General features: G+C 38.4%; 16 protein-coding genes and 2 long non-coding RNA genes across 32 annotated transcripts in view; 12 read left to right on the forward strand and 6 right to left on the reverse strand.

Annotated features, from left to right (window-relative positions):
* The first annotated feature begins 487 nt into the window (after positions 1-487).
* On the forward strand, positions 488-4,568 carry LOC105276715. The gene is made up of 6 exons (XM_026970504.1): positions 488-700; positions 1,826-2,062; positions 3,220-3,306; positions 3,952-4,083; positions 4,166-4,317; positions 4,442-4,568. Exons 1-6 carry the CDS (start codon positions 488-490, stop codon positions 4,566-4,568), a joined length of 948 nt encoding a protein of 315 aa, XP_026826305.1.
* Positions 4,569-6,987: 2,419 nt separating this feature from the next.
* Positions 6,988-9,476, forward strand: LOC113562146. Its single transcript, XM_026970503.1, has 4 exons — positions 6,988-7,442; positions 7,804-7,916; positions 8,000-8,084; positions 8,925-9,476. The coding sequence occupies exons 2-4, from the start codon at positions 7,804-7,806 to the stop codon at positions 9,108-9,110; spliced, it is 384 nt and encodes a 127-aa protein (XP_026826304.1). The 5' UTR covers positions 6,988-7,442; the 3' UTR covers positions 9,111-9,476.
* A 238-nt stretch (positions 9,477-9,714) lies between these two features.
* LOC105276721 (nucleolar and coiled-body phosphoprotein 1) lies at positions 9,715-31,995 on the reverse strand. 6 transcript variants are annotated; one of them, XM_026970718.1, is made up of 11 exons: positions 31,864-31,995; positions 31,423-31,483; positions 30,325-30,882; positions 23,268-23,383; positions 22,793-22,973; positions 20,095-20,422; positions 19,327-19,630; positions 18,345-18,635; positions 16,770-18,010; positions 15,715-16,383; positions 9,716-15,606 (listed from the first exon to the last, which is right to left on the reverse strand). In XM_026970718.1, the coding sequence occupies exons 4-11, from the start codon at positions 23,355-23,357 to the stop codon at positions 15,447-15,449; spliced, it is 3,264 nt and encodes a 1,087-aa protein (XP_026826519.1). In that variant the 5' UTR covers positions 23,358-23,383; positions 30,325-30,882; positions 31,423-31,483; positions 31,864-31,995; the 3' UTR covers positions 9,716-15,446. The 6 variants fall into 6 exon arrangements, with proteins under 6 accessions (XP_026826520.1, XP_026826518.1, XP_026826521.1 ...); XM_026970719.1 differs by lacking the exons at positions 30,325-30,882; positions 31,423-31,483; positions 31,864-31,995 and adding an exon at positions 29,822-30,131 and having other exon boundaries at positions 9,715-15,606; positions 19,369-19,630; XM_026970717.1 differs by lacking the exons at positions 30,325-30,882; positions 31,423-31,483; positions 31,864-31,995 and adding an exon at positions 29,822-30,131 and having other exon boundaries at positions 9,715-15,606.
* Positions 31,996-32,240: 245 nt separating this feature from the next.
* On the forward strand, positions 32,241-35,754 carry LOC105276726 (cleft lip and palate transmembrane protein 1-like protein). The gene is made up of 8 exons (XM_011334588.3): positions 32,241-32,538; positions 32,765-32,879; positions 32,972-33,195; positions 33,272-33,557; positions 33,634-33,822; positions 34,270-34,478; positions 34,570-34,821; positions 35,509-35,754. The coding sequence occupies exons 1-8, from the start codon at positions 32,279-32,281 to the stop codon at positions 35,597-35,599; spliced, it is 1,626 nt and encodes a 541-aa protein (XP_011332890.1). The 5' UTR covers positions 32,241-32,278; the 3' UTR covers positions 35,600-35,754.
* A 600-nt stretch (positions 35,755-36,354) lies between these two features.
* Positions 36,355-42,761, forward strand: LOC105276734 (putative phosphoenolpyruvate synthase). The gene is made up of 19 exons (XM_011334601.3): positions 36,355-36,504; positions 36,769-36,926; positions 37,107-37,245; positions 37,352-37,532; positions 37,608-37,718; positions 37,806-38,030; positions 38,306-38,430; positions 38,517-38,645; positions 38,805-39,019; positions 39,092-39,237; positions 39,313-39,579; positions 39,681-39,831; positions 39,966-40,505; positions 40,575-40,877; positions 41,087-41,476; positions 41,560-41,885; positions 41,966-42,050; positions 42,116-42,416; positions 42,535-42,761. Exons 1-19 carry the CDS (start codon positions 36,390-36,392, stop codon positions 42,591-42,593), a joined length of 3,966 nt encoding a protein of 1,321 aa, XP_011332903.1. The 5' UTR covers positions 36,355-36,389; the 3' UTR covers positions 42,594-42,761.
* Positions 42,762-42,805: 44 nt separating this feature from the next.
* On the reverse strand, positions 42,806-47,924 carry LOC105276739 (exocyst complex component 2). Its single transcript, XM_011334615.3, has 11 exons — positions 47,156-47,924; positions 46,201-46,501; positions 45,924-46,119; positions 45,324-45,825; positions 44,765-45,063; positions 44,470-44,654; positions 44,282-44,396; positions 43,918-44,196; positions 43,493-43,819; positions 43,236-43,420; positions 42,806-43,137 (listed from the first exon to the last, which is right to left on the reverse strand). The coding sequence occupies exons 1-11, from the start codon at positions 47,262-47,264 to the stop codon at positions 42,951-42,953; spliced, it is 2,685 nt and encodes an 894-aa protein (XP_011332917.1). The 5' UTR covers positions 47,265-47,924; the 3' UTR covers positions 42,806-42,950.
* A 640-nt stretch (positions 47,925-48,564) lies between these two features.
* LOC105276746 (tectonin beta-propeller repeat-containing protein) lies at positions 48,565-57,531 on the forward strand. The gene is made up of 25 exons (XM_011334624.2): positions 48,565-49,788; positions 49,910-50,164; positions 50,438-50,620; positions 51,194-51,346; positions 51,430-51,522; positions 51,614-51,794; positions 51,906-52,129; positions 52,222-52,425; positions 52,553-52,731; positions 52,843-52,975; positions 53,077-53,303; positions 53,412-53,546; positions 53,621-53,777; positions 53,869-54,031; positions 54,100-54,203; positions 54,294-54,436; positions 54,560-54,908; positions 54,998-55,148; positions 55,301-55,500; positions 55,672-55,881; positions 55,955-56,056; positions 56,244-56,379; positions 56,504-56,695; positions 56,771-56,928; positions 57,259-57,531. Exons 2-25 carry the CDS (start codon positions 49,940-49,942, stop codon positions 57,307-57,309), a joined length of 4,053 nt encoding a protein of 1,350 aa, XP_011332926.1. The 5' UTR covers positions 48,565-49,788; positions 49,910-49,939; the 3' UTR covers positions 57,310-57,531.
* A 700-nt stretch (positions 57,532-58,231) lies between these two features.
* Positions 58,232-68,598, reverse strand: LOC105276760 (cationic amino acid transporter 3). Of its 2 annotated transcripts, XM_011334644.3 has the most exons (11): positions 68,096-68,598; positions 64,780-65,033; positions 62,444-62,572; positions 62,105-62,365; positions 61,590-61,873; positions 61,238-61,475; positions 61,029-61,131; positions 59,486-59,649; positions 59,238-59,404; positions 59,020-59,128; positions 58,232-58,894 (listed from the first exon to the last, which is right to left on the reverse strand). In XM_011334644.3, exons 2-11 carry the CDS (start codon positions 65,009-65,011, stop codon positions 58,773-58,775), a joined length of 1,809 nt encoding a protein of 602 aa, XP_011332946.1. In that variant the 5' UTR covers positions 65,012-65,033; positions 68,096-68,598; the 3' UTR covers positions 58,232-58,772. The 2 variants fall into 2 exon arrangements, with proteins under 2 accessions (XP_011332946.1, XP_011332955.1); XM_011334653.3 differs by lacking the exons at positions 64,780-65,033; positions 68,096-68,598 and adding an exon at positions 63,606-63,627.
* A 105-nt stretch (positions 68,599-68,703) lies between these two features.
* LOC105276825 (general transcription factor IIH subunit 2) lies at positions 68,704-71,330 on the reverse strand. Of its 2 annotated transcripts, XM_011334757.3 has the most exons (8): positions 71,197-71,330; positions 71,006-71,073; positions 70,673-70,874; positions 70,459-70,587; positions 70,216-70,389; positions 69,881-70,137; positions 69,540-69,789; positions 68,887-69,024 (listed from the first exon to the last, which is right to left on the reverse strand). In XM_011334757.3, exons 2-8 carry the CDS (start codon positions 71,065-71,067, stop codon positions 68,893-68,895), a joined length of 1,206 nt encoding a protein of 401 aa, XP_011333059.1. In that variant the 5' UTR covers positions 71,068-71,073; positions 71,197-71,330; the 3' UTR covers positions 68,887-68,892. The 2 variants fall into 2 exon arrangements, with proteins under 2 accessions (XP_026826619.1, XP_011333059.1); XM_026970818.1 differs by lacking the exon at positions 71,197-71,330 and having other exon boundaries at positions 68,704-69,024; positions 71,006-71,067.
* Positions 71,331-71,641: 311 nt separating this feature from the next.
* LOC105276819 lies at positions 71,642-72,090 on the forward strand. The gene is made up of 2 exons (XR_893464.2): positions 71,642-71,733; positions 71,933-72,090. It is a non-coding gene; the product is annotated as an uncharacterized LOC105276819 (long non-coding RNA).
* A 548-nt stretch (positions 72,091-72,638) lies between these two features.
* On the forward strand, positions 72,639-79,210 carry LOC105276812 (platelet binding protein GspB). 2 transcript variants are annotated; one of them, XM_011334739.3, is made up of 10 exons: positions 72,639-72,766; positions 73,635-73,719; positions 73,936-74,078; positions 74,180-74,414; positions 74,493-74,665; positions 74,754-74,893; positions 74,972-75,184; positions 75,274-75,356; positions 75,448-77,817; positions 77,931-79,210. In XM_011334739.3, exons 2-10 carry the CDS (start codon positions 73,665-73,667, stop codon positions 78,026-78,028), a joined length of 3,510 nt encoding a protein of 1,169 aa, XP_011333041.2. In that variant the 5' UTR covers positions 72,639-72,766; positions 73,635-73,664; the 3' UTR covers positions 78,029-79,210. The 2 variants fall into 2 exon arrangements, with proteins under 2 accessions (XP_011333041.2, XP_019886143.1); XM_020030584.2 differs by lacking the exon at positions 72,639-72,766 and adding an exon at positions 72,787-73,154 and having other exon boundaries at positions 77,931-78,062.
* A 139-nt stretch (positions 79,211-79,349) lies between these two features.
* Positions 79,350-82,519, forward strand: LOC105276798. 4 transcript variants are annotated; one of them, XM_020030607.2, is made up of 7 exons: positions 79,350-80,276; positions 80,339-80,600; positions 80,743-80,846; positions 80,926-81,120; positions 81,214-81,339; positions 81,405-81,494; positions 82,053-82,173. In XM_020030607.2, the coding sequence occupies exons 2-6, from the start codon at positions 80,423-80,425 to the stop codon at positions 81,489-81,491; spliced, it is 690 nt and encodes a 229-aa protein (XP_019886166.1). In that variant the 5' UTR covers positions 79,350-80,276; positions 80,339-80,422; the 3' UTR covers positions 81,492-81,494; positions 82,053-82,173. The 4 variants fall into 4 exon arrangements, with proteins under 4 accessions (XP_019886166.1, XP_019886168.1, XP_011333026.1 ...); XM_020030609.2 differs by lacking the exon at positions 81,405-81,494 and having other exon boundaries at positions 82,053-82,519; XM_011334724.3 differs by lacking the exon at positions 82,053-82,173 and having other exon boundaries at positions 81,405-81,510.
* On the reverse strand, positions 81,564-85,502 carry LOC105276789 (putative methyltransferase NSUN6). The gene is made up of 8 exons (XM_011334698.2): positions 85,377-85,502; positions 83,784-83,913; positions 83,584-83,706; positions 83,182-83,377; positions 82,951-83,113; positions 82,540-82,750; positions 82,091-82,378; positions 81,564-81,970 (listed from the first exon to the last, which is right to left on the reverse strand). Exons 2-8 carry the CDS (start codon positions 83,895-83,897, stop codon positions 81,698-81,700), a joined length of 1,368 nt encoding a protein of 455 aa, XP_011333000.1. The 5' UTR covers positions 83,898-83,913; positions 85,377-85,502; the 3' UTR covers positions 81,564-81,697.
* On the forward strand, positions 83,934-86,054 carry LOC105276771 (rac GTPase-activating protein 1). Of its 2 annotated transcripts, none has more exons than XM_011334668.3 (7): positions 83,934-84,247; positions 84,335-84,467; positions 84,697-84,872; positions 84,952-85,106; positions 85,174-85,569; positions 85,660-85,780; positions 85,853-86,054. In XM_011334668.3, the coding sequence occupies exons 2-7, from the start codon at positions 84,428-84,430 to the stop codon at positions 85,892-85,894; spliced, it is 930 nt and encodes a 309-aa protein (XP_011332970.1). In that variant the 5' UTR covers positions 83,934-84,247; positions 84,335-84,427; the 3' UTR covers positions 85,895-86,054. The 2 variants fall into 2 exon arrangements, with proteins under 2 accessions (XP_011332970.1, XP_011332977.1); XM_011334675.3 differs by having other exon boundaries at positions 83,934-84,218.
* Positions 86,055-86,909: 855 nt separating this feature from the next.
* On the forward strand, positions 86,910-90,628 carry LOC105276833 (ADP-ribosylation factor 1). 3 transcript variants are annotated; one of them, XM_011334776.3, is made up of 5 exons: positions 86,910-87,028; positions 88,235-88,408; positions 88,633-88,742; positions 88,956-89,081; positions 89,176-90,628. In XM_011334776.3, the coding sequence occupies exons 2-5, from the start codon at positions 88,261-88,263 to the stop codon at positions 89,338-89,340; spliced, it is 549 nt and encodes a 182-aa protein (XP_011333078.1). In that variant the 5' UTR covers positions 86,910-87,028; positions 88,235-88,260; the 3' UTR covers positions 89,341-90,628. The 3 variants fall into 3 exon arrangements, with proteins under 3 accessions (XP_011333078.1, XP_011333070.1, XP_019886175.1); XM_011334768.3 differs by having other exon boundaries at positions 86,968-87,311; XM_020030616.2 differs by having other exon boundaries at positions 86,968-87,156.
* Positions 90,629-103,759: 13,131 nt separating this feature from the next.
* On the forward strand, positions 103,760-136,536 carry LOC105276865 (dorsal-ventral patterning protein Sog). Its single transcript, XM_011334835.3, has 8 exons — positions 103,760-104,990; positions 119,265-119,368; positions 122,004-122,133; positions 127,924-127,989; positions 129,384-131,171; positions 131,366-131,514; positions 131,722-132,054; positions 133,429-136,536. Exons 1-8 carry the CDS (start codon positions 104,861-104,863, stop codon positions 133,624-133,626), a joined length of 2,898 nt encoding a protein of 965 aa, XP_011333137.1. The 5' UTR covers positions 103,760-104,860; the 3' UTR covers positions 133,627-136,536.
* On the reverse strand, positions 108,891-110,213 carry LOC105276879. The gene is made up of 2 exons (XR_003406724.1): positions 110,160-110,213; positions 108,891-109,707 (listed from the first exon to the last, which is right to left on the reverse strand). It is a non-coding gene; the product is annotated as an uncharacterized LOC105276879 (long non-coding RNA).
* A 1,869-nt stretch (positions 136,537-138,405) lies between the features above and the next one.
* LOC105277106 (poly(A) RNA polymerase, mitochondrial) overlaps positions 138,406-140,591 on the forward strand; it is an 8,009-nt gene continuing 5,823 nt past the window's right edge. The window contains exon 1 of the mRNA XM_026970767.1: positions 138,406-138,488. The gene's annotated coding sequence lies outside the window, so the exon portion shown is untranslated. The remainder of the gene's footprint in view (positions 138,489-140,591) is intronic.

Raw genomic sequence — 140,591 nt, forward strand, 5'->3', positions numbered from 1 at the left:
TTTATTATAACGAAATTTTACTATTAAAAATATTTTACGTATAGGTATATAGATAAATCTTTTTCAATAAAGTTTTACGATAAAGCTTGACATAGAAAAAGTATACTAGAATCGATCGAAGTATTCATCGTTGATTTAACTTTATTAGAATCCTCGTCGTTTCGTGTCAGTTACCACGGCATACTTTCGTTTCTGAATCACCGTGACTGCATACCACATAATTTGTGGTATATATCACCATTGCTCCATATTCAACCAATTCACAAGTTAAATAATCATACAATCAAGATTTCATATTTTATACATATGTATATATATTTCATATTATATATTAATATAAATAAATAAATAAATAATATATAAATAATACCATGCTGAACAGTAAACAGTTTTTATTAAAATCAATCACTCTAAATACACACATTTTTGCAAATTTTATATATATGCTAAATTACAACTAACATTTCTTTTCATCGATCTTTGCAGAATGCAGTACAACCAATGTGCGTCGTTATGCTTGGTCGCACTTGTCTTGGCACAAGCTGCGGCCTTACCACAGCATCCTCAGTATACACAGCAATATCCACAGCAATACCAACAACAGCAGGTCAGAGAAGAAAGAAAATTTGCAGAGAAGCCGAACGCGATGAAGAAGGTAGCGATCGATGATCTCGAGGACATCAGTACTAATCAGATTCAGGTAATAAATGAAACAAAATTCGATAATAAATAAAGTCTTACTCTTTTCCTGGAATTTCTTGCGCCGATGAAATTAATAAAGCAATATCAATGAGATAACGTTTATGTACAAAGCAACTAAGGAATATTAATCTTTCTATTAAGAGGCTCTTTTACTCTAAGCATTTTAGATATTTTATTTCCTTTATAAATCTTGCAGTTATATGAGCACTTACAAAATAAATCTGTATAATACAGGGTGTCCCGGGTTTTAACCGACAAACTGCGGGAGCATATTCTACCAGTGGAAATAAGAAAAAATTCTTATATCGAGTTTGCTTAGAAATGCTTTATTACAAAGTTATAAACCAATATTGAAAAGAAATATGAGATAAGTAACAACGGAACATAGTGTAGAATTTGGAAGGTCGAAGATGTTTATGTTATGTGTATTCACATGTATTCATGTTCACTATGTTGAAACGATTCAGTATGATTGTTACTTTCACAAGAGTAGCTGTTAGATTTCAATCGTCGTGTCAACTAGCAATTACTATCAGAATGCCAAAAGTGTTTTCAAATGAGGAATACACTGATATTCATTTCGTGTACGGATTCTGTGACGGAAATGCACGAGCTACCGTACGAGAGTATCAACGTAGATTTCCTAACAGGAGAGTACCAGATAGATTTAAAGCAACGAATTACTAATTCAGTTACTGAGATGCAACAAAATTTTCAGGAATGTCGTACCGTAACAAATTCTGTACTACGTCGACGTCTAGCTTGTATCGATGTGCAAGGACAACATTTTGAAATGCGTCACTAAATCATTGCGTAGATAATTTATATTTTTGTGAAAAAATCCGTTGTTACTTATCTGATATTTCTTTTCAATATTGGTTTATAACTTTGTAATAAAGCATTTCTAAGCAAACTCGATATAAGAATTTTTTCTTATTTCCACTGGTAGAATATGCTCCCGCAGTTTGTCGGTTAAAACCCGGGACACCCTGTATATATCTGAATTTTTCTATATAACAATTGTATTATAAATATAATTATGATCGTAATTATAATGATCGATCGCGGAGAGAAATTAATATTATTATATTAGATATACTTAAAATAAACTTATGGCGAACAGGAGGGTGGCAGCGGTTTCTCGTGGTCAAACATGTTGGGGATGCTGATGCAAATGCTGTTAGGTCAAACCGGCGGTGCGACTGGACCGAGTAAGAACGAGATAGACGATGGCACAACGGCGAGTCCATGGACCAACCTGCTTTCCGTGGGTCTTCGAGTACTCACGGCGCTGTTGGGTGGACCCCAGCAACCTGTGGATGGCATCGATAAAGTGGACAATCAAAGCAGTCCCATGCAGGTAGGTGAAAATAATCGTGTAGCTATCGGAACATCGTTTGTTCTTAAATGTCCAAGATTCAGTAACGCAGATCAGCTTGTATCAGAAATGAAAACATTCGATTGCATCATTGTCATGCCTTGATTGAACGCTGTACATTGAATCAGCTGCTGTACATTGAATCTCTACTTGCATCCACATTAGATAGATTGTAATTTACTGCTATTAGCACATAGCACGTAGCCGAAACAGTATCTGCCAGTCCGTGAGAGAGATAGTTACGTTACCGTACGAGAGTGCCGTTTGAATTGAGTGCTTTTGTCGCGTAACTTTCTTTTTCTTTGTCGTAATGCGAGAATATTAATTTGAAAAGTTAAATTCATATGTAAATGTGAACAAAACAAAGCAAAGGATTAGGTAACAGACAAAACTATTATATACAATTATTATATATTCTCATATTAAAATAATTTCTCTGATAATGCTCTTATATTTATTTTACAATTAGATTAACACGTTCGTGAAATTTATGTTTTTCATAAATGCCTTATTTTTTAATTGCTTGATTTAATATTGTCGGGAAGAAGAACATTTCGTTCGTGTTATAATCTAGAATCGGATCACTTTTAAATCTGGTGACGGTTAAAGAAATACGCACGGTTGCTTACGGTCACGAACTGCTTTGTACAATAACTAGAAGAGGATGCGTCAAATAATTGTCGTCACAGGCTATTATCTTCACGCATTTGCCTTGCACAATCTTTACGTTTTCTACACAATTTAATTCGTCTCATGACCGGAAATTCGACAGCGTTTCACATCGTTTTGATTTCTACTCTTGATAATTATTTGCCGAAGATAAAGTGAGATTAGTAGCTGAAAAATAACGCGCACAGATGAAAATGCTGCTCCTTGAAAAATATTTATATTAAATTTACATTTAAACTTATATCCAATATACGTTATATTTTCCCAGCTTCTTTTCGTCTATTTTTGTCTTTCTCTTTGCTTATACGATTCGCTTTTACTATCTTAGTCGATGTTATAAAGGTAATAATGATCCGAATGCATATAATATTTTCTACCAAAAGAAAAACGGCACTCGCTCTCTCACTTTTCTTGTAAATAATTGTTAAACTTCGAACTTAGCGCACATATGGCTGGTGTCGGTTGTTTAGGAAATTTTGACTGCGGTGCTGGGCGCATTTCTAGGACAGGGCAGAGATCCTGGACAGATTGCTGTAATGGCGAAAAATGCTTCCGAGGTTAGTACGAGCCAACGAACAGTCTCGGCAAAAACAAGTCGAAACATCATGCTTCGGTGAAGTTCACAATTACGTGCTTTCTTTGTACGCTTGCTCGAATACATTAGAATTGAGACTGATAATGAATTAGTTTCACTAACTGTGTTCAACATTGTTAGGATATACCTACTAATCAACTTTCTTGTATTCTTCGTCTGTCCGTGGACTTCTTAAAGTTGTCTGTACATTAGTTTATTACAGCCAACTCAATTATAAATATAATTTTAATTTAAAGGATTCTGTAAAAAAACAACTGTAAAGATTGTAGATAAATATTAACAAGATATTATATTAGATACGTCTAGAATAAGTTTCAACAGTAACTTTGCATGAAAAGTAATTTTGATTTTTAATCGATTAACAAGTTACATTTAATTGTAGCAAGTTTTAATTATGGCTATTAAAAATTATTCGTGTTCCGAAGAAAGTTTATAGCATATTTGTAGTCTATAATTTAGATAAATTTTTGATAAATTAATCTCTCGCATGTAGTTATATCATGCTTTCGAACTTTGAACAAACTTTTCAATTTTATTTGATACACTGTTTTGCCATTTTTTCACGAATACACTCGCTTATATTGTTTTTATCCATGTTATTAAGCAGTTTATCAGCATAGTCATCAACCTGCTGGATGCCCTGAAAACGTCGTTTTCTCATCGTTCTTTGACAGCCCGCTCGCTCGGTAGGCGTGACACTGTATCCGAAGCCGCAATAGCGTCGATCTCGATGCTGAAGGTAAATTGTAAATCAAGCAATAAATTAAAAAACATTTGCCACTAAATATCATATCATTGTAATTTCAAACTCGGTTCGCTAGGGCTACATGAGGTCTGTCAAGTCCTTCAGCTACGTAGGTCGTGCCGAAGAGGAGGGTCAGCGCGGCTGCGCCGAAAGGGCTCTTTGCGAGGCCAGTGCAGAGTGTATCGCTGATACGCAAGGTCCGTCGTCGATCTTCTGTCAGCTTGGATCGTGAGTATCAAGTTTATATCTTTATCTTCTTCTAAACCTCGAATAAATTAAAACATATAACGATTAGTAACTTGTGCGTCAGGTTTTAATCTGTGGAGCTGAGCTCATTTTTAATCACTTCAAGGTACGCAACGAGTTATCTCCTGCAAAGGCAGAGCGGCGTCGGCTTCGAAGCACTGTACGAGGCAGGACGACGCGGTCGCACGGGCGAAGACTGCAGAACTCTCTTCTTGGATTGCAATGCTGTATGAGCGCGTTCACCCTCGCGATGTACCGTCGAGCGTGGCTTAGGTTTTGTAGGATTTAAGAAGATGTTAACTTTGACAATTTAATTGCATCCGAGACGCTTGATCCGATTGGCAGTGAGACAAATTGTAGCTCCCAAATATTTGTTTAACAAATGTTTGAAACATCGTTATGATGTATCCTTTAGAGTTTTGGCATTTGGACGTTTAAATGCCGTTTATTTCTAAGCTAGGATGTTATTGAGACACGATTTAATGTCGCTTTCAGTGTCTCAAGATCTGGGCCACGTTACAACGGAAGTATAGATCGAATTGACGTAATTGCAGGCGTTCAAAAGCATGCCGAGTCGAGATTCGCATCGAATCTTGCTGTCTGCTCGGTAACTTCACGACTGATCCTTTTTTCATGGTAAATTCGGCGCACGCGTGTACGCGTTGAACAATAACAGATTCATATAATTTCGACGAGTTCGCATTCCAACGATGCAAATATATAATATAAACAAATTATTCGCGATAGTCCAATTTCATAAAAATGTGTCTTGAAAAAATGAAGTTAAAGTTTTAATCAACTTTTTGCAATTTTTCATATATGTGCATGACTTTTCGTTTTATAAAATTTCGCTCGTTACAAAATCTCTTGATCATCCTTATGTCGAGAGTTATGAGTCCATTTTTGTATCGATCGCCGAGTTTTGCCACGCTGATTGCATAATTATATATTTATTTCTATTTATTGTGCGTATTATGTATATATATATTTATATACATATATAAACACATATAAACATATATGTGTATAAATATAGTTCTGGTCTGTATATCTATGATCCAATTTCGATCCAAATTCCGATATATTTGAGTAATTTGATGATAATAACTACAATATATTTAACAATGCAATTGTTGATATTTTTTTATATTCAGAAAACAATTTCTAGAGGAAAATGCTTTTACGTGAGAAACGTAATACATTTCCAGGAGATGTAATTATTGAATGCTTAGCACGCGTGGTTAGCAGAAAATTATTATTATTTCTTGAATAGTTATATAAGACCAGAATTATTTTCTCGTACTTAATCAAAGGAAGTTAAAATTTTTATAATTTTAGTGAATCCAATTTTCAATGTTAAGCAGGCAACAAAACATTTTTTGCCAAATGTTACTTTCTTTATGGTGTCTCTATAGTTTTGAAAACTGAATCCATAAAGATTATATTGGTTACAAATTCTGTATTTAATAAATAAGTTATTTATATATATATATATATATATATATATGCACCGCGCATTAACGTTAAAAATACAGGATATGTATTCAGTGCGTTGTACTGTAAGATTTCTTTTAGGGAGGAAGACGCGCTTAGAACTGTTGGAAAAAAAAGGATCGGTATATATTTGATGTTTGATGAGCTTCGTTCAAATATCGTTATCATCTTTTTTTTCCCCTCTCCCAAAGAAAAAGAAAATATGAAAATATTTGACATTGTTTTTAAAATAACTTTAAATATTACCTTACCTTTTTTTAATTTATTGAAACATAAAATAATGTACTTTCTGGATATCGCTTTTGTTGGATTTTGTAAAAGAAAATACCAATTTTATTCAAATTCATCTCATATTAAAATAAAAAGATTTTGAATGTAAACAATAGAAAATTATTATTACAGGAATTACTGATATATACATACATACACACACGCATTAACTCTTCTTAAATAAATATATAGCTAATGTGATTTTCGAGATGTACGTTAGCACATCTTAAACAAATTCAATATTGAAAATTTAATATTTTATAACAATCATGATTGAACGAATCTCGTTACTGAGTGACCTTCCCTATTTAATGTACGTGTTAATATCTCAGGATATTTTCATTCTTTTAGCACCCGCCTTAAATCCATTAGTTGCTGTATATAGGTATTATACATACATATATGTACACGCGGGTGGAGAATTAACTTTTCTTGTTATATTTTTATAATATCCACATTTTACACGTAGATCACATGACAAATGTAAGTTGTATGTATGTTAATGTAGTATGTTTATTATATTTTAATAAACACAGAAATAAACGGATTTATTTATAAATATACAAATAACCAGACGTTTATCTAGATTTGTTCATGAAAGCGAATGAGAGCGACTGAAAATTACTTGACTTACCTTCAGAATTCCAGGCAAAATAAGCTGTTCTCAAGCGTGGCTCAATAATACGATTATCAAAGACACAAAGGCGTCGTGACACATCCCGAAAAACAAATACGAACAAATATATTAGAAATATATTAGTGAAAACATTTGGTACATATGAGACATTAAAGATTTTTTATACTCTGTGAAAATTTTATTTACTTTTCATTTTTTAACTTTTAAACTTCTTTTGAAATTAGCAGCATTAAATATTTTTTTTATTTTTTTTTAGTTTTAAATATTTTTAATTATCGCAAAAGTTTGATATTATCTTTATTATAGATTGTAATGATCCGCATCGGGTATATTTGGTATCATTTTTTTATAAGTTATTTTTTTTAAGTTATCATTCATATTATTATTCATATTCATCGTATAATATGTATTAAATAATGATAGCATGTAAACATGCTTGTTATCATTTGTATGTATATTAAACAACTTTTGTATCATTTTCAGAGTGCGATGTCCGAAAAGACAAAGTTCCGGGTTATCGCCAACAAGCGTGAAGGCTTCAAGAACCGTGACTGTACCTTTATGTCTGGTGACGAGGAAGTTCTTCTTGTAACAAAACAGTTTTGTCCCGAATCTCGTCACGGGAGGAGAGTCTTGAATTGATACTGTTGTGCAACTTGGTGATTTTCTTCATTTCTGTGTAACTGTATCAAATATCAAAAGCGAAGTAAGTCCAACACGTTTTTTAACATTAATCAATATCTAAGATATTGATTTGCTGAGCAACATAAAGTTGTGTTTATATTAGGTGTACAAATTAATTCGGTGTTAAAACAGTTTAATTTCTTTAAAAAAGCTGAATTAATTTGTACCTAATAACACAGTTTATGCAAGTTCTAATGCGACTAATTTTATGAAAAATTCTTGCATTAATTCTTAATACAAAGTTGTGTGTTTGAAGTTTACTAAAAAAATCGGCATGGACTTTTTGGTCAATCCAATATTTTATTATATATTTTACGTTTAATTATATCTTGATATAATTTTTTATTAATGTGTAAAATGTATTATTTCCGATTATTACACAGATGACATTTAAGTCTCTAATGAATTTTGGAAATTTGGGAAAAGCTCCTTGGGATACACCTATTGAACGTTATCATAATGATGGAGGTGGTCATCATTATCATGGACATCGCGGGTATAAAATATTGCATTTCTAAGAAATAACAATTAATATTTTGCGAAAAATACTTTTTAATAAATTGTTTTATAAAATTTCAGAAACTCCAAAGGAAAAGGAGGAAGTGGCGCAGCATTGAGTGCATTGACCTTACTTGCCTTCCTGTTTCTGTTAAACGTTATGCAAGTAATTATACACACATAATGTAATCCATACAATATCATATATTTCTAAAGCTTTCCTTAAAAACAGTGTGTAATCCAACTTTTCTTGTTTGTGATTATTTGTAATTACAAGTGTAACTGATTAAGTTGTAAATTACCTAAAATATTAACCGAATGAAAATCGATATCCGAAAAAATACCAATCCAAGAAAAAATTTACTAAAATTTGTTATTATTATATTGTCTATTAAAATTCTTAATTTATTTTAAAAAATTCATTTTTTAATGTCAATATATAATACTTAAAAAATTAATTTAAAGTATTACAATCTTTAATCATATATAATAATTTTAATAAATTTGCTATTATACTCAGAATCTGACAATAGAAGACACTAATCCTCATCTGTCGAATGATTTTTTCTATTTTACAACGTTTTGCTAGAATCACATCATAGTTCAAAATTGGAAAGATTTATTATCGATCACTTTCTGTTACTAGAATATTTCCCAAATCTTATAAGTAATTATCTGCGTAGTCTGGCGTAGTTTTGCCAACAAGACTTTTGTTATATATTTGTAAAATGTTATGTTGATTAATTGTTTTTTCTTGAAAATTCTTATTGGGTTGACCGGAAAGTCTGTGCCATTTTTTTTAGCAAAATTTAAATGCACTTTAAAACTTTATATATTAATTTTTAATATAAAATTTTCTGTTACCAGAATTATTGTGCGGATTTTTTTTAGCAAAATACAAACACAAAACTTTGCATTAATTTTGTGCAAAAAGGTTGGCATAGATCTTCCAGCCAACCCAATTTTATTACGTCCAGTAATTATTCACGCTTTTTTCTTCTTTCAGCAATCCTTACAGGATAATAATTCAACAAGCGTTCCATCGACCACTGCAGTACTGTTGCGAGATACTGAGTTGCCAATAGTTTTGGATAATGGAGAAGAAAAAAACGTTAAAATGAAAGATGATTTCGTGCAAATTGAAAATATGCATAATTCGAGAACAAAGGGTTACATCCAACGCGAGGTTTAACAGCCCTTTAATAGGCTTGTATTTTCTGAAATCTTTTCATTTAAATATAGCATTTTCTAGCTGAAAATATTTATTTCTTGTATTTTATTTCATTAATAATAATTTTCCAACCTTATTAATATTAAATCAATATTTTTTTCGTAAATAATATTAAATGTGTACATTAAATCGGTGTTTTTTCCCACAAAATTCGACCTTATATTTTTTCTTACAAAATTCGAACTTTTATTTATGCGTAAATTAATATAATGTTAATTGTCAAAATAATCTCTATTACAATCTATAACTTTCGTTCACTTTTTTTTGGACAACTGGATTCCATCTTGTAAAATAATTCATATTAATCCATATTGTAAAATAAATCCTTGAAAATATAATAGATAATTCACAATAAATATCAGTATTTATAAAATTAATAATTAATAAATAAATATCAATATTTACAAAAAATAAAAATCAATAAAATGAGTTCGCGCAAGAATGATTATTAAATATTCAGCAATTAACACACACATACACACAAACATATTTAATATTATTAATAAATAATGAAGACAAAAATAAGGTTAGCAAATTAATATAATTTAAAATAATTCAACTATTCGTGAGAATACATAGATTTTACTTTATTTCTTCTCTTCTTTTTGTCTGAACATGAGATCGTCGATCGTATCATTATCGTTACTGTTATCGTCGTCGTCGTTGTCGTCATTGTCATTCAATCATATTTATTCATCAGCATTCAGAAATGCATTCTCTTTTCTTATATTTTATATAATCTTATTCATACATAACATTAGAAACATTTAAATATTTATTTTTATTCCATTTTTCTCATAGTCTTACATTGCATGAAAAATAATGACGAACGATCATGTATTGCTAGGGAAATGGGCGTTCTTTCTCACTTGCCGGTCCGAGTAACTTCTCGGATTTTCATGTCGAACGACCAGAATAATCGACCTTTTCGAGTATTTAGCTGACAGTTTAGACAAAATTTATGTCTTGAAATAACAACGAGCAACCTGCAGTCTGCACAAAATTCTTCCTTTAGGCTCATTTCGTTTTAATGTATTCTATAATTTTTCAATTATTTGTGAAGTACAAAATGAGAACAAACTAATATCTGTGAGTCCGTTTCATATTTTCTACAAAGGACATATTTCAGTCATCAATGTTTCGGTTTTGTTATTCACATTCTTGCGCGTTTAATGTAGTTGCAAAAGTTGGAGATGCAAAGAAACGAGAAAGCAGGTTACCTGTCATTGTTCCAGTCTCTTGTTTTAAATGTTCGCCTAGAAAAGATTAAAAAAGATATCACGTATCTAAAAACTTCGTCATAAATGTCGGAGAATGGCCATGTGATTCTCCTCCTCGATTAATTTCAACGCAAACCAAGAAGGAAATTGACGGCGATATCCGAAATGCACTATCCTTGTGAAGACGAAGTGAATTGGATATATGAAATCTGTTTTTTCTTAAATTCTATTTTCTTTTCTTTTTCAATAGATCGTCGATAAGATTGCGCTTCGACAGAAATCTTGCGGACAACTGTAAGTTTGAGACTTATTTTCTAGGCGAAAAAGGGCACAGTTTCGTTCAAACCGAAAGTGATTCGCGCTTCTAAAAGTCGGGCGGAGTTTTACGTGTGCTAATAAATCGACATAACAAATGTTTTTGGTTTAAAAATAAAAAAAAAAACTAACAAGAGAACATAAGGAAATATTTACTGAATATGTAATAGTTAAAATCAAGGAATAATTTTGGAATTTTTATAATCAATTTGTTTATAATATCTCAGCATTCAATTAGCTTTCCCATTTTTGGTCATTGAAGCGTGATACAACACGTCTTTTGCTTAATCTCTTATAGTGTATGAACGAAACTTACAAATTTAACAATATATAATTGCTGATTGATGTGACATGATATTATAAATGATACAGAGAATTATAAAAAAATTGTACAATTGATGGTTCGCCAGCGCAAAAATACATCGACCTTTCACGGAACGCGATTCGCCTTCGATCGCGAATTTATTATATTCGTTTCGTCATACGTAAATCGCAGTCGATCGACTACTGCGCAGGACGCCTTTTTCTGCAAAGATCGAAACCAATATAATTTCGATAAAGTTCAAATTCATCATTAAAATATGAAAATGATCTCTAGCCCATTATTTACCAAATGAAAACGTTCGTATGGACAATTGGTACAAGGTAATATTAATCGAGGTAATTGTGAATAAATGAGACATTGAAGAGTGTTTATGAAAGATAAAATCGGTGATCGCAACATTTCAATGTCTTTACGACAATAATTGAATGAATTGTTCTGTTGCTCAACTTTCAACTTTATGATTACCATCGCCTTTAGTCGCTGGAAAAATGTTTCAGTCACTGACACCAGTAATTTATTAATTCTAGGTGTCACAAATGGATATCACAATCGCCCCGATTAATTTCCGATTTCACTTTCCCGTGTTTACAACGTTGAGAATTGAACTTATGAAAATTACGCGAATTCCGATCCCTGCTTTATTTATATATATATGTAGATATATATGTGTATATATATATTTATATATTCATATATAATATACTCTGAAAATTCGTTTAGCTAAACACACATCAAAATCTAAAAGAAAGGAAATTATCTTGCATGAAACGTTTAGCTACAGGCAAATTGCGTTGATGTTTCCGCGAAATCGCTACTACGTGAGTTGCCCGTCCCGTCTTTCTTCCATCGAAAGAAGAAGAACAAGAAGAAAAAGGAACGAGACGGACAAGCCCGATTGATCCGCGGAGGGTAGTTAATCGCTTACAGGTCTATTAATTAGTTCATTAATTTCTCAGCTTAGCTACTTCATGTCCTGGTGGGAATTGGAAAGAGTGTGGATCGGAGGGGGATAACGATGGAAGCAGAATCTGTGATACAAAACGGCGGCTCGACTCAATTCCAGTATGCAATCCAGTATAATGTAATGAGGGAGTTTCTCTGCTATGTCAAGCGAATAATTTCATCCAGATAACAACATAGGAACAAAGTATCAGTTAATAAATTCATATCTGATTTTTTTTATCTCTTGAAGTAGAAGAATATGAGATCTTCTTGAAAATTTAGTAAAGAGAGTAAATCATGTTACTCCAACCCAGCAAACACAGTTACGCAAGTATTATATTGTCGCAATAAATTGGAATGTAACAGGTAATATAATAAGAATATTACAAGTCATCTATATTATAATAGTTCTAAAACATAATTATTGTAATCAAATGTAACCAAAATATGTAATCACGATATAAATATCGAATAACATTCGTTACATTACGTGTTACTTTCATATTATGTAATTGATATAAACTGTTCGGTGGAAAGAGAAGATAAATTTCTGTTATATATTCCAGTTAACGATTCATTATAGTTATTTTGTGCAAGATACAATTTTTGATAATTTTCTTCCAAATCGCTCGGCATGACAGATGCACAGATGGAAAAACATTTCAGTTGCAAGAAAATATTCTACTTTGAACGCACAACTTTTTTCATATCGCATAAGAAGTATAGCTGGAGAAAACTGACATCGCGAGAGAACGTAATCATTGAGCAAAACCGATGTCCGTTAAATATCCAAGTAATTGATGATATTGCTATGAGCGTGAGATGTACAAGGAATGAGAAAAGGAAAACAATTCAATTGCGCGGACCAAATTGTGATTTTGCTCGTAAACGCGAAACGTAGATATAGGTTTGACCCCTTTTAAGTTTGCTCTTGCTGCATGTGCTAAATGTATTAGACGTGATGAGACTTCCGGCACCGAATAAAATTTAGTTACCGTTCCTTCGTTGATGATCAATTAGCCACGTTAATATGAGTCGCAAACGGTTTCTATCGATAAAGTCAATTAATCGGTCTTTAATTAATCTGATTTGGACAGTTTCAGTCGTCGGGTCATCGGGTCATCAAGTCGCACGTGTCTGATTCCAGGTAAAGAAAATAAATAATTTTTATCTTAAATAATTTAAATGTTTGTATTTATAAAAAATCTAGAAATTTTTCTACGAATTTGAGAAAATTAATTCCTACGAAAGAATAAATTAAATTATTATAGAAAATTAAATTATTATAATTAAAATTAGGAATATTAGGATGAAGAACAAGGAAATTATGAAGAAATCTCAAAATAACATATATTCCTCATCACACTATAATTTTGATATAACAGTGAGTATTGGAGAACAGTTATTTAATATTTTTAGTTTTTTACTTAATAATGTAATTTAGTAACGATATAAAATCGTTAATCATCATTTCTCGGTAATTTTTCACGTAACATTCATTAAAAAGTTACTTCCGATGTATGTTGTGTCGCATGGATTCACAATAGAATTTTTTATTTAAATCACTTAATTGTTTAATGTTTCTACTTCCAAGAAAAATATTATATAATGAAATATTTCGTAATACTATTAATTAATATATAATTATCATGTATATAGTGCATTTATCATGCATTAGTGAATTATGCCATAATTCACCAATTCTTCAGCGTAAATAAAGTCACGTAAAATAAATGCAGTATGGAACACGTTAATTACTTTACGATAAAAATTTATAATTAGGAAATAATATATTAGGTTTACCCGAGCATTACAATTACCCCGATCGATTCTATATGTTAAAATGCTTCACACTACATACGCTATTTCCGTTTTACCTTTTTCGGAACAATTGGACTTGTCGCGAGGAAAGAGGTCAAACCCTTGTCGCGTTATCTGAGCGCGGATGAAGCGAATCCCTCCACAGACACTCGATTATCTTTGGTACATTTCAGGAGGTAGATAATATAGAATTCTCTCTCTATCTCTCGTACTGCGGCCTCGGCCTGCAGAACACGCGCGAAAGCGCATACCGTCTCGGCTCCCTGGCGATTCCTGGTGATGGATGAACGACAAAGAATCGCTGCCTTTGAGATTAGCGCGAATGATGGCTCGCCAAGCCAGCTCTGAAAGTGAAGAAGATGATGAGAAAGCGAGAATGGCGAGTAGAGAAGTCGTCGTATATTAGGAGCGTTCTATACGTGCGATTGTCGGGGATCTAAATACATGTGTCGCTTACGTGCGCGACAATAACGTCAGATCGATTCGATCGAGAACGCGATTCGATTTAACATCCCGACAAGGTATCTAAATGATTACGCGACGCCGTAATGCGTTTGCATTCTGGTCCAAGGAATAGTCTCGGCGGGACCGTTCGCGCGGATCCTGCATTACTTTACGATCATTGTACAATCGTTTATGTAAATACTATCGTACAAGTTTGAAAAACAATCGATCAATAAATGATCGTACTGGGTGTAAGCCCAGCTCAACATTGAATAAACTTCTTAACTTCAGTACGAGATCAACGTGACCACGGGAATATACATATCTATAAATCTACACTTATCTACATGATATGAAGCTTCGAAAGTTCATTTGAACGTTTGAACGTCGCAAGATCTTGCCTTCTTGTTGGTATACACGACAGTTGAAAATATGTTCATTATAGTTTTGCGTTTGCTTTTTGTTCAGAGAAGAAGGCGAGATCCGAGTAACGTTCGAACGTGTCGCCGGCATCCCGGTGGCGCGTTTCTTTCTCGGCGAAGAGAACTGGCACCATTTCGTAACTGCAACTGGTAAAAACGTTTTAGCGAGCCACCATCCGGGTCTCCCTCGGTCGTAAGGAAGCGTCAACATGTGCACGCGTGATAAATTGATGACGAAGATATTCGTACTTCTCAAATCGCGAATTATTTTTTCCAAACACTTTTAAATCCATATTTGAAAAATGTTGTGTAACAGGAATCTTCATTTTTATCGGAAATATGGATTTAAGACAGTTTGGAGGTACAAATATGGATAATGACAAATGAAAAGAGAATACGATGAAATGTATATAACGATGTCGTAACAAAAATATGAAATTCAAAAGCACGATGCGGTGCAATGCGATGTGAGAATGGTCCGATCAGTGCGTTTCGCGTAAGTGAATAATCGCTAACATTGCAGTCACTGACGCAGAAATACCCCGAAATTTGATTTCGCAGTGATCTCGAAGGCGAGAACAAGTGCGCCTTCGACGATTCCGATTTCGGTAATGTTATCAACATGTGCAGTCAACGCACTCTACGACTTATTCAAATTGTTCGTCCTTTTGGAATCGAATCGCCCCTCGATTCATGCCAGAGGGAGATAAAGAATCCAAGTATCTTCCGTCGCAGGAAAAAAAAAGAAAAAAGAATTTCGAAGTTTCTAAGGCGTGGGTGCACTATGCAAATATTATTATTATTATTATTATTGGTGCTGATTCTCGTCGTTCTCCTCCTGCGATATGATACTTGATCTGTTGGAATGCACGTCGAGATCCATAGCGAAAGGTTTCGTCGAGTTGCCGAGGAGTGCCTGTGTGCTTTGTCCGTCGTCGATGCTCAGCGAGCACTCGAGCGAGCTGTCACTGAAAGTATAGAAACAGATTTCTACTCGTCACTAGCGCCTTCGAGGATCGCCCCGGCCGGGACACTGGTTGGTTTGCTCTTGCGATCGGCAACCCGGCCTGGTTTACCTGACGATGCTGGCACGGTCGACAGAACTGCCGCCGGTGGTCGGCACCGTGCAATTTTCGCCGTTGCACGGTCGCTCACCGTTGCTGCTGCACGAAGAAGTCCTGGTGCTAGCGCTAGTGGTAGCGACAGCGGTGGTAGCAACAGTTGCGGTTGCAGCAGTTGCTGCTTCCCGCATGGACGCCCGTCTCGACTCCTCGTGACACTCGCACTTACACTCCTCTGGTTGCACATAGCTGTAACTGGTTATCGCCTTCGCGATCTCGTCCTCCGGTCGCGGTATCGTCTGTATCCGCTTCGGTGCTTTCCGCTTCTCTGGTATCTCCTCGAAGTTGATCCAATTACTCGGCCGCGTCGCTGCTGCTGTTGCTGCTGCTGCCGCTACTGCTGGTGCTCTAGGTGGCAGTGGAGGTGGACTGGGGGACTTCCCTTGACCGGTAGCGCCCTTACGGCCGCCGTCTGGTGGCACCTTGCCCGCAAATTCCGTGAACGTGTTCGCCATTCCGGCGTATTGCCGACGTGGACTCTTTACCTTGAAGCTGTCCTCTCGCGGCAGAGATATCTTCATTCGTTCTACGCGGCGCTCGTCTAACGACGTCTGCATCACGAATTCGTCCAGCAAAGTCGGATTTATCGGTGTCGTCGAGCGTGGTCTCTCAATCGGAATTGTTCTAGTGAAAGAAATTTAATTAATTAATTAAAAACGATTAATAACTCTACTTTTACAAAAAGAATTTTGAGAAAATTAATTAAGATTTTACATTCTGAATAATATTAATTTATGTTTTACACTAATTTTTGTACATAAACATAGCGCACTTGGATCACTGAAACTAACAAGAGAAATAAATGGGATTTTTTGTTTGAACAGCAGTCGCTCTTAATGAGCAAACGCTCTATGCTCGATTTTAATTCTAGTCATTTGAGCTCAATATCTTTCTTACTTGATTTTTAAATCTATGTTCAATGATACTATAACAGTGAATTAATTCATTAATATGCAGCAGTATTTCTATTAAATTATCTAGTTCATATTTATATTTTTGTCTAGAATTACCTTACTTCCTGAAGTCGTTGTTTAACAGGTAGGATAGGTACAGCGACGCTCTTCTCTAACGGTAGAGTCGTCGGTACATACGGAAGATCCTCCTCAAAACTCTCCTCATAAAAGAGACCCTTCCGTTCATCCGGTAACTCCTCAGCCAGCTTCTCGACCTTATTGCGGACAAATTCAATCTCCGAATCCCTCTCGGATTCCGAACTGTTGTGATCCAGATCGGATATCACACTGGGTGTTTTCACCAGGCCTTCCTGTTGCGACTTGCCCATCTTCTCGTCGAGGAGATCGGGTTTCTTTGCTTCGTGCGCGACTCGCGGAGATTCTCTCGAGCTTACTTTTTTCTGCTGCGCCGCTGTACCATCATCTATCTTCTCCAATGATTCGGATTGACTTTCTTTGCCTTTCCTTTTCGGTTTCGGTATATCCGGCCTTTTGCCAACGGACTCCTTTGGCGACGCACGCAGACCGGTCGATTTAATGTCCGATTTAACTTCTGTTTTAAGCGGTGTCGATGACCTTGTCGGTAACGTTTCGATCATTTTATTAGCTTGCGCACTGATCTTCGAGTCTCTTGATGAACTCTTCGAAATTTGCGAATCCTTAGATGTACTCTGTGGGAGCTGACTGTCTCTAGACGAGCTTCTGGACGATGTCGTTGTTAACTCAACCTGCGCCTCGGTTCTGATCTTGGCAGCCGACAACGGTGCTGGATGATGTTCGATCGATACCTCCGTGATTATGCTACTCGCGCACGGCCCCTCAGATTCGTATTCATCCAACAACTTAGTCGGCGTTTCCAATGGTATTGAGACGCTCTCCGATGGCAAAGCCTCCTCGTAGTTCCTGTTGTCAGCGTGCAGGCTGATGAAAATAGAATCATCCTGACGACTCCTTTCTTTTTCCGTGTTGAATGTAAATTCCACGTGACCGATGCTTTCCAGAGACGGATGGTCTCCTCCCTTGCCGGGCGCATCGAGATCGCACGAAGCCGCAATCGCCTCATCGTAACTCTTTTTCCTTTCGCGTTTCTTGAAGAGGCTCAGCGTAGACGAGAACACACCTTTGTTCTTGGAATCCTTCTTCAAACTCGAGTCCTTATCAGCGGAAGCTCTCTCACGCGACTTCGAACGACTTCTCAGACTCTCCGTAGTGTCTCTCAGCTTGGACGTCAGGCTCCGTCGTGGCTTCGTACTGGGCGACGGCGATTCTGGACTCAATACGCTACCGTCGGTCCTAGCCTATTTAATCACAAATAGAATAATCAGTGAAGTATGACATACATATACATCTTGCAGTCCGGGAAAATCAAGGATTAAATTAATGTGAAAGATTTGCCATTTCTCTATCATATATGTTTTACTTTAAGTTCAGTAAGTTTAAGTTTAAAAGATGTTGACACTTAAAGAGAAATAAATATTTAGATAAAAAATATATCAAAGTAAATGGTGGATTTATGGTTAAGAAGAATTTCTTCAAAATTATATGTATTTTGTATCTTGTTTGCAAAACTTTACTCGACTACAGCGAGTTTTTGCTTCGCATTAAATTAATAAAATTAGTAAAATATGTTACCTTGAATAATGAAGCGAAACTGCTTTTTCTAGAAACGGACGATGGACTAGGCGTCCGCGAGCCTTCAAGATCACGTACTTTCTGATGCCTTGGTAATTTGGGACTTCCGGTCAGGTTATTTGTGTTCACAGTAGACGCCGTCTGTACAATTTCCTTGAAGTTCTGTGTTTTCTTCCTTTTATCATTGAAATCAAGCGTTGCTGGTTTTTGAACTTCTTGGATCTGAATCTTTGCCTGATGCTGTTGCTGCGACGTCGATCCATGTTCACTTGATTTTCTGATCATCGGTACCTGTAAAAAAAAGCGTACATACATAGTAGACCAAAAGTTCAGATACATCTTGATGATTTCTAAACGGATAGAGATAGAAGGATGAAATTTTGTGGGACTTTTATTTATGAGATTATAAAAGCTATCTTTTGACTAGACTCCACCTTGCATCCACATGGGGCAAAACCTGGATAGCTTACAAATCTTAAATAGCATAAAGGATCGAGAAGAGGCTCATTTGAAAGTGCTTTTAAAGACGAGAATAATATATATCTTTTCAAAAATACCTTTTCAATCCTCTATTTCTATCCGTTCAAAAGTTATCAGGGCCAGATTTTTAGCTCTGTAAAATATTTACTCATTAATCACGTTATGTACAAATATTAGTTTAATTTAAAAAAGGGTTATTTTAATGATGTTTAAGTCTTTTTCCGATTAGAATAAAAGAAATTTAAATGATTTAGGGAAAAATGCTGTTTTTTATACTTTACCGATTATAAGTTTATATTTAATCCTCATTAAATATTATATTGTATATAATATTGATACAATTTTAATAAACTCATGTCTAAAATCTAAACCTTAGAATTCCAAAAAATAACGTTTAATGATATTCTAATATCTAACTTGCAAATTGACTTGATAGTTCTCGATAGAATATTGGGCGATTCAGAAAGCAGAAGATAAGAATTTGACGGGCAGCCAGACCAACCCGTATGTTGGCTTTCTCCAGGAATCGTTTGGTGATCTCTACTTCTCGTTTAAAAATCTCCATGCGCTCCTCGCGGCCACGTCTTCTAGGCTTGTCCAGCGGATCCGGCTTCAAGTTACCGCCCACCATTGGCACCTTGATGCTCTCGGGTATCAGCGCCTTGGTAGTATCAGCCTCCCGTTTCAGAAGTATTTTCTCGAGATCGTCGGTTTCCGGTTTTGACGGTTCTATTAGATTGTCAACTAACGTTGGTTTGCTTCCGCAAAATGACGTCTCCAGCAAACACTTGTGCGGACTCGGTGATCTAAAAGAACGCATAGATCAAACATGAAGACATGATTTTCGTCATTGCTAAAGTTGTGCCATCTAAAGCTATCTTGCAGAACTTAAATTATGTAAACCATATGTACAAGCAATGGGAGGGCCCTTCATTCTCAAATAGCACGCCGTAAGACTTTTATTTAGCGAAGACCATCTTTATTAATATGAGAATTCGAAGAGTACATGATCGGGGAATGAGACTCCAACAGAGTAACAACTTGATAAGCAACAACTTTATTTCCCAATTAATCTATAACGCACTTGATCGGTGTAATAAAAGACATTCAATTCAAATGCAAAGCCACAGACAGAAAGATGATGGATCTTAGAGCGAGCAGCAGTCTTAGCTTGGACTTTCAGCGACTCGGTGACACGATTCGGACTCTTTATGGCGGAAAGCGAAATCTTGCTAGACAACACTCTGTTCTAACGTTCCACATTCCTCACCTGGAGGAAGTTGCCGATACAACCGAGAGTTTCCCGGAGACGCCGGAACCTTGACTACCAACTGATGACAATCTGGACGTCCTGCCGCTGATGTTGAGCAGGCATATTTCCGAGCAGTTGCTGTCTTTACGCTCGCGATCCAGTTGTCTGGCACTGTACTCCGATTGAGATCCATCCGCATCCTTCCGTTTCCGTCTCTTTGACTCTCGTCTGAGATCCTGTTCATGGACGGGATCCTGCAGGTCCAGTTCCTCCGTGGAAGACCTGAGATCTTGAGCGTCCTCCTTGTAACCCAAGGTCAGCTTACAACCGGCCGGAGGATCCGTACCTATAAATCCATAGAACTCCCGTCTTTAGATTCTTTCACTCTTTTCGCTTTACAGTGATATATCTTCTAAATCTTCCTTAAATCCTACGTGAGCTAAACCGAACGCAGAAAATTCCTTTTCTTGTCGCGCACTTCCGGCTTTTCTATATTTCTATATATGTATAAAACGGTCCTACCATCAAAACAAATCTGTCACGTTCTGACGTGTTCTGCACGAGCGTAATGTGCCGCTAAACTACTGAAACAGATCTTCGATATGTGCGATGCTTCAGTTATATTGGCACTCGATGCTATGGCATGGATGGTATGGATCTCCAGGGACAATTAAAGACTATCTCGACTAACCATCTAAAGCTAACTGCTACATTGCACGATATGCTATCTATAGGCACAAGTTACTCCTACTAAATGCACATTCTAACAGGTAATACTTAATAATATTCCAGTAGAAAGAAATCTATTTCACGCAAGACTCGATTTTATCATTCTCTTATGAATTCAATTTTATCAATTTGTTAGGAATAAATTAGTTTTTTACAAAGATATTAAATCATTGATGACTTTAATTACAAATGGTAGCATAAATAAAAGTGCTCACCTTTTATTATTAATTATCAATATTTATCTATTTAAATTTAATCATAACAGTAAGAACGATAAAATAAATAAGAAAATCGTATTGTATAAGGGTAACATAATAAAATGAAAGATTTTATAGAATTCTGGGTTTTAACGGGTTAATTTACGTAGCGTGTGTCGTGCAAGGGAACATTGAATAATCGAGGTGGGCGATCAGCACGGGTACCATTTAGACCTGTCTAGGTGAATCGATCAGAACCTTGACCTGAGAAATACTTTTCCAGAAGCTATTCGAAATATGCACAGTTGACTTGCACGCAAATCTCTCTTCTTACATTGGTAGGCTATTCCCAACTTATTTGTACAGGTGTGATCACAGATTTGATCATTCTATATTATTTCGTATTGTACCAACAAACATTACAATTGAGATCGGTAGAACTAAAACATTAAGCTAGAGCAAAGATAATATTAATACAACTCAGCTCGTTTAGTGTATTTTTAATTTTACTAATTAGCTAATTGTGTGTTTCATTAATTATGTGTCACTATTTATTCATCAAAATGCAATTATGTATTAAACTTTTATATAAAAGTGTTTCTTTCGTATTCAAATTGATAATTGTAATTGTCGATATGTGTGACACATAAAAATAATATTTATTAAAACAATAAAGTATAAAGTTGTGAAAGCTACTCCTAGATACTTAACAATTTCGTAACTCGATTACCTGTAAAAAATGTTCAGCCCACATATTTTATAACACAGTCCTGAAATAACTTGGCCTGGTTATGTATACAGGATGTCCAGTAAAATTCTAGTCAACGTTTGTATGGAGGCAGAGTGGGTTGAACTTTTCATAATAATTAATGAATTATTAACCCTTAAAGCCCGAAATGTTTACTCTGTTATCAGTAATTATCCGCAAAAGTCAGTAACTAAATTATGCGTTATACGTAATTGATTAAGCAAATTAAAGCGCATCTCGCGCGCCGAAGCAATAGCGGAGTGCTTTAGAGCAAGTACTCGTATCTCGTAGCAACGCGGGTAAACGCGCAAGAAGGATATCGGTATCTTTCTCTAATATTTTCTAATATATTGCGCGTTGTTACGAGACATGGCTGCTGCCGTGCCTAGAACACTCTCAATTAATAACTTTTATTATTGCAAAGATCGAAAAACGGACTTTTTGATTCAACCCACGCTACTTCCGTACGAGCGTTGGCTAGAACTTTACCGGATATTCTATGTTATTATATTAACTCATGTTGTTTTATTATCTACCTTATACATCTGTGCGTCAACTAGTTAATTATTTATTCCACACCTCGGAATTAATCCCAGATTACCCTATTTTTCGGATATTTTCTATTCAAAGCATTTACTCAGTTGTAGCTTCTTTAATCCTATTAACTTTAATTTCGTATCCATTCTCCCACGCCGTTTAAATTTTCTGCGCTGCTAATTATTATCATATAACATTATACGTCGTCACATACTGCTTAGGTATTACAGTAATGCAAAACATATTTAAAAGATATTAAAATTAGAATACCAAAGGTAGAAATAAATGAAACGAAGCATATTTTTTGAACGTTTTCGCAATACCATAATTCTTGATACTTGATCTAATCGCATCAAGAATTAAAAAACCCTCGATGCCAAATTTATTTATTAATTTTTTAAATTTATTAAATTTTTCACTTGGATTACGTAAACATTTCGAAAGCCTAATGCACAGTCGAGGCATGAGAAGGACGATCGCGCGGTAATCTGTAAAAACTGATCACCTGCGAGGAGCTCCCGATCGGGTGACGAGTCTCTGGAATTACTGTCCTCATGATGCGAGGAGCTGCTCGCTCTGCTGATGTCAATTCGCGGCGTGCTGGGCGTCTTGAGCGAACTGCCAGGCGTTGCCGGTGTAGTGACCTCGACGATGCCCGGCATTCGCCCCGCCGCCGCCGATTCCCCCTGCATTCAAATTCGTATCCTGGTTTGTCGCGGGTCGTAGCACAGTCACACGGGGTTGGTTGGTTGTTTGGCGGACTCAGGTCACGGGCCGGCTTCTCGCGATGACTCACGGGGACTCACGGGGCGATCGAGAAGGTCTCGATATCGTACATGTACATCGAGATCCAAATCGGACGGATCTCAGAGTGAGAGAGTAAGAGAGAAAGATAGTGAGAAAGTTAAGAGAAAGAGAAAAAGTGAAAATGAGCCAGTTGCGGGAAGGACGATTCAGAGGAGACTCAGGGTGGGACTCACGTTTTCCACTTCGTCGGACAGGTCTTCGAAGGATGCTATCGGCGCTGGTCCAAGCTTCCTGTGATGGGCGCTCGGCAATCCTGACGCCATCTTCAAGTGCTCAGACCACGATGATGCTAGAAAAATGTGAAAAATCGAAATCGAACATTTTCTTCCGAGTTTTGCTGTGACGTCTCTTTTCGTGGCTTTCGTGTGGAACTTTTAATAAAACCTTCAACGCAAGCACAATTCCGCTGCACGAGAGCACGTGGAAAAAAGCACGTGACGTGATATCAGCGGGTCGATTGTTATACTTGTTCTTGGTGTTGTTACATGGCGGTTCTCGAGTATTATATAATAACGCCACAGGTGTATTGCTGCCTTGTGCCGCGATTTCTCGCTTGATAAAGCTCGGGAAATTGCTTGTAACGGTGCTTATAGTAAACAATAAAGTCATTTGTATGCTGTATTATTTTCAGCTGCGAATTGAAATTTTCGATATTGCATTGTGTGCGAGTGTACATTTATGTTCCTTTATATTCTCATCCTAAAAAATAAACATTTATTGTTTTACATATTTTTTATTTATTATTTGCTATTAAAAATTATTTACATTAAAAACGCGATAAGATATTATTCCCTTATTCTAGATTGAGAAATTAAAAGGGAGAATTTATCTTTATGAAATCTGAGAATCGTGTTGATTGTACATTAACAAAAACAAAACTGCATCAAGACAAAAATAATAAAAATCGTGATGTTATCTGTTCAAAAAACTATCTAAGTGCGTGTTGCAAATTCGTTTTTGCAAGTATTAATCGCAATTATATAATGCTAAAACATTTAAAAGGGTGAAAGATTTTATCATATGATATATACAGGGTGAGGCACCTAAAACAGGCCACCTGAATATCTCGGCTGTTATTGGTGATAGAAAGAAATGTGTCAGACCAAACTTGCATGATTTCGAGGGACACATAATTTGTTCTAAATAATTTTTTATTAGGTGGACGCGTAGAGGTCATATGAAGGTCAACTTCGTTTTTTTAAATGGTATATGTTTTTTTACGTACCATCTAGTAGAGCGTTTGAAGATGCGCACATTGATCTACGGGTCAAAATCATTCAAGGTCACTGAAGGCTAAAATTTCTAACGGCTAGAACTTTTTCATTTCTGAATTTACGGTATTTTCAATAGCAGAGAACTCTAGGCAATATAAAAAATAATGATATCATCAACTCAGAACTCCTCTGAGAAGAAAAAATTTCTAAGGGCTAGAACTTTTTAATTTCTGAGTTTACAGCATTTTTAATAGCAGAGAACTCTAGGCAATATAAAGTAAATTATTTTCCCTTGCAGTTGGCCTTCAGTGACCTTGAATGATTTTGACCCGTAGGTCGATGTGCGCATCTTCAAACGCTCTACTAGATAGTACGTAAAAAAACATATCATACCATTTAAAAAAACGAAGTTGACCTTCATATGACCTCTACGCGTCCACCTAATAAAAAACTATTTAGAACAAATTATGTGTCCCTCGAAACCATGCCAGTTTGGTCTGACACATTTTTTTCTATCACCAATAACAGCCGAGATATTCAGGTGGCCTGTTTTAGGTGCCTCACCCTGTATATGATTGAACGAAAAATTTGTTCCGTTTTTAACAACAGACAGCTCTGGGTAGAAATAGATGTGTCTATATAACTTTACTCAAATGGCTTCCAGCGGATAGAATTTGACAGATCTTATGCTTTTTTACTTAAAAAAAGGCAAGAAATGTAATTCAAATTCAAAAAAAGATTTGTAAAAGAAACGCGGTAAACGAATGAACGTGTCTTTGACGACCTAGTAAAGATTTATGCAGTTTGGGTTGTCTTACTGCAGTCACTATGTTCCCCTTTCCTTCAGATTATCATTTATTCCGATCTCTTTAAAATTCTCTCAATGGAAAAAACTTCGATTCCTCGGAAATCTGTAAAAACTATCTCAAGCAGTTTGTCGCTCAGAAGATTGGCAACTTCTATATAAATGGAATCGTGGAACTACCTCAAAGATGGCAAAAGGTTATCGATAAATACAGTGCATACATTGATGAATAAAGTTGTGTCTGAATATAAAAAAAGTTATCTTTCAATTTTGCCTTAAAAACGAAACAAACTTTCCGTTCACTATATGTATTCATTGTGCCTTGCAATCGTTTTGAAACTCTATTCACAACTTACTCTGCGAAATTGTGCAAAAGGCAGAACATAAAGTAGGTAGCGAAAAGTCTAGAATGAGATTATAAATAAGTCAGAAATTTAAGCTGCAAACGATCTTTCTCACAAGGGAGGAAAAACGCAAGAAGAAAAGACTGCGTTTCTCAGTCAGGAATGCAATTATTCCCATCATCTTCTTGGCACGTGCATAAGCACCAGATGAGATAGCGTCAACAAGGAGATTAAATTGTAAACTAGCGATACAAGACTTACGTCGTAATAATAACTTTTTCCACATCGAGATCATCCGCCATGGAAGCTCAATACGATCACGTTAATTGTTGTAATAATATCTTCTTGCTCGTTTTGTCAATACTTACGAAAATCACATCGCGGATGCGCGAAAATGGAATTATTCGTGTAATACGCTTCATGTTATTGTGTATTCGAGATATTTCAAAGATGCTATCACCAAAAGAATAATAAGAATGCTTTGATCACACGGGCTGTGCCATTATCAAACACACTTCTTTTTGCCAATGACGCTCGAATCTGAGATTTAAACGAGAAAGAACTTTTTAAATCCCAATAGCGATTTATCTATCTCAAAGTTTACGCATTTTAACTGAAAAGGGCAGACTAGGATATCCAGGAATCTGAAACAAATTCTGCAGTTTTCCTTCGATCTTCCGCGCCGCTTACGAGACATCTTACTTTATAATTTACGATAGTCAGTTGAAAATATCTGTCCGCCAAACAAAAAGTATCAAATAGTCTCACGTGCAATAACGATAAATGTATGTAGTATAAAGTTTGATGGTTGTTACGTCCCGACGAGTCTCCTTTTTCTTCCGGATTCCTTTTTTTCATTTAACCGTCATATGCCGATGTCACTGCCTTCAGACAAACTTTCTCTTTTATGATCCATCCCAAAATTCCTTTCCTAACAACCTCTCAAAGGACCAAGGTTGCACGCTTAGTCATCTTCCCCGACATAGCGCCTAACTTACACTTACTTAGACTTACACACGAGATATATTTTTATAGCATTTTAATTACAAGTAAATATTAAGCAGGTCGCGCGTCCTGGAGGCGAAGCGTGACCATGTCTCTTGAATTGTTTTCTCATATATCGATATAGTCACTCTCCAAGGCTCGGTTTAAAACGATATGTCTATTGCATAATGTTAACGCACAGATTAATGATACCAATATTTGTATTCCCGTTGTTTAAAAACAAGATAAAATCATATATAAAATACCATAAGTATATATACGTATAAGAATAGTTAGAACTTTCGCGAAGATTCTGTAGGCCAAGAGCGGGGATTTGCGCGGGATCCCCCCTCTCTGTCTATGCCTGTTGCAGCCGTTTTCGAGATCTCCCATTGGCTAAAGGAAAATTCTGTTGCTCACGATTTTGGTATAAAAGGAACCAACCAAGGTTCCTGGCTCTCTTTTCTTCTCTTCTCTTCCTGGTTCTCCACCGGCTCTCTTCACTCATATCGCGGTTAGAAAGAAGTACAGCAACGAGATCTCCAAAACGGCGTCAACGCGATCACAACTCGAGGTTCATATTTACTTCTCCCTCGCTCTAAATTCATTCAACATTGTCGATTAATCAACTCGAATAAATCCAATATCTTAGTAATTAACTATCCAATTAGTAATTGAATCTCCGACTCTCACATTCCTTTTCCGACCACTTAAATTATCCTTAAATCGCAAAACGCGCACGACTTGAGTCCCTGGGGTAAATTGCTTAAATGCATTGACTCCAAAAACTAAAATATTAACGTTACATCCCGTAACATGGTGAAGAAGAATCACATAAACCAACTAGAAACAAAATGTAGAATCGAATCGACACATTTTATATAACATATTCATTAATCGAAATCGCACAATAATTTTGACCTACGTGTTCAGGCTACTTTCACGATCGGCGAAATTTCATCAGCGAAAAACTGTAATTTGGCGAACAGACTCTGCACACTATAAGATAATCCCTTTGAATCGATAATAGCCAATCAGTCGACCGAAGAACTCGATAAACACGGTCTACCGTTGAAGAGATCGATCACGGCGAATCTCCTCCCGGATCCTCGTCAATGTTTGCATGTGCACGTCGCAAGCTAGCTGTCCCCAAACCAAACCGAGCACGAAAATCTACTCGACTAGGTGGACGACGCGATCCGCACTACCGTATTAATATGCGTAAGTGGCAGCAATTATCACTGCCTGGTCCTTCGTTCGACCGAACTAGTCTGGACGCCTTCATGATTCAGGTAGAACGCGCTAATATAACGTCCATTAAATCAGAATTAGATATACAAAGGAAATCGCGTTAAACATTAACGTCAAGGCTGAAGAAATATAACTTTATCAAGAAACGTACGACGTTTATTATTATTTAATTTTTCCAACTGGCCCTACAATGCCTTCGCAGTTCCGAGATTGGAGAGAAAAAAATACGATAGAAAAAAACGTGGTATAAAAATAGGATATTTCGCGATAAAAAACACGATAGACCCGCGCATCAGTAGTCATTAGGATTAAATCACTCCACGAATATGCAACACACATTCTTTTTCAATGAATATTTTCACTTCTTTTTCTCCTCCCACAGTTCTTTTTACAAAAGTAATTAGAAATATATTTATTATCTAGTTTGATAAAGCTGACTTGGAAAATAATTCTCTTCACTGTGTATAACGACAAAGCTTCTGTGTTAATAGAATTGCGAACAAAACTGATCAAATTGTAATCCTGCGGGGGATTGTGGCATCAGATTTGTCGAGTTGAAACTGGCTTTAAATTTATCGCAGAATCCGTGATATTTGTATCCAGCGGATCCGGAACATCATGTATGTATGCATGTATTCGCGGATTGAATAGTGCTGACAACACGACCAACGTGTAGCTGTTGTTACCTGATGCATCTGGTAACGGTTGCACGTTGTGCAGCCGCTAACAAGGCTCGTCTATTTATAGTGTATCGCCTTCGAAGCGCGAATGTGAGTTTACGCATCGAGATTTTCCTGGAAACTCTTACGAGAAAGACCCATTTGATGCATCTTCGCATCAAACGTATCAGGAAGTTGCGGAGCACACATCTTTCAGTGTTAAAAAATCATTTTCGGATATGCGGGACATTATAAAAGCATACATGAAGCGTTTTATCGAGTTTACAATCCTTATTTTACAAAAACAAGTAAAACATCGATGAAATTTATTAAAAGTGCTAAAAATAATCATTCTGACCGGTCACAAAGCGTTTTGCTGCCTGATTGATTATTTATAATTAACTCTGTGTTATTTGGATGAATAAAATTTGCCCATCGCGTGTAACGTCAATAAAATAAAAATATCACGAAAATATAACGAGATCGACTTATCGCTCGACGAATTTGGCACGCGGAATCGTTCAATGATAAAAGCATCGTATCTGATTTCAGCGAATTCATTTTCCAATTTTATAAGCAAGTTAAGATGATTGAATAAACTGCAATCATTACAAAACTCGTTTCTTTATACGAAAAATGAAACAGAACACGATTATACTAACTCCAATGTAAGAAAGACAAAATATCCTCCATTTATGTTCGTTATATGTACACGTGTACACACATACAATTACTTGTATCATAATGATGACTGATTATACGAGGCGATTCGACATTTCACAGGGTTTATCGATGTTTTCGTTAATGGAGGAAAATAAATATATAACGCTATAACAAATCGTTCTGCGATCTTGCGTAGGAATCGCTTTTTCTAGTAATGTAGTCTGTACACGCGTAAAATATTAACGCATTAAAGAATTCTATTTTCTGTGCTTTTATAGCGTACACGTGTGTGTGACTTTTGTTTAAACATCTTCATTGAACTCTTTAGAAGCGAAATAACATACTTTCTTGTTACTATTTCGGCGTGTCGTCGCATAAAAAGTTAAAACGAACTAAAGAAGAATCATTGCAGCACTGAATCGAGCGTGCATTAGTCTCGTGGGATTCATTTTCGCTTTACGTCTGCCTGCATGAATAATTCCGTCATGTGAATAATTTGAAAGCTCCCATTCGTAAGGCTCGACCAAGAACTCGGCTGTCGAAGATGGTGAGCCTTCCGTATCGAAACGGCATTTCAAAATTGACCCGATTATCAGGGATATCGAAGGGGGTTTCGATATGCCCTAAACACGCGCAATCATTCTCATGTGATCGTTTACAGTAAATAGAGCGAAAGAATGGCAAGGAGAGAGACGCGGCGAGTCGCTTCTCCGAATAATGGCAATTCGAAAAAGCGGCTCGTTTCGGATTCACGACGGGCATCTCTCGCGCGAATCGCAGATCGTTCGTTCGTTCGTTATCACTCACTCGAGATCCATCCCCCGTCCCTCGAGGAAGCTCATCGAGGTACGGACAGGTGCCGAGATCTCGACGCCACTACTGTTAACCACCACGTTAACCACCACGTTAACTACCACCAGCACCAGCACTTCCCACTCTCCCCGTTCTCGCACTTCCTTTGTCGACGACCCCTCGCTGCACTCATCGACGTGCACCACGCGCCGTCGAGGTCGAGGCATCGACATCGCCACCGCCGCGTTCTCTCTCCTCACCCTCGCGACGCTCCTCCGAAGGCACGAGCCTTCCTCGTTCTCCGGAGCGGCGAGCGAGGTCGAAGCGGCGCGAAAAAGCGGGACACCCCCCACCGCTCGCGTCAACCACCCACCCACCCCCGCGACTTGCCGCTGCTCGCGCGCGCGGCAGCCACCCCCGACGCCCTACTTTCTCTCCCTGCGAGCGACAGCGCGCTCGTGCGTCTTTTCGCGCGACGTAACGCACCCCGACTCGACCGGAAACGACACGGTACTTACCCCAGTCTCATGTCCTCCATTGCCGCAGCTATCGGACAGCCGATCGATCCCCTTTTCCGACTACTCCATTTCTGCATGCTCCCCTTCGTGCGTGAGGCCCGCTTCTCTTTGTTCTCTCTCTCTCTTTTGCACCCTCTTACGTTTTCGCACACACACGCACACACTCACTCTCTCCCTCTCTCTCTCTCCCTCTCGGGGCCTGAGCCTGACAGTTCTTCTCTAGCGTGGCATTCTGCGCGGCGCCTTGACGGCTTACATCTTGACCTCGCGGTCCGCACCAGCTGTGGTCCGCAGGAGGCACGCTCTCGCCCCTCTGCATCGGCTGATGCGGCACACACCAACGACGACCACGTTCTACTCATGCTCGCGTGACACGTCGCGCACGCTCGTCGCGCGGTTGTCTCAGGGGTGTGCTTAGCGTTTATTTTTTAACGACTTGTTCCTCGATTGATTCAGCACCGATTCTTTATTTAGCAATGTCCAAGATATCCACGGTATGATCTATATAGGGTTTTGTGTTCTTGAAGTCTCTTAATCTTTCCATACAGTCCGATAAATCTGGAAGAATTGGACTGCATGTAGGTATTATTAGCGTTCAAGAATAGAGAAGAGAGAGCGTTTAATGTCAACTAACGACAATCGGATACGTAATTCGGGAAACTGCGCGGTTCACGCCAAACGATTTTTTATTAACTTTCTTACGTCCGTCGACCTAATTTGCTGCATAAATTTGAGAAAGTAAAAAATAAAATAGGTATACAAAGTTTATTATTTACTTTTCAATAACAGATTCCTTGTGTAATTCCTATAATTCGACAAATGTTTTAGTACAAATGTCAATGAATTTTATGATTTATTTATTTACCTAAAGTTTTAATATTTGATATCTTTATATGACTAAACTTAAATTAAAACAATTTTATTATAATAAAATTCTATTAAAATAAAATGTTTTATAAATTCATTATTTCTTTTAATAATGCATAGAAAATAAATCTTTATTGCCTACAAATTATAAATTTTTTATTGAAATATTGTTAAAAATACTTTGTTAAAATAATAAAATGAAGAAAGACGCAGCCCTACCAATCAACCTACCTTGCATGATGACGATTCTTACTATAGAATCACTAATCTATGATGCTAACGACATCTATTTCTGAAATTCATAGAATTTTTTAGAAATGTATTTAACAGTTGGTAAAATCATTTTATTTTATTAGGCGTGCAAATTAATTAGGTACTATTATAATCTGTTATCTGCCTAGAAGATTTGTATCTACATAATTTCATATTTCATGGACGTAAGAGATTTTGAAATTAGATTGCATCAATCACACCAATGTTCATCATCAGGCTTTCCTCTGATTAGGATTATTATTTACAAGAGAGATACCAAACGATATTCATAAATTGTAAAATTATTAATGTATTGCATACCATACATAAATGTTTAGATAAATTAATTGATAAAAAAAATGGTTGATAATGTCGACTTTCAAGTGTTACTTCCCAGACTACTCGTGAAATTTCACTCACTTTTTATAAAAAGTTTATCTACATTGCTCGTCTTCAATCCCCTTGGAGGTTAACTTTTTTTTGTTACTGCTTATCGATTGGCCGAAAGTGTATCAATGGCCGTATAACCCGCATGCACGCGGTATACGTAAACGACAGTCAGACTGAACCTGTCCGATCAAGCCAATTAACTATCAGTGATTGCGCGCCAAATCGTGTTCGTGTAACCTACACCAATCGTGTGGGAAACACGGTCGATCGCATGTAGATGTTCGTTGCGTGTCACTTCGCTGCGCTCGGTCGCTCGCCGCTGGACGTGGGTAATCGGCGACAACCCGCGTTAGCCACGTAGCCCGTAGCACGAGAATCACGAAACTGCGATAATGTACGTGTATCCGTTGTGATACGGGCGGTTTTCCCTCGACAAACATTTTCGATGAAGATGCAGTGGCCCTCGCTGAGCGTTATCCTCTCCAAGGTGTTCCTGGTGTACATCGTGTATTCGATATACACGTTGTCACAGTTGTTCGTGTCACCGGTCTGCGAGGATGGCAAACCGTGTCTCAGGTCGTATCTGAGCGAGCGGCCGCGACTGGACTTGTACATTTACAGCTCCGTCAGGAGAAATCCCGCCAGCAGAGATGTCGATCTCGTATACTCGGCCCAGAACTTTGATTACAGCCGACCGCAACCCATGTGAGCATCGTGCACGTCACGAGTAGATAACTAGTTTCTCGTTTGTGGAGTAATCTCGTGAATATCGTCTGATTTTTATCGAAGATCGATTGATTTCTTTCGCTTTTTTTTATCAGGATGAATTTCAGGAAACGAATTTGAATAATTATGAATAAAGTTGATATTATTTATAATGTGGTCCGAAAAGTTTTATTCTTATGAGGTTTAATGTTTTGTCTCTTTGCAGTCCGACAATGTTAAATATTCCACGCAGGACTCAACAGAATGGGACACTGTTTTTACATGTACTGATAACTCCCATGTCCACGAAGCAAGACAAGTCATTCGTCGGCTTGCTGAATGTAATATACAATATAGAATATTACAAAATATTTCTGATTATTTCCAGAATTTTGTAATTTTCTTGTCTGCTTTGGATTTAATGTGGTTGCAGGACATGTTCACTTCATATGCTACTATTAAAATGTCACAATACATAGTACCTGAAGCGGAGACATTTAAGTTATTGGGCGAAAAAGATTTCACTGTGAAGAAGCCCAAGGAGAACGTTGTACATCCAGTGTCGCACATTAAAAGTCGTGTGACTTTTACAATAATGACAGATAATGTTATGCTTCCTGCATACAGCATGCCTGCCGAACTCATGGATCACATAAAGTATACAAAAATCTTCGTAAAACCGTACAATATAAGTATCGTTGCAGATATATTCTATTTATGGTTCTATTTACAGAATAATCGGCAAGCAAACATTCCTACCAATCGTTGCCTGTGATTTTTTGCAAACCCGGCATCGGGATCTCCAACGGATCACCATGCAGAATAATACAATGAATGTCACGGTGGAATACTCGCCCGTGACTTTAGGGAAACTACGACTGGTACTGCACGTACAAGCAGCCATGGAGAATCTGAAGAATCTTGGTTTCTCCGATAAGGATATCGATGAGGTAAAAGGCATCTTTGCAGACACCAATATCTATTTATTGGGCGGTACGTTCTTCATCGCTGCAATACACGTGAGTGAATAATAATAAACGTTATTTACATTGTGTCGAATTTTAAGAAATACAACATTGATTTTCCACTCCGCAGTTGTTGTTCGATTTTCTTGCTATTAAAAACGACGTCAGCTTCTGGCGAAAAAAGAGCAATCTCATAGGCCTTAGCAAGTGGACGGTGATGTGGCGTGCGTTCAGTCAGACTGTGATCTTTCTTTATCTCTGTGACGAAGGCTCTTCTTTACTTGTTCTTATTCCGACCGGTGTTAGCACCGTTATTGAGGTATGTGTACATTCATATCAATATCGATCCTTGAGATCTCATGATCATCAATTATGCATGATTGAATTTTCCATGATTGATTTATTCAGTTTTAAATTTCTCCAAAACTCCTTTAATTCCAACCGTTAATTCCTAAACTAAATTTAGTTAAAATGTACTTATTATCGGTAATTGCATATGATACAACACAATAGTAATATAGCACAGTAACATAAAAAAAAGAGAAAAAAGTAATAGGAGTATAAATTGTTAAATTATTATGATAAAATAGTGTCAAATCTTCGATGCTAAAGGCATGCTAAATATTAAAAAAAGGACGTATATGTTTGTGTGTCATGTTTCTTATTTTGGTCTACATAACATATTTTAAGCTCATCAGAGGGAGACCATGGGCTTCCTAGTTAGTTGTGTACGTAATGTTCTAAATATGTTTGCTCTTTTCGACAGTTGTGGAAACTGAAGAAGATATCTAGAATCGAGCTGACTAATGTCAACGGCTTCTTACCAAGAATACGGTTTAAGACTGATAATATCAATGCGGCGGAAATAAAAACTAGAGAATTCGATGCCGAGAGCATGCGTTATCTGAGTTACCTATTGTATCCGCTGGTAATCGCTGGGGCGATCTATTCACTTCTTTATCAGCCACATAAGAGGTAAATGACCGAAGGCTTCCGAAATGACATTCTGAAATATGTATAACGTTAGATAAACATGCAAGACATTACGAGTCGTTTTGAATTGCAGTTGGTACTCTTGGAGCATAAATTCCTTGGTGAACGGTGTTTATGCATTCGGATTTCTCTTTATGCTGCCACAGCTGTTCGTCAATTATAAACTGAAGTCTGTAGCGCACATGCCGTGGCGAGCATTTATGTACAAAGCTTTCAACACGTTCATCGACGATGTGTTCGCTTTCATTATAACGATGCCGACGGCTCATAGAATAGCGTGTTTTAGGGATGACGCTGTCTTTCTTATTTATTTGTATCAAAGATGGTAAGTCGTGTGTTATTAACTTTATATGTATTTAATATAAACATTATATATATGTATAGTTGTGTTGAACATATGTACATTATACAATTGTACATTATGTATTAAAATTGGGAATATATCAATGTAAATTAAAAAATTAGACACATAATGTATACATATGTATATATAAAGTCTGTATGAGGATCGTAATGAACGCTTTTGATATCAACAGGTATACGTGTTATTACTGTACATGTTTTTCAACTGAAATTCAGTTTTTTAATTTATTTTGAGAATGGTTGATCCAATATTTTAAGAATTCACGTTTGATTGTTCAAACGTCTCTGTTTAATTTTGATATCAATTTATTATTATGTTTACATCAAAAACTAAATATTATATATTTAGTTTTCTCTACAATGTATCTTTTGACCGAGTTAAATCGGACAAAACTTAGATACCGTTCGAGGTTTTCTCCTTTGTTGACCTGACCATTGAAATTCTTGGAAGGATCTAAACCATTCCTTAGTCGGAAGCGCTATACAATGCTGTACCTGCACTTGTACGTTTAGTAACGTTTAGAACGCCAAATGGTACAGAACGATCCTCATTCGGTCTTTATATCTTTACAGCAGTAGTAGCTAATGTTTTTGGTCTATATAGAACACAATATAAAACACAAAAAACATTTCAATAATTCTCGCACAGGTTGTACCCAGTGGATAAATCGCGCACGGATACGGATACGATTACCGAAGAGGCTGTCGGCCTTGGCAGCGCTAGCAAGAAGGCAAATTAACAATTCTCATTCTACATTCTATATTTGTCTTTCGTCATGGCCTAAGACTTCCATCGTCACGTTGATGCGCGTTATGTGTTGACAGATTGTATTTATATCATTAAGATTAGAGTGGAAGATATTTAATACTAATATAAAATTGTTATAAAAACACACACACATATATATTTTATAGCTTTCCTTATCAATACCCGGAAATATTAGTTTCTCAGTTTTCTTACAATCGGTCAGATCGTGTAGGCGGCTCATAATCGGATAAGTCAAAATCACTGTGTTATCTTGTACTTGACTATGACACGTTCAACAACGAACATAACAAAGGATCTGTAGAAGGAAATTATATAACAGGTAATATCAGACGCGGTAGGAAAAATCGTGTCAGATAACGGTACGGTTGTTCGGGCAGTCATTTAGTAATCGTTCTATACGAAATTATATTTGGTATGTGGAGAATGGAAAGAAATCTGTAGTAAAACATTCCAGAAATCGTTGAGTATTGCCACATAGCTGACAAGCTTGTTGAAAAATTTTGATTACGTTCGAACCCGCGATGTCCGATAAGACACGCCTTGGATCTTTTAAATCGAACGCACGATAACGTCGCTGTTTTCAGTTAGTCATTCACTGATGTAATAACAGTGGGAGACAGTCCAAATTAGTTTGTCCTCGCATAGTGACATTCGTGTGTGTGTATATATATTTCTAAGAGAATCTGCAGGTTCTAGCATTTCCTAAGTGGATCTTGTATTACACAGTACGGTAGCCGTGTAACGACGTTTCAAAATAAACGATGGAATATGTTGTGTGCGCCACCCAGATCGCGATTTCGATCATCCTTCCTATCTGGATCATTTGCTTGTTCAACAAGTACATAAGAGATCAGCTGTCGTATTATTTGGGTTTAGGTAAAGTATTTCCAGCTTTAGACAAACGCATCAACATATTTATCATAATTAATATATTTTTCATGCATTAGTATTATATTAGGTAAAGTATTTTCATTTTTACACGAACGCATTAACATATTTATCATAATTAATATATTTCTTATGCATTAGTATGATAACAAAATGGCTTATCTTGTTAATCTCTTTCGAAATATTGTAGTTATAATTGATTTAACAAAGGAAGCATTTGTATTTAATAAATAAATCGATATATTTCCTTAGATATACAGTTCATTTTAAAACGACGATGGGCTCTTTGGTGCATCTCCAAGGAAAAGAAAACGAACAAAGTTAAAGACAGGAACGATGAAATAATATCCAAAATAAAGACTATTCTGAAACCATGCGCGGATAATCCGAAAATTATTATTGATGAGAATGTAAGTAAGCGCGTCATGCATATGTTAAATTCATTACGAATACATGAATAATATAATGAATAATATTAAATATTAATAATACTACTAACAATTAATGAATCTTATAATTAATAATAAATAATGAATAATATTAAACCATGTGTAAAACGAATTTCTAAGCTCACTTGTATGATATATTAGAGTTGCGATAGCGTATTTTTCTATGGTGCTGATCAAAAAGGCAATTCATTACTCGTTAAGATGAATCACCGGGGATACCATATGGCAGAATTAGAATTGCAACTGACGTTATCGAACGGTCGAATCTACGTGTTACCTGGTGAGTTTTATTTAACTATCATTACCATTACGTAATGCATAACAATTATTGTACAGTGCCTGATAAAGGAAGAGAGCTATGACTGCTTATTTTGAATTATGTGCAGACTATCCTAATACGATTACAATAGAGACTACGGGACAGAAATGGTCAGCATCGGGTTTGAAAATTGAGGTGTTAGAACCGCGACAGCGTTGGAGAATCGTTTACAATGGTCTCCTCCGGAATCAGTGTCGAGGAGACGTATCCAACGATGACAATGTGGAACATATCCGTTTAAATTTCATGTGAGTAGATATAAGGATGTGAAAGTTATGTCAAAAACGTGCGACTAATCAAATGATTTATCTTGCCCTTTTCAGTTTTATGGGAAATTCGCGAACATTAGAGTGGCCAAGCGACTGGAGTCCTCATTTGCACGCGGACGCTTTGGCACATGAACCATGGAGGAATCCAGATTGGATGCACAAAATGTAAAATATTGCTTACGTGACGTTACCTTAACATGGACTAGCATTCTGATCTTCGGTGATGCGAGTCTTTCTTTGTTTATATTGCAGCAAATTGATCAATTACAATGGATTTGATCAATGGGGATCTATCATGGGGCAGATCACGTTCAAAGATTCAAATTCGAATGCACTTTATTTACGCGGACTGTGTCAACGACGTTGGGGTAAACACGAATTCTCTCAATTCCATCGCACTGTTAGCTTCCTTGGGGTGACTACTTACGGAGCAATGTATTATATTGGTGTGAGCAAGACAAAAAATAGTTTTTCATAGTAAGTTGATAAATATGTACACTCTAACAATATGATAAAATATCGTCGTTGTTCTTTTGTAAAATTCTCCAGATGAACAAAGATTTTGATAGAAAATGCTACTATTTCATTTTTTATATCGTAATTTTGTTAACGTATTTTACCTCTTTGAAGAAAAATCATAATTACATAGGGAAGCGTATATGATATATTGATGAAACAATAATGGATATTTTTTGAGAAAAATAATGTAATTCAGAAAACAAATTATTAGTATTGAACGAAATTCGTTGCAGCATGCAATATGGTCATATTAAGGACAACAGAGGGAAAGTATCTACAATTGATTGGACCGATCTAAAACTGAACGATTTTGAAGAAGGAGATACTGTTCTCATGAATTACAAAATTGCATTTAAAGGTTTTTAACTTGTAATATTGTATGGTTGCGACATAAGTATTACATATTCTACTTGTACCTTATAATCTAATTTATTATTATTTTAGCGGCTGGAAAGCAGTATAACGCTCTTATCAACTATACAGTGGGCGACGCAACGGTTTGCTACAATGGCCAGCCGTGGTGTTGGACGAATACAACTCGCAATTTGCGTGTGGAATTAAACGACAGTAGGGGTACGTCGGTGATTTTAATCTCACAATAAGTAAAAGAAGACTTATATCAAACAATTTTCTAATTTTCAAACTTACTATCTCAGTTATTTATATTTGATTACACTTCTCATTATCTGTAATATCCAAATTTATATAAAAGTTATCTATGGAAATCTGTAGGTGTTGGGCTGATGATTATGTGTTGTCCGTACACTTGGTCGAAGCAGGCCAAGTTTCCGGTCCCGAGAATTCAGTATTTGACGCGACCTGATACATTCGCGCAAAAAGATAAGTACACCCTGCTCTTCGATGATAAACAGTGTCAAAATGAAAGCGTCGTTGGAGGAAAAGGATATTCCCTTGCGGTTTTGACATCCGTCGCTGATGATGATGATGTACGTATTTATGATATACCGTTACTTAAAATTCAGGAAGTTATCATGACATTAATTTTACATTTGTTGTAGTTTATAGTACCTCAGGGCTTCTGTGTGACACGTCTCGCTTTAGAGCGACAGTTGCGGCATTACAAACAATTAGAAGAATTAATCGCCGACATAGTAGATATTAGCTGCTGCAAAAAGAAGGAAGATCTTAAAACTTATTGTCAAAAGTACGTCTAATTCTTGAAAGTGCACCTGGAAGTGCACTGCAGGTGAAAATGAGTCAATTTCTGTTTCTTTTTTAGGGCGGTAGATATTATTCAGGAGACACCTGTCGAGGGAGAGATTAGAAAAGCGATACTAGAGGATCTGGACAAATTGGAATCCATAAATAAAAATAGTATACGCGTACTATATGCCGTAAGGTCTAGCGCTGTTGGAGAAGATAGTGAAGACACTTCGGCCGCCGGTCAAAACTCGACGTTCCTGGGCGTGAGCGACGCAGATGACGTTATCAAGAGTGTTGCTAAATGCTGGGCAAGCCTATTCTCATATCAAAGTGTTCAATATAGGTAATTTACTCTTCCCTATTTTCTGTGCTTGCCTCGATTAACGTATTTGCTAATAACATTATATTTAGTACAACGAATTTTATCTGACGATAATTATGTAGACGACAAAATGGATTACCCATAAAAGCGTCTATGGGCGTGTGCATTCAGCGAATGGTCGATGCGGATGCAGCCGGAGTCATGTTTACCAGACACCCCATGACTGGAGATCCATCCAGCATTCTTATCACATCAAATTACGGTTTGGGAGAGGTACGGCCAATAGATATGGGAAATGTCGTTGCAGTATAATTCTTCATTACGTGTATCTCAGATCTTCAATTATGATTTATATAATGCTATAAATCAATGATATGAATTATTTTGTGTATTATTTCTTTTTATAGACGGTTGTATCAGGGACGGTCGAGCCTGATACTTTGACAGTTCACAGAAAGTGGGACAACACTCTGACCATGGGCACTTCAGTGCTGGGAAATAAAGGACAGAAAGTATCGATGAGCGGCGATGGTGTGGTTACCAGCAATACAAGTGAACAAGAAACCAGCAGAATTTCGATATCTGACGAGACTGCACTGCGACTAGCTAAAATAGGATTGTGCCTGGAATCGATTTTCGGATCTGCTCGGGATGTTGAATGGGCGGTGGTCGGTGACGCGATCTTCCTGCTGCAAGCCCGGCCCATTACAACTATAAATGCGTGGACAGATTTTGAGCTGATGCACGAGTTAGATAGCGGTGTGCCATGCGACGTTGATCTCATGAGCTTTGCCAACGTCGAGGAAGTTCTCCCTCAGCCTGTTACGCCTTTGACCATCTCTACTATCATAAACATACTGAATTTGTCGATGGGTTCGAAATTCGACGTGCACGATAACCATTATCTCGTCACGGTCGGCATGAGATGCGCGATAAACTACTCTGACGTAAGTACTCAGATTTGCATTCATTGTTGCACCTATAAGGATGGATAAGTGAATCGGTAAATATTTCAGTCAACTTTGCGAGATGCCGATACTGAAGTCACGATGGCGAATAGAATGATAGATATAGCTATTTGCGGGCGTGTAGTAACGACGCCCGAGGTACACGAAATGGCGATAAAAAAATTCGGTACCGTAAGCAAGTGGCGGAGGGTATACCTGTTATTCGATACTCTTAGAACGGCGTGGAAGAATGACATGGTGATAAAAGCAGTGACCGATTTATTTAAAGAGTACACTCTGAACGCTGATGAATTTGATACACCTCGTAATTTATATAATGCTATAAATCAAAAATATAAAGAAATTTTCCAAGTAAGTCAGAACAAGTTTCCTTATATCTTCAAATTAAAATGACCATCTTTTTATTATAAATTTAGTTCTTTGAACTATGGAATGAATGATACAACTATGCCAGTGTTAAAATGCTAAAGATATCAAAAAATTAAAATTAAATGGTAAAATAACAAAAATTAAATAATAAAGATATTAAAAAAATTAAAAACGGAATTTACATATTTCAGATAGGAAGGTATCATAACTTGACATCTCTCGTAAGCGTCACTTATCAAATGACAGCAATGTCACTTTTAACGAAGGGAAGCGATGAATTTACATCCGATCATCACGCGGACATCGCTGTTCTATTGAGCTCCTGCACCAATGTTATTAGCACTGAAGTACCAATAGCTCTCGGCAAAATAGCAGCGTGCATCAGGAAGAGCGGCAAGGCAGAAGAATTTAGCAAAGTCAAACCCGCGGAAGCAGCGGATTGGTTAAAATTGAACTGTCCTGCTGCTGCGGAAAAATTGCAGACCTTCTTCGAAGTGCATGGTCACAGATGCATTCAAGAACTTGATTTTTATGCGGAACCTTGGGGATTGAAACCCGATAGTATCATTAGTACAATTCAAGTATGAGCTACTCAAAATATGTATAAAACAACGTAGAGAACGTAAGAAATATTTTAATAATTTGCATATTGTATTATTTTCAGGCACTAGCGGTATCCCTCCAGGAGACTTATGTAAGCAAACCGCTTAACGTAGAGACAACCATAGCGTCCCTGAGGACGCCTATATCACCGTCGACCAAGTGGCTTTTACGAAAATTGATACCTCGTTGTCGAAAAGCCGTCACGTATAGAGAAAAGACAAAAAGTATTATAACTCATACGATACACATATTAAGACTAGCTTACAAACGGCTTGGATCATTAATGGTTGCGGACGGTTACATACCCGATGAAAATCTCATATTCTTCTTGACGCATTATGAGATCGGGCAAATCTTGAACAATCACAATCCGTTGCTCATACGAAAGTGAGTCTGAAAAGTACTTCTTCGTTATGTTTATTGTAATACGTATTTAAAATCTCGTTTACATTTTTTAAATCTCACAGAGCGTTACGTAGAAAGAAGATCCATCAGCAAGTAGCGACACACGAGTACGCGGAATTCAATATGGGCATGCCTGTACCAATACAGGTTTGTTACTGCAATATTTTTTTATCATATTCTTCAATTTACGACGTGTACTTTTTATTTTATAGAAGACATTGGACGTTCAAGCCAACGAAGGATCCACCAAGGTCGAAGGTACTTCGGTTTGCGGAGGTTCTGTGCTGGGTAGAGCGTGCGTAATAACGAATTTAGCCGATGCAAACTGCATACAGCACGGTGACATTCTAATCACGCATTGCACCGATATCGGTTGGAGCCCATACTTTCCCTTATTGGGAGGAATCGTGACTGAATTGGGCGGTATTATAAGCCACGGCGCCGTTGTTGCAAGGGAATACGGCCTGCCTTGTATCGTCAATGCTAAAGCCGCGACACAAGCTTTTCAAACGGGTAATTCGAACCATACTTCTAGCATCTCGCACTGTATAAGATAAGCTGTATGATTTGTAATCTCTTTTTATTCTCATCAATTTCAATTTGCGATAATGCGATGTCTTTTCTGTTTTAGGGGACACTGTGTTGTTAGCTGCAGACGTCGGTGTATTGCAGTTGATTGAGAAAGCCTAATCGATCAACGATGTAAAACAAATCATGGTTATTGCATCCCGGTTGCATCAAGTATACCTCAGCAATAGTACAAAGCTCTTTGATTTTACTTATCCCAAAGAGAGAAGTATCATCTTGAGAATTATTTCTATAATTCATACAAATATCCATAAAAAATAAAGTACAAATTAGAAAACTTATCTTACAACAGACATCGACCCAAGTCCCAAATCTATTATTACAGATTTATTTTATTTTCATCGAGTCCCAAATCTATTTTGCGTAAGTCTATTGTATGATGAACATTGTGTGTATGTGTGTGAATAATAGTTACAGCATATCTGTGTTATTTTGTTACGATACTTTGGTCATTATATATTATACAGTGGTAACACGCTCGGGGTCCGCCGTCAGATAACGAATATTTCCCGTGCTGTCACTGGCCAGACACGACAATTGCAGTCGCATGCATGTCGTGACTTTCGACAGAAGAGCGTCTATCCGTGAGCGATCTTCCTTGTTCACAGGCTGAGGTATCGCGTCTAGGGCCTCTTCGAAGAAACTCCTATTTGCGAGATCGGCATTTATACTTTGATTAGATTCAATCTCCAGGTTTTTGTCAAATAAAATATTTCTCATTCTTGATATAGAATTTATTTTTACCTGGCTCTACTCGTGCTATAGGCCTGTAGGGCGTTTCTCAAGAGTATTATGTCCGTTCGGGCTTGAATAATCCCAGCCGGACGAAACTGCGTTACGCATGACATCAGTCGTGCGAGTTCCTCCGCTATAGTCTCTATTATGTGCGACAGAATCCGCTGTAATAACGCTGGCGCGACTCGACGCACCTAGAGAGAAAAATATATTGTAAGTGCACGAGTTACATCCTGAATCTCTTTACTTGACGATGACTTTGTTACCTCTGCGTGCACCGCGATCAGATTCGCTAATATCTCTTGGGCATACGGCTTCAGGTGAGTTGGCTCAGAATCAAAGTCCCACTCCAAACCGCCCAGATACATGCTGGGCTCGATCGTGCCAACTAGCGGGTCGCAACGGCGTTCCAGATACGCGTCCAGGACCGCACTATCCAACGTCTCCAATTGCGTCCAATCGGAGTTCCATCCGACTGCGCTGGACAGCTCCGGATAGCCTTGAGCTTTCAGAATGTCTCCGATTCTTGGTAAAACGATATTTAGCGTGTATCGTATATTACTTAACGAGATTAAGAGACATTGCTCCCACGTCTGGTAAGAAATTTACAGATGTTTTATAGTACATGAAAAAATAGATATCCACATTTTTGTAAATGCATGTATCGTAGTACGTCGAGTCCGCTACTTACCGGTCCTTGATGCTTAACCGTTTGACTCTTATAGCCAGCGGGCGAACCGACCAATTGTGAGACCGATGTCTCGTCATTGTCCATGGCTTCTTCGCAACCACTAAATGCCAATTGTTGTAGACATCGCGTGAATGATGTGAATAATGTCTTGATGGTACTATGATAGAGATTATGATGCGTTGGATCATTGAATAAGGGTCCTTCTCTTGGACCGCAAGCAACTACCGTTTCGCGTGCGTGCTTCGATATTTCCAAGACTATTTCCTCAAAGAGATATGGCTGTTTGGCACAAAAGGATTATATATATCTTACAATGTAATAAATTTGCAATGATGAATTTACTGAAATTTCAAGTTTTATGTACCAGTTTGGTCACACCACCATTCTCGTTTAAGTACTCTATCTGCCATGTCTCCTTTCGGCTCAGAGCTGCTATATCGTCCGCTCCTTGTTTGAAGAGAGCAACCAAACACTGTATCCTATATTACACAAAGTCTTAAGGTATGCGTAACGAAGAATCTAGTCTCAATACTTTGAATTATAACTCCATACCTTAACTCCAATATAAACGATCCGAAAATATCGAGAGCTTCGCTAGGTAAATCCAGATGTATCAGAGATGCGTACATTTGTCTAACGCAACGTAAGATATGTAAGAGCCAAGTTGCTTCTACATCATGACTGCATGTGTTTTTCATGGCCTCCATAGCGTGTTGCATGCTCGACAAAACTAAGCTCTACAATGAACAATAACATATCTCAAAACAGAAATATTAAATTGGAATCAAGTAATATAATTTCCTTTTATACCATTATAAGTAACAGATTTAGATATTAATATACATACTTTAAAGTGACTTTGCTTTTCCGTATCTACTGCCACGTGTAACTGTCCTGTAAAATAACTCTGTCCTAATCTCCACAAATCTGGCAATTGTTCGACCACGATATCACAAATTGCTTCAACGCACGAGATTTGCGACGGTATATTATTTCCATCGTTCTTCTGCGAGCGTAAATACTTCATATTTATCGATGTATTCTTGGCATAAATTTTATTGGCATCCTCACAATTAACTTTACTTATATCCAAATGTTCACGTACAGCATTGAAAACACTTTTTTCTAAATAATTGGCGTGTGAAACTGAAATAAACAGCTTTATGTTATTTTTTGTTCTAAAGAATGATAAATAAATATTATGTAATTTATGCGTAAGCGTAATCACACGTAGAATATAATAATAACAATATTAATATTTTAAGACTTTACCAACCGCTCGAATTAGATCTAAGTGCTAGGTATCATACATTTTTTGCGAGTCGTACTCAATAAAATGTTTCGGATTGTTTAGCAAAATTCAAACGGATTTTCCAATCAACCTAATATATCTACTCTGAATATACCTATTGCATCCCATGCTGGATCACCTTCGGCATCGAGATTGACAAGATTTCTGATGATCTTTTTACGCTCCTCCAAGCTAAACGGCATCTCCTCTAATTTTTTCTGTAACAGTACTTTAAAATGTGCAATTCTGTTTTCGATTTCCTCCAGCACTTTCCTAAAAACTTCCACTTCTGTATTCTTGAACAAATTTTTGACTCTGGCATAATCGTTAATCACGAGATCATAATTGCCGCGCTTTATGTTTTTCTCGATATTTATCGGCATACAAAAGAGAAATTTGTAACGTTGCATAACAGCTAGCGCGTTACGAGTGGCATCAGCTCTGTCTCTTCTTGCTAGTACATCGTCGAATAACTTATTAGCTTCCGACATAGACTGCTTAATAGCTCCCTCCAATTTTTCCGTAGGATCGTTTCCATAACTTTTCATGTCTGCTTCGAACTGATCTTTCAACGACATTATTGTATCAAGTTGCTCCATTACTGCTCCCACATTAGCCTATTTCATGTTCAATCTTGATTATATAAATTGCAACATACAACAAAATTCCCAAAAACATTTATTGACATGAATATTTAATATTTATTTTTACTCGCCTTTAGAAATGATAGCTGTCCTTCCTTTTGCGAATTGACTTTCCTTCTCAGATAAGCCAAACCGGCTTTCAAGTCTTCTAAAGTTGTGGCATGATGGTGTTGCAATAAAAACCATCCTGGATGAAACTTCTCGCTTGTGAGATCGCCGCTCCCATCTCCGAAAAGGTCGATCAACTCATCCTCGGGAAATTTTTTACTTTCAGATGAAAACATGAGTTCGATTATTGTGAAATATGGTTGCTGAAGCTTATTAGCAGGTTACAACTTGAATATTTACTCGTTCCCTTCTACGCTAAGCCCCAAAGGATCTTCCTGTTGATAGTTTGTAGGTGACAGAGCTCTTCTACCCCAACCCAAACTCTCCATAGGAGCTTCCTCTACCCATACCGCCGACTCCTTCATGGGGCCTATGGTCTCGTGATAACCACGAAACTGTACTGTCGAGGTTCCTTGTCCTCCACTCCGTGTCGTCACTATTATGTCGCCACGACCCTTGCAAGGTCCCGATCTTGCTATTATTTTGTTCGACGATTTCCATTCGGCCGAAAGTAGACAATCGCACCCACATATTGTCAATCCTGCAAAATAGTTATGTAATAAATATTATATTAAATATATATTATATTATATTATATTACAAGTTATATCGTATATGTATTGGATTGACTAGAAAATCCATGCAGATTTTTTAAACAAAATTTATTAATTCTTAATATGAAGTTTTACCTTTTGCGTTTTTTGCGTTTGAATTTTGCTAAAAAAATCTACATGGACTTTCTGGTCAGCTCATAAATCTTAAATTAATATTAATTTCTTACTGCCATGTTATTAAATTTTTGAAATATTAATAGTAAAACATATATTTATATATATATATATATATTTATAAATGCTTTTTGTAATTAATAATAGAATAAAAAGATCAATAACAGTTTAGATCATAGATAATCGTGATAAATTATAAATCTATCGCACAAAACATTCTTTTTCAACTCTTTGTAACTCTTGTAGCTTGTAGCTTTAAAGTCAATAACTGCAGGCAGGAAAATATCTCTCAAAAAAATGTAGAAAAAAATTTATTTCAATTTACGCAAGTTGGCAAGACACCAGATTACATAAATAAATTTTTTGAATAACACAGTTGATCGTTCTATCGTTAATTCAAATTCTGGAGATCTTTGTGATAATGCATTGTATTTTTCATAGAAGTTAGCTTGACAAGTGGTACTAACCTATGAGATCTTGAGCTTTGACTCCTAAAAATTCACCCCGCACTATCACCCGAGTGCCCGGTGGGCCTTCCTTGGGTGATATCCCGGTAACTACGGGTGGAGGACCCATTTTACGTGTTCTAAATTATAAAAGCATTTATCGACGTCGTCGATCTTAAACCGCACTGACACGAGGATTATCATGAATTATCGGACAGGTTAGTATTTCAAATACCCGCACACTTGACACTTGGAAACTTTGACTACATACCTATGGACTGCTAACGTTGCCACTTAGGTAATGTAAAAGACGCGATCCAAGATCTCAGCGCACCCACGTCCCAACGGCCAAGCCAAGAACTAATAGTCGTACATATACCTTTGACCGAAGCATTTGTTCTGTGGTTTCATGACGCACGTGAGGTGTTATAAGTGACAAATTCTAAGGGAAAACAAAATGGTTCGTTATTGTTGTATCAAATCATGTACAATCACACGATACAAAGCCAAAACAGGAATACAAAAATCGTCTCGAAATAAAGAATTCACACTTGGTTCCTTAAATTCTCTGCGATTATCGGTCCGCAATTCCGATGGTTGATGATGCACGGATCCTTGAATCTGGAAGGTTTCTCCTTACTTACTTACGAACGGACGTCGATTAATCATTGAGGTCATACCTCATACAATAACGAGCACTACAGAAAAAATATTTAATATTTATAGAATAGAAAATAAAACACGCATTTCAAAGAATGACTTTGCACGTAATAAGAAATATAAATGTCCAAAATCTTTTTACCAATTTTGACGCGCACGTATTAGATAATGATTTATTAGAAAATCACAAACATAAAATGATAAAAACAATAATAGAGTTTTATTTAAAAATAAAGTTATATTGGTTTGGCAAAGAATTGACACGTAACTTACATGTAAAATATGTCCGTAAAGATTTTACAAAACTAATTTTGTTCAAAGGGCAGTAAGTGTAATCTATATATATATAAGCCAACTACCACTCACTGACTCATCAACGTGCAGCCCGAACCACTGCATCTATCGACTTGAAATTTTAAGGGTATATTCCTACTAGTACGTAGGTGCTCACTAAGGGTGGGTTTTCCGAAATTCCACCCCTAACGGGTGAGAAGGGGTAAAATGTGTTTTTATTTAATTCTACACATAATATCGCGAGCGAAGCCCGCGCGACGGGGGATGCTAGTGTATAATAAAACTGATTTCTAGTCTCTTAAGATTACGTTTTTATTTTCTTAATTTTTTTTTTTCAAGTATACTTTATTGTACCACATTCTCATGTACCTAATACTTTATTGTAAGTAAGAAAAGAATTTGAAGTTATTTTGCAATTTAACATGAAAAGTGTAACAATTTTACTGTTCAAAAAGCATTTAAAAATTCATATTAATACAATGACCATGAATATTTTGTTTTATATTGTAGTATAAGAGAATGTGAATATTATATTCTTAAAACAATGTTCACGAAATATATGATTATTAGTTCTTGGTTTGGCCGTTGGTACCTGGTGGCGCTGAGATCTTGGATCGCACAATGGCTGCCCATTAGCAGTCCATAGGTATATAGTCAAAGCTTGGAAATAAACCACGATAGCCGTGCAGTATACACGTAATACATGAATGTAAGCAAACAGAAGCATCATTTACGATTTGTCACATTTTGAGATAGAGAAAGAAAGAAATGGAGAAAGGGAGAGAGGGAAAGAGACAGAAAAGAAGTCAAACTCCGGTCTTGATACGTCCAACATCGACGAGATACTTTTAAAGACTGATTGTGAAACTGTCAGCTATATGGGATCTGGTGAAGGCCAGAAATAAGCGAAGAACTTGGCATTATCGATCGATACTGCATTTGGTTGTACTGAAGCTGACTGTAGATTTGACCGAATTGCAAGACTTTTAAGTAGGGTGCTAGATTTCAAAATTATTATGTCTACATGAATTGTTTGCGTATTGTTCATATAATTACACGGACTCTTTTCATGTAAACTATGTAAACTGTGTAACCTATTGGGCTGACCGAAAATTCGTGCGGATTTCTTTTTTGGCAAAATTTAAACTTTGTATTAATTCTTGATACAAAGTTTTGCGTTTGAATTTTTATTAAATTTAGCGTGTTCTCTAGCTGGAAAACGCCCACTAGAATACCATCCTAAACTTCCGTTTGTTTACGCATAAAGTGCGATGGCGTTACTATCGCAGCTGTCGCGTGTCATCTTTGCCCGAGAGTTTCTTTTCTTTTGCTCTCGCGTAGTCCAGTCTTCTTTTGACATTTACCAGATGCTGGCTGTCAATTCGAGTAGTCTATTTCTGACATGTCTAGTGCTGATCTACATATGTATTTATTGTAGATCTTTTAGATAATAATATTTCGCTATTTCCAATTATATAGAATTTATTAATACAGCAAAAAAAATTGGAGTGTATATGTATAATATACAAATTCAACGAGAAAATACTGCTAGGAAGAGATAATCGAGGTTTCGTGGAGTGATTAATGTCTTATTAAATGTCAATATACACACACATGATAAAGCTGCACCTTTATCCAATGTAAAGATTGATAAAACGTTTTAAAGTAATAGTTAAGTAATAGTCAAGCAGAGAAGATTGGTATGTATCTCTTATGAGATGAAATCTGCATGCAACATTATTGGGCGTATCGATAAAAACTATTTTATTGTATAGATTGTAGCTTAAGGAAGCATGTACCTGACAGAATTGTTGTTTACAGATTCATTTATGAAGCTATATTGAATTTAATATGCCAAGTTCGCATCTATACGCCATAAACAATGAGGGGCGCGTATTTGGATTGTCGACATCTGGGAATATGTGGCGTGAGTTTATGTACCTGGGACTTGAATTTAAACAGCTGTCGGCAGTGCCACACTTTATGTGGGCTATTGGTGGTGACAGACAAGTTTATGTTCACGTTCACGGCTTAGACATACCAATTAGAATCAAGGAAGAGACTTACGAAAATGAGGTATGTGTCTAAGATGCATTATTTGACATTAGATGAGGACAATTACATGTACTCTAAATATGTTATATAAAGGAAATTGCAATAAATAAGGAAGTCTATTTGAAGAACAAAACAATTCAAACTATAATCTCTCAGTCGTAATTTTGGCATTGTAATACTATAACATGTACTAAATGATTTTAGCATAGTTTTATACACAAAGAACTCATATCAGCGTTTTATAATTAATAAATATTTGTTGATTATAAAGCTCAAATTATTAATTAATTTTAGCGATGGCTGCCTTTAGAAGGATTTTCTGGAAGATTGCTCCCGACTGACAGATACAATTTTTCAAATCAAGATGGTACAGTTGATCGAAGCAGAGACAAAGTAAAATTGCCATCGATGGCATGGCAATGGGAAGGTGATTGGCAAATAGAAACAACGCTAGATGGTCAACCATTAGATCACGATGTAAATATATATTTTTTAATATCATTTGTTTGTACATTGTACAAATTATGCTTTTTACCTTGTTTTTACTCTACTATTTTATGTGCTTAATCTGCATTATAAACAAATAAATGTGCTACTATCAAGTTTTATTTTCGAAATGGTAGAATACAATTTTAGCTGCTTTAATGTAATAAAATTTAATGCAATTTCAAGATCGTAACATTATTTCATGTGTAACAAAATCTAATATTATTTTTTGTACAAAAATGCTTTATTTTACTCTATTATATCTGTGAAGAAATATTTAAATTAAAAACATATTATTTCTTTCTTTACGGTTATGCATCATATCGTTCAACTATAAATAGAATAACATTTAATATACAACGTGTACATATAACAATGCATGAATCTCATATATTTTATGATATAACTATTATAATATTTATGATTACTATATTTTCACGCTTTTTATGAGTATTATGTTCTTCACAACATTTCATTTATGTATAGATTTGTTATCAGTTGCCCATCTGTTGCCAGTTGACCAAAGAAAATCTTATGATCACAGAGAATCTGATGTTTTGATAGGGCTGGACATACGCAATTGATTTCCCAGCTACATATACTACAAAAAAGCAATGGAAATCCTGCGTAAGAAGGCGCAAATGGGTCCGTTATCGAAGATACAGCGCTATGAATTCGTGGTGTGCTATCGCACCTCTTCATAAGGATCCAACTAAGGTGATGGGAAACGCTATGATGTCGTACGTGACTTCCACGTTCCTTTTTACGTGATTTAACTAAATAATGTATCACGCTTTTAGGAACCTTTTATCGATGTAGCTGTGGGTGGAAATCAAATGCCTGGAGATAGCTCCGGAAGTTTAATAGTTTGGGCGGTGACCGCTCACGGAAGGGTATAACTTTTAATTTTGGAGGATTTTCTACACTAATATTTTTCTTAATTGTATTATTTTGGACAGCAAATTATTGTGCATTATTATTTAGGTGATGTTTCGCGTTGGGACGAGCACAACTTGCCCCGAAGGACAGAGATGGAGCTCTATTAAGTTGACAAACGGTTACGAAGTTTGTCAGATCAGTGTTGGAGTAACTGGTCTTGTTTGGGCAGTGCTTATGACAGGCAAAGCGCTCGTCCGTACTGGTGTAACGAGGGACAATCCAATGGGTACGTAAGCACATGCAAATATAAGATGTCATAACAACATTAAAAATATATATTTATTTATCAGTGTAACGGTAAATAACGGTAATATTAATTATCATATACATGTTAAAGGCGAGGATTGGTCAGAAGTGGAACCGCCGCAAAAGGATTTAAGATTGGTGCAAGTTAGCGTAGGTACTGACGCTGTATGGGCCGTTACGCACGACGGTGGAGTGTGGTTTCGGAAGGGTGTCCAGGGCGAGATAAGCGGTGTTTGTGAGCAATTGGCTACTGGTACCGGTTGGGTCGAAATGCTAAGCAAAATGACATTGGTGTCGGTTGCTCCAAATGATCAAGTAATTTAATATTAATTAATTCTTATTTTACGTAGCAAAGAAAATTTTGTTGTATACTTATCATATATTTTTCGTCGTCATGTTTGATAAAGGTTTGGGCTATTGGCTACGACGATCGCTGTTTATATTATCGTACTGGTATCACACGCTCCGAGTTAACGGGGAAAAGATGGAAATTAATAAACGCGCCGCTCCAACTGAGTCGAGCGAGTAGCAATGCCAGTTTGTCATCCAGCAACAGGCACAGCGTCTGCGGCACGCCGCAACAACCACGTCATCAGAGCTGGAGTTCCTTGGTAAAGGCATAATCTTTTATATTATTTATCACGTAGGATAATAAAATTTGACAATGCATTTAATTAAATCTGAACATTTTTATTGTATCTTTGTAGAGTAATACATATATCTGGCATATCTTTATAGAATCGTCCTCATAGCACGAGCGAAGGTACAACATTAATCAGAGAATGGGAGGAACAATCGCGTTCAGCGCCAACGCCTACATCTTTAAAATTGTGGCAACGTACCGGTGATGGCATACCCGTCAAAAATAATCAACAAACATCGTTCCAAGATATATATCTAAATGAAGAGAGAAAGAGGTAAAAGCGATCATCTTCAATGACTTGTGCTTAGGGGGGAACCTGATTCTAAATAGTTATGATAGAGAGTTTCTCAAATAAAAAAAGAAATCTAATTTTTCTGTACTATAGATCTGCAAGTTCCGTAGACACGGGTGATCTGAACGAAGCTAGTGTTGCTAATATAACTATATCTAATGAATCTTTAGCAAAAAGCGGAGAATCCATAGTTGTCTCGGGAAAAGGAATGGGCAGTACCGTTAAGGTTAAAATGACTTCAAAATTAATTAAAGTGCTGATTAACGTATTACTACATACAATATAAAAAATATATAAACAATGATAATGAACGATACATTGTGATAGATTAATCCTGCCGCTTGGAGCCCTGTCCACTCTGTTGGTTCGATGGTGGGCGTTGAAGCACATCCGGAAACGGACGGTAGTATATTTGATCCAGATTTAACTGGAGATTCCGGGGTGTACGGTGAAGATGACAGCGCAGGGATAATATATTGGGCGGAGTGCGACGTGTCATGGTACAAAGTCGAAGCTGGGGCGTGCTTCGTTGATCCAACGAATCCACCAAAGTGGTAAGATCAATGATTCTATTCCTAGAGATCTTACAAATACAAATACGTTTAATAATTTAGGAGTTGATGATAAACCTTATAAATCCTTAATTACTGTTAATCGAATAGGATTGCAGATGGCAATGGTACGACACAAGGGGAAATTGGAGAGTCATGGAGGATATATATTTTAGAGGAACTAAGAGCGAGATTAAAGAAAATGCCATTCGATTCTTCAATAGAATACGAAAAAGCTGTCGAAAAGTAAGGAGAAGATAACTACGATTACATACGCATGATAAGAAATATTGCTTTCTATTTAACAAACTGTATTATAGATCATCTTGGGTAAAGACTGGCGATGCTAAATGTAAAATAAAAAATGGCAACATGTATGAAGATTGCAAGATTGAACTGGAATGGATAAGCAGTGATACTGGTTCATTGGATTCTGGCACCTTAATCATTTTGAATGCAGACGGTGTAACAAGCATAGTACGTTGAAGCGAAATTTCCAAATTTATTCTACACGTAATTCTAAATGTTTGTACATTACGACATAATGTTTATTTAAATAATATTGCAGATACAGTTTCCAGTTTCGGAAATCACATGCGTCGTATGCTGTAGCGAGCCCGGTAACCCAAGAATAGCGATTTATACACCTAAATTAAATCGTTCGAAGGTACTTAGATTACAGTTTGCGAGCGATACGGAAATGGAAGACTGGTTGGCGCATTTAACTTCAGGTAAGGATCGTGCTCGATAACGCGAGACAATAGGGAGCTATATACGAAGAAGATATGTTTCCTTTTAGTATCTTGCCAGATGTATAACGTGTATGGTAAGCCTGGTCCAAATTCCATTTGGACCACAACTGCACTAGGTGATATTTACGTATTCGATCCAGCAATCGCAGAGGTAAAGCAGAGAAATATTTGTGCTATATAATAAAAAAAAAATAAAAGTGTCAATCAAGAAAGAGCATCATTTGTTATTTATTATACATAGGAATGTCAATTATCCGAAGACGGATATGTACAAGAAATGGACGTTGCTGGCAAAGAGCTACCATTCGAGAGCATATTACAAAATGGCTTTGCATGTGGTAGCACGCTAAAAATTACCGTATGCGTTCATGATGACGCTGACAGGTAAACTTGGACAGACAAACTTATTAATAGTGTTAAAGATTTATGTTAGCTTTTTTAGATGAAGATTAATCTGTGAGATAGTTTCATGCACACTGTTTGTTGCACACTTGGAACTTTTTTCAGGTTGTTTTTTAATCTTGTCTGTTATACTACAACGTTTGTGAAGCAAAAGACTGTAACAGACAGTCATGACATAGCTTTGCATTTCAATCCAAGATTCAAAGAAAACATCATTGTGCGAAACACATATCAGAATGGTCAGTGGGGAGACGAGGAGAGAAGCGGACGTAGTCCATTAAAGGCAGGCTGTGACTTCACGCTCTATATCGTCTGCGAAGAGCATGGTTATAGAATTTTTATAAACGGTAGCGAGTATACTTTTTATAGCCACCGAATACCCTCACAAAGTATCACTCACTTACGTATAAAGGGATTGCTGACTTTAAGCAGTATCACTTATAAATCTACATCCGTAAGTAAAATATTTTATTTCGACAACGCCTTATTACTTGCTCACTAACGTCATATTTAATGGAGATTTCATTCTTCTCTCGCGCGCAGGTAATTATCGAGCCCAGCACCATGTTTTGGCGACAAATTGGCGGACATTTAAAAAAAGTTGAGACATCTTCTGTGGGCGTTACCTGGGGCATTGGCTACGATTACACTGCATGGGTCTATACGAGTGGTTGGGGAGGTGCTTTTCTCAAAGGTATATTTTTTCCGAATTTTATAACAAAGACACAACCGCAATGAATATTTCAACCTCGATCTCTTGATAATATTTTAATAATATAATTAATAATTTGATCGAATAATCTGACTGAATGAATTAAACGTTAATGAGAAAAATGATTACGTTAGGCCTGGGAACTAGCAATACTGGAATAAATACAATGGTGGATACTCACAATTATTACGTGTACGAGAATCAACGTTGGAATCCAGTAACTGGTTATACCGCGCATGGTCTTCCAACTGATCGTTACATGTGGAGCGATGCAACTGGGCGACACAAATGTACGCGAGAGCATACGAAGTTGTTGTCAATGCACTGGCATTGGGTGAGTGTAAAAGAAGCTCGTACATTTAAAAAAATGGGAAAACTGACCATTCTGCTCTCTATACGACTCACTAAGTTCTTGTTCGCTAGAAAGAGATGATTCGAAGAGATAAAAACAATTTGTTATTTTCTTCCTGATGTTTGAGCTCGACTAAAATACTTGTATCTGAAGGTATCGGACTGGATCGTCGACTTTCATACACCCGGTGGTGTTGACAGAGACGGTTGGCAATATGCTACCGATTTCCCGTCACAATATCACGGTAAAAAACAATTTACCGACTATGTTCGAAGAAGACGATGGTTCAGAAGATGCCAATTGACGACCAGCGGCCCCTGGCAAGAATTGGGAAATACCAAACTTGTCGATGTTTCTTTATATGTATGTCTATCATTACTTCATCTTCAAAGCTTTCGGAAAAAAGACGTTTCAAATATTTTTAATTCTTAATTAGGCGACTGGAAAGCCTGGCACAGATGCTCCTATTTATGTCTGGGCAATTGCTGCAAACGGTGAGGCTCTATTCAGACGTGGAGTTTCGGAATCTTGCCCAATGGTACGATTATTTAAATATTCTTGTACTTATGTGATAAAATATTATAATATTAGATTTTTACTTATCTAATATCAGATGTTAACTTTAAAATAAATTTTTAATCATTTAATGAAAATCGTTAAAATATAGAGTAATACTTTTCAAAGATAATATTATATAATATATTTTATATGTTATGTTTATATAGGGAGTATCATGGGAGCACATACCAAGCGATCAACCTTTAATTGGTATATCATGCGGTCCGTGTGGACAAGTTTGGGCTGTTGGGAAAAATGGTTCCTCCTGTTGGAGATTAGGTATCAGCGCCACAAAACCAACTGGTATGAAATTTTTATTAAATGTTTTTGCAAAATCGTGTGTATATAACAGCTAATTTTAATAACTTATTTCAACAATTTTATAGTAAATGGAACTCGTTAGGTATATATTCTGTCAATAATTTAGGTGTACAATGGCAGAATGTCGAACCACCTTCGGGAGCTCAGTTAAAGCAAATTTCGGTGGGGCACGATGTGGTATGGACTTTAGATACGATGGGTAGATTATCAGTGCGTCGCGAGATACAATCGAATGTTTTCCCCGAAGGAACTCACTGGCAAACGTTACCTACTATGCCAAACGATCCTATTCATATAGGTATTATACTTTTTTATATCATGAATTAATTATGTCATCATTTTTTTAAATTAAATCAAATGTCGATGTTTCCAGACATGTCAGTAATAAATGCTAAACAAGGATTTCGACATGTGTCCGTTTCGCGAGAACAAGGCCAAGTCTGGGCCATTTCGGGAGCTGGCATCATTTGCCGAAGAATTGGTATTACTCGCGAAAATCCAGCTGGAACCGGATGGGTAACCGGTATAGGAGTAAGTAAAGCAAAAGTTGAAGACTCATTTTCAGACATAAAGAATAGATTCATTGCAATATAACGAAATTGAATGATATAAAACACTATATCATTTAATAAGTAGTAACTACAAATATATAATTAAATATTTTTCCCGATTGCAATTAATATCGAAAAGAGAATAATATTGTTTATCTTATTTAAAATATGCACGATTATATAATTTTTTGAGAGAACATTACATATTCAATTGTTTAGAGATTACCAGAAATGTGAAACGATAATTACCTCTGATATTCAGAAACTACATATAATATGAAGAAGTAAAATTTTGATTTATTTTTAACAGGCAAACTGGCAAAATATAAGTCTTGGAGGACTTGTAAATAAAACCAAATAATCCATACTGCGAGAATTGGTTATATTAACGTAAATTTTGTGATTACTTTGTAAGATATAATATAACAGACGCATTTATGCGATCTATACCAATAAAATTGCCAATCTTTAGCCATATATTATATTATATAAGCTGAATTGATTAACATTATATTGAAAACTTTTTTTCCATAAAAATGTAATCAAAGAAATCGAAATGCTTGCTTATTGCTTGCTTAAGAAATTGAAAAATAACTTGCTTAATATATACAATTATGAGCACATGCACATAATGTCATTTAAAATATTATTTCTTTAATTATTTATTTGCATCGAAAGTATTTAATAATAAAATAATAATTACTGTATTAACATTCTATTATTTTTTTTATATTATATATTCCTAAAACATGAAAAAAGTGATTAAATACATATAAATGCATATAAAATAGCATAACGTAAAATGCTGATATAAAAGTATAATAAAAGTAACTATTTTGTGTTACTAGATAAAGGCTCTGTAATTTTTAGATGATACAAATGATACAAATAAGCTAAATAAGAGTTTAAAACGCATGTCTCTCAAGAGTCTTAACTTCTTATTTGCCTTATTTGTCTTACTATTTTGTGATATAGACATTCCGCTGATTATGACAAATCTGAATAGTATTAAACTGTTTTTACTAATTCTTTTAATCTAAAAAGAATTTTATATATATTTTTAATATATTCAATGCTTGGCAATAATTTTTTATACAACAGATCATCAATTTTATTTCTATTATGTACAAATAATATTTATTATGTTATAAAGTAAGTATTAGATAATAACACGATTATTACAAAATGAGAATAATTGTATAATTCTCTATGAAAATTATTATCTAATTATGTATATTGTTAATGTACTGGACATAATATTGTATATTTGAATAAACTTATCATTTCTTATTTGGTCGATGTAAAAAGCACAAATTATTATTTCTATCTTATCAACAAACATCACAATAAAATATGCTTTTATTATATATAGCATTGCTATTATTATTATTATTATGCTTGCTGTATTATTGTCATCGTTATTAATATACATATGTACAAGTATATCAAATATAAATATATAACAGATAAAATATAAATATAAAACAGATTGTGGAAGAAGAACTATGATGCTTACAATTATTTTTGCTAAAATAAGAAATTAAGATAACTTTACAAAAGAATGAAAAAAATTTATAACTTTAGATTCTTTTTACATTAATGTGACAATGATGGTTTCTGTATATGGATATTGCATTATTATGAAATTTATAATCAAGAAATGCTTTTCAATACTAACTTTACATGATAATTTCGTTTTGTGTCAATCAAATAAAGTTATACAAAATCATTCTTACTCATATCACTCTCGAATGGCTGGAACAAGATGTTATGAAATGATCTTCCATATTGTTTCCTTTTTTCAAATAAAAGAAGGAATTTTTATTAAAATGATGTCACTGTCCTAAACTTCTCCACGTACTTTTGTTGTAATTTTTCGCTTTCTATCTTATCTTTTTTTCCTTGCTTGCTGTGAGTAACCCCATAGAAACCGTAAATGCCGAAACCTGTATATAAGAAATAAAATTAATCTTAAATTAATTATAAAATTAATCTTTGGAAATATAAATCTTGCGTTTTCTTATTTAGTTTCGTTCTACATCTTATGTTACGTTTTATGTGTACTGCTTACCGATCAGCAACCAAGTGCCGAATCTAATCCAGGTAAAGACGTCTAGTTGGAACATTAAATATATGTTTATAAAAATACTGAAGCACGGGATGAGCGGGACAAGCGGGACCTATACATTATTGAAATACATTAAATTGATATCGACACTTCGCGAAATCAATGGACGAATCGTTACATTGTTACAATAAGATAATTGTACTCTCAGTGCGTGTATCTACCTTGAAAGACAATTCAGTCTTTTGTACTGGTTGCCTACCAATCGCTGCTACATTCAGAAAAAGGACAATTACTAGTACACCTAATATCACAGATACTACTACGTTTCCTGCAAGCAGCTGCGCGCCCATGTTACTAATCAGAAATGTAATAATGCATATAACAATACCTAAAACAGTTAAATTTTAAATCACCGATAATTCCCGCAACCTGCGTGATAGTATTCTTACATTGATTCGCATGAACTTACAGAATACGGCGATACCGATATTTGCGATTCTGCTAGAGAGCTCGGTCGGTTCCTTTTGATTGTGCAAATTAAATGACTCTTTAAATGCACTTATAGGCGTAAACTGATAATGACTAATCGACGACACAGCAGTAGCAATACCGCAGTGCTCTTCCTTTTGGTACCTGTAATAAATATCTATGCGTATATCCAATTACTATTATCAGTCTCAAGTAAATTTTTACGAGCGATTGGATATATTGGGTCGTCCGGAAAGTTCGTGCCGATTTTTAATAGATAGCGTTGGAACATGTCTGAATATATCAATGTTATTGAAAACATACGATTTATAATACACATGCTTAAAGGTGACATTTCAACGCATCTTTAGGAAAAAAGTTGTTTGAGATAAATTGATTCGTGTCAGTTTTGTACTCTTTTGAAGATGGAAGAAAACAAAGAACATTTTAGACACTTGATGCTTTTCTATTACCGGAAAGGCAAAAATGCCTCACAAGCAACAAATTCGATATGTTCTGTTTACGGAGAAGGCGCTTTAGCCGAAAGAACCGTACGTAAGTGGTTCGCTAAGTTTAGAGCTGGTGATTTTAATCTTAAAGACCAAGAACGCTCGGGCAGACCCTCTACTACTGATGATGACCAAATCAAGACACTGATCGAGAATAACCCGCGCTACACGACACGTGAATTAGCAGAGATACTGAAAATATCGAAAACCACTGTCCACGATCATGTAGTGAAGCTTGGTTACGTAAGTCGCTATGATGTATGGGTTCCGCATAATTTGGCCGAAAAAATTTAATGGATCGCATTTCCATATGCGACTCGCTGTACAAGCGCAACGAAAACGTACCATTTTTGAAGCAATTAGTGATGGGTGACGAAAAATGGATCATTTACAACAATGTAGAACGAAAAAGATCCTGGGGTAAGCGAAATGAACCAGCATTAACCACTCCGAAAGCCGGCCTTCATCCAAAAAAGTCATGCTCTGTGTCTGGTGGGATTGGAAAGGAATCCTATATTATGAGCTCCTACCACACAACCAAACGATAAATGCAGATAAGTACTGCTCGCAACTGGACGAATTAAAGACAGCGATTCAGGAAAAACGTCCAGAATTAGCTAATAGGAAGGGCGTCGTGTTCCCATCGTGTTTCCATCAGGACAATGCCAGACCTCATGTTTCTTTGACCACCCGACAAAAATTGTTGGAGTTTGGCTGGGATGTGCTACCTCACCCACCGTATTCACCAGACATTGCACCTTCAGACTTTCACTTATTTAGGTCTGTGCAAAATTCTCTTAGCGGCAAGAACTTCAACTCTTTGATCGACATAAAAAACCACCTTGAGGAGTTTTTCGCCGAGAAACCTAAGAAGTTCTGGAAGAATGGAATCTTCCAGTTGCGTGAAAGATGGACAAAAGTTGTGAAACAAAACGGTGCATACATAAGTCAATAAATATTTATCGACATAAAAAAATGTTGCCTTTGAATTTTCCTTCAAAATCGGCACGAACTTTCCGGACGACCCAATATTACCTCAATATTAACACACATATCGCTACTATCGTGTATGCGAGTAGCGTGCCGATAGACATCATATCGATCAGCTGCTGCAAATTGAAGATGAGCGTCATAAGACCTAAAACAGAGAGCAGTTTCTGTCAAAATTATTCAGCGACCGTGTCTCTCCTCAAGGATGTCCTCGTCCATGTCTTGCTACGCACTTTAATCGGACTTTTACCAACCGATAAGTAGGCCAGAGAGCACCGTGCCGTATATTGGCGTCATAGTTTTAGGATGCACCTTGGAGAGAATCTCGAATATTACACCGTCGCTGGCCATGGCATACAGTACGCGCGGCAGCGGAAACATGGCGCCCAAGAGACTGGTACACAGCGCGAACACCGCACCTACGTTGACGATCCATTTGATGACGGGCCATCCGATCTCCTCGAACGCATGCGGAAACGGAGCGTCCGCATCCTAAACATATATAAATAAATAAATAAATAAACGACCGTATCTGGTTCATTAATTGTGTGTCTCATGAGTTTCTAATCAATTCCGTATTAGTATGCAGAGAGAAAATCGCGATACCTGAGCGTAATAAGGCAACATCATTGTCAGAACCGTGGAGATGCTGAAGTACGCTACGAATATAATGATCAGAGACAGTACGATCGCTAGAGGAATATGACGTTGCGGATTCTTCGCCTCTTCGCCGGTGGTAGCGACGGTGTCGAATCCCACGAATCCGTAGAAACACTTCGCCGCTCCGACCATCACTCCGCTCATGCCGAACGGCATGAACCCGCCGGTCCCGGCATTTTTCACAGAGCTCGGAATATCCGCCGGCGCGATCGACCAATTCGATGGATTTGCTGCAAGAATATTTACTGATGCGCAATCTAGCAATCTACATTTTCCTTCCAGAACAGGTCTGCGGCAAGAAAGACCGAAGGAAAAAAAATAAAGTTCTAAATTCTAAAGAAAGATTTTACAGCACTTTCATACAGCCTGAACTCCGATCACGCTCTCTCTCTGCTCTGCGCAAAAGATACGTCGAGTGTTTAGGTGAATCTAATCATCATAATTATAACTTACCGGCTTACCTTTTATTGATCCTGAGACGACGACGATCGCGATCGTGATTAGGTTTATAATGGTAAATATGTTATTCAAGATCGTTGATTCCCTCACCCCTATGGACAACAGCACCACCAGTAGCATAACCATCGCGAAAGCGAAAAAATCAGGATACTCCGACAGGAAAGAGATGTCTATAGGCATGAGAGAACGCAGCGCGTTACCCATGGCATTTCCTATCAATGCGTCAATATAATTGCTAAGACCTCGAGCGACGCTAGCTGTACCTGTAAACAATTATGCCGTCGCGTACTGCATAGAGATAGTTCGCCTTCGGTTTTCCTCATCGTTACTCGCACGCTCACCGATCACATACTCCAAAATTAAATTCCATCCTATGACGAACGCAATAAATTCGCCCACTGTTACGTAACTGTAAACATACGCCGAACCAGCCTTTGGTACTCTCGATGCGAATTCCGCGTAGCACATACCTGCCATACAACAATATAAATATACAGGGTAGCCCATTTTAATTTATACAGTCGATTTTTTAAAAAACTAAAAGAGATACGAAAAAATGTTTCAGACAGACATGTCACGATTTCGAGGGGGACATAAGATGATACCATTGGTTTGACCTTGAATAGTCGTTTGAAGGTCACGCGAAGATCACCTTCAATTTCTTAAATTGAAACCCCAACTTTTTATTGCAGATTCTTATTCTCCATCGAAAAGTAAGTAACTTTTGTCTGAAACATTTTTCCGAAAAATGTCATCTTATGTCCTTAAAATGATCTTCAAGATGAGTTTTGAGGACATTTTAAGGACATAAGATGACATTTTTCGGAAAAATGTTTCAGACAAAAGTTACTTACTTTTCGATGGAGAATAAGAATCTGCAATAAAAAGTTGGGGTTTCAATTTAAGAAATTGAAGGTGATCTTCGCGTGACCTTCAAACGACTATTCAAGGTCAAACCAATGGTATCATCTTATGTCCCCCTTGAAATCGTGACATGTCTGTCTGAAACATTTTTTCGTATCTCTTTTAGTTTTTTAAAAAATCGACTGTATAAATTAAAATGGGCCACCCTGTATTTAAAAAATCGATACTTCTCGTTACGCTATAATTTGTCAGTTTTTATGCGTTTAACGTTATTTTATCATCGTTATCAAATGTAATGGGTAGCATAGAATGTTAGGATAAAGTTCCGAAAAGCACTCACCCCCGATTTTTTCGAAACTTACTATTCCTACGTATTTCGACGCGTTAATTACGAATATCATAGTGAAAATTGGCGACTATTTGATTTTCATGGTGAAAACCATGAAAAACCCATAAGAATTATAGTTTTTTATGCTTATTTCAGTAAATACGGAAAATCATAATAAATGGTTTAGACAAAAGTTTTAGATCTCACACAGATAAACATTTTAGGTTCTATGCAGTTTCAACGTACGAATAATAGTTTTCGAGGAAATCGAGTATAAAGAGAATAATACTGCAGGAAAGTCTCTTCCTCACTGTTTTTCTTGAAACTTCACAGAATAGTGTATTGTGGCCCGTAAAACACAAACCGGGGTGCTTTTTTACCGTGAGTCCCCTCGCCTCTAACTTCTAACCTAACCTAACCTAACCTAACAATATGACTCCGCAAAAATGAAAAGTGGCCGTGTATATTAAACAAAATAATATATTAACGCACAAATGTATATAACTTCTAACCTAACCTAACCAAACAATATGGCTCCGCAAAAATGAAAAGTGACCGTGTACATTAATTAAAATAATATATTAACGCACAAATGTATATAACTTCTAACCTAACCTAACCTAACCTAACCTAAACCAAAACCTACACCTAATATTGTAAAATTTCAGCAAAATCGTAAAGGAGGACGTTCTCCTTCAGTTTTATCGTCTCTCACAACTTTTCCATTTATAACCTTCTAATAAACAATAAGAACTGAGTAAAACCTTTCGGAAGTTACTCAGCACGATGTCCTTAATAACATCCGAAACAATGATCGCAGCTAGCTTTCTTATACGAAATAACTACCGTTTTCTTTTGTTGATTATTATTATTCTCAGGTATATTATTTCTTATATCTTTGAAACTATTCAAAAGCCGAAGATAGCGTTCGATCATTGACCTTAACATGACCTCTCGAGGCTACCTACAAAAGTATATCAATCGGAGCGTTGTCCCTTTCCGAAGAACAGCCTTATTTTTTTAGTGTAACGCTTACTGTCTTTATCCTCGATTTCCCCGAAAACTACTATTCGTACAATGAAAATGTATAGGACCTAAAATGTTTATCTCTGTGAGGTCTAAAACTTTTGTCTAAAACAGTTATCATGATTTTCCGTATTTACTGAGATAAGCATAAAAAACTATAAGTTTTATGGGTTTTTCATGGTTTTCACCATGAAAATCAAATAGCCGCCCATTTTCACTATGATATTCGTAATTAGCGCGTCAAAATACATAGGAATACTGAGTTTCGAAAAAATCGGGGGTGAGTGCTTTTCGGAACTACACCCGAATGTTATACAATAAATTTATTGTAACTCAAAACTATCGGCATTCTTGGTATCTAATCAAGAGGCTCATTTCGCTGACAGTTTCGAAATAGCAGCAGTTGCAAAAGCTACTTTGTATAAAAGATCAATATTAATGATAATTGCATAATTTTACCCGCAAAGGCGGACGCAACGGCTGCTATGAGGAAAGAGATACAGACGGCAGGTCCAGCCGTATCCTTCGCCACGCTTCCAGCAAGGACGTAAACGCCTAAACCAAGAGTCGCACCAACGCCGAGTGCAGTCAAGTCGAATAAACCAAGGACACGTGCTAGTTGTTCATCTTTTACCTCTTCGTTCTCCTCGACGCGTCTTCGCGACAACGCTTTCCATAATCGGCTTGTCATATCGATCTCTGCTTTCTCACACCTATACGTAAATCATTTCGCATATTCGTTAAATATTTCTTGTCTTAATTATTATATTTGCAGAGTAAAAATGCCTCGCGCACCGCGTACAATGAGCAGATTAATCCGTTAAAGAAAAATAATCTATAAGTCTATATATTCTTTATTTTTGTAAAATGTATCAATTAGTTATAATCATAAAATTCAAGGGAGACATTTATATAGATAAATTGGAAAATAAAATTAAGAATTACTAGCTTTCATGTATCCAAGTGCGAATCTTAGACAAAATCGCATATATTCGCATATGCGATTAAATGTTACTGCCATTAACATTCGACCTTGGTGGCACTTTCTCTCCGTTCACTTATTCCTCGTACATTCGTTTCGTTCCATTTGTGCTTGAAACTTTACGTACATTAGAGTAAGTTTGATATTGTTCAGATACATTCACGGCAAAACTTATGTATGCCAGACTAATGACAACCACGCTACTAAAGTTATTAATAATAACAAAAACATAGAACGCAGACGGATCAGGAATCTAGCTTAAGAAAGTAATCTAGCTTAACAGAAAGTTTATCTTGAATAATCATGCGTGTCATCAATAATTTATCACGTGCTTTCAACAGAGGTACGAAATCTTTTTACAGTCATAAGTGCTATAAAATGTAGCCTTAGTCATGACATGACTTAGTCATTATCAGATTTCATACTTAGATAGTCTGATTATAAACATACTATCACGAGCAAGCGTTCAAAGCGCATGTTACAAAACACACCTATCAACAGTTATTAACAGAACAATAATAACGTCCAAACATGCGTGTTGATTCTATCTCCATAACAATTATAAACTTTAAATAACTGGAATTAAATAGGTGTCTGTGATATTGACTTTTTTTTATTTTACAAATTCCAAGTTACAGTTGATTTTTTCACAAGAGTTAAACCTGTAAATTTATGTGTATAGATTCAAACTGATTGTAAGACGTAGTTTGTAGAGCTGAGGCAGAAACGTTAAATTACGTTTTGAAAAAGTTTCTATTAGCAAACGAATTGTTCGATGGTAGTTTAAAAAATTTTATTTTGGGATAAAATTTTCAGCAATTGAGAAGTAGAAATGGGATATAAAAACTTCATTCAGTCTAAAAACGTCAAGTTTTAAAAAAATGGGATACATAATGTAACGTCGAAAGTGAATTATTATTGCTAACGATGCATATTTTGATTAAATAAAATTTCTATTTTGAGAATATAACATTTTTATTTCTAAAACCGGATGATGATATATGATATTGTACATAATCTTTAATTAAAACTTGAGCTAATAAACCATAATCGTATAATATATTTATCACACAACATACAAGGTCTTCGCTCTTACTCTTGTTGCGTTTGTAAAACGTATTTGCCTTGAATCAAATCATTAAAGTTAAGAGAGCAAATATTTACTAACTGTCTCTTGCACTTGGTTTCACATCAAAGATTATGAATTCATATTACTTTCATGCAGATTCGGATCAGATTGCACATAGAAATAAAGCTACTTTTATATCATCGAAAAGTGCAATTTACAAATTTTATGCTTTTCTTGAACAACTACCGTAGAAAAGAATTTATTTTATTAAACGGCAATTTGCTCGTCAAAATGAATATTGATTAATAAAATCTATCGCAGAACGTTATTTTTATATTGCGCGCAACTCGCATAATTTATGCTGTCTTAGACGGAAAATCCAGATCCTTAATAGAAATGATCTTTCGAAATAAACCAAGATAATCCCGCAATTGTAATTTTTCCTGTATCTAAAAACTTTGTTGTATTGTTCTTGACGTAAATGTGTAATAATTAGCATTGAAAAAAATTTAATACAAGTATAATTGATACCTGAAGAGTTTTGGTTGTACGTATCTATCCTTAAACAAAAGTAATCAACATCTTCATACCGTACGACAATCGCGTAAATAATTGGACAATTATAAAATTCGAATATATGTCCTCCGGAAGCTATTTGGCTGGGTTTTTCTAGCTCTTTGTAGTTTCTGTAACTGGCACTGAGCCTTGAGTTATTTAACGTCGCCTATACAATGACAGTAACTACCGATAGTGATCTAACGAATTTGCGTGATTTCATTTCCGATATAAAGTTACGATCCTCGTGATACGTAATCGCAAATCTTTTGAATGTTAATTATAATTAAAAAGTAAACTATAAAATTTAATTGTGCGGATATATTTGCGTACGAGATATATAGATTTTAATTATTTGCTATAGAACGGATCGAAAATCCGCAAATTATTTGCTAATACTGACGTAAATATTGAAATATTAGATTATTCGTTGATTATTAGTGTTCGTGAAGTTCTAACGTCTACGGTCTCGTAAAATACGAAAGATATGCAAAAAAGAAATGCGTAAGAACATTTATGATACATATTTGTATAAATTTGATCAAATGACAAGAAATTTTGATTAACGCACCGGCTGATGAAATAATATTAGAAAATGCGAACAGTAAGTACGCAATTGACGTAATTGTAACAATATGCACATGACAATCATTAGTAATGCTGATTTGTAACGTGTTTGTGCTGAATATAGTTACTGGAATTGCAGAAAGAATAATAATTAGGCGCAGTTTGTGCCGTAATATAATTCCTTGCAACAAGAAATAGAACATTATATTAATAAAAAATAATCTTTCGAGATATTTTCTAGGTTGAAGAAAAAAAAGAGCATTGCTAAATTTAGTTCTAGGACACAGAAGAAGTATACTTTTACAATTTACATATTTATCTCGAAAAGTAGCGGTCAACTTTTAAGAAGGCGCATTTATAGCTTCGTAACTTCCAATACACTGTTCTTTAATATAATATTAAGCTTTTTTTGTTTATGTTAACTAACAACATTCACAAGACACGTGATAATGTTTATATTCTGTTATTAATGCTTTCTTTTAGAACTATTATACAATAATATATTATCTAATACTTAGTACTTAGTAAACAACCAATGAAGCTGACATTAAGCACTGAAATTAGGATGCTTAAGTGAATACTATAAAATTAGTTAGACTTACTTAACTTCGATGTACGTAGAATGGAAATATTAAAGCAGACCGGATAGGACGTACACGACTAAATATGATGGACATAGAATGAATGCGAATCAGAACAGGTGCGTCAATTATAAACCGTACAGAGAACTGATCGCCTCGACGGACGATCGTAAATTAATCACTTACTATAATGGTATGATGCTCACTTTCCAGCTAGGCAGCAGGTAAACTCTGCGTTCCCCCACCATATTGTTGAAGTAGGACGTCTGCGTTAGGAACTGCCGCATGCTATACTTGCCGCAAAATTCAATCACGTGTCAGATATGTTTATCCAACGTGCTTAATTGGCATACATTACCTAAGAATATTCCGACGAATAAAAAGAAAAATCTTTCGTTTTATCGTACAATGTATCTCTGTATATAATAGGTAGATATAAATTACTAGTGTTTTTACAAAATTATAATCAACATATATCTCATACAAAAAATATCTTAGTTTTACTATATACTATATCATTTTTCATTCGTTACGTTTTCATGAGAATACATATTCATAAAAAATTCTTTTAAATAATAATAAACATAATATCTAAATTACAGAATGTACGTTTAATTAATACAAACTGCTATAATCCCTTCAATGATTTATTATTTCTAACAGAATGTTTTCAATTTTTCTATTTCTAATGTATGTATCATACTAGCATCCTAATATCCTAAACTAATTATCAAAATCAGTATTAAACTACTCATTACAAGGTATTATTTTGTTGCTCTTTGGCAGTATTTGTGTAAAACTTTCCACTGATTTATCAGTTAAGATTTATCTGTAGAATTTTTGTACATTTCAGAATTTGCTGCACAACCAGGGCACGTGTGCAAAATTTCGTGAATAAATATCTCGCAGTCCAAGCAAAACGTTTGATTACATTTTCCGCAAATGTATATCTGAAAATAAATTATACAACATGACATCTCTCTTATTTAAAATATTTCTAGACTAGCTACATATTAATTTTCCGCGGATATTTCGGAACTGACGTTGAAATTTTCCAATTCTAGATAATATTTAAGTAATGGGAGTAGAAATACGTGTATTATATGGACTTTACGTTATTTATCAGACAACATTTCATGATTTATATATAGAACTCATATATATACATATATTTAAATTACGTATTTATACTTTCTTTTTCAAAACTCCATTTTATAAATTATATATTTAAAGTAACATAAAAATTCTAATTTTTATATTATTTCATCCCATGCAGTGTATCTACAAAACGTATTCGTATGCATATCATTGATTAAATTTTAAAGATTGGAAACATATATTTATATCCTTAAGTATGAATTATTTATGACATACACGTTTTTAATATTCTATATTAAATAATTTGCTACGATCAAACTGCACAATTTTATTTGCAACAATATATGGAAAAAGCGACAGTCATTACCTTTTTGTCTTTCTGACTAAAAGCTTTTTGGCAACCAAAACACAAAGAATGATCACCCTCGTATGTAACCTCTTTGAAGGGTCCAACGGGAAATAAATAATGATATGATCGTGCCAAATGTGGAGCAGATACTAAAGTAAGACCGCAAGCTCGACATTCCACAGGGAGCTCGCAGTGTTTGCTGAGACACTGGGGACAAAGGTAGCCAGTGCTCATAAACTTAACTGACTCGTCAGAACTGTCTGCGTGGCTGTAAAAAATATATACGAATAAGAATAATCTTGACAGTAAAATTGTAAACTAGCAAACAATTGTTTGACATAAACAATTATGACACTTACCACATGCACACCGTCATAGATGTATCTGACGCACTAGAGTGTAGAGCGTGATGAGGAAATCCCATTTTCACAAGCGCCGCGTCTAATCGCATTGCAGCAGGCGGTGGGTCCACGTGCGCGTTTAATTGTTCCTTGTAATGTTTATCGTCGAGCGCAACACCGTGCTCACCACCAGTAGCATTTGCCATTCGTTTGCAGATATACAGTTCGGCAGCTAGCCCTATCACGCTGCACCTAATACCATCTGATTTCATGTTCTGAAAAAAAAAACAAAAAAAACATATTAAAGGTATTCTTAAAATAAATATTGTTACACATATATGTGACTGGATTACTCGTATTGTCTCGTTGATGTCTCCAGGATCGCAAGTAGTGAGAGCCCCTATGATTATCAATATTTCTTTACTGGCATGAGAGGGCAATAACTTCAATGAATTTGTCGCTAACTCTAAAGAATTTTGTAGGGATGGTTCACCAGTCAGTACAGTCTGCTGTAAGGCTTGCAATTCCTACAAATAACACATGTTCACAGTACGCAGGGTAAAATATTTACACTAAAAATATATATGTATAATTACCTTAACGTGCTTCCTTGAATTACCAGCCAAATCGCTAATTTTCTCAGCTCTTTTGTTCCTAGTCGTAATTATGCCCAATTGACTTATAGGATTTTGATAAAAAAACTCTTCGATGAAATCCTCCAGAAGCTCGAGGCAAATAGATAGATTTAACAAACTATTACACACTCGTACATTTTACATCAGCCAATGATTATGTGCATTTTTGTTATACCTTCAGGGAACATAGGAAACGGGTTGGCTTCAAATCTTGATTCGACATTGATTCAGAGGAATCCAAGATGATATAAAGATGTCTCATCATTCCTAATCTGGAGCCCTGTTTCCTTTCCAGTTGACGCTTCCTTTTGGCATTGTGAATAATGTCCGCGACAGATGCTTCTAGTAATCCATGATCATCTTCTTTGATAGCTTCCCTGAAGAACAAATGTATTGTTGCAGTCATGCTATTCGACTAATACAGAACTTACAAATTTTTTATTTAAAGGTTATTATCAACATTACTTTAATATAAACTTAATTGAGCTTACACCCATAGAAAACATACCATGTTTTCTCATAGCCGGTTTCCCAACGATATTCCTTTTCTTCGAGTTCTTCCTCAGCCATTGTTTACTGAAACAAAATATTCTGTGACAAAAATGAACTACCGAAACGAACAAAATACCATGTGATAAAATAATATTATCATAAAGATTACAAAATACAAGGCAAAAAACAAGATAACTTTGTACGTACCTTTTTATAAGTCGTTATATAATTTATCTCCAAAAATAAGTTGTCAATTGTTGTTTACGTATGGTAATTCGGAGCTTTTAAAAAACATAACCAACTTCTGGAATAAATGAAATGACATCGAGAGGTTAGGCCGGTACACGGACGCAGTTTCATGAAAATCCATCGACTTAAGAATATAATAGATGATACAATTTATCGCCAGTTGAACAAACTCTTTGTTTTCATTTTCCACTGTCGGTAATTGTTTTAGAACAATTTATACAGGACAAATCTACTGCAATGATTGATTGGTCATGATAGTAATTAGAAATAACTAAAACTATTAATATACTTATTTTTAGACTAAAAACAACGCTGATGTGGAACAACGTTATCCATACAAGGGCAAATATATACAAGTTGAACATGCAGGATGCTCGATAATATAAAACAACCAACGCTCGTGAGGAAATAGAAAAAATCGAGTAGAAAAGTTGTGCACCGTTTTACGAGTTTTGCAATAATTATCAAGATATTAATTCAAGGGAGTTCAAGAAGGTTAGTAAATAAGCGCGTATTACCTAGCAACGAACGTAAACAAGTGGCGGCAAGTGGACAGTGCTCCGATTCTTTTTGTAATATTTTCTAATAGGCTTCAATCGCGCTTACAATTAGAGCACTATTCTTATTACTTTGGCGAACGAAATGCGCTCATTTACCAATCTTCTTTAATTAACATCTCGATTATTATTTCCAGGCTATATACATATTATTTGCAGGCAAATCTTTGAGTAATAAAATATTGATATTTTCTACTTAATCTAAAAATTAAGATTTTCTGAAAGTACCTTGCTAAAATCTACAAATTGTAACAAATAACATTTACTCTATAATACAATTAGTTATTATATTGTAGATTGATTTAGTTTTCCCCTATATATCTATTTCTGTATAACAATCTTTTATTAAAATTTGTAAAACGTAGGTTTATTAATGACAGAGGTCCCAGATATTAGTGATACGGCCCTTGCTACCTAGCTTGGCAGAACAGAAAAGCGGCTGATTAAAAATTCCAAGGTTATGTCCATACTATAGTAATACCTCTCTGGTAACACGTTTACTCGAATGATCTCGAATTATCTATTAACTTATAATAATATTATATTATTATATACGTAATAATAATATAATATATATTATATCATACATATAATATAATATATTAAATATTAATATTATTATTAATATTCTCGATAATTCGAGTAACTTACTACAGAATAAGTAACGCTCGCATGAACGTAGCGTATGCCCAGATTGCCGGGCAGTGCGAAACATACGAGAGAGTGGCTTGCCGAGAACGAATGTGGAGTTGCGGGATTGGTGGGTTTCCCGCCAAAAGGTATGCTCGAGATAGGCTGGGCAGACCCGGGGCAGGATGGGCAGGCCGGGGCAGGCCGGGTAGGCCAGCGAACGGCCGCCGTGGCGCCACCATCGGCCGACGCGGTCGCTGTTTTCGTCCTGTGTTGCACGGCGATCAGCAATTTTCCAGGCTGAGGAAAATCGAGTGGTTCGCCGGCCTCGCCGTGTGCAAGTGAGCATCGCTAGTCCACCTCCGCGTAGCGCGGTTAATCGCGTTAACCGCGCGCCACCGTGTGTTCGGAAAGCATTCGCGTGAAAACAGGAAGTGGGTAACTCGTAGACGAGCATTGGCGACGAGAGCCATCTTTGACGGGCATCGGCTCGCTCGTGAGAGATAGGAGTAACAGCGAACTCGCACCGACGGCGACGACACGACGACGCAGTGACGGTTTGAGAACGGCGTCGGCGGCGGTGACGACGACGACGACGACGCCGATAGTGGTGCCGTTTTCTAATCGTCCTCGTGCCTTGGCGCTCGTGCGTCTCGCAACCCGGAGAAACAGTTCCCTCGCTCGCTTAATAGCGAGATAAGACCGCTGCGGATTTGTGGCGGGAACGAGGTGCGCGCGCTAGCGTTTTCGTTCCCCTTTCCGCGAGTCACTCTCCGCGACCGGCCGCGTTTACCATCGCTCGATGCCGGTCTCGACGGATTTCACTTAAACGTGACAACAGTAGTTGAACGGTGTAACCGGAATATCGCGCCGCAAAACGTATATCGTGCACGGACGTGCTACGTGAACGGCGTGCGCGCGCGCACGCGCGCGTGAGTGCAGAAATCGTGATGCACTGGCGCGTACACGAATCGTGCTAACGGCGCGAGTGCTTGCTCCGGAAAAAAATGCGGCTGATTCGATCGTCGCGCTTCTGAGCACCGTATGAGCTCCTCTCTCGTGTCGTAAATAGCGAAAGAGTCCGCCGGTCGTTCCACGTGCGAGAACAGATTTTTTTCTTGCTCTGTCTGGTGCACGCAAGATGTACCATGCGAGAGTTGGTGCTCCTTTGTCATCTAATTAACAATTCTGTTTGTGCTTAATTTTTAGAAGAGATCGCTGAACAGAAATATAAACAGAATGGAGGGAGACGATGGTCCCTCGGCCATCAGTAACAAACCTACCGTTATCAAAGGTAATTTTCCACATATGTATTTAAATTTGCGTGATCTCTCTGCTGAGTACAGTTACAAATTGACATACGTTTACCTTATTTAGAATATAAGGTTAATTTCGAGATAGAATCTTCTGTTTACAGAAGATATATTTTATACAATAATGGATATTTTATTTCACTGCTCTCTTCTCGCATAAACTAATCATTCTTTTGGTTTCTTTTCTGTACTACCAGCGGCACAAGAGGAAATGGGACGACTGGATGTATTAGTATGTGGACAGTGTCATTCTGTGTTTCATTTCATCGAGGAATTTCAAGAACATCGTACAAAAGAAGGAGCTTGCTCTAAAGTGTCACATTTTCGTGAAAATAACGACGTTCGTATCTATACTCATTATCTATAGCTTTTTTAATGAGATATTTGTAGTGTAATTATCTGCATAATACCAACATACATATTTGTATTTCACATTTGTAGAATGGACAGAAAGCACAAGTTTGGGCATTTCTCTTGTGGAAGGATTCACAAATTCAACAGGAGACTACCGATAAAGATGCGACTAATCCATGGAAACTGTACCAGAAATGGTGTAAGATGGATACACACGTAAGAGATTCGTGGATTGCAGCGGGAAAGACCATACAAACCTTCACAAAGATTAGTAATGCGAAGATGCAAGATACACCGATACAAATTCAATCGAACAGCGAAGGTAACATATTTTTAATAAGCGCCATTTATAAATGACTAGCGGCTAATGCGATCTGTATTTTCTCGCCGTGTTTTCCAGGTGCCAAACCAATAATAGTTCGCAAAATTATTAGAAACGGACAACCGGAAGAATCGGGCGAAGCTAAAAAGGACGCAAAGACACCAGACTCAAAAGTGCAGAAGTGCGAACCTATGGAAGTTGACACGGACAAGAAAGAAAAACCAAGATTGAAACCATCGATTAAGCCGAAGGTTTTTACTTCATTCTCCTCATGCTTGATACGCAAAAGTAATAATTTTTACGTTGTCTTATTTTTATTTCTTCGTTTCGTTTCCGTAGAGTAAATCTGGCAAGGCAGCTGCTGAAGAAGAAATGGAATCGAGCAACGAAGAGTACGTTGTCGAGAAAATTCTGGCCAAACGGTTTAATCCAAAAAAGAGGTGCTCGGAATACTTAATTAAATGGGAAGGTTATGCACAGTAAGTATCTCGCTAATTACATTTTGCTCCCCTTTCAAGAATTTTCATAAATTCCACAATGTGTAAAAAATTTTACAGCGAAAATAATACGTGGGAATCTTTGGAAGCTGTATCAACTTGCAAGAATATGTTGGAAGAATTCGAACGAAATCTCGCTAAGCAGAAGGAGCTTAAAGCGGCGCAACAGCAAGCTAATACAAAGATCGTAGGACGTGCAAGTTTACCGGCGCAGAAGCCACCGATAAAAGCTGAAGTTAATAAACCTGGACCAAGTACAGCGGTTCAAGCAGGGTAAATAGCTTTGAGCTATAGTGGAAAAATATAAAAGATTTAATGCTATCTCATTTACTTCTTTAATACTCGATTATCTTTGCCGGTAGACGACCAATGCGGTCTAGCAAGTCGAAAGCAATGGATCAAGTTAAGCAGTGGTGTGGTTCGATGAAGGATGAGGACAATGAACGTACGTATTTAGCCGTTTATAAATGTCAATTAAATAATCTTCATCAAATATGTTGCACCTTGTTTTATTAATACGTGCATGTAAAATACAGTCTTGGGTAAGAGAAGAATAGACGACTCGGATAGCGACTCGGAAGATGGTGGAAGCAGTGCCGCGAAAAGAACGAAAGCTGACACTGGTAGCGATGATGAATGGACCGGGGAGTCCGAGGACGAGAGATTGATAGGCCGCAGCGATGTGATTCAGCGTGCATTTAATCGCGCTAATGCACAGTCAAACGGATCTAATAGAGCGTCTGTTTCGACCACTGATCTAGCGACTTCTCTAGGACTGCAGTCTCCGGAAGGACCAAAATCTAGCCAGCCTCCTGTCCTGGTAGCTAATGCCAAGGGCGTTGTCAAAGTCGATCCCAAGCAGATGCCGAATTTAACTTCCGGTGTATACGTCATGTCGCGAAAGGATGGTATCATTAAATTGGATTCGTCACCTAGTGGTAAACTGGCGGTCAAAGGGTCCCCCACGACGCAAGGTGTCCTAATGGTTCAGAATCGGGACAACATGAATGTAGTCAGGAAACAAGTTATCTCGACGTCACAACCGAACTCGACCACTCCCGTGAAAGTTTTGTCGAAGATGGACGGCAGTCAAGTGGTAACGCAGATGAAGGTCGTCACCTCTAAGCCCATTACACCGAAAGCAGGAGGCGTGCAGAAGACCGAGCCTATAAAAATACAACCGAAACCAGATCCGTCGCAGTTACAACAGATACATGTTGTAACTGCGGTACCAACGCCGATAACACTCCAACCGAGGATGACTACGGGTATAAGACCCACTTCCGTCACGCCTCAGCGAGCAGTTGATGGCCGTCCCTTACTACCGAGACCAGCGTTGCGCGCAACAACGGCAACAAGTGTCCTTGGTACTATTCGCACACCTGTACGAGCACCTGCGCCAAGACAGATTCAGGCACAAGCGACGCGTCCGACATTGCAGAAGCGTACAACGACGGTCGTAAGCACGCAAGCCAGCTCGCCAAGTGCCACGGGAACGGTTACGCAGATTAGGCCGAAGTTCACGGTGCTTACTCCCACTCCCACGCAATCAAAACAAGTGATTAAAACTGGTACTAGTCCAGTGCAACAGCAACCGCAACAGGTAAAACAGTCTCCGAAAACGCCAGTGGGTAAGGCGCAGTCGTTGTTGTCTCCGCAGCAAAAATTATTAATGGCAAAGAGAAAGGCGCAGGAAGCGGCGGGAATAATTAAACCGGGTGGTCGCGGGCTTTTGGCAGGTGCTCGCACCACTGCAGGTCGAGGCAGGGCAAAAATAGGTACCGAGACCTCCCCAATTTCCCAAGCTGGAAAGGCCAAGGAGAGCAAATTAGCGGAGGGTGATGGACTGCACATGGAATTCCACGAAGTTGGTTCGGAAGACAGTAGTAGTGAGGGTGAACCGGACTTACCACCGCCTCCAGAACCCGATGCCATTACGGCTCCGGAACCCGACAGTCCACCACGTCCGTTTACACTGTGCCCTCTGACGGGACGTATAATCGGACCGGACGGCGAACCAATCGAGCAAACTACGGAGCCTGAAGCGGAATCTACAACGTCCACAGCCGCATTGTCGACTACAGTGAAGACCACGACCACAGCATCCGAGACTACGATAGAAGCAACCGCAGCTACGACCACCACCACCACCGCCGAATTAGTTTTACCCTCTCTCGACTCGCTCGCGGAGGGCGGCGGTATTATGAGAGTAGAGATGAGCCCTGGCGGTACAACCGGTACTATTGTTCAAGCAAGCGAAACCGCGCAAATCAATCTGTCGAACGTGGCGGTACCCGCGCCCGACTTGCCTTGCTTGGATGACAGCTCTACAGTCCCAGTAACGGCCGTTACGTCCACAGTAACGCCTTTAACGGAAACCACCGGCTCCGAGACGTCGATCACTACGGCATTGTCGACAGTCCCGGCAACATCGTCCACCGTTACAATGTCGGTGACGTCATCCGATGCCAAGCCTGAAGAGAAGACAACGGAAGAGAGAAAGGTCACAACGGATGATGCGTCCAATTTGGTTACTATAGCCGAGCACGGTGTGGTCTACCAAGTCGCAGGTCAGGCTGAGGATGGACAAACGCTGTTGGTGACACGCGGTGCGGATGGTGAACAGCAATGCGTATACGTGACTACCGAGCAGCAAGGTGATGACGGCTCCGTCCTGACGTTGGACCACGCGGTTGCTGAAGCTGTGGCGCAGCTGATCCCCGATCAAGTCAATCTCACACCCCAGTTTTACGTGAAGGAGGACGGAGCGGAATCGACTGAGAATTCGATGGTAATGTCTATAATGGATAACGCAAACACGACCGATGTAACAGGGACCCAAGAGGATAACGAAGGACAGGCACAAGTTGTAGCTCAAGTAGTACAAGCTGAAGAGCCCACCCCAGGTAATGCCTCTTATTAAATTACTCAATTCTTGTAGTTGATTTTTATCTCCAGTGAACATCGATAATATGAGCCTTTAATATGTTCCGATTTAATAATTCCTGATGCTTTCCAGGTGGAACTAGGAGAGTAGTACTGCTCTTACCAGATGGAAATTTCATGATGACTGAAGTGGACGAGGAGCAGTATGCTGCACTGGAGCTTGATAAGTGAAGACAGATACAACTTTGATGTAATGTTAAGGAAAGAAATACCATGCGATGCATCGAATTACAGCATATGATACGTGCAAATAGCAACATGTACGTTTAAAACGTGATCGTGAATTGTATATATGTAAGAACGTTCACTTCGTACAATTGCACGTCAATGGCAGTCTTATATGATATTTGGCGACTAGATGCGAGACGAGGAAGACCGCTGTTATACTGTAAAAACGGGAGGAAAAAAAGCTAACGGACATCAAGAAAAATCTACATTTTAGATTTAACAAGACACATTTTAAATATGTATGTCTCAGTGTAAAACAATTCACTGATATCTCCATTTTTTGTGTTTGACTTTTGTGGCATCAAGTAGCACGGACACATGAGATGCAAGAATAACAAAAAAACAGTACTTTCATTGCAGTGACATTATTATAGTACGTTCGAAGTAAGCATTGTATTTGTAGGATAGTAAAGATATAATATGGGGTTTTATATTTTCCAAACAACAATAAGCTTTGGTAAAAAAAATCTTATTCCATGCATACAAAGTCCACGGTGATGATACGGTTATCATGCCGGACGCACCTGTAAGGTATAATTAGATTATTGCATTTCATTAATAAAGTGCATTAAATATCAAACTATGATTAGATTGATCGGATTGAATAATAATCAGGAAAATTCCTTTTATTTTAAATCTTAATCTGTGCATGAGTATGATTAAAATGAGGTATTGTATGAATGATTGCAGGTGGTAGTTGTCTCGTATTCATTGTACGATCGTAATGCGTACTTTATAGAGAGTTCGATTGTGGATGATGCTCTAGCGCACGGACGCAGAAGATTAAAGTCTGTTGTGTGCTAATTTATCTAGAAGTCTAGAAACGTCTTTATTTAAATACCAGACGGAATAATGTACCCGTACGTTTTAGTAAGCAACGTAGCAAATTCTATTGAGTAATCGCCATATGCAGTGAAACTACTCGCTCAAGAATTTTTATGTTAATTGTTATTTATGCATAACAGTCTTTAATATTTAATATGGATTGTAATGTTATACAATCGAACTCGCTATTACATTACATGGACTATGTATGCTTATCTATAGAATAAATAAGTGCACTCTAATGAAACACTTATAATTTCTGAATCTATATAAAGCTTAAATACAATGTTGTTGAACGGAGTATCAGTTTGCGTTCTATTATTGAACCCGTTCCTACTTATTAAGTAGTCGCCAGTAATTTTTAAATACGCAAAATAATTATGATTACAGTTCGGAATAACAATAAAGATTTAAGCAACAAACAGTAGACCTTCGCATAACATGGATTCGTATAATGTCACGACAAAAATGTAATTGCATATTACGTTTTAGATACAGACACACACACACAAACAGAAGCTATAAATATTTCCATATACATAATATATATAACCCAAATGTGCATGCATGTGTATGCATGTGTGCACACATGCGGTTCGTATTATGCGGATTCATATAATGCGGAATGTATTCTCCCCACGTTATACGAGAGAGTTATCTATTATGTTACTAATAAGTTAGAAAGTAAAAAGTTGTATAACACATACTCATGATCATCCACGAGTTTTGACACACACATGCCCACACACACACACACACATATATATATATATATATATATATAGGCAGAAAATCTGATGTACTACATATTGACAATGAGTTGTTTTTCCTCAATTATGTTAAAATGTGCGGAAATGCACTTTTTAAATGTTTCTTATAATGTTTTATACGTATTATTATTCCATTTTATACGTAGTATTATTCCAACGGTCATTTTTAGTTTTATAATGATTAATGTAAAATCACAATTTTTGATGAATCACTTTATTTGCGAAAGTTTTCCGTGAACAATCTTATTATTAAGAACATCAATATTCGTAATTCCTCATGACAAAATATCGTCCTTATAGGTATTTGCAGTGCTTTTTATCAGCTTGGTAATTTTAGTACACACGTCATCACGCACTGTATACATTAGCATATTGTATGTGAATGCAAATATTTCTAATGAAGAATATAAGAGGCTATGATATGTTGAATGCAATAAATTTTCTTTACTTTCACTTTTAGAAAAACCGAATTAACTCCGTCATCAGTCAGCCCACGGAAAAAAATTATTCCAAAAACAGATTTACAAAAGGCGACATTAATTGCAGTGCCTAATTGTGTAGAATTTCGCAACTATGAGTTGAATAAATTATATCGGGTACGTATTGTAAAAAAATATAATCTTTAAATGCATTGAAATGGCCCCATTCTTCATTACAGAAAGTTGTAATTCTGCAAAATGTGAGTGTGTCCTTAGCCAGATTCCAGTTAGGTAGAAGACCTAGTTACTCACACTTTACTGTCATGATTGAATCTAAAGGACAAACAGGAGGCATTCCTCCGGGAATGCACGTAAAATTGATTATTTCCTTCCGTTGCGATACTTTTGACGAACCTGAAGAAATGCTCGTCATAAATGTGCAGCATGGACGATCAGTTATCATTAAATTACGTGGATATCGAGATCCACCAATATTGACAGGTAAATATATTCATAATCGCCTATTCGCGAAGCATATAAAGCAGTTGACGTACAGTATCATGTATATCAATTATGTAAATGCGAGAATTTAAGTCTTCTTTATCTCATATTCCGATATTATTTACGATTTATATTCTCGCAGTGATAAATATTCCGTACTTTCAATATCCACAAAGAAAACTGACAGTAAGAGATGTAGAGTGGATTATGGAAATCCCATTTCAGTCAATGAATTCTCTTGAGGAGGTACCATGCTTTCTATTTCTCAATGTCTCAATATTAATTACATTCTCTTTCTTTCCTTGCTGTAAATCAAAATTTACAGTTTATCGATACAAGTAGCAGTGCATCCAGCACCCCTACAGAGAGCATTCCAAAATATAAAACATTGAAGAATTTTGACTGTGGAGAGTGTTTCGTAGGTGAAGAAGTTACATTACCTCTGACGGTTAAAAATGTCGGTGGCGAAGGAAGATTCTTCATTATGAGCGAGATTGATTGGTGTTCGATGCATATCGAGGTAAAAATATTGAAATGTATAAAATTTGTTTTTTAAAAAACTTTGTTTTCAGCGTTAATATAAACATCGTACTCTGTACTAATAATTTTTCAGGATATTACTAACGACAACATGCTGGTTCTACCATGTTTTGCTATGTGGCCTGCATATTTCACACTTAAGCCGCAAGAATATATACATTTATATATTTACTTCTTTCCTGACGCTCACGGACTGCATGTAAATTATAATTGAAAAAAATCTTTTCATTTTCTTCTCTGTTAAATAACTTTCTCTAAAATTAGGTAGAAACATTGTATGTGATTTGTGATAATTGTTCCGTGATAATGATGGAGATCGTTGGAGATGGACGAGCAGCAGCAGTAGAATAAAAGGCAAAACTTTATAATTTTCAGTATGTTTTATTATATCAATAATTTATGTCAATAATTAAAACTTTTTTCTTTCTTTATCAATTATAAAAAAAACTAGTAGTTACTATTTGTAGATTAGTTAAAAATTGGCTTTGAAAATTGATTAAGTCAATTTTAAATGAAATAGCTTTCCATATGATAGAGCTTCGATGCGTTTTATTACCTCAAGAACATTTTCTTAAGCATGCAATAAAGAATCCAACAGAATCACTTTCAGGACCAAATCTACATATTTTCTTCGCGTTCTCATTTGTTAGCCCATCTATAGTATATCCTTCAGCACCATATCTGTCTGTTTTTATCCGTTCTTTAACGGATTCTAATTTCAATTCTGGAAATCGCTTTAATGCCCAAGCAAGGATGCCCTCGTTCTCTGCTACTGTGACAGTGCATGTACTGTACACTAATATTCCTTCCGGCTTTAAAAGACGAACGGCCTATATAAAATATGTATTTGTTTAAAAGTCATATACTCCGGCTTTAATGCAGTTTTATATATTGTATGTACTTTTGTTACAGGTATATATACTTTTATGGCAAGTAATTTGTCGACTTACGGCAGAAAAGAGATTTCGTTGTAAGGGAACATAAGAACGAAACTGTGCCGCTGTGATTTTATTGCATAGCTGCGGTCTTTGACCTAATGCGCTGCATGGAGTATCCAAGAGAATACGATCGAAAGAATTTTCTTGAAATGGAGGTCCATCGGTGTGAATAAAACTGTGCCCTTGTTCCATGACTGCCTTTGTAGCATCGTAACAAAATATTTTAATGTTTTCGTCTTTACATTTTTCTTTGAATCGTACCACTTTACCCGAATTTTTTTCCAAAGCTATTATTGTACCCTGGAAATTGCATCAGAATAATGTTTACACAATCAGTATATTTTTTACAGAATTTCTCACAATTATTTTTTTTTCTTCTCTCATTCTAAAGAATAAGCATATGCTTATTCCAATTCAAATATAAGGAAATATAAAGAAAAATTTCTTCCTTTCATATTTACCTGTCCCTTCATAAGAAGTGAAATGTGCGTGGTCTTGTTACCAGGTGCAGCGCACATATCAAGAATTATCTCATTTGGCTGTGGGTTTAAAACCAGACCGCATATAATGGATGGCAAATTTTGTAACAATGCATGTGGCCTCAAAGATTCATCGTTTACATTTAATTGCGGAATTCGTGAAATTACATCTGTTATAATTACTGCGATACCACTAAAAAAAATATAAATTTGCGATATTATTTTGTATTATATATTACGTATAATAAATTTCTTAAATAAAAGAATTTTCACTCAATTTTTCAGTCTTCTACTTTGAGTCGAGTACTGAGTAGAGTACATTTTCTAATTATCACGTTACAATAAAATAAGTCTATTTCTCTATTTAATTTCAATTCGCTTATTGCACCTTACCAAGGATTTTTGGCAGCTTTACCAAAAAGCTGTTTTCTGGCTTGTCGAAGAATACCATTCCCTAGATATACTTTATTGCTATCTGCATATGGTTTAATCAAACCTTTCTTACATTGACCAACAACATCTGCGAATACGCTGACTTTAGTGTTAATGGCTAAACCTGTAATTAATTTCAGATTAGCGTCAACGTTTTTTTTGGATATTTTCACAGAAAGAACTCTTTATTACCATTTGACATTCCCATAACGCCAGGAGCGTAAACATGAGATCCCCTTAATACAGCTGCACCGCATGTAGCATCAACAATGATTTCATCTGGATATCTTTCCAAGTCAAGAGGTATCAACAAGTCCCAATTGTCCACAGCAACTATTCCATTTGGAAGATCCGGTAAAAAGTGAACAGATGGATTTGGTTTATCATCCTAACGTATGGAATGTATTGCATGTATGAAGAATTCTCATGTTCTGTTCTACAACTGTCATGTAAATGTATACAAATGTTGACTTATAAGAAAGTTTAATTATTTTATAAAAGGAGTTAACCTTTATTTTGTGATTAAAAGTGCCTGAAGAAACATTAATATGGCCTAAGGCTCTCTGAAAATAGTTTTATCATTCCTCAACATACCTGTTTCAACGCATTGCACAATTTCTCCAGATCATCTGTACGACAATCTATGAAATTATTTAATCTGTAAATACTTGTTGTGGGTGTTGTGCACAACCATTTACAGAGATTATCAACCTTCTCCTACATTTTTCAGAATAAGCAAAGCTTATTTTTTTATCAAAGAAAACGGAAAAAACATGAAAATTTTATTAGAATACCTGAATTTCGGACTTTTGCAGAAACTTGCCATCAATGATCACTTTTTCCAAGTCTGCTATTAGCTCATCGCGTATTTCCAATTTATTTTTAAACGGGGTTTCTCCAAAATCCATTTTTCAATTTATTTTTCTGCGAAAACAATTTTTCTCTTCTTATGAAATTGTTTCTCAATTGCTGAACAGCTATTTATTAACCAATCAACGGTAGTTAAACAGTCTAGTGCAGAGTGGTAATAAAGACCCTATAGAGGGTCTCTACGTGGTAAGGGGAGGTGGAGCTAGCTGAAAATCGGCCGTCGCGTGCAGATCTGCAGATCTTGCCGAGCTCGAGTGTGTAATGTACTCGGATCCAATTTGAGATATATTCCAGATATATTCTACGTGTATTTATATAAAATCTTTTATATTTATCTTTCTTTTATTTTATAGAAACAGGTAATTAACTAGGAATTATTTTCTGATTGGTAAGACTGAATGATTTGAACATATTTGAAATATTATACAACAACACAAACTTCCAGAAGCAAAAACCACGTGTTCCACGCTTTCAGGTCTCCCTGTTATTCACGTGTCTATTGTCTTATATACTAAACAGTATAATTAAGGAACAAAGACCAATTGAGTTTTAATACTTATGAAACAGTATGATGTCGTGCCCAGAAAGTAACAAGGAACTGAATAAAGGTCTGAATATATAAATCACTTTTTTCTAATGCTATTGACAAACACAATCTATTAAAAATTGAGAATACTTTTATAATTGTCAAACCTAATTAGCTTTATCAACATAATAAACATTTAACATTTTATGGTTTATTTTTTTAGATTATTATTTTAGATATTTACTGATCTTTCATATCAGTGTAATAATATATTCATAATAATGTAATGATATTATTCATATATTTTACAGTTTTAATTAATACACCAGAATGTCTACCTTTGCAAGAGCATCAGCAATTTGATTCAGTTTTAAACAAAGCTCGCTTGGAAATTATAAGCCTTCATCAAAAATTGTGTCATGCCAGAAAAAACTTGGAAGATGAAAAACGTAAACGTCGATCGGTTGAGAGATACAGAAATGCATTGGTATGTTAATGTCTTTTTTATAAATACATGTTAGATAGATACAAAAAATGAATATTTTAATTAAATATTTGTTTGAAAGGAGGGTCATATTAACATGGCTATAGAGGTCTTATTCCACGACAGAAGAACAAACTTGAATGAAACAGTAAAAGAGAAACTACAGTTCCTTAACCAATACATGATTGAAATTAAATATAACAATCCATGTATCAAAAACAAGCAGAATGAGGGACAGTAAGTAGATACATCCATCAAATATATGATAACGTAATACCCAATTTACGTTGGAACTTGATTTTAGATTGGCTGCAATAACAGAAACAGATTCTACGGGCTCCATACTAAGTGATTTGAATTGTTTGTCAAAATCAGAGGATGATTTGGACACTAATGCTATTATAAAGGTTCAAAACCAGGTTGAGTACAAAGAACATAAACCGAGCGACGAATGTTCTGCGAATAAGCAGTGCAGCACATTGGACAAAGTTATAGAATTCAACTTACCAGACAGACTGGCGACTGTGGGAGTTGTGCCAAAGGGCGAAACATGCGCCACAGCTTCTGAGAATCAGGTTGCATCCAGCAAAGGAAGTGTGATCTCAATTAATCCCAAATCATTAACTCCAGAAGCACTGACACACACTTTCATGTCAAGAATAATTATCAAGCCAGAAAAGTGTATTCTTTGTGATGGAAAGTAAGTATTAGATTTTTAACATGACTATAAAAGTATGCTTAATAATATGTAAACACTACATTGGCTGTATTGTCATGCATTTAATATTAGAATCAAATTTGGAAGAAGAGTCCGGAGATGTATTGACTGTCACATTATATGTCATTCGGAATGCAAAACTAAATTTCTTCAATGTCCGGATCGCGACAGTAAATTGGCAATGTTATGCAAAGTAAGTACATAATGCAATGAAATAATATAATATTCTTTATACATATACTGACACTTTAACCACATTTTACAGGTTAGCAAACGAAATCAATGCTTAGAACTTCGTCGTTTCTGATCTAGTTAAATTAATTTTTTATATTATTTCTGTAAATATGATTATTGAGAAACTTCTGACTTGGAATATTATATTGATAGAGTATCTCTAGTTACATGACAATTGCTACAACTGCAATCTCTTATATTATTCGCATTGAATTAAAGAATAATTTATACAATGTGGAATTTTATTACTGCAACATTCGAAAATGCTAACTAGCAATGTTTACAATTCGAACACCGGTGAAGCGTTATCGGTGTCAATTCCATTTCCATTTCCCCTAGATGAGCATTCTTGGGGGAAAGATGATGCGTGTCTAAATATTCGTTATTCATGATTGTTCATGCTGCAAAAAGATGAATAACGTCATCTCGGGTCAAATGAGAGCTGATGAGAATGAAATCTAACAATCAGCGGCACACATATATAGTAAATACACGTATGTAAATACAGATAATCTCGATTTAAGCGCTGTAAGTTACGCTATCGTATATTTAGCTTTCTTCGTCTCGTCCATCTGTGTCGGAGCGGCACGCTGTTTTATAATTACGTATTACATTTCCATTTTCTTCTTAATGAGAAAATTTGCAAGAAATCTTGACGAATACGTATAAAGTTTCATCGTATCTTTCTTTCTTGTATGAATAATGGTTTGTAATATTTTTCTTCGGTTTAAGGTATTTTTATTATAATCTTATCTTTTTTTGTTGCAAATTCTATGCAATTGCATCGGCTGCACTTCCGAAGAATGTCGTTCGTTCGCCTCTCTTTTACAAACTTAATTTAGGTTACGATTATGCGGTTACGTATCGCGTCACGCACGCTCAGTCAATCGAACGGATAATGAAACTGAATATGGAAAAGATAAGATTTATTTGTCCAATTATCAAGCGCGGTATCGGCCGGCGCGTAGCAACAATTTCGAAATTTTCGTGGAACGGTCGGCGCCGCCGCCTGTCGGCGTACTCGGGCATCAATTCTAATTTCTGCCGTCACGTGACTAATCGAGCCAATCGCGGCGGCTCGGTGACCCTATACGTGGCATGAGGCATGAATCCTTTCCACGTCCGCCATTTTGACATACGGTACTTTTCGAGAGTGTTGGTTTTATGTTTTATCGTTTCTTGTGAAAATAATCTTTTTTACTGAAACGTAAGTAACGCAAGTGGCGTATATGTGCAACGTGACGTTACCAGAGAACTCGGTAATAAGAGCAGGTCTCTGGGTAATGGATCTTTGAGCGGGGAACCCTTGACGATTCGCTGGGGAGTAGGTCGAAGGTGACAGACAACCGGGTGTACGCAGTGGCTTCGCAAACCGCACAATATCCTCCGCCTCGCTCGCAGTATCACGCTCCACTGGCCTTTTAAATAGTACGATCACCCTTAAAAACTGCATAGATCGCCGGCAAAGCAGTCTATAGCGATCCCCGAGGGTATGCCAGTCCGATTATCATAGCGATGTATTAAAACGAGAATCGATAGCGGGCAGCGTGAGCATCTCGTGCGTGCCTGACCCTTTTTCCTCCTTTTCTTTTTCTTTTTTTTCTTCCTTTCGCATCTCGGCCGAGAGTGCCGAGCGCGCGGTCTCCGTTGCGCCAGAGTTGATCCGATCGTTCCGTCTCGCGGGCGCCTTTGTGCTCAGGTTAGTTTGCGAGGCTTTTGTGACGGTACGCGACGATCGTGCGCGTGTACGCGAGCGTACGCTCGGGACGTACCGCCGCGTCACCGCGTGAAACGTGCGCTACCTCGCCATGCGTGTCTGTCCACGAGACCGAATCTTCTTCATTCGCTCACGTGCGCCTCGTTCTTCGCGAAACAAAATTGCATCTTCGCCACGAAATCTTTCATCACTTCCTCGACTCCGTGCACGCTTTGACGAATGAAACAATTTTGACACGTTGCATACATATTTCGCGGATATCAAATGATATTTACGTACAGAAGCTGTACTCTCTCACGCTACTCGCATTGTTTACCGATCAAACAACAATCCACCCTCTGTACGATATTCTTGCCAACGATACACAATCTTTTGTTTCACAAGATGCTTAGTTGCATCATTCAGAAATTGCATGTACATTCTTTTGTATACTTTGTGCACAGAAATATGTTCTTTTTGTAATCCCATATATATATATATATATATATATATATATATATATTATATATTATATATTACGTGCATCATAAATTTTATAATTGTATACAAATGGAGAGAGATTTTATATCGAGATGTACAAACTAATGACAGTGTGATATTACTGTGTATGCCTTTGAAGAACAACATGATTATATAATTATATATTTAGTAACTGGTAATGTTCTTTATATCTGTATTACAATGCTACAATTTTAGATCCTGATATATAACAAGTACCAATCATGGGGAATATGTTCGCAACGTTATTCAAAGGCCTTTTTGGCAAAAAGGAAATGAGGATTTTGATGGTGGGTCTTGATGCAGCGGGTAAAACCACAATTCTGTACAAATTAAAATTAGGGGAAATTGTTACTACAATTCCCACTATAGGTAAGCATGTTTCTTTTATAATCGCGTACAGCTTAAAAATGTAATGGAATATTAAATAACGTTGCATATACTTATACAGATTATTATTATGTGGTAAAAAAAGTAACAAATAATAGAGTTTGTTTTCTTGTAAATTAGCATATTTCGTAACCGTTGTGTTTAAGAATGTCATAATCTGGATTTGTGAAAGACAAAAACATTACACGTATGAATGTATTTCTTAGGTTTCAATGTAGAAACGGTTGAGTATAAGAATATAAGTTTCACTGTATGGGATGTCGGTGGCCAAGACAAAATTAGACCTCTATGGCGGCATTATTTTCAGAATACGCAAGTACGTAATCATTTATCAATTAAATTGTTGTCAGTATTATTAATTAATATGAAAATATAGCTTGTCAGAAGGTGCAACATATGCTTAATGATACAATTAAAGAATTATATAACTTTCTTTTTTGTTTTGTTTCTTTTATTGCATAATTCATACGCATTATGAATATCGTTTGTTGTATCAATGTTATTCTATCATGTCTTTCGATGCCTGCAGGGCTTGATATTCGTCGTTGATAGTAATGATAGGGAACGTATCGGTGAGGCGCGCGAAGAGTTGATGAGAATGCTTGCGGAAGATGAGCTCAGAGATGCGGTACTTCTCATATTTGCTAACAAACAAGTAAGTAAACGTTTTTGCCGAGATTGAAATTAATAATAAATATATGTATATTGATATGGGAGGCGATATCTTATGTGACGTTTAAACATTTCAGGATCTGCCAAACGCAATGAACGCAGCGGAGATCACTGACAAGTTGGGATTGCATTCTCTACGTAATCGCAATTGGTACATCCAGGCGACGTGTGCCACAAGCGGAGATGGACTTTACGAGGGCCTTGATTGGCTTTCCAATCAGTTGAAAAATGCCAACCGCTAATCGAAAAATTATTCTGTCAACATTCAGTTGCTATATTAACATCATACAAAAAACAGCTGCACACCTGTCTCCCCCCCTAAGAACGAGTAACATTATAAGAAACAAACGATGCTACTACAAGGTCTCCAGACTGGAGGATATAGAATCATTATTAAGAGTTGTTCGTGTCAGAAAGTTTTTCGGGGGGAGGGGAGTGGGGGAGCGGCCGAAGGCACACGATCGAACGGCCACACCGGACTATTGCCTTGCGCAACTTATTATTAATTATTATTATTATATTAGCATTATAGTTACACTTTTTACACAGAGATGCCACAAGAAAACGTGGAAAACTTGGAAGTAATTATATTAAAGTACCTAACTCTGAAACGTACGCTACACATTGATTAATGAAATAATTTAAATATCTTCGAGAGAAAAAAAATTCAAGAATACAGAAACGGAAAAACAGAAAAAGAGTAAAAATACCCACACAGTGTTGTCAGTTTTGAATGCGTTGGACATACCGATTATCATAATGTAGCTGCATATTGTACATTACATTATATAAATACGATAAAATGTGATCAATAGACAAGAGAATGTTGCTCTGTCCACTACATTTACAAAACAAAAATCGCTCCGACTTCGGCTCAGTGCGGTTGACACGAAAACGCAAACGAAAGTGATTGCAACAGATGGTGCAATGACTTACTATTTCCTAGTTATGAAGGTTTTCTTTCTATTTCTTTTTCATTTTTCGGTGATAGAAGATTTTTCGAAAATGCAGAAGCTATATGGATGGTTATCTCGCTACTTGATAGCGGCTGGTGCGCATTCTCCTCACCTGACCGCCTTCAAACTTATAGTTATCCAACTATGTATATCTCATTATAAAGGAGGTATATCATTTATTTATTGCACCTCGATAAAGTAAATTAGAATATATCCTTGACATTCCGAAATTGTGCAGTGATCGTGGCAGAAAATCTAGAGACTCGAGAGAAATTTCGAAAGGAACGAGCATTCGTGTATTAGCTAGCGAAAAATGTCAGGCCTCGCAACTGTATTAAATTCGGTACTTTCGATACATCGTGACGTGGCGTGCTTTCACGCGAACGATACACCGACGTTGATTCGCGATCGCTCTTCGATGTCCTAACGTTTTTCCCGTCTTTGAGATATATTGTTTTTACGAGATACTCCTTCCTCTGATTTCATTGAATCGCCTTTTCGTCATATGCGAAAATTCATATAATTATGTATGAATGTTTAAACGATTTGTGAAATATATTGTAATTGTGCTTTATGTAGTCTACACATTATTTGTGCCATCGTTGAGTAGTTTCTTTTATCTTTTTTGTTTATTTCAACCGATTAGCCCACTTTGAAAAATGTGTTGCACACTCGTATATAACACTCGCGCGAAAGCTGATGAATTTCTTGCAACGGGCAATCTCTTTGTTCTCATTCTCATTCGTTCGTACATCTCCTAAACATACGGCACATACGGTTTCAAGACGACTTTGATGCTTGAGAGGTCGTTATATTGAGACTGGTTACAAGCGCAATCACTATTTTTAAAAACTACGTAGTCACTAGACTCATATATCGCTTACAGTTAGGTAATATAAAGATTCCGTTTCTTAACGATTACTCTGTAAAATCATGGCAAAATATCATATACTTTCAATTATGTTTATTATATTAAGTTAAGTGTGTATGTTTATACACATATACATGTACTTTTATACGCTAGGAAATTAGATTTTTTTTTAAACGACTTATTTTTCTAATATCTTGTCGAAACTGAATATCACAATAAATAACGAAAAACTTTAAATTCAGCGAAATGCAAAATCGTCATGTACTTGCTAATTTTATTATTAATTTAGGTTTATAGTTCGTTTTACTAAATTTAGGATCGAGTTAATCGAGTATATATTTAAAGTAGTGCAAAAGACTTGAAAAGTTTGAATTTTAAATTGAATTGCATCAGAAAATTACAAGTCGCAACTAATTCATGAAATAATGTAGTGTAATGAAGAAAGCGCGTGTTAAAGTCACAAATTAATTTTATGAGGGTACAAAAAAAATTGAAGAGTATTTCGCAAATCGTATGATTATATCACATGATTGAGTCTCTCTCTTTCTCTCCTTCTTTCTCTTTCCCTTTCACGCACTACAACGGTCGATGACCGTCTCTTATGCTCTGTGCACGCATACACGGCCACTGGCGAATCGCAATCCTGTTGTCCATCGGTTTTATACTCGTTACCATTCAATGCCACGTGGCCTGAACCATTTATAACTCAGTTCTGATAGCCACGATTCTGACTGGATACTGCGCAATTACTCCGAATATTTCAACTGTGTATAATTCAATTAATCCCCGACTTATTTTATATTCATCGACGGATTAAAAGAATGAATACTTAAACATGTCATATACACAAGCATTAAAGTACATAGCGCTCTCTGTCACAGTAATAAAATGCCATTAGATCCGCGAACTCTGTTTTCGAATTTTCAATTTTATCGATTATCGATTATTGTCGATTTGAAACTTGATATTATAGTTTAGAGTAGCTTAACAATTTTATTAGCGTCCTTTATTGTACGTCCGTTTGGTATCATTTTCCGCCATACACTGCTCTGCGTCGCTTCTCCTTCTAATCACTCGCCACCGAAATCAACACACAGCGCATTTCTAATTTCGCCACAGGTGCCAAAATATACTCGAATTTGAGTAGGAGATTGTTGCGTGGAATGTAATGCGTTGGCATAAATTGTAAACTGAGCGTACAGATGATGATCGTTTTGTCATTCAGTAACAGACTCTGTCATTCAGTTAAGAATATCATGTAGTATTTGATATTGTTGGCTCTTAAACAACGATTTTACATGTCGCGCGCCGCATGGGCAGATAATCTTGACTGTGGTCTTACGACAGCATCTACCATCCAACCGTAAATTTCCGACTTTATAACGTTATTACTGACATTGTTGACAATCATTGTAAAATTTCTGCACAGTGCACCGGAAATAGGCAGTCTTCTTTTTTTAGATTAATGACTCACTACGCACTCCCCGATTTCTATCTTGATTCCAATAATATCCAAGACGGTAGCTAAACAAATTCCAAGGAGTTCATCCATGTATTAAACAAATATTTTATATGCGTCATCAAATGTGAGTGCAACCGCTTTTACACGTAGATAAAACGCACAAAACTGATCTTCGCCGTTTAATTTGAAGCAGGACGGCGGAAGTGGAGAGAAGAGCAAGTAGAAATTGATCATCATCGCAAACGGAAGTAAACATATATAAAGTATTAAACCTTCTAATCTTGGATTTATATATATATATATATATCCTGCATCCTGCTTCAAATAATCTAATAATAATATGACTTCCCAAGCAAACTGCTCTTTTGCAGAGAAACATTGCCAAAACTGTATTATCGTAGATTTGCAAGGCTCGGAGGAAGGTAAACCTTCCAAGTTTACCGCGCCCGCACACACTTGTGTTTTTCCTTCGACGTAATCGTGATCATATAATTTTGATCGGACACTGGAAAAATATTATTCCAACTAGCGCGGTGGAATCGTTGCCGTCTCGGGCGCAAAATTCCACAGCGGAAGCATTAAGATGCCTTTCTATAACCCAAGTTGAATTATGTCGGCGAGCTGTTTTGACTTCAGCTCGCCGACTGCTCGCGTAAACGCATTACGCATTTCCTTGTACGTATTCGCACGTCACGGTGGAAAATATAAAATGTAGAACTGTGCCGTCGGGAAGTCCATGGATCAGGATATAAAAATCGCCGCGGCACCGAAACAATAGCGCGGACTTTTCGTGCACTCGTCGAGAGCGAAAAAGGTTGGTAACGTCCGCAGGGAATTTCTATGGTGCGGAGCGGTGTGGGCGCTGACACCTCGTTTTATCTGAGGCGAGTCGAGGCGGCGAAATGGGGAGGAAAGCAGCAAGGCGAAGGGATACTTCTCTCGCTTCTCCTTGTTACTCCAGATTGGAGGCAGCAGATCTTCACGCGAGGCGCAGCCCGCTGTGCTGCATTATCGCCCAGACCGGGGCTATGCGTGGAGAGCTATACCCAGCTCTGTGCGCGAGTCATGCGACGGCGCCAACATTCCCATCGTTTAACGACGTGCGCGCGCGCCATAAAACGTTCAGATCGGCGCGGCGCGGCGCGGCGCTTACCTTCACACGGCGTCGTGTGAGAGTGTACGTACGCGTACGTGTGCGAGTGTAGGTGGCTAAGTAACGTGAGCACGCGCGAGCTATGGTAGATGTAGAGGAAAGTCCCCGATTATGAGATACCACATCGATTTTGCCGAATCTAAGGAAATCTATAGGCGGAATTTAAAAATGTAATACGTTATCTTGAAGAGAATTTAATAAGCTTTAGGTTGGTCAAATGAAAAATCTAATTTTAATATTATTTTTTCTGAAAATTAAACAAATTTGAAAAAAGAGCTTTACGCAGGATCGAGAAGTGTGCTCCTAATATAAGATACCTCGAGAAATCGGTGTTAAAAGTGCAAAATACATTAGTATTGCAATTAAAAAACTTTATTAGATAGTTTTATAAAAATGCTGCTGCCACAGCCTTCGCCAAATCTTCGCGATTCCACTGTCGACGCTTCCTCGTTTCTCTAACCTCCATAGTCAGATTCTATAAAAATTAAATACACAAAAATTCGTAATATAAATTCGTATTAACTTTTCTTTAACCTTAAGTAGTATTTTCTTTCTTTTTATTACACTACATAATCTTCATATTCGAGCAATAATTATCTCGTATTAAGAGTACCCTGAATATCTCATTATACGAGCCACACGCCCAGCGGTTCCGCGATCATGAAATCTAACCTCTACAATTAAGCAATTCAACAAATCGCGTATTTTCCTGTTACTACGATTCTACTCTATCATTGCATACCGAATTTATTGCCAACCATTTCTTTATTATGTAATAAACAAGGTTTAAAGACTAACCTCAAGTTCCTTTGACATGTTCACAATTTCACAAACCTTTTCTTGCAAAGGCTAAACGCAATAACGAACAATGAATTTTTCACTAAATACATTTTACACCAAGAGTAATAAGTTCATGGTGGAACTAACAGATAGTGCTCACTAGTTTAGCAGAAACCCCATTGTCTCATATTAGGAGCATATCTCATAATACCCCTATTATTCTCTATATCTAACGCGACCCGAGAAGAGAAATGCTACTTATCGCTATTTAAATAAACGTATGCATATTGCAGACGCGGTTACAAATGCAGTCAGGAATGCCGCGTAATCAGTCACTAATTCATGCCGCTAATGCGAATGCGATAAGCGCGACTTCTCTATACGGGGCGGCGCCGACGGTCCGCCGAGAGAGAAAAAAAAGCGGCACCTTTCCTCGTATCTCGGCAAATACTGGGATAGATACTGTTGATATTTACATCTTATTGCATTTTCCGATTAGTTTATGATAATCATATGGTAATCGTCATACGGCGCCACAACGGTCGCAATATCCATGATATCGCGACGGCGCAACGGACACGCGAGTCCTCTCGTCGGAGCCGCTGTTTTTTTCAGAAACGTGAAGATATGTGAAATATCGTCAAGATAGAAGTAAGATTCTACATTTTACGCGGTTACGGAAAAGAGATGAAGATAAATGAATGTTTGATAAAAAGATCAGAACGTTTCTCTGCAGTGCGAACGGATTATAAATTTAATATGCGTAAAGCTCAATTAACATAACGACAATTTGTTAAATTTACATGAATATATTTTTAACGCAAAATGTTTTACGAGGATCGTTTTTAACAGAACTATACAAGATGTTTTTTGTCGTTACATTCATCCTTGCATTTACTTTGGGAAGCGATTCTTTTATATTCACGACTGCTACGTTTTCTCGTGTACAGACGCGTAATTTACGTACACGCCCAAGAAAAACACGTGCTCAACTAAACTCCGATCGGAGAACGAGAGAATTGTGGCCACAGTAACGACCGAATGTGTGGGACGAATAATACCTTCCCGGTGTGTACTTGCACGATAATCTACGCGCGACGTGCATAAATCCCTAATAAATAAGCACGTACGCGTTCGCATTCGCGACGGACGGCAACGGACGAACGAATTCCTAGTCATTTGAGTAGCAGCCTGGCAAGTGGAGGATGATACATCGTTCATGTTTCGCCAAGCGGCGGCCTGTCCAAGAATTAGCCGAGAAAGTCAGTAAAACGGAGAGAGGAACGATATTCTTTTTTTTTCCTTTTTCTTCATTTTTCGACAAGGTGCAGCGGGCGTACGAAGGGCTCGCCTCGCGAGCATTTAGCGGATAGAGAGAGGATAGAAAAAAAGATGGAAAGATGAGATCGAGCCGGTTGGTCGTTCAACCAAGCCAGTTACAACGCGCGGTGTCGCGCGACCGGTCAGTTTGGTAAGGAACACCAGCCGGAGGAGTCGGTTCGTGGGAGAAGATGGGCGCGACAAGCGAAAGAGGCCGTACAGCACGGCAAATGGCAAAAAGAACGGAACAAGAAAACCGGGGGAAGGAGAGGGACCGGGGCGAATAAGAGAGCGAGTAACGTCGAGTACATAGAACGAGTAACGCTTCCACGATGCGTGTAATGTACGCGACTGGCGGCGCCGGCGCCTGCACACGGTCTAGCTTCACTGACGTATTTATAGTAATATTATTATAGTCTGTTTACGCGGCATGACACGTATTCCTCTCACCGATGTCTATCACGAGAAATTTGTGTATACTTGTGTAACGTCTGAAGATGGAGCATCGAACCCATTCCATTTCTTCAGTACCGAAAACGAAAAATTAGGGAGGTCCGTGTTTTGCAATTGTAAAATAGAGAAAACGTGGATCAGAAAAAAACAACGAGGTTTAAGAAAGCTTTTTATTCATCTCTATTATATTTTATGATTTAGAAAATTTATACAAATTTATTCGAAATCCTTGTAAGAAAAGAAGATACTTCTACCTGACAAATCGGACATCTCCACAAGAGTTGGGCGGGTGTGTTCAAAAAGGCGCCACCTCGTCACTTTCTGAGAACATCAGCTTCAATAGAGATTTATAAACTATGCTCTCACAAACGTTAATGGAAGCATAATAAATGTTATGGGCTTCTCATCTACGTGTCTTAGCATGATCGCACCGGAAACATTCCCAGACCTGGGGTCTGTCTTGAAAAATTCCAGGAAATGTTGAAAATAAAATTGTGGAACGTGCCTTTGCACTCGATGTGGGTGTTATTCAAGAACCAAGGTGACCACAGCAAGAATGTCCGTAGCGTAATAATTTTATTCACACCTTGTTAGGGGATGTGGCAACTCCTCTTTGGTTTCACATAGATAGAAGCATTGTCTCGGAGATTGATGTTACTGGCGGCATTGGCGCCAGGGAAACATTTGTTTGTGCCCCATGTATCGTCGTTGAATTGGCTGTGTTCTCCAAGAACGGTCCCCGTCGATTGTGTCAAATAAAATGCTGATGAATACTAGCCTTTATTCTTCTGTAACTGTAAGTTGCTCTTTAATCTCACATCAGCATCAGGAGCTTGGAAAAATCTTGACTAACAGCAAGAATCTCTCAACATTTAATAAACTTTAACATTGTAACAAGTCGACGCGTAGCTTTTATAATAATCTTTTTTATTTACTTACTTCTTTATTAATTTATTTTGTTATTAATTTTTTGTATTACTTTTTGCATCGTCAGGCGCTAAAATATAGAGGAAAGTCCCCGATTATGAGATACCATATCGATTTTGCCGAATCTAAGGAAATCTATAGGCGGAATTTAAAAATGTAATACGTTATCTTGAAGAGAATTTAATAAGCTTTAGGTTGGTGAAATGAAAAATCTAATTTTAATATTATTTTTTCTGAAAATTAAACAAATTTGAAAAAAGAGCTTTACGCAGGATCGAGAAGTGTGCTCCTAATATAAGATACCTCGAGAAATCGGTGTTAAAAGTGCAAAATACATTAGTATTGCAATTAAAAAACTTTATTAGATAGTTTTATAAAAATGCTGCTGCCACAGCCTTCGCCAAATCTTCGCGATTCCACTGTCGACGCTTCCTCGTTTCTCTAACCTCCATAGTCAGATTCTATAAAAATTAAATACACAAAAATTCGTAATATAAATTCGTATTAACTTTTCTTTAACCTTAAGTAGTATTTTCTTTCTTTTTATTACACTACATAATCTTCATATTCGAGCAATAATTATCTCATATTAAGAGTACCCTGAATATCTCATTATACGAGCCACACGCCTAGCGGTTCCGCGATCATGAAATCTAACCTCTACAATTAAGCAATTCAACAAATCGCGTATTTTCCTGTTACTACGATTCTACTCTATCATTGCATACTGAATTTATTGCCAACCATTTCTTTATTATGTAATAAACAAGGTTTAAAAACTAACCTCAAGTTCCTTTGACATGTTCACAATTTCACAAACCTTTTCTTGCAAAGGCTAAACGCAATAACGAACAATGAATTTTTCACTAAATACATTTTACACCAAGAGTAATAAGTTCATGGTGGAACTAACAGATGGTGCTCACTAGTTTAGCAGAAACCCCATTGTCTCATATTAGGAGCATATCTCATAATACCCCTATTATTCTCTATATCTAACGCGACCCGAGAAGAGAAATGCTATTTATCGCTATTTAAATAAACGTATGCATATTGCAGACGCGGTTACAAATATTAGGAGCATATCTCATAATAGGGGATTCTCCTCTATATTTAAAATGTTTTACTATAAAAGCTACATAATGAATGAAAAATTGAGCACTGCGCCAGTAGGAAACAATCAATAAATTTTGCTCGGCAATCGCTGTTCGTACGGAGGAAACGAACGAGTTTTTTCTCAATCGCAAAAGGCGTTGAGATTGACATGAAAGCATCTCTCGAGGCCAGAACCTGCGTCGCATCGTTTGGTCGCGCAACGACCGACGACGTTGCTCTTCTCTCTCTTCTCTCTCTTTCTCATTTCCACTCTCGAATGTATAGAATATATGATCTCGATATATCGCTGCTGAGGTCGGGATGACCTTAGATTTAATTTAACGCGACAATACGATGCGCGATGCGCGATCGTTTGCATTCGAAAAACACACGTTTCGTAGCGCTGTATTATCTCGTCATCCGATCATTTACGACGTTTACCCCATTAATTCTCGAACGAATTAACGACCGATCGTTGTCAACATTTAAGTAAATAAAATAAACATAGCCGTAAAAGAATCGAGAGAGGCTGCACAATCGCTTTTACTCTCTCTTTTGTCATAATTAATACCACGCGCGCGATATCGGTCGTTTATTCGTCGTATTTTTCGCGCGTATTTTTCGCACTGATATAAATGTGTTTGTCCGTGGCAATTTAGATTTCGCGCGAGAGCAAACGAACCGTCGTATGCTTGGTGCGTCGTCGGCAGAGAAAATGTTTGATCGTTGACACACACGGTCGTTCCGCAAACTGTTACTTACTGATTTCGTTTCGTTTTTTATTCTTGCGCATGTAAGTACGGCCTTTGGACAATTTATGGACTTAAGAATATTTCAAATCTACAAATCGTTGTTGAAGCAAGAAAACTGCAAAGCAACGTTGCTCCGTCAACGCGTCACAGTTTACAAAATATGCAACTGGACACGTAAACGTCCGCATGAGGTTTGCGCGAATTTCCGTGCATTCCACGTGTAAAGCCAAGTTTAAAGTTAACGGCGCCAGCCGAAGCCGAGCTGGCTGTATCTGCTGGCGTGCTGGCGCGGAAATATCACCCGCGGAATTACGAAATTTTATACAGCCAGCCGACACACGGCGGCACGTGTCAGCTCAATGGACTCGATGCTGAAAGCTAAATGCGCAGTAGGCGAGCTCGATAATTCTCTCATTAGATGCGCCGGTGCCTGCCCCGACGGACGTATAAACAAGTACGAGTCGATTCTTGAAGAAGTTTGAGAAAGATGTTTGTAGTCCTTGGTTGGGTGCCTACCTTAGCGCTTACCTTAATGCGTCGGTCTAAATGCGCCAATGACGATACTAAACCTTTCCCACATTCCATTGCCGCGACACGCCGTGCAGCGTTGTGCGAGCGTCTTTGTCATAAACGAGTTTGACTTTATTTGTGCCGGATCCCTCTTTTGCGGCACCGCGGGGGAGTGAGGGGGAGGAGGGGAGGTGAAAGAGGAGAAGGAGAATATTATTGTTAAACACGATGGCGCGAAAAGGACTCGACTGTGGCCGAACTCGATGAGGCGTTACATCCGCTCCTTGTGCCTCGAATAAAACCATTCTTACTTTTTCCTTACCTCTCCCTTGCACCCTTTAGCTTCTCTCTCTCTCTACGTCTTTCTCTTTTGAGGGCTCCCCCGACTCGCGCGAGGACCGAAAATCTATTAGATTTGTCATTCTCGATTATGAATAGTGACCGTACCATCTTTTCAAGTCGATCTCTACGAGCTTTCCTTTCTCCTCTTCCGCTCCTTCTTCGCCTCCCCTCTGATTCCTCTTCTACTCGATCTTGGCGCTCGTCTCATTCACGCGTGCACGGGCGTTGCGCCTTTTTCTCGAGCGACCGTAAGCGCCATACCTGCGTTGTATAAAAACGCAAGAACTGCACCGTCAGAATTTCATCGTAAAATCCTACAATAGAGACTGATGATCCTGCGAAGGCGATCGCGATTTCTTCTTATTACCTCGCTCCGTACAAGCTTCGTACAATGACGGCTCAAATCGCCGGCGAAATTGGGAGTCGCGCCTCTCAATCGCGGCCGTGTACATTCCTCTCTTTCCCTTTTATTTATTTCGCGATCGGAGATATGCCGAATGAAGGCGGAGGGTGGAGTTTTGTACGTCAGGTGGGATAAATGGACGGCCTAACGGCGTGGGAGTGCTAACATCTCGGTCTCGTCATCAGATGCGCATCGCTGATAAAAGCGGCGCCGCGCGTCACGTCGATGGGGTGGCGGGGGTGCGCGATACCTCTCTCTCTTTCTCTCTCTCTCTCTCTCTCTCACTTGGGATCTGGCGCATTCGTAGAACTCGGATGATCTCTCCTTTTTTGTCGGAATAGTTTTGCGGGCAACGCGTTCAGCGAAATTAGTCAACGGGAATAACAATTCGGCGCAACGAATGGAAGCGCGAGGATCATTCATAAAGGAGGAGGGATCTTAAGCGCCGGGAATCCGTCGGTGATCGCTAACGAAATCGGCCGTAAAATTCGTTTTTAAGGCGGAAGATATTTTTCTTAGAAACGAATACGGCGAAATACGTCCACGACGAATGTGCATCCGGCTTAATGTCCCGCTGCAGAACGAAGAATGCCGCAGGTATCTCACGTGGAATCTGCGAAAGCGTCGTTCCTTCTCGCCCTCAAACGCGAGAACGATGGCGTTACCGCAGCCTCTCCCCGTCATTTTTCTCCTCTCGTCTTCAGCTTCCACATACGCGCACATACACAGTAAAAAATAAAATGTTAATTTTAACATTTTTTGCATGTCCCAGAAAGTCCACTCTAAATTTTAAGTTAAAGTAACTCATTCGTCATATGTTACTTCTTGACAAACTAGAAATGTTAAGTAATTAACACAATACTTTACATTTATTTTTGTTATTGTAACTTTAAGTGTGATGTAAAAATAACATACAAAGTAATTGAAAACTACATGGAAGAGAAGTTACAATAACTCATCAGAAAAGTTGATAGAACATTTTCGTTCGTACAATGTGAACATTTACTTTTTATGTTATATTAACACATGATAGTAATTATTTCAACTTAAATTATTTTTGATAGAAACATTTAATTTTAGTAAATTTGATTATTTTATGTGTCAAAGTTCATGATTATTTGAAGATTTACTTTAACTTCTTTTAGAATGTTAAACTGACTTTGTGACATGTTGATTGTTTAAAATTATTGTGTTAAAAGCATTTCAAATAATATTCCATTTCTAAGAGACATACACAAAATGTTAAGTTATGAAGTTAACATTAATGTAACATATAAAATAATAACATATCAGTTGTATGTTAATTTTACATTGAAGTAGTAATCAAAACATGGCAACACAAGAAAATTTTAATATATGGACGCACAATTTTTAACGGTGTATACATGTTCGCTTCCTCCATCGTTACATTCTCCTTTCGCGACTTATCGACATATCTTATATTAATGTTACATATATTACATACATATCTGCTTTTAAATAATTACAATTCGTAAAAGCGACTGGTATGTCGAGATTAAATTATTATTTTATATTTCTTCGTCAATCATTATGCATTTCTTACTTCAACGGGGTTTTGTCGTAATACGTTAAGCCAAGTAAACAGTGCGCACGATGATGACGATTTTATATTACGACGTTCGACTTTCGATATACAACCGCGAAGCATTAAATATGCGATTAACGTCGCGTATGCAGGTTTGCATCCGTAAGCGCACTCAAAACGTCATTTCGATACATTATGAATCAACGAATCTCGTGGAAATCGTTGCGTCTGAGGTCTGCGCATTTTCATTCACAACATTCAGACGAACGTGTCGTTACCAATAGCTGTCATTGCATTCTTTCCGTTCTGGGAAATTCCCTCTCGTATCATCTTTCGCATTTATTTGTTTATGGAATTTTTTGTAATTGTATCATCCCAACGATACGTGTCGATACATTTCAAAGTTTCATCAAAGGAAAAATTTGTTCGCATTAGCGGAAGATTAGGTACAATGTTATGATAAAGTAATCACAATTTCGCGAAATTGACGATACTTTAAAATGGATTTCCGCATCATCTTAGACTGCAATAAACGGCGAGGGTTTATCTCACACTCAACTTTGCCAGATAATTTTAAATACTTGCATTTTGCTAAACGTATTGGAATATACTTAACAAGCGATCACACAATTGATACGCGTCGTTGCACGTTTTGATATAAATGCTCTTCGTCAGGTTTTGCACGAAATCAACTAACTCGCATATCCAGAAAAAACCTGTCGTTTGTAAAGAGAGAAAAATAAACTTCCGGGTGTATTAAATAATAAATTTGAGAAAGCTTCCGGGCGATTCTAATCTCGAAAAGAGTTCTTATATCATGCCACAAATAAGTGCGCATCCAGTTTTGCAAGAGTTGGAAGTTCTTCGTAGCGTCGTCGATATCTCGGTGTCCGTCTTCACGGACAGCGATGCCGTGCCGTCGACGACACGGTGACGACTTTTGCGATAGTAGTGGTGTCCATCGCGGCTTGACTCGGTGGTGGGGGTGGCGCACCCACACGCGTGGCGTTGCCTCGCACACCTCTTGGACGCCGGACAGCGCAGCGATTCGCTACACCCGCTACACCCACTGCGCGCGGCCGAAGTAACACGCCGGACGACACGAGTTCTCCCGATTAACCCCTGCTCGCGCGGCGCGGCGCATAGTCGGGCCCGGCAGTCGCAGCAGCGTGGTCGGCTATCCCCATAAAAGCGACGAACCCGACCAGCCTACGGCCAGTTGTCATTACGGGACCTACCGGAAGCGAGTATCCTCGAGACGCGATCGACTGGCTCGGCCGAACCGAGACCCGTCATTCAGACATTATCGGATACGTCGGAGCTCGGGAAGAGATAACGGGGCTGGTTATCAGCGTGATAATCTTCTCGCCGTCTCTCTTTCGCGGCAGTACCCTCTTTTTCTTTTTTCTCCCCCGTGGAAAGATCGGTAAAAGAGCGCGGTTATAGCACGCGGGCAGTGCAGGATCAATGTAAGGGGCCGGAGTGGGCCCGGGCCCACAGGGCGGAATTCGAGGGGGCGGTAAAACTTGAGTCGAAGCCAATAGGCGATAAACGGTGTGGCGCGATAGCGAGCGAGCGTCGAGCGCGCGACGAACGAGAGGGGAGAAGGTAGAGCCGGCAACGGTCGCACGTCGGACGGCGACGGTTTAGGGGAGAGTGTCGCGAGAGCCGTATAGATCAGCGAGGAGTCTTCGATACGAGGACGGACCAGGGGAAAGAGAACTGGGCGATCACTGAGGAAGTTTCGCGAATTACTAAGGGGGTAGCACGAATTAACGAAGGGGCGGAAATAGCGTGAGGCCCGCAGCGGCGGTTTACTTTAATCCGGCCCTGCACGTGACTGAAACATAAGAGAAGAGCACGCGCGCGACGCTAGACAGAGCGACGCTTCCGTTGGCACGGACACGGGCGTTGATGTGGATCGCCCGTCCGAGTCCGGGGAGGAGGGGGAACGCACGAAAGTGCGAAAGCGTAGCGTTTTATATTAGGCGCGGCGCGCCCGCTCGCGAGCGAGCGACGCGCGCTTCGCGCCGAGCCCGGTCGCTGCGCGCGCGCGATTCCCTCGATCTCGCGATCGCGTTCGATCGCGGTTCCGAGGAGGACACGGAGCGGTCTCGCGGCCGCGCTCGCGCGGGAGGACCTCCTCCTCCTCCGTCCGTTCCTCCTTCTCCCGACGGAGTTTAGCAGACGGCTCGCGGTCAGTCAGTCAGTCAGTCGGACGTTTGCCACCCGGTACAGTTAGAGCGCGCGGACGCGACTCGCTAGCGGAATCGGTCCCGTCGCGCCGCGTCGGATACGCACCGGCGTTTTATTCCGCGAACGCGAGGAGGCGAGAGCACGAGGGGTAAAGAGAATAACAGAGACGCAGTGGCGCGGAGGAGGGCGCGAAACAAGGCGAAGGCGAGAAGAAGAGCAGAGAGAAGGAGAACGCGAAAGAGAGAAAAAGAGAGGTAGAGACAGAGAGAGAGAGAGGAGAGACGACGACGACGACGAATCCGCTCCGCTCTCCCGTGTCTCTTCGTCTCTCGGGGCACTCTCGCGCGGCGAGCGTGTGCCTACCGCCTTATAAAACGCGCGCGGTATCGCGCTCGGGTCCGGCGGCGGAGCGGAGGCGCGAGAGGAGACGGAGTCGAGAGATCGCGCGGCGCGGAATTGCGAGAGCGCGAGGCTTTCTCGCAGTTCGCCTCGCCTGGTTTCCTCGTGCGAGCGAGGTGCGCGAGCGGTAATGCGGAAAGTTCGCGAGAAGACCGTCCCGGACTTTCGCGTGCCGCCGCTGCCGCTGCTGTCGCCGCCGCTATCCCGACGCGACGCGACGCCGAGCGAGAATAGAGCCGGCGGGCCGCGCGTCCTCGAGCTGCGCGTTTGAAACGCTCCTCTACCGGTGCTGGTCTCTGTTTTCGCGCGACTCGGCGGCAGAAAAAAGGGAGAGAACAGGTCGATGGTGCGAAAGTTTCGCGCGGTGAAGTCTCGTTGACGGACCAGTGCGCCGTTCCTCGATCACGTCGACGACGGGGAAGCGGAGGGCGCGCGAGAGAGGGGCAGGAGGCGCTATACGCGTAAAGCCAACGGCGCGAGTGCCAGGACCGACCGCGGGAGAACAACCGGCTGATAAACGACGGAGAGAGAGAAAGAAAGAGAGTCGAGCGAGGGGAGGAAAGGGTGCCGCGCCACGAAGGATCAAGAATCGCTAAGATGCGTTTTCACGGTGGCCTGATGTTGCCGATCCTGTTCGTCGTCGCTTCTTGCCCTTCGACGTTACGCGCGCGAAAGGTCGCACCCTTAATAGAGGACGACTGGGCGAGGAGGCCTCACCGGCCTGCCGGTAAGTATATCCGTCTGCTGCATATCCCGTTCACCCGTACGTTTGCTCGGAGCGCCGATGTTTCTCATCGACCGGCGCGATCAAGCGAAACGCCAAATGGTAGATTTAGTCAGCGTCGAGTTGGTCCTCTCGTCTCTCTTTCTCGATCTTCCTACTTCGTACTTAGCCGAGCGACTTCGTCAGGTCGAGCGGTGGCGGTTTGCTGGCCTTTAAAGGTTGGAGGGCGTTGAACGCGGACGTCGTGCGCGTTTTGTCGAGGGAGAAAGAGGTTTGCGACTTTGCCGCCGTTCTTACATAATGGCAGACGAGCGCGCGAAAACAACGGAGCGAGAATATCGGCGAGGCGGCCGCGCGCTTACTCGCGCTCTCCTAGCGACGGTGGCCCATGGTGGCCCATGGCTCCGACGGCAGATTGCGCTTTCACCGCGTAGACCATGCAAATCTCCGTGATCCGTCGCGTATCGCTCGATACCGCGATGCCGCTAAAACGCGACGTCGACGAACTTTCCGCGTTCGCGTATCGCTTACCCCGTATTCGGTAAATTTATCGGTGAAATCGGAGTGGCGAGGCAAACGGCGAAGTTTTCCATCAACACTTTGAAACGCGCGAACTTGTTATCGCCACCGAATCTCACACCTCGCTCGCACTCGTTGCCCGAAGGTAGATCTGCTTTTTTACGAAGGCGGAACGTGCAAGAGCTCCGAGATATGCGTTCGTTTAATGTTTGTTGGATTATGTATCGCCTCAAGCTATTTGTAATTTATTTCGCGCTATAATTCGCAGATATTCCGCGAATCACCGCGCACCGAGAGAAAGGGAGAGGGAGAGACGAAAAGAAACGCGGGCAGAGAGAAAAGGATCCAAGTAGCTCGTTTCTCTTCTTTATAAGGATCTAGCAATGTCCGCTTGCTCGTGCCCTCTTTCTCCTTCCCACCAATTTCTTCAATCTTTTTCATCCGTCCCGTTTCGTATCTAATCCTAATTTTCTAATTTTCGTATCCTAATTTTTTGCGGTTTTATTGAATTATTATTCAATCCTTTATCGATCTGCTTAGATTTGTGTATTTTCGTGCACAAAGGAAATCGAAGAATATCGCAGAGTTCGATTCGAAATAACTCACGCGTACGTAATAATATTTGAGTACATTTTATCGCGATCAGTATTGTTCCATGATGTTTTGGAAACATTAACGAATATCGTGCATACAAATGTGCGTAAACTGATCGATCGATAAACATATGCGTCGCACGTGTGTTTGTCAAATAAACCGAGCGTGTGAGTTTTAATTTGATAAATGACCTAATAATTTGGAAGTATTTCGCGATGTTAATTCTTTAATAGTGACATATCATGTCAAATCGCGTGAATTTTCTGTTTTTATACTATAAAAATTGTTTTATGATATGACTGCTTATTATTTTTATATTATATTTGTTGTTACTATTATTAAAAATTTTTATTATTGCTACTATACATTAAAAAATCAATATGAATAAAAGTTATATATATTATTTAAAACTAGAAAAATCAATAGAATTGCAATCATCATCATTAGTATTATTATTAATATTCAACGAAGAAGAAAATTAATTGTCTTATGCAGGCAAAAATATAATATTGAGAATATTTCGGACTTGAACGTAAACATAAACAGACCTGGCTCGAGTGAGCCTGACTGAAAGAAATTACATGCTCGAACACAAGTAATGAGGCGGAAATGAGAGAAATGAAGGGGAAAAACAATTTAATCTTTAAATCACATTATAAAACTCAATATTCAGACGTCAAGAATTCTACTCTCATGAAAGATTTATAAAATTACATTCACACAATATTTATAACTTTTATGTTGTGCAAAACAAACGAGAGAACTGAAATTTCTTCGATGGCATCTCCGAGCATCATAGTTTTTGATGTTTATAATTAATTTCGCTAGAATCGACACTATTCGACACATTACGTTTGCGATATTAAAGCATAATTCATTTTTTCGAGAGAAATGTTTTTTATTTATCGTGCATATTCTCTGACCGAATTATTTCTGCACTACTTTGTAAATTGATTAACAGGACTCTTAGAATTTTAATTGTTCACAATGGACATTTGCCTAAATAATGGGATACTGTACGTTTCATTGTTCTCTCCGTATTTAGGTTTCTACCAAATTTCATGCGATGGTAGATTAGCTTGGAAACGTGTGTTTAAAAACGCGCTTGAAAGTTTTACGTAAATGGAGCTTATTCACGTAGTGGCGGTGCAATCGAAAGCTTTCCTCCCACCAGCTCGATCTTGCATACAAGATTCGCGACTAATTGGCTGCAGCCATGAAGACAACGCTGCCGTTGTGCATTAAAGAAGTTTAGTGAGCTAATGCGCTTTTTTTATGTTAGTAAAAAGTAGATAAAAATTGTACTTGTTGAGTCCATCGTAATCCTTGTATAACTGTCGCGCTTTATTCAACTTCCAGATACATCTAATCAATATATCTAATCAACCGACAAGGACAAAAAAAATAGATAGAAAATAAAATGGAAGTAAAAATAAAGTGAAAATTTTCTAAAGGAAAACTATTTAAAGTTCTGTCGGCTAATAACTCAAATCCTCAGCAAATCCTGCATTCAATTAAACAAACAAACGTATAATATGCAATTATATGTGCGCTCTATGCAAGATTTTTCTTTATTAAAATTAAATAAATTAGCAGCAGAGAAACTTATATGGTGATGTACGATTTTATCTCTTGGGAAGATTACTTTTTTTTTATTATTCGAGTGTTAATACGTATCGCGAAAGCTGACACGGTAAGTCAAGTTAAGGATCGCGATATCTGAAAGATGAAACTGAACGAAAGAAGAAACGATCCGGCGCGTCTTCTGGCGTCCAGGTTTGATCGATCGATCGCCCGCGGCTGGCGAATCGCGCGGTCGCGTGAATTTTCGCCCTCCCGTCGCACTCGCCACAAGGAATACACAGGGATTTCTCTAAACTCGAGACAGGGTCCCGCGTCTCCTTTGCTTCTTTGAGAAAGGCTGCATCTCCGTGCCGAGGAGAAGATCGTATATATTTAGACGAGCTGCAGACACAAAACGACTTACCACCTCCTCCGCAACGGCTCTTCGTTTCTCTTCTCTTTCGTTCTTCGTGAGCCGTCGTTCTCTCCCCGCTTCTTCTTCTTCTTCTCCCTTTGCCCCTTCTCTCTCCCTCGCAGGCGCATTTATGCAGGACTCTCGTGGTCTACGTACGCAAGATAAATGCAAGTACCTCTCGAAAATGTCAAAGACTTTTAGGGGAAATTGAATAGCGTGGTCATTGACCGAGATATCGGCTTTTATCGTCCGATCGGTATTCAATTCGTGTTGACCTAACCGGACAAGGCACGGCAGGATGCGCGAAATAGGTTGTGTATCGCCATTATCCTCGGATGACATAGGTGTGGCCCGTACTTGATACACTTCCCCGTAGCAAGCAGCCTTGCCACTGGTATAACAACCTTGTCACGATGACAATTGCATGATGAAGCAGATATATGCTCCGACGAGATTGGAGGTGCGAAAATTTATAGAACGTAGCAGCAAGTAGAGAAGCGTGTCGCACCTGCACGAGTCTGCTTGTGCACAACGCGCATGTACTTTTGCCTTTTTCTTCGCTTGAACAATTAGAAAACAGGAGCTAATCGGTCGATCGAGAATATCGAGCTCTTTAGCGACTGTAGACGTCGCGCGCTCGTGCACGGGATTTCGTACGCGCAGAATTTTAGAGCTTATGTTCACGAGGTAGGACATGGCGCTCTGGTATCATTTTTCTCTTGCATGATCGTAAAAAGAATGAAACAGGTGGAAAGGGGATGACGCGGAAAGGAGAAAACAAAAGAGAACGAAGAGATACTTCGCTTGATGAATTTGGTGACTCGAAAATTGCGAAGACGTTTATTTGTCGATTTGCTTTCTTATTATTTTCCAAGGTCAACGAAGATCCTTTGTTACATGTGTATGCAGCCGTGTGAACATGCGAGTTAAATGTCCCATAAGTACGTCTCTTGCACGCGGTGCTACTATTACGCTCGCGATCCTAATTTGAATCATCTGCCTCATCATCGCACAATCGAACACAATCGAATATCGTGCCGCACACGGCACTTTTTTTATCGAAGCGTGCCGCAGCGAAAGTTAAATATTAAATATAATCGCAACGTACGATTGGACGCGTCAACGAGATTCGTGTGCATCGGTCTTGAAAGTCGAGGAGTCTTTATTAGATTGTATTTACATTCAATGATTACATTTACATCTAAATGATTTGCTATTCAAATGTAAATAAAACCGATTATGCTAACTTAATTAATTAAATATTTCCGATCGGCACGTTATGCTAAAATACATCGTTGAAACATGCCTTGAGGGAGAGGAATGGCGCTCGGACGCTCTTCACGTATATTGTAGATACATTTTAATGAATGAATGAATGAATGACAGGTATGTCGTTGCTGCGACGTTGCGCAGGTATTATCGACTCAGCATGAGTCAAGGTTTCACTTTCTGCGTCGAGATACCTGGCTGGTTTCGGTGAATGAATGCTCTTCTCGCAAAGAGCGGTTCCTTTTTTCCCTCCTGCACGATTCCAAAAGGGCGATCGGAAATATATCTTTGTCATATTCCGATATAATTGTTTCCGCTCTTTCCGCCGACGAAGTCGCCGCGGACGTCCAATCCGTATCGCTGAAAAATTGACAACGTTATATTGCTCCCCTTTTAAAATTTCTAAATTTATTGTTCCCTGCGTGCGAAAGCTGTAACTGCTAATCGGTACCGTTGACGCTACTTACATTCCTATTTACGCCGTTACTTACTAGCCGAAGCTTCGAGAGTCGCGCCACATATATTTATGTCGCGTACATACATACATATATACATACATATATATATGCATATATGTACATGCATATAAAGAAAAGTCCCCGATTATGAGATACCATATCGATTTTGCCGAATCTAAGGAAATCTATAGGCAGAATTTAAAAACGTAATACGTTATCTTGAAGAGAATTTAATAAGCTTTAGGTTGGTCAAATGAAAAATCTAATTTTAATATTATTTTTTCCGAAAATTAAAAAAATTTGAAAAAAGAGCTTTACGCAGGATCGAGAAAGTGCGCTCCTAATATAAGATACCTCGAGAAATCGGTGTTAAAAGTGCAAAATACATCAGTATTGCAATTAAAAAACTTTATTAGATAGTTTTATAAAAATACTGCTGCCACAGCCTTCGCCAAATCTTCACGATTCCACTGTCGACGCTTCCTCGTTTCTCTAACCTCCATAGTCAGATTCTATAAAAATTAAATACACAAAAATTCGTAATATAAATTCGTATTAACTTTTCTTTAACCTTAAGTAGTATTTTCTTTCTTTTTATTACACTACATAATCTTCATATTCGAGCAATAATTATCTCATATTAAGAGTACCCTGAATATCTCATTATACGAGCCACACGCCTAGCGGTTCCGCGATCATGAAATCTAACCTCTACAATTAAGCAATTCAACAAATCGCGTATTTTCCTGTTACTACGATTCTACTCTATCATTGCATACTGAATTTATTGCCAACCATTTCCTTATTATATAATAAACAAGGTTTAAAGACTTACCTCAAGTTCCTTTGACATGTTCACAATTTCACAAACCTTTTCTTGCAAAGGCTAAACGCAATAACGAACAATGAATTTTTCACTAAATACATTTTACACCAAGAGTAATAAGTTCATGGTGGAACTAACAGATGGTGCTCACTAGTTTAGCAGAAACCCCATTATCTCATATTAGGAGCATATCCCATAATAGGGGATTCTCCTCTATACATATATAGATACATACAACAGATACAATACGTATATCGCTCGCCATGTCGTCGTATCGCGCATATCGCGCATATCGCGCATATCGCTCATATCGCATCGTATTGCCTCGTGCGTGAACCCGAGTTAGCTTTATTACGGAGATTACACACACGCACCGTTAAGCGGATTGTTCCTTTTTTCCCCGTTGACGTCTCGCGGATTCTCGTCCTGATTTTACGAGCCGTCTCGATTTATCCTTCGCCTTACGCGAAAGACGAGACGTGTGTCGCATCGTCGCGGGGCGCGCCACGTTGCTCAACGTTTTCACTGAAACGTCCGCTGAAATAATATTACACATTATGTTTCTCGCGCGGATCCGTTTAGTCTGGACGGGATTCAGGAACGTCATTCTGGCGCCACTCTATACATAGTAAACCTTGTCTGAGCTAAGCGGCTAAATCATTTCAAACGTTTTATGTCTGCGCTGCCAAATGGGGCTTTCGCTGGAAAAGCTGTAAGATTCAATATGCTTTTTATGGTTCTAAATAATGCACTTTTGTACTTTCGAGTAATTAAATTAAATTAAATGTCGAATCGAAAATCACCGTACATGGCAGAGAATTAATGAGTGATATCTCCTATCTTACATTTGATATTCTGTACTCGTGATAATCGGAAAAATTTTCTAATTTATGCCATTACTGCGCAACGTATCGTCGAAATCTGTCGGATTTGCCCCTGGAACGAACGGCAGTTTGCGATTGGTCGCTCGTTATCTATCATCTGCTGCAAAAGTGTTGGAATCATCATCGCGTAAATAGATTTCCTTGGATATTTACTCTGAGACGTGCTGAGGTTCTCGAACTTGTTAAAAGGGTTAAATAAAGGATTAGGTTCGCTGCTAGCAGGTGCATGCGTGATTAATACACACCAACATGGTGAAGGTACCATTGATTATTCGATACTCTCTTAATTAGATGCATCGAATCGAATTGTGATAAAGTTGATGATTCTTCATTAAATGTATACAATCGTGGCGACTAAAACAGATTACGGTAATTCATTTAGTCGATATTTTTGTTGAATTATTGGCATGCAGTAATTTAATTTATGTAGCTTTGAACATGAGGATTTCAATAATTTTTTTATTAACTGTGTGTATGTGTGTGTGTTACAAGCTGTAACACGCACACATTGTCTCTCTCTCTCTCTTTCCTGTTAATACACCGGAGAAAAATGATATCGATTGATATCCTTGGTTTCGAGTTGGTATCATTGGTATCGAGCGGAACCGGACCTTTTTCTTATTCTGAGTGGCAATCGATCGTCGTTCCGATAAACCAAACCAACTTCTTCGGATCGAAGCATGATGTATTATTTATCATATGTGCTTCTGGCGTGTCCATTCCCGCATTAGTGAGTCAGAAGAGGGAAAAGTAAGCACATCATCGATCAATGATCATTCCTTATTATTTCGCGATTGTGGTGACTTCATGTTCGATGCGGTATTTTCCATCATTTGTGTAGTCGCAAATTATGCCCAGAAGGAATCGATTTCCTTTAGAAATGTATTCGTGATGGTACTCGGAACATCTACTAATCATTTTTCTTCGACACTGATTTTTTCAAACGTATTTCTTGTCAATTATACGCGTGTCTTATGATCGATATGATCGATATATTGCATTTCCACGTATTACATTCTAAGCTAGTCTTTCTTGGCTTGCGAGAAAATTAACACGTACCGGCCAAGTGAACTTTTCAAGTGCCGACGTAACGATGATTTTTCAGACGATTCTGATTTGAGCCAAGTTTCTGAGTCGAGTTTCGACATAATCTCAATGAAGTTAATTGTTTTTTTTTCTCTCTCTCTCTCTTTCTTTCTCGTGAAAGAGAAGCAAAAATTTCATTTTCCCAGGAATATTAATCTAATCATGACTTATCTTGCATGTCGCAAATCTTACGTTTCGCCAAATGCCCCGCAAGCGTTCCAATTCTCATTTGGCTCGCGCATTTCACATCGCGTTCGATCAGTTTAAAGAGAAATCGCTTTTTATCGCGTCTAACAAACGAAATAACGCAACGCCCCGCGCGCGCGTTTCACCTGAGGTTTCGTAGCTGGTGTATTTACGATATCACGCGTGTACATACACACACACATGTATACATATACACTACAGGCATCGTAGATGCATCGTCGTCACCGGTGCTGCTGCCGCCGCCACCGTCGTCGCCGCCGTTGCTTATCAGCGCAGCCGTCTCGCGACCGATGGAGGGATTGGCCGAAAGCCTCGACGAACGTGAATGCATCACATTACGCGTGCACTGACTTGAGCCGCAGGCGCAAGGTCGGCATTTCTGAGCCTTGCGTGACATCACGTAGGTGTACGGACGTACACGGGAATGTATGTGTCCAATGGGAACGCATGAATATTATTGTTTTAATGCGCTTTGTACTACACGGCGCCTCGGTGCCGTAATTGTATATGCACCTTAAATGTGCATCAGGATGCATCTCCAAGAAGTAATATTGTCCAATAGAAAAAGTTGAAACATTAATGCTTAAATCATGCATTTCATTGGACTCGATAGATTTCTTTTTCTTGAAATTTCTTGGACAAATCTTTACTCTAGGTGTTGATTGCACTCCTCAAGAAAAATTATTAGTGGTGAGAATATATTAATACCGATCTCTGAATAGTCCGGGAACTAGCATAAAACTAGTGTAAGATCTGGGAAGATAGTCGAGACTGACAGGTCGTATAGAGGACCAGAATGAAAACAAGTTGATCACAACAGTAGGAGTATTGGCCGTACAGCCTAAGACCTAGGCGTGCGAACCAGGGATCCCGGAGAGTTCGAGTTGAAATCTAAGGCAGTCTCCTAGTTATTTTTCGCCTCTTACAATTCAGAAGTGGGATAAAATCCGCTACCCCTCGAAGACAGTTGAGATTCATCCGCTATCCCTCGGAGAGGAGAGAGTTGAGAAGCAGCTGGCCGGTAGTGAAGCCTGAACATGGAGGTCGGGACGGACTCAGAGGAGTGAACCAACATGGAGATTGGGAAGGACTCAGAGGAGTGAACCAACATGGAGGTTGGGAGGGACTCAGAAGAGTGAACCAAAAATGGAAGTTGAGAGGGACTCAAGTGGAGTGAACCGACGATTTGGAGACATTCGGGGACGAATGTAATGTCAGGCTGGCCGAGCTGTAAGATCTGGCAAGATAGTCGAGACTGACAGGTCGTATAGAGGATCAGAATGAAAACAAGTTGATCACAACAGTAGGAGTATTGGCCGTACAGCCTAAGACCTAGGCGTGCGAACCAGGGATCCCGGAGAGTTCGAGTTGAAATCTAAGGCAGTCTCCTAGTTATTTTTCGCCTCTTACAATTCAGAAGTGGGATAAAATCCGCTACCCCTCGAAGACAGTTGAGATTCATCCGCTATCCCTCGGAGAGGAGAGAGTTGAGAAGCAGCTGGCCGGTAGTGAATCCTGAACATGGAGGTCGGGACGGACTCAGAGGAGTGAACCAACATGGAGATTGGGAAGGACTCAGAGGAGTGAACCAACATGGAGATTGGGAAGGACTCAGAAGAGTGAACCAACATGGAGGTTGGGAGGGACTCAGAAGAGTGAACCAACATGGAGGTTGGGAGGGACTCAGAAGAGTGAACCAAAAATGGAAGTTGAGAGGGACTCAAGTGGAGTGAACCGACGATTTGGAGACATTCGGGGACGAATGTAATGTCAGGCTGGCCGAGCTGTAAGATCTGGAAAGATAGTCGAGACTGACAGGTCGTATAGAGGATCAGAATGAAAACAAGTTGATCACAACAGTAGGAGTATTGGCCGTACAGCCTAAGACCTAGGCGTGCGAACCAGGGATCCCGGAGAGTTCGAGTTGAAATCTAAGGCAGTCTCCTAGTTATTTTTCGCTTCTTACAATTCAGAAGTGGGATAAAATCCGCTACCCCTCGAAGACAGTTGAGATTCATCCGCTATCCCTCGGAGAGGAGAGAGTTGAGAAGCAGCTGGCCGGTAGTGAATCCTGAACATGGAGGTCGGGACGGACTCCGAGGAGTGAACCAACATGGAGATTGGGAAGGACTCAGAGGAGTGAACCAACATGGAGGTTGGGAGGGACTCAGAAGAGTGAACCAAAAATGGATGTTGGGAGGGACTCAGAAGAGTGAACCAAAAATGGAGGTTGAGAGGGACTCAAGTGGAGTGAACCGACGATTTGGAGACATTCGGGGACGAATGTAATGTCAGGCTGGCCGAGCTGTAAGATCTGGAAAGATAGTCGAGACTGACAGGTCGTATAGAGGACCAGAATGAAAACAAGTTGATCACAACAGTAGGAGTATTGGCCGTACAGTCTAAGACCTAGGCGTGTGAACCAGGGATCCCGGAGAGTTCGAGTTCAAATCTAAGGCAGTCTCCTAATTATTTTTCGCCTCTTACACTAGTTTGCATTAACTTACAAGAGGGCAAACTCCTTGCGCATCCTTTTAGGTTTATTTTCTTCTGATGTAACTGGTATGAAGTAATAACCGTGTGTTCCCAATGTCCTAAAACAAGCACTACACAAGAATATTATATCAATATACCATAAGAAGAAAAGTGTAAATACGTAAACCCGCGAAAAGACAGAGTGATAATATTGTTAATGAACATATTAGAAATAAAAAAATCACGTTTTAAAATCACTTTGCGACACGACGACGGAGACCAAGAAAGACCGATTCAACGGGAGACGAGAAATAGGTCGAAATGAAAAAAGAAAACGTACAAGTAAGTAACGCATCCGCATACTCACGTCACCCACGAAAAAAACCGCGCGTCGACAGGTATCAACGTGCGATCGTTTCACGCATACATAAACAATCGGATGACACCGCACATCGCCTACGTGTCTGCCCGCTTTTAGCGGGGACACTGAAACGTCTCAAGAGCCGGCGCGGCGCGGCGCGGCGCGACGAGACGGGACGAGACGAGACGGTATCGTCCGAGAAAGTGCCGTTCGCTCGAAGCTGGCGATACCTTACGAAGGTAAGGGCTTCGTCTAGACAACTCCTCACGGTCACAGGTTGTTACGTAAGGCGACATCCATGACGCGCATGATGCGCGTGACGTACGATGCGCTCGATACCTCCAAGAATCTAGCATAATTATAGAGTGCTCTAGTAGATATCGCACTCGCGTATCGCGATGCATCGTGTCTCACGATGCTTCTTGTGGACGTTCGCGTGACGACTGAATAATGAATGAATTAATTAAGATAAATTTGTCGGTTATATATCTACGGTTGGGTTGTAAAGTATATTCGTTATTAAAAGCATGGGCAAATGTATGTTACAAGCCAATATTTCACGTGTAATAAAAGTATTATTATTCTATATAATTGTATATTTTAATTTTAATTATAACAACAGGTGTGGCATTACCGCAATACACTGAGAAAAAAATGTAATTGATCCAACGAAATGTCTTGTCACGGGGTGCCAACAAAATATATACTTATTTCGACAAGTTATATATTGAAACAAATATGTAGTTCTTGTATTACACACATGAGAATTATAATCCAACAATTATATATTCGATTCAATATATAACTTGTTGAAATAAGTATATATTTTGTTGGCACCCCGTGACAAGACATTTCGTTGGATCAATTACATTTTTTTCTCAATGCACAATAGAAGATAACGACTTTTGTTTTTATCACGCTTTCTCGTTTCTCTTCTCTTCGTTACAACGCGATGGAGTAACCCTATTATGTACGCTTCTCGTCACGATGTCACGATAGTACGCGAGAGCGTGCACGATGCTAAAGGTGAGTGAAACTCGAGACTCGGGTGGATGCGGTGGGGTGCTGGGGGTAGATACCGAAAGGAGGAGCGAGAGAATCAGATGAAAGAGTGAAAAACGAGCGTATAGATCACGTTCGTAAATCTATCTAAGAAAGATGTAAAAGTAAGGACGGAAAAACGAAAGATGGCACATGTTTGCCATTCGCTTAACAGCCGCGTGGTTTACAACCCCGTGCATTCCGCTATTCTCTCTATCTCTCTCCCTCCTTTCTCCCTCTTTCTCTTTTCCACATTAACGTGCGAAGACATATTCATAGGAGGTCGCAGTAAAAGTGTCTAAACGAGAATACGCGTGTGAATATTCGATCTCTTTTGATTGGCTGTAGCATTTCAATATTTTTTTGTCTAACGCGGGCTTCATCACCACAAAAAACATTCGATTGGATATCATTGACAAAACGTAAGCATCATCGTCAGCAAATATCGGTTAAAATATTGAGCAGGTTGTCAGCTGTGATTGTGAGTAAGCGGATGCATCTCAAATTCATTGTGCACTAAATGTACATCGTCGGAATATACATTCCTTTGCCACATTGTACATCACATTTTGCCTATTCTCTGCGACTAGAATTATTAGCCAACACCGTGTTTCTTTGATACGCGCACGGACGGATGATATAATGGTGCGTGTAGGTGGGCAACGAAGAGAAATTTATTTCGTCCGTTGGCGAATGTATGCGCGAATGAGTTGCGAGTACATGGACCGGACGCGTAACATCAGCAAAATGCGGCTATTAATTATCAACCTAAAGTCTGTTACGATTCGCAATTATTCATATATCGCAATCGCGTACACGATAATAACAACGATAATAGCTTACAAAAACTCCATTTATAATATAATATAAAATATTGGATTATAATGTATATTCGTCTCGGGTTTTTTAGCTTTTTAATAATATGGATCGTAATATATAACTGTTATTAAAAACACTAAAAAAAAGGGAATATATGAACATACACAACATAGAGATGCGCGGACGCGCGTGTAAAAATGTGTGATGTCATACTTACGTATAACGTTTTACTAGAAAGTCATTAATACGGAAAGAGCTGAAAGAAAAGGTGAGCGGTTCAAACACAGAGAAAGAAGAATTCGAGTGAGCACATACGATTTACTTTACCATACCATGCCGCGTGACTCGCATACTTTCGATCCAGCAGCTTGTGTTGTGGCTCTCTTGGACTTCTAGTTACTTAGAACCGCGACTTTGCGCTAGAACGACTTAGCGCGCGCAGTGCATCGACCCCCTGCAAAACGAGCCTCTTTCCATTTCCCTTTCTCTAACTTGTGCATGACCGAGTTCTCTCTCTCTCTCTCTCTCTTTCTTTCTCTTTCTCTCTCACTCATATGCATACATACGCGCAAATGCGTGCACGTGTGTACACTTGCAAACGCTTAATTTACTCTTAATGTTTTACTTCGTGTCGCGGATCTACGAAAACACCACAAAAATCTCTGTTAAGTTGCCGCCCTTCTTCCCAACGATAAATAAATTCTAACACGTGACGACATTAAGTGTTAATTAGGTGCTAATTAAATGCTGAAGTTTTAAATTTATTGCTCAGAATGTTTGGCAGAAAATTGAGTTAAAAATAGAAGAGCCTGACTTAAAGTTAAATTGGGTTACCCCTAAAAGAGAAAATAGAGATATAAATCAGACAAATAAATATACTGGGAAATTAAATGCTAATTAATTGCTTTAAGAAACCGTAAAATCAATTTACAAACTGTCTTATCTAGTTTTGTGAAAATATTTTATGAATGATAACTATATTTATTATTATGTACACGAGCATAAAATGATAGTAGCGGTATCTATATATACTTTTAAGTACCGTCAGGATATAAAGGGTTAAATTATTGATTGCTAATCTTATAAAATTAATATCCGGCGTAGCATAGAGGTTTTTAAGATTCACATTGCGCAGTTACCATAATCAAGTTGGTATAGAATAGAGTATAATAAATAGAGTATAATGAGTTTATTTATTCTTCGGGTATGGTCTCCTCGGGAACTAGGATGATTTTACACAGGATAAATTATTTTTACATATATGTAAAAATAATATATATATATATATATATATATATATATATATATATAGAGTAAATTAGGCGAGATTCGGTGCATCACCAAGTCGAGCACTCGATGTGACTAAACATATAATATTCTGGAATAAAACGCATCTCCCCCATGGTCGATGATAGGTTTGAAGGTTTGAATGAACGTGCAACACATATTATCGATGAACGCCAATGAATATGCGAGCGATTGATGTATGTACATACCGAGGGTATTACGTTATACTCGCGTCAAATTGCGCCACATTTGTCGATGATGGCAACGGAAGTGCGTCAGCGAAGCGTGGACGAACCGCATTCGTGCTTAGAATATGTGTCGTTTCTTTTTCTGATAACGTTTTCTCAATTACGAGATATAAATCTAACACGCATTCGCATTAACGCAAGTTTAATCGATGTAACGTAAGAGCGATTCTATAACAATTTCACAAATTTCATAACTTGTAATTGTTTCTCTCTTCAATTTTTCAGAATGCATTTTCGGTAAGCAGATCCGCGAGCTAGGCTCAACATGGTTTGCAGATTTGGGACCGCCCTTTGGAGTCATGTATTGCATTAAATGCGAATGCATACCGGTACGTATCACGTAATGGGCACGTCTTATTTATATAAACAGACGTAATAGTCATTAAATGCATTAAATGCATACGCATACAAATTTGTATATTAAAACGAAGTAATATTGATATTTGTAAAAATGTGATAAGTGCACGTGCGGCATTCTTCCGAATCGTAATTTGCATCAATTACTCTCATATTAAAGCATTCAGATATTCATGTCGCACGTGTGTTATGCGCATTCGTAAAACGTCTAGTAAACAGTCAGTGTCACCGGAATTTATTATCATACATGAATAAAGATTAACATGTATGATTCTCGTATTCTCTTTCTTTTGTCTTCTAATTTATTGCCACGAGATGCTCTGTAATCGCGTTCGGGTACTTATTATGAATTTTTTTATTTCCGATGATGTTAGTTTTAATGTACTGAGCCACGTTAGTATTTGTCGACACGAGCCGTGATATATTAAACTCTATAAAAATGCAAAGGTAGGATAAAACCGGAATAAATTTCGACACCCTACTGTGTGCAAAACGGTAGAATGTCGTAACTAAGAGGCGTAGATTCTTATAATTATGGTACCTTGTTTCGTTGCCTTTAGTATATAATTTAGCATTTTGGACTAATAAATACGTTGACATAAAGATAACATTTTAAATGTCGAACGATTTGAAGCTGATTGAAACTTGAGAAAAGTTAATCGCGCGCGCAGGAATTGTGAATACTTAGTCGAATGCATAGTAAACATCATATGTATTTCACTTGTTCGTGTGATAATGACGACAAGGCAGGCGGTGCGCAATACTAAACACTTCTCTTTCCTTCCTTCTCACATTTGTACGCAGTAAATGATAACGTGATCGCGCATCCAAAGGTGTACCCGTATTTAATATTCGCGTTGTGTAGATACTTCACTGCTTGTAAATACAGGTAAACATATTTCTTTCACATGTGTGAACGTAATGCACAATCGTAAGTTTCTCCCCTCCCTCTCGCTCTTTCAACCGCATAACTGATTTTCCGATGAGTTCATCAGACAGCATTTAATTATTACGTATTTATGGCGTGATTTATCGTCGTTTAACGCGCGTATAAATTTCGGAGTCTTGTTTTATGAAAATTATATAGAAGCAAGTAAATAATAATTAAAGTAAACGCGTTATAATATTATAATATAAAATAAGATTTTGCGAGTATATATTTTTAAAGTTTGAGAGTTGTAACTTGGAAAATTGTGTATATTGAACGATAGAATCCACAAAACATAATCGGTTAACGCTAATGACGTAATGACATATTATCCGCTGAATGTGTTGAAAAAGGAAAATTATCCGTACAGTGAAGATGCGCAATCTTTACGCGCAGTGATTAAAATCGCTGCGCGATTAAATCATTAGAGTTTGCAAAGTCCACTTTTTTCTTAGTGTAATAAAAATGATAATGATAGAAACGTTGATGAAGCAGAATTAAGATGGTACTTCAGTCGGAACCACCGACTTATTATGACACAAATTAAGTAGAAAGCACCTATCAAGAAGTGTGCGGAGTCAATTTCACTTTGAGTTTGATCCCGCGGGAACAATTGTCTCGCGGAGCGATCACGTACACGCATCGCGTGTTGCACGTTACGCGTTCGCGGATTAAAATCCTTCCTGCGTAAGGACGCATTGCAATCAGCTGTGAAAAGATGGATGAAACAGGAATGAAAGAGGATAGTGAAGATAGAGACAGAGTGAGAGAGAAAGGGAGAAATCGCGACGACGCGCTGTTATGTTCGGCTCGTGGAGCGAGCGCGAGCGCAGCCTCTATTTTTAGACTTCGGAGGAATGACAGTCCCTCTTCAGTGTACATGAGGAGCTATTGATAGGTCGCGGTCTTGCTCGTGGAAGAAGCAGACGCGCCGCGTGAATCACGCACCGCTGTGAGAGAGGAGAAGCCATGTCTCTTCATCTAAAGTCGCCGGAGTAACGTCGCGCTTTGTCGGCCTCGATGACTTGGCTTATCCTCCCCAGGATTTCTGCGAGCAAGGGAACGCGAGACGACATTAGCGCAACGTTTGAGATACGATCTTGATAGTCCTGTGTTTAACGGCGCGGACACACCAGGCGGTTGAAAGTTAATAAGTCTTTATTGTCGTATCACGCTGTCTTCTCACGCGCCACGAGCGGTACCACGAAAATCTCGAGATTCCATGCAGATCTGCAGCAGTCGCTGGTGTAATTCGAACCTTAACGCTTGCGATCTCGGCATTTAGCTGCTCTGATCGTGGTTCCTTCGTCGGCATCGAGAAGCGTCTCAGGAATGCCGCGCGGCTCTATAAAACTCTGAACTTAATTCCTCGCCGTAACTGAAACCTCGCGCCGCAGTTTCAGCAAGTGCCTCGTATTAAGCGATGCTTCTTGCCTCTTTATCGTGTCCTTTCGATTGTACCGGCGAAAAAAAACCCAAACGAAATAAAAACAATAAAGAAGATAAAGTTAACTAAATGATACAACATTTGGTGAGTCTCAAGAAATTTGCGAGAATGCGAGGAATATATGCAAGGAAATTTTATTTTCGACAAGTTGCTTGAATATTACGCAACAACGTTTCATCGCAATCATAAGAATTCATTTTGTCATTGTTGCAAGCACTGGTTCTGTTTTCAGGTGCAAAAGAAACGGCGGATCATCGCGCGAGTTCAATGCCGCAACATCAAGAACGAATGTCCCAAACTCACGTGTGATGAACCAGTTTTGCTCCCGGGCCGGTGCTGCAAATCTTGTCCCGGTGACTTCAGTAAGTTACGCAACGGTCTCTGATTAGTTTTTTGTTCCTCGTTTAATTTATTACCGGCTAATCCTCTCATCTCGATCGTCGACAGGTAAGCCAGGTAAAAACACACACGTGAGCGAAACCGAGCAAGAATCTACCGCGTGATCTGTCGCAAATACATCGTTTCCTCATTTTCGCACGATATTGACGGGAAAGACGCGGGGGTTCTGAATGCATCTCGATTCTCCGTCCGCGTACTACCATAGCGGCGGCGATAGATCCGCCAAGAGAAGCAAAACGCGTGTTACAGCCGTTGGAAGAGCGTACGCTCTCAAAGAATTTGGCCCGTGCCGCTGATGCAGTGAAAGTATTGGGTTGGCCAAAAAGTAATTGCGTTTTTTTCCAATAAATGGACATGCATGTCTTGAAATGTAACTAACTTCATTCTAAACCGCAAATTCATTATGTAGGTTAACAACTCACAGTTCAAGCTTGTTTTACAAAAAGAAAGTACACGATTTCGTTAACAATTGTTTCTTTGCCGTCGATTTCAAAATGGAAAATCAAAAAGAACATTTTCCTCATATTTTCTTTTATTACTTCCGAAAAGGGAAAAACGCTGTGCAAGCTCATAAAAAGTTATCTGATGTATATGGCGAAGATGCTTTAAAACTGCGGCAGTGTCAAAATTCGTTTACTAAATTTCGATCTGCAGATTTTAATGTGAAAGATGCACCACGCTCAGGAAGGCCAATCGAAATTGATGATGACAAAATAAAGGCACTGATCGATTCGAATCGGCGTTTAACGACCCGAGAGATTGCTGAGGATCTTAACATATCGAAATCGAGTGTTGAGAACCATTTAAAACGACTTGGATACATTAGTAAGCTCGATATTTCGGTACCACATGAGCTGAAAGAAATTCATCTCACTAAGCGTATTGACATCTGCGATTCTCTTTTGAAACGTGAGGAAGATGATCGATTTTTGAAACGTATGATAACAGGCGACGAAAAATGGATCGTCTACAACAACGTCAAACGAAAAAGATCGTGATGAACCTGCTGAAAGCACTTGAAAAGCAGATATTCACCAAAGAAAGATTATGCTGTCAGTCTGGTGGGACTTTAAAGGTATTGTGTATTTTGAGCTGCTTGCAAGGAATCAAACCATTAATTCAGACGTGTACTGTCGTCAACTGGATAAATTAAATGATGCCATCAAACAGAAACGTCGAGAATTGGTGAATCGCAAAGGTGTTGCGTTTCACCATGATAACGCTAGACCACGTACAAGTTTGGTCACTCGTGAAAAATTGTTGCAGCTTGGATGGGATGTGTTACCATGATGTTACCACATCCACCATATTCGCCAGACCTGGCACCATCAGATTACCATTCGTTTCGTTCTTTGCAAAACGCCTTGAATGGTAAAACCTTTACTGCTGACGAGGACATCAAATCGTTCTTGGAATTGTTTTTTGCTGAAAAAGATAAGAACTTTTTTGAGCGCGGAATCATGAAGTTGCCTGAAAAATGGCAAAAGATAATCAAACAAAATGGACAATATATTGTTTAATAAAGTTTTTGTTTCCCATGAAAAATTCGCCTTTTATTTATATAAAAAAAACGCAATTACTTTTTGGCCAACCCAATAGTATATCTCGCGTGCTGATAAGACTACCAGATAAGAGTTGCGTGCACGCCGCCATAGTAACAAACGCGAATTGGCAAGAAACGCTCCCGGTTCAAATAGCGATACTATCGCTTCTGCGTATGCGCGCGCTTTACATTTATCGTTTAATAAATTGCTTATCCGTAGAAATCGCAGGTCTGAATTCAGTTAAATCTCTCGCATGTACTGAAAGAATCTCTAACGGAGCTTGCATCGCTGCTGTCGTCATCGTCGCTGTCGTTGATTATTACATATCATTACATTCGTTAACGTATAATTTCGTGGACAACAATGATAGAAGAAAACATGTAATTTCGTGTCCACCTACACGCACGAGCGGAGGAAGATGAGAAATTGCTGTAAAACGGTTCACCCAGCCCTAAAATAAAATGGCAAAAAATGGAAGAGATTTGCGTGGGGAAGGTTGGTCGATCACGTTCTCTCCAGCTCTCTGAGAGATGAGAAGAAAACAGAGAGAGAGAGAGAGAGAGGAGACGAGGACGGACGGCGCGGTTTAACGCCATGGCGCCGGCTATATTACCGCATGGCGTCACTTCGATTAAGCCGTGCAATCTAAATGTAAATATTAGCATACGTAATGATCGGGCATAATACGCGCGCAGCAGGAGTAAGAATAGACGAGATGGCGAATACGACGGGGGGGGAGATCGGTCGAGCGCAGTGGAAACGGATTGGGTGTGGGGATAGACGCGGGATGGAAGCGAGGGAGGAAGAGGGAATGTTTTATGTGACTTTTACAAATTCCAATTGTGCCGTTTAGCTTTTCGACGCCCATCCAAACATTCGCAGAGACGGCGAAGCGACGTCTCGTTGCGGTTTTTACGATACATTTGCGCCTATTATGCGGCGACAGACGCACTTCATTATCAATTGGGTTAATATGACGCTTTCGATAAAGCGCTCGTTGTCACCCGTTGTCGCCCGTGGTTGCCATTGACGCAGGGAGGCGGCTAAAACCCCCCCACCGCGATTCCGACTGAGTAAGTTATGTTGTATTTGCAAGTTATGAGAGAGCCAACGATATGGACCGGATTTTTTGATAACACTGTTCAACAAAAAATCACTTTTTTTCGAACACCGGAACGAGACTGGTCGTTTCTTATAGTTTTTTGGATGCTGACCACGAATCCGGTTTCCAAATTGCTCCATCACGTCACAATTTTGAGAAATTTGCACAAAGGTACAAAAAAGGGCTATTTTGACGAATTTCATCATATTATAGCTACAAAATGTGACGTGCTGGAGAAGTTTAATTACAATGAAAATAAAGTATGTTGTTAAGACTTTCAATCCTCAAAAGGAATTTTTGGCGTCGGTTATGGTTCATAAGATATCCATGGTTATATATGGAGTACATGAGAATACAAATAACTCGGGTCAGTTTAGTTCGCGTCTTGCCGCTAGATGTTGCCCTGTGATACATACTCGCATTTAAAAATCATGAACCGAGAGTATATATAAAGTTCTTAACTCGGAAGCATTCTGCTTTTACAGCTTAAAAGTTAATTATATTAGATAAATGGCACTTAGCGACAAAACGCGAACCAACAGAAGAGAACCCGTGAGTTATTCTTAGATTGTGTTTACAATGACACGACATGTAAATATTCTCCAGATTTTTTTTCTGGAAGGAACATAATTGAAAGATAATTGTCAATGACCTAAGTCACAGTTAACTTCTCTAACAATACACCTCATATTTAACCATAAATTTCTCAAAATTGTGACGTGATGGAGCAATTTGGAAACCGGATTCGTGTTCAGCATCCAAAAAACTATAAGAAACGACTAGTCTCGTTCCGGTGTTTTTTCCTTGTTGAACCGTGTAATCGCAACCGAGTCTTGCATCTTCCGAGTTGCACCCCGCGAGTCGTTTGTTCTCGTCGTACGCTCGTATCGAATTTATCGTGTGCATGGGACGATGCTTCCTTCTCGTCTCGCTTCATCGCCTTCGCCGTCATTTCGTCTACGTCGCCATAATAATAATCGTCATTGTCATAGCGTTGCCGTCGTCTGATAGGGGCTCGTTGCCCTTGCTGATGAAAGGTGAAACTGGCCGCAATTAGTAACGCCTCCCTTTTACGTTCCACGGAGGAACGTATCGCTTGACCTCCGAGCCCGTCGATTGGATCGTCGCATCAATTTTCATTAGCCATACGACTGCGAAAACGGATTGCGCGCGGACCTCGATTCGCCTGGGCGCTACGAAAACACATATAGATATTCTCGGCATATAATTAGATAAAAAGAATGAAAGCCAAGATTATCCGTGGAAAAGTATTTCAATTGACCGCGTCGATTAAGGGGGAGCCTGCTTTAGAACGCTGAAAATAAGGATATTTTACGAATTGTTTTTGGAGAAACTATACAGCGGATCATTATAAAACTTTGATGCATTTATTAGTACATGTTTAAAGATAAAAAAAATTATTTTTTTATTTGAATATATCGCTTGTAGAGGTCGTCCTGGAGAAATCTTAGTGCAGCCGCGTCGCCGGCATTGCAAATTGCTGAGCATTCTCCTGCCTCCGAATTTCGTCTAAACTGAAAAATTGAAATATGTTCTCGTTATTTATGAATTCCCATCGTCGATGAACCAAAGAGAGAAGAAAAAAGTTGAAAAGTGCCAAAATGGTGGAGCTTAGAACACAAAAGTACGATTTTTAGGCAAAGTTTTTGAACTTTTTCATGCAAAAATAATTGTTTAACTTAATGTTTTTATGAATATTAAAGGTTCATCGACGATGGGAATTCATAAATAACAAGAAAATATTTCAATTTTTCAGTTTGGATGAAATTTGGAGGCAGGAGAATGCTCACGAATTTACAATGCCGGCTGCACTAAGATGCCTCCAGGACGACCTCTACAGGCGATATATTCAAATCAAAAAATAATTTTTTTTATCTTTAAACATGACTAATAAATGCATCAAAGTTTTATAATGATCCGCTGTATAGTTTCTCCAAAAAAATTCGTAAAATTATACCTTATTTTCAACGTTCTAAAGCAGGCTCCCCCCTTAAGTGCTTTACGAGTAAGGGACAGTCGCTATCTCCGTTCGGCCATTCGAATGGCATTAGCGGCATTCAGATTTGTTCTTCGATAATTTTTAATCCTAAATAACGGCGTCCTTCCGAAGTAGTATCGCTCGGCAAAAAATCAGTGGCAACTTTTGGTAAAAATAATAATTATCAAAAGGTAATAAAATAATTACGCTTTGATTATGGGTCGCTGATATACATGTATCAGATGACGCGTTATCCTTTCTACTCACAAGTCCTTTCTAATTTTCTAAGACGCGTCGCGAATTCGTAATCACAGTTGTCGCAAACGGCGAGACGCGACTCGGGCGGTAGCGCTGGTATTCGAAGCAAGACTTTGTGAAAGCTTAGGAAACCCGATAAAATTCATGAGGAGGAAAAGGAGGATGCAAAAAGCGCGTGGGCTCCACCGATCGATTATTAGTTGCAATTACCTGTTGTCGTTTCTCCCGTCTTGGGTCCCGTCCGCTGTCGCATTAATGGCGCGACAGACCAGTGCCATCGGTCGTGTAGATTCGATTAGGTAGGCGGAAATAGTTTAACCGGTGACTGGCCGGTCGTCGAGACCGTGCTGTACGTTTTGCGCGCGGCAATTAACGTCTCCTTGGCGCTGAACCGGCGCGGCATGCGCCATAAAAGTAGCATTCAAAGTAGCAGCGGTTGGCGCCAGCCGACTCTTTTCCTACCGCGCGCGCGCGAGCATTCTTTATGGTCCATGCACATGCCACCACTGGCCGCTGAATCGACTCAATGAGGATCGACGATCAACCCTGGTTGTTTTTGTTTCGTGTGCCTGTCCCGAACAAAAGAGTGAGAGAGAGAGAAAGAGAGAGAAGGAGAAAGCGCTGTGCGGCGGATTGACCATAGCGGGAACTGAATAGAACGAATGCCACGAGTGCAACAGGCTTACGATTTTTATTATAAAGTATATCAATTAATTCAACGTATCGACTTGCGTAACTTGCGCATTTTGTAATAAACTTTTTCAAGTAATGTCAAATACTCGCTGTATAATCGAGCGATCGGATACCGGCATATTTGTATATTTATATAATAGAATAAATTGTTTTGCAGACATGGACGTCGTGCAGGATCTACCGATGCAGTTGACCTCAGAGGAAGAGGAGCGGAGCCTGAAACGTAAGCCCCCCCCCTTTTTTAAATTTAAATTTAATTTAATCTTTTAAAATTTAATTTAGTTTAATATGTATTAGGAGTGTGACTTAGTTTTGAGGGTTTTGCAACAGATGGCTGTAGTGTCAGTTTGTTCCAATAGCTGTTTCCGATAACTGTTGTTTCTTACAGTGTTGACATTATCCATGACATTTAGTAGCATTATAGCAATAGATGCAATAACAGTCGTGTTTATATCATCGTAAAAATGCAACTTCCGAAAGCTCTTTAGCATTTTCGACATGCGTTGCTTTCGTTCTTTAATCAAAAGAAAACTGCGGCTGACGGTTATAGAATTCTTGTGGAAACTTATGGTGATTCTGCCCCATCAATTAAGACGTGTGAATACTGGTTTAGACGCTTTAAAAGTGGTCATACTGATGTGAAGGACAAAGAACGCTCGGGACAACCAAGAAAGCTTGAAAATGCAGATTTCCAAGCATTATTGCACGAAAATCCAACACAATCCACTTCAGAACTTGCCAGAGCATTAAATGTTGATCGTACAACAGTTACGAAACATTTACATGAAACGGGAAAAATTCAGAAAGAAGGGAAATGGGTTCGACATGAATTATCGGAAAGTGCCATTGCGAACCGGTTGAACAATTGCATTTCGTTGATCGCCAGGCAAAAAAAGAAGAGTCTTTTGTCTCGGATTGTTACTGGGGCTGAAAAGTGGATCTATTTTGATAATCCGAAACGCAGAAAATCATGGGTGGATCCAGGCGAACCATCAACATCCACTCCGAGACGCAATATTCACGGTTGAAAAGTAATGCTCTGTATTTGGTGGGATAGTGTACTATGAGCTGTTAAATCCGCACGAGACTGTCACGGCTGATCGTTATCGACACCAATTGTACAAGTTGAAGCAAGCATTGGACCAAAAACGACCAGCAATTGCGAGTAAAGGACGGAAAGTGATTCTTCTTCGTGACAACGCTCGACCTGACGTTGCGTTATCAGTGAAAGAAACACTATTAGAGCTCGAATGGCAAGTCTTACCGCACCCCGCGTATTCTCCGGACATTGCTCCATGCGATTATTATTTGTTCCGGTGGATGCAACACGCTTTAGAGGATACACACTTTCATAATTTGGAAGAAGTGCGAAAATTCGTCGACGAATGGATCAACTGAAAAGAAGAGTGATTTTATCGTGGAGGAATCCGTCTCTTGCCAGAAAGATGGGAAAAAGTGATAGAAAAGGAAGGAAAATATTTTGATTAAGGTATTCATTCATTATCATATTTAAATACATGCGTTTTTGAGCAAAAAAAACCCTCAAAACTAAACCACACCCCTAATACATTTCTGGAAAATGTACATTTCTCAGCCTGTAATTCTCACCGGTTACAGATTTCGGTACCCTGTTGACGGGCAGAACGTCGCAGTTGCTGCGCCGCAACGAGCCGCAACATCCGATCATGTCTTTCTACAACACCGCGTACAACTACTTGGTGACCGGTCGCTTCACCTTCCATCGCAAGAATCTTTATTACTCGTTCTATTTATCCTCGTCGACGCCACGGCCGCGCAACGTACAATTCGTCGACGAATCTGGCAATATCCTCGAGGAACAGACGATCGATCCGATCGGTGGCGCGTATCAGAATGCCACCGGCAAGCTGTGCGGTGTATGGAGACGCGTACCACGTGATTATCGGAAATTGTTGCGCGAGGAACGGTTGCACGTGTCCTTTCTGTGGGAATCGTCGATGAATCTGAGCGGCCAGTTATCTCGATATCGCGCACTGTCGACCGAGCAATTCTCCTCGTTGCTGGAGCCGACGATGGGCGTCGACCGATCTCTGATGTCTGGCGCGGGCGCGACAGCGATCGTGTCTGCCTCGTCCGCTTCGGCGCCATCGATCCACGTGTCGCTCGTCTTTAACGGCCTTTTCCTCCCGAATGACGTGGCCGACGTGCCGCTGATCGTTCAGCTGGAACACCAGGAGAAAGACTACGTGGTCCTCCGCGAAGAGATAATTGTGAGAAAACCGTCGAACGAACTGAATTTCGGCGAGGTCCGTAGTGCGCTTTCCGGAGCGGATCTCCGTCTGCTGACTCGCGGCAAATTATCGATCAGCGTAATGTCTCGTAAGGATCCGCAGGCGCTCAGACTGGCTGGTACCGTTGGTCCGCGCGTCACTTGCGACATGTATCAGGCACTACTGCTATCGGAGACGCCATCCACAGCGTACGGATTAGCTTGGGCCTTCCTGGACCGTATCGGTGCGTTACGTTATGGAATTCAATTGATAGGACTCGAGGAGGAAAGCCCCCTCGTTACATTGGTGGACGAAGGCGGCAAACGCAGAATGGAACTCGAGGATCTGACGCCCTCTTTGTTCGGCGGTCTCGCGAATGGTTCCTTGGATCGACCTGGACCGAGGCTGTTGCAGCCGCTCTTCAATGAGGAACTCTCTGTGGTTGCTGCGAGCCACGTCGGCTCCATGTTGCGCGGTCGACTTTTCGATAGACCCATCGCAGACGCCAGGGACACCGCTGCGCCTGTTCTGCTGCGTAGATTGACCCAGGAACCGATGCATCCCGGACCGGTCGGTCTGATATGGACCGCGGTGGATCTGGATTGCTCCCTGCACTACGAGCTGGAACTCGCTGGCTTTCCGCCCTCTCAGGAGCCACGGACGTTCCGCTTGTACCTGGAGACGATGCCGCTGCTGGTGCAGGGTGCACCTGTCGCCAGGCGACTTCTCGAGGAGTTCGTGGGATACTCGTTGGAAGGTTCCGTCATCGGACTCTCGCCGATGGAGCTTTATAGAATCGAGTCGGGCATCGGTTTCCTCGAGGTGACGGACAAACAGAGTATTCATGTTCTCAAGGCTCCTTTCAAGGCGAGAGCGCCGCTCAGCTGCTTGCCGCATTACGCTGACAACGATGTCGCTTCCGTGGTGGTGTATAGCCCACCTAGACCGGACATCGAAACCGGCGCGTGCTTCCATGAAACTAGATTCTACGAGGAAGGCACGCAGTGGACGTCGAGTACCGATCCTTGCTCGATGTGTCATTGTTTTCGTAGTTTGGCACAATGCGATGTGATACCTTGTCCGACAGTCACTTGCACGCCAGCGAAACAACTCAAACCATCGTTTGCTGCCGGTCATTGCTGCCCAATATGCGAAGGTAAGGAAACCTTATATAGGCATTTATTTATTAACGGCATTCGAATTCTTTGAGATACACGGTGTATAAAAGTTTACACGAGCGAAAAAGAAAATAATACATGAAAAAGGATACTTAAAAGATTTCTGATGGAATTACTTTGAAATGGTTCCTTTAAATCGATCTGCATTTAATGTTTCACCATTGATATTTAGCGCCGATGACTAACTCGAGTAACGCAATCACCAAGAGCAATTCTACAAATGGTTGCACACTGGCTGGGCAGTATCATCGAGCAGGATCGTCCTGGCATCCGTATTTACCACCAATAGGATTCGACACTTGCGCGGTTTGTACTTGCGATGTAAGTATTTTTGTTCGATTTATTATAGAATTATGCACGATACAAATATTTGCAATATTTTCAAGCGTTTTGTTTAATAATTTGCAAAGTATAAATAAATACGTCAGGCGTGTCGTTGTGCATGTGCATCACGAGCGAAACCCGACGCGTAGATCGAGACAGCCTCTCGCGTCCACGATTTACATCAGAAATCTATTTGTCTCGCAGGCTGTCACGCTGGAGGTGAAATGTCCGCGGGTGCAGTGCCCGCCGCTCGAGTGCGATGAGAAGATTGCCTTCAGGCCGGACAAGAAAGCCTGTTGCAGGCAGTGTCCGGCAACAACGCCTCGTAGTAACGCGACTGCCACCACCATAAACGATACTATACTACGCCTACTACCGAGAGATCAAGCGTTACCTTCGACGCAGCGTACCACGGAGGAGATATTGTCTTCTGGAGGATGCAAATATCCCCTTGGTGGACCCTATGAAAATGGCATGGAGTGGCATCCTCGAGTGCACTCGCACGGCGAAGTCAAGTGTGTCAAATGCCGTTGCAAGGTGAGAAAAGCCATTGCGGTATTTTCGAGACTTAATAGCGATCGTACTGTCGGATATATCGTGCCTGCGAGTTATCATCGCAGTTCCACAAGTCCGTTATGCATAGCATAGTTTGTTTTATTTTATAACATTTTTATCTCTTATTTTTTATGTAACTTTTTAAATATTTATTTACATAATCTCAAGCTTGCTCAGAATTGACTGACGCGTAAGAGAAAACTACCAGCGCGCGCGCGTAAAGAATATTTAATCGCAAATCATTTTAAAACAAAACTGCTTATGAATGAGGCGTGTGTTATTTATACGGTAGCTTCGTCAGGTCTTGTCTAATCGTCCCGATCGAACCGGCACGCAGCGAAACGCACCGCAGTTACGTCTTGTTGCTAAGCAGAGAAATCCTAGAACCCGCTTTACTTTTGTTCGTTGCTCCTTCGTACGTTAGACGGTCGTTGCAGTCGCTTCGTGTTGCGAGATCCAGACACGGGCACGACGAGAAACCTTTTAGGAAAAAACCTTTAACTGAACTCGTTTGCCTGGCCCGACCATTATAGGGTCCATCCATTACGATGAAAATGGAACGCCGCGGCCTCGGTCGACTTGCGTTGCGTCGCGTCGCGTCGCGACGTCACGAGACCGAGCGAAAAATAATCGTCTCGATCGTGAGAAACAAATTTTGTATTTCAACAGACCTCGTTGCACCGGTTCTTCTCACATTTTCTTTTTATTATTCACATTCGGTCTTTCTCGCTCTGATAAATAAACTGCCTCGCTAGATATAGGTACTGAAAGACTTTTTAGCTTATATAGACTTTTTGAGAAAGAAAGAAAGAAAGAACATAAAACTAAGAGTAAATAATATATTGCAATCAAAAATAATAAAATAATTTTACTCATCATTTTTTTATAAAGAATTAGAATTGATTTTGGAAGCGTTTGCATTCCAATTTTGCTTAATAATCACCTTATGATAATTTTTAATTAAATTAATATTTAATAACGTACAGGATGTAAATACAAATACATATATTGTACAAGTCAATTTAATATTTTTAGGTTTAGCCATATTTCTACACAGTAATCATTTTAGATATCTGAATTTAAATATTCTGCTAAAAATCAACTCGGATTTTTGTTAAAAAAAGGAATTTGTCCATTTAACATACCTGCATCACGCGATGGAAGAATCAAATCAGACGCGCGAAACAAATCTTTATTATATTTGCTTGCGAGATAAAGGTTTCCGCGCGCGCTTTCGTCTTGTGCATTCCTCCTCGCGTATTTAAGGAATTTGCGGAAAGGCATTGTTCGACGAGCGAACGCACGACGATAAATGACAAATGGTAACTGTAATGGGCCGCTCCTTCCGTATTTCAGAACGGCGAGGTCAGGTGTGACAGGAAACGCTGTTCACGGTCACTCTGTAACTCGATCGCACATCAGTTGAAGCGTAGCGAGTACGTGGCGGATGCCGATGATTGCTGCACGACGCAATGTCGCCGCGCGAGGCGTCATCACCGCAACAACCATCATTCGGCATCGCGGCACTCCGCGACGCCTCGCGAACTTAGCTGAGTCTGCCCGCCGTGGAAAGATCCGCTCCGGTTCACGAAGAAGCTCACTGCGGACCGTGCACCGAAACGTGGTCGTCATCAGACGACGACGGAATCATCATCGTCGGCCGTTCGTTGACGACCGCGCGCGCTGCGTTACCCGCTGCGCGATCGCTGTCGTCGAACAACCGGGAAACCTGGAAAGGAAACAAAATCAAACGAACGGCTGTACACATGCGTGCGTTAAAATCGCGGGGAAGCTGGACTCGTCGCAGTACGTTTCCAAGATGAGCCAATTGAGGGGAACGCGATTAACGTGGACACGAGAAGGAAGATCGACGGGAACGCTTGACCCGCGGAGATGAATTCGATCAGCTGATTTGTCAACCTGGGCTGCGCGCGGAATTTCGGAACGACGAGGGCAGCAACAATCGCGATGACGACGACGGATTCGCGCTCGTCGACTCAAAACGCGTCGTCGTGGCGGCAAGCATGCACGCATGCAGGAAGTTAAGAAAAGCGCTAGTGTAATAAGAGGAAGGACGTGGATGGTACGTCGTCGGACGCTATTTTTATCCGCTCGGTCGTTCGCTCGAGGGCCCCCAGCGCCCGCAGCCAGACGCTTATTAATCAATTGATCCTCATCAGCGGATGAAACGGAAGGGAAGCCGAGCGCCCTTCTCTTCGCGGAGGTGACATCGCGGCAAATACGTCGTGGTTAATATGGCCAACGCGAATGCGAGGGGTGAAAACTCGGGGCGGAACCGAGTTTTTCGTCGCGGCGGCGGATTACGATGCCCCGCTGTACCCATTAGACCTCTCTTCGAGTTACCCAGCAACCAAAGAAGACTGAAGAACCTCCGATGGCGGCATCAGTTATTATGCGATTGCTAATATTTACTAGTAACCTCGATTTATTATTATTATTATTATTATTGTCATTTTTATATATCATACATTAATGGTATTACTACTGCTACATTACTTATTATTAGGAGTAGTGTTCTTGTAATTGGTATTATCGTAATCGCTATTGCTACGCCACTTTTATTATTCTTTACTCGTGATTATTATAATAAATCTACGTTATCGCGCTCTGGTAAGGATATATATTTATATTACACGTGGCATACGTACATTTGCGTATGAGTCGTTTGCGTGTGATGAGAAACGACAGTATTGTTACTCTGTTATCAAGAAGCGATTATATTTGTTAATAGGGTAACGCTCATCACAGTAGGAACGCATTCGTAATATATTTAAGTTGTATTTATTACGTTAGAAATATTCTTTTCAATTAATTGGATCTAGCTGCTGGATCCGAAGTAAGTAAATCAAGTTTTATGCTTCTGTAACAACTGCTGGTTAACTAACGTGAATCATTCTAGCTGCAGGATATACGTAATTGCGTTAATCGATACGGATGTATTATTCTCCACAAATCACGCATTTTTCTCTTACAGTACAGATTCTTTGGAATTAATCCTTTCAAAGCTGGGTGGAAGAATCATCTATAAACTTTCTCAAACTTTTGAGTAACCATTTTAAAGAGAGGCCGGTACAGAAGTTTTGCCATATATTTATTTAATTATATGCCTCACTATTTAATTGTTATATGTATCATTATTTTATAAAAAAAAGTAGCCGAGCATTTTCGGGCACTTTTGAACAAAGAAATATTATATATATAATCATTATGAATTTACCTAAACGCTAAACGTAAAACGTGATAAATCGAAACCTTAGGAAACAAGTTAGGCAATATCATCGCGTTCAATTTAAGCTCAATTGTCATTATCATGGCAGCTCCGTTTGATATTCCAATGTTATATTATTCAATACTGTGTTTCGCGTAAAGGCGTTGATATTCACAGTTTACCATAAGTGCCTTATGATATGAATACATCGCAGTCGCTAACGTTAATGTTACTACATTGCATACGCAAACGTGCAAATTTTGTACATAAAACAATTAAGCGGCTAGAATCGATTTTATTCTAGCAACAAATCAACATTGTAACGTAATTATTATTAATATTATTTATATATGTTATGATATTTTTAATGTGACGCTCTGCAATTATTATTATTGTTTATTATCGTCACATATTATTGTCAATTTCTTATTGTCATGATTATTTAAAGTCATCTCTATGTAAACATTTTCGATCTTATTCGAACGAAGTAATATTAGTTATTTAACAAGGAGCATGCTCTTATTTGAACATACGTGTGCTTTATGCACACTTTGTTTGAATTTAATTAACAAATGGTTATAAACGCGATTTCTGTGATGATTACGTCTACACTGCAGGAAACAGAAGGAACATTAAAGTTTGATTTTTATCTTTTAAATTTACTGCAACTAAAGAAACTAGTTAACAAAAAACTGAAAAACAATGTGTACGTAATGTTACATCGCATGGAACGATTACCGTTGCTTAGCATGACGTTTACGAAAGAGAAAAAGAAAAAGCAGATAGTGGATGTGTGTTTGGAAATGATCGCCGTAGTAGCATTATACCAAAATGCCTCTTATTAAAACATCAAAATTATGTAGTTCAGTTTATAATAATTATTGTAAAATGTCTTATTTATCATATGTAACGTAACATCATATAAAAGAACAGAGTATATCTGTGTGTTCTTAAAAACATCAAACCACTCGATACGCTCATTAAGATGTAACAATTCACTTTTATCATGTATTCACATAGTACGGCGAGCGATATAATCAAAATTAATTTTGATTCTTTTTACATCACATCAATATTATACAAATCTGTAGTATTTCTATAACAAGGCAAGTTGTTGAGAGAAATGTACAATGCGCACTTGGAAAGTTTTTGTAGAGAATGGGAGAAGATTGATGCTATTCTGTACTGTGCCAAAACAATTTAATTAAATGCCTATTATTATTATCATTATCATATTTATTAGTCTTATTATTGTTATCGAACAAATGGAAGTTTTCCTTTTAATTCCTACAATCCATATACATGTATATTATCAATGAACTGTATCCATATAATTAAATAATACCGTTTAGTTATTAATGAGAAGTTTGCATCTGCGATTTCACATTCAAGTTGAATATGCCAGTATTTGTGGAGCTCTTGAAGACTAAGTGCATAATGAACAATAATATACATATATTACACAAACTTTGTAAAATGCGCTACCACTTTCTAATACGTTTCTCCATTTATTTGGTAGCAAACGAATATCTCTCCAAAAAAGGAAAGCAAATAGACTTATCAATTTTTTAAAAACAGTAGCGAATGAATTTGCGTACCGAATTAAAAATAATACTAATATTAGTAATAATAGTTAATATTATAAATAATAGTGAAACGTGCGGAGAAGATATTCAATTTTCAATCGAGAACAACGTTCTTGAGATACACGAATTATCGGTTTTTATTATGATTCAAAATGGAATTTGGATTTGGAAAGTAAAGACCAAAGTTAGGAAGCAGGTGGCGCGCGAGAGAAATGTCGGTAAATTCTAGCTTCGTTAAGGCCGTGACACACGAAAAAACTTAAGCAGTAAGACTTAAAACTTAAGAGATGCGACCAATCACAAGTTTTAAGTTTTAAACTGGCTGCTACGTTCTCGACTGTGATTGATCGCGACCTTTACTAGCTCTATCCAGTGATCTAGTACTTCCTAATGGCAAATGCATCGAATATGACCAGTCCAAGTTGGCCACGGGGCCCCCAGCAGCACCGAAGTAGTGGGGATGACACACACAAGCGAGAACGTACGTGTACACTAAGGTGCATTAATTCGCGTGGTAGCGAATATATATATTTATTAATATTAATATATATATTATATATATGTGTATATTATAATATTATATACATGTAATATATATGTGTATATATATATATATATAAAATAATATATATAATAATATATATAATAATATACAGGGTGTTTCCTAAGTAAGTAGACAAACTTAAGGAGGATATTCCTTGGCTTATTTTAAGAAGAAAAGGTCATATAAACATATGTCCTAAACTGCTTTGTTTTCCAAAAAAAAGTACATCACTGTTTTCGTTCACTTTTCGTTTATTATAGAACAGTTTGTGTTATTTTATTGCAAATGAAACAAATGAAAAACAATAGTAACCAAAAAGAAAAATTATAACGAAAAAGAAAATAGTAACTAAAAAGAAAAATAATAACATCACAGTAACTGCTGAAAATGTCCACCTGCAGCCATGATACACGCCTCGACTCTCCTTTCCATTGATTAACGTACACGCTCAAAAATACCTGGAGTGTTACGTATTCTTTCACATCCATCTATTATGCGATTTCTGAGATCTGTTGAAATTTGTTGACTCGTACTGCAAAAGCACGCTATTCGAAAAGTGAACGAAAACAGTGATGTACTTTTTTTGGAAAACAAAGCAGTTTAGGACATATGTTTATATGACCTTTTCTTCTTAAAATAAGCCAAGGAATATCCTCCTTAAGTTTGTCTACTTACTTAGGAAACACCCTGTATATATATTATTATATATAGTAATATTAATAAATATTAATATAAATATTCGCTACCACGCGAATCAATGCACCTTAGTGTACATAGAGGCTCGAAGGCAGCTGAGCGCACACGTACGTATGTCTCGCTTTTGCGTGTCATCCCTACTACTTCGGTGCTGCTGGGGGCCCCGTGGCCAACTTGACCGCACTGATTATCTGACTCACTAGCTCCGTTGTGAACGTCTTCAGTTTTAGTTGAACAGCAGTAGAAGCAACATCAACTGCACATCCATTTTTCATTGACCGAATCAAACACGTACACGTACAGCCTCGAGAGTTATCCTTAAAGAAGAAGCAGAAGAAGACATTTAACAGTCGCATTGCAGGTATGTTAATGTGATTTCTAAAACTGAAAAAATTCTTAGTTGCAAGGATTTGGTACGTATATTCCTCATCTCTTATTATTTATTTTCTTTTTCCATAAACTTTTCTCTACTTTGTATTCGTAATTTCGAGGATTACACGTGACTGAACAAGTCTCATATCACAGTCGCACATTTTGCACATACAGTGACCGGCATAATAAAGTGACCATCCTAATATGTCTATAGAAATTTCCTGAAAACTAATGTTTTTAATGGAAAATTATGGAACTATTGAGCTTTTTTAAAAGGTTATTATCACACTAAAGATTTGTGAAAAGAATCGAGACAGAATTTGGCTGTAACAAAAACTTAAAACTTTATTCTACCAAAACAAGCATTTTCATGTATGACAAAAAAAAGTGACCATTTTATAGATCTTAATATATATTTAAAAAAAACAAAATTAGTATTTGGTATGGCCTCCTTTGGCTTTAATAACTGCCGTCAACCGTCTGGGCACACTTTCGGCCAGATTATGCAGATAATTGGGATCAAGATTTTGCCACGTTCGTTGCAGCGCATCAAAGTAATTATTTTGATTTGTAACTTCGGTTTTGTCCACTTTTTCATCCAAAATCGACCATAAATTTTCTATCGGATTCAAGTCTGGGGATTGCGGAGGCCAATCAAGTACTTTTATTCGGTTGGATTTTAAAAACGTCTTCGTTTTTTTGGCGGTATGCTTGGGATCGTTGTCTTGTTGTAAAATAAAATTGTCTTCCAAGCCTAATTGGATCAACGACACTTCTAAATTTTCACGTAAAATATCAATGTAAACATCAGCAGTGATGATGCCATTGATTTTTACTAGCTGACCCACTCCTTCCCAAGAAAAACAGCCCCAGACCATGATGTTACCTCCGCCGTGTTTCACTGTTTTCTGGAGGTGACGATCTTCAAGCTCCTCACCTCTTTTCCGCCACACACGAAGTCGTCGTTTGCATCCAAGAAGCTCGAACTTACTTTCGTCTGTTCACAGAACTCGTTTCCAGAAGTCCATGGGTTGATTTGCATATTTTATTGCAAATTCGAGTCGCTTCTTTTTATTCTTTTTATTAATTAACGGACGCTTACGTGCAAAACGGCTGTGTAAATCTGCTTCCCGCAATCTTCTGCGCACTGTTCGGTCAGAAATAGTTAGGTTAAGTGATTCACGAAGATTCCTGACAGTTGTTTTCGGATCTTTCTTCACCATTCGTATGATATTTGCATCATCACGCCAAGTTGTACTTCGCGTTCTTCCTCTTCCAGGTTGATCGGCTACTGTTCCAGTGGTTAAAACTTTTTGATGAAGTTTCTGGACAGCGCTTTTACTGACTTCATATTTTTCAGCGATCTTTCGCTGCGAAACATCGCGTTTACAATCATTAATAATCAAGTTTCGGACTGAATAAGAAATTTGTCGACCAGTCATATTCACTGTCTTTCTATAGACTGCGTTGTCTTTAAAAACAAGTAAACAAGGAACTGCTAGTCACATGTCGCTACAAAAACATCCTTGGTTTACATTTGAGACGTGATACGCAACGGAACTTAACGAAGACACTACAAATTCTAAAGCGGTCACTTTTATTTGTCATGCATGAAAATGCTTGTTTTAGTAAAATAATGTTATAAATCTTTGTTACAGCAAACTTTCTCTCTTGATTCTTTTTACAAATCATTAGTGTGATAGTAAACTTTCAAAAAAGCTCAATAGTACCATACTTTTCTATTAAAAATATTAATTTTCAGGAAATTTCTATAGACATACGAGATGGTCACTTTATTATGCCGGTCACTGTATTTCTCTTATTATTTATCTTATTTCTCCATAAACTTTTTTCTACTCTGTATTCGTAATTTCGAGTACTAGACGCATATCTCCTCACGAGTCCTTGTGAGATATCTCGATAATAGTGAAACGTACGGAGAAGACATTAAATTTTCATACACGAATTATCGTTAATTATATATGTTATTTTTTGTTGGAACTTTAAGAGAACTTATTGAAACGAAATATTTTCTTAATGTAACAGTATTACATATGGTTAATCACAGAACTTTAATCAAAGAACTTTAATC

The sequence above is a fragment of the Ooceraea biroi genome, chromosome 6 (genome assembly GCF_003672135.1).
Source record: "Ooceraea biroi isolate clonal line C1 chromosome 6, Obir_v5.4, whole genome shotgun sequence".
Taxonomy (NCBI): Eukaryota; Metazoa; Arthropoda; class Insecta; order Hymenoptera; family Formicidae; genus Ooceraea; species Ooceraea biroi.

Coding starts and splice junctions, on each gene's coding strand:
- LOC105276715 (XM_026970504.1), top strand. CDS start 488: ATGCAGTACAACCAATGTGCGTCGTTATGCTTGGTCGCACTTGTCTTG. Junction 701..1,825: donor TCAGTACTAATCAGATTCAG/GTAATAAATGAA, acceptor TATGGCGAACAG/GAGGGTGGCAGCGGTTTCTC. Junction 4,084..4,165: donor CGTCGATCTCGATGCTGAAG/GTAAATTGTAAA, acceptor TCGGTTCGCTAG/GGCTACATGAGGTCTGTCAA.
- LOC113562146 (XM_026970503.1), top strand. CDS start 7,804: ATGACATTTAAGTCTCTAATGAATTTTGGAAATTTGGGAAAAGCTCCT. Junction 7,917..7,999: donor CATTATCATGGACATCGCGG/GTATAAAATATT, acceptor ATAAAATTTCAG/AAACTCCAAAGGAAAAGGAG. Junction 8,085..8,924: donor TTCTGTTAAACGTTATGCAA/GTAATTATACAC, acceptor TTCTTCTTTCAG/CAATCCTTACAGGATAATAA.
- LOC105276721 (XM_026970717.1), bottom strand. CDS start 23,357: ATGGCGTCAGGATTGCCGAGCGCCCATCACAGGAAGCTTGGACCAGCG. Junction 22,974..23,267: donor TGTCCGACGAAGTGGAAAAC/GTGAGTCCCACC, acceptor ATTTGAATGCAG/GGGGAATCGGCGGCGGCGGG. Junction 18,011..18,344: donor GTTTCGCTTCATTATTCAAG/GTAACATATTTT, acceptor GTGATTAAATAG/GCTAGGACCGACGGTAGCGT.
- LOC105276726 (XM_011334588.3), top strand. CDS start 32,279: ATGAAGATGCAGTGGCCCTCGCTGAGCGTTATCCTCTCCAAGGTGTTC. Junction 33,823..34,269: donor GTGTTAGCACCGTTATTGAG/GTATGTGTACAT, acceptor TCTTTTCGACAG/TTGTGGAAACTGAAGAAGAT. Junction 34,822..35,508: donor ATTTATTTGTATCAAAGATG/GTAAGTCGTGTG, acceptor ATTCTCGCACAG/GTTGTACCCAGTGGATAAAT.
- LOC105276734 (XM_011334601.3), top strand. CDS start 36,390: ATGGAATATGTTGTGTGCGCCACCCAGATCGCGATTTCGATCATCCTT. Junction 37,246..37,351: donor TCGAATCTACGTGTTACCTG/GTGAGTTTTATT, acceptor AATTATGTGCAG/ACTATCCTAATACGATTACA. Junction 39,580..39,680: donor TATCAAAGTGTTCAATATAG/GTAATTTACTCT, acceptor ATAATTATGTAG/ACGACAAAATGGATTACCCA.
- LOC105276739 (XM_011334615.3), bottom strand. CDS start 47,264: ATGGGTCCTCCACCCGTAGTTACCGGGATATCACCCAAGGAAGGCCCA. Junction 45,826..45,923: donor GACAGCTATCATTTCTAAAG/GCGAGTAAAAAT, acceptor AACATGAAATAG/GCTAATGTGGGAGCAGTAAT. Junction 43,820..43,917: donor CGGTTAAGCATCAAGGACCG/GTAAGTAGCGGA, acceptor ATTTCTTACCAG/ACGTGGGAGCAATGTCTCTT.
- LOC105276746 (XM_011334624.2), top strand. CDS start 49,940: ATGCCAAGTTCGCATCTATACGCCATAAACAATGAGGGGCGCGTATTT. Junction 50,621..51,193: donor GTCAACCATTAGATCACGAT/GTAAATATATAT, acceptor ATGTTTTGATAG/GGCTGGACATACGCAATTGA. Junction 54,437..54,559: donor GTTCATGATGACGCTGACAG/GTAAACTTGGAC, acceptor AACTTTTTTCAG/GTTGTTTTTTAATCTTGTCT.
- LOC105276760 (XM_011334644.3), bottom strand. CDS start 65,011: ATGACAAGCCGATTATGGAAAGCGTTGTCGCGAAGACGCGTCGAGGAG. Junction 61,476..61,589: donor TGTTGCCTTATTACGCTCAG/GTATCGCGATTT, acceptor ATATATGTTTAG/GATGCGGACGCTCCGTTTCC. Junction 58,895..59,019: donor CGGCACTTGGTTGCTGATCG/GTAAGCAGTACA, acceptor TCTTATATACAG/GTTTCGGCATTTACGGTTTC.
- LOC105276825 (XM_026970818.1), bottom strand. CDS start 71,067: ATGGCTGAGGAAGAACTCGAAGAAAAGGAATATCGTTGGGAAACCGGC. Junction 70,875..71,005: donor ACCGGCTATGAGAAAACATG/GTATGTTTTCTA, acceptor TTTGTTCTTCAG/GGAAGCTATCAAAGAAGATG. Junction 70,138..70,215: donor ACATCAACGAGACAATACGA/GTAATCCAGTCA, acceptor TTTTTTTTTCAG/AACATGAAATCAGATGGTAT.
- LOC105276812 (XM_011334739.3), top strand. CDS start 73,665: ATGGAGGGAGACGATGGTCCCTCGGCCATCAGTAACAAACCTACCGTT. Junction 74,666..74,753: donor AACCATCGATTAAGCCGAAG/GTTTTTACTTCA, acceptor TCGTTTCCGTAG/AGTAAATCTGGCAAGGCAGC. Junction 77,818..77,930: donor AGCTGAAGAGCCCACCCCAG/GTAATGCCTCTT, acceptor GATGCTTTCCAG/GTGGAACTAGGAGAGTAGTA.
- LOC105276798 (XM_020030607.2), top strand. CDS start 80,423: ATGATTGAATCTAAAGGACAAACAGGAGGCATTCCTCCGGGAATGCAC. Junction 81,121..81,213: donor GGTGTTCGATGCATATCGAG/GTAAAAATATTG, acceptor ATAATTTTTCAG/GATATTACTAACGACAACAT. Junction 81,340..81,404: donor CTGACGCTCACGGACTGCAT/GTAAATTATAAT, acceptor CTCTAAAATTAG/GTAGAAACATTGTATGTGAT.
- LOC105276789 (XM_011334698.2), bottom strand. CDS start 83,897: ATGGATTTTGGAGAAACCCCGTTTAAAAATAAATTGGAAATACGCGAT. Junction 83,114..83,181: donor CGTTATGGGAATGTCAAATG/GTAATAAAGAGT, acceptor AATTAATTACAG/GTTTAGCCATTAACACTAAA. Junction 82,751..82,950: donor AAAGCTGCCAAAAATCCTTG/GTAAGGTGCAAT, acceptor TATTTTTTTTAG/TGGTATCGCAGTAATTATAA.
- LOC105276771 (XM_011334668.3), top strand. CDS start 84,428: ATGATGTCGTGCCCAGAAAGTAACAAGGAACTGAATAAAG. Junction 84,873..84,951: donor AGAGATACAGAAATGCATTG/GTATGTTAATGT, acceptor TTTGTTTGAAAG/GAGGGTCATATTAACATGGC. Junction 85,781..85,852: donor AATTGGCAATGTTATGCAAA/GTAAGTACATAA, acceptor CACATTTTACAG/GTTAGCAAACGAAATCAATG.
- LOC105276833 (XM_011334776.3), top strand. CDS start 88,261: ATGGGGAATATGTTCGCAACGTTATTCAAAGGCCTTTTTGGCAAAAAG. Junction 88,743..88,955: donor ATTATTTTCAGAATACGCAA/GTACGTAATCAT, acceptor CGATGCCTGCAG/GGCTTGATATTCGTCGTTGA. Junction 89,082..89,175: donor TCATATTTGCTAACAAACAA/GTAAGTAAACGT, acceptor TAAACATTTCAG/GATCTGCCAAACGCAATGAA.
- LOC105276865 (XM_011334835.3), top strand. CDS start 104,861: ATGCGTTTTCACGGTGGCCTGATGTTGCCGATCCTGTTCGTCGTCGCT. Junction 122,134..127,923: donor ATCTTGTCCCGGTGACTTCA/GTAAGTTACGCA, acceptor ATTGTTTTGCAG/ACATGGACGTCGTGCAGGAT. Junction 131,172..131,365: donor TTGCTGCCCAATATGCGAAG/GTAAGGAAACCT, acceptor ATTGATATTTAG/CGCCGATGACTAACTCGAGT.